General features: G+C 39.8%; 5 protein-coding genes and 1 long non-coding RNA gene across 10 annotated transcripts; 4 read left to right on the forward strand and 2 right to left on the reverse strand.

Annotated features, from left to right (window-relative positions):
* The first annotated feature begins 38,363 nt into the window (after positions 1–38,363).
* On the forward strand, positions 38,364–48,827 carry mcm6 (minichromosome maintenance complex component 6). The gene is made up of 17 exons (XM_064327595.1): positions 38,364–38,549; positions 39,264–39,410; positions 40,008–40,118; positions 40,211–40,460; positions 40,706–40,871; positions 41,243–41,388; positions 41,753–41,903; positions 41,998–42,139; positions 43,483–43,624; positions 43,715–43,822; positions 44,993–45,148; positions 45,444–45,572; positions 46,758–46,919; positions 47,090–47,222; positions 47,545–47,703; positions 47,978–48,117; positions 48,248–48,827. The coding sequence occupies exons 1-17, from the start codon at positions 38,452–38,454 to the stop codon at positions 48,368–48,370; spliced, it is 2,463 nt and encodes an 820-aa protein (XP_064183665.1). The 5' UTR covers positions 38,364–38,451; the 3' UTR covers positions 48,371–48,827.
* Positions 48,828–57,346: 8,519 nt separating this feature from the next.
* On the reverse strand, positions 57,347–69,556 carry tmbim1a (transmembrane BAX inhibitor motif containing 1a). Of its 2 annotated transcripts, none has more exons than XM_064327599.1 (12): positions 69,420–69,556; positions 63,637–63,956; positions 61,917–61,987; positions 61,364–61,428; positions 61,145–61,198; positions 59,869–59,919; positions 59,737–59,776; positions 59,457–59,494; positions 59,074–59,161; positions 58,490–58,585; positions 58,201–58,254; positions 57,347–58,121 (listed from the first exon to the last, which is right to left on the reverse strand). In XM_064327599.1, the coding sequence occupies exons 1-12, from the start codon at positions 69,554–69,556 to the stop codon at positions 57,972–57,974; spliced, it is 1,164 nt and encodes a 387-aa protein (XP_064183669.1). In that variant the 3' UTR covers positions 57,347–57,971. The 2 variants fall into 2 exon arrangements, with proteins under 2 accessions (XP_064183669.1, XP_064183670.1); XM_064327600.1 differs by lacking the exon at positions 69,420–69,556 and adding an exon at positions 65,633–65,884.
* Positions 69,557–69,575: 19 nt separating this feature from the next.
* pnkd (PNKD metallo-beta-lactamase domain containing) lies at positions 69,576–79,722 on the forward strand. The gene is made up of 9 exons (XM_064327601.1): positions 69,576–69,736; positions 70,757–70,872; positions 70,957–71,069; positions 71,741–71,799; positions 73,126–73,218; positions 74,543–74,706; positions 76,325–76,411; positions 76,517–76,632; positions 78,727–79,722. Exons 1-9 carry the CDS (start codon positions 69,576–69,578, stop codon positions 78,898–78,900), a joined length of 1,083 nt encoding a protein of 360 aa, XP_064183671.1. The 3' UTR covers positions 78,901–79,722.
* Positions 79,723–79,847: 125 nt separating this feature from the next.
* On the forward strand, positions 79,848–91,049 carry catip (ciliogenesis associated TTC17 interacting protein). Of its 2 annotated transcripts, none has more exons than XM_064327603.1 (10): positions 79,848–80,173; positions 80,539–80,659; positions 81,409–81,594; positions 81,741–81,796; positions 82,170–82,256; positions 83,025–83,192; positions 83,858–83,982; positions 89,726–89,802; positions 89,941–90,029; positions 90,211–91,049. In XM_064327603.1, exons 2-10 carry the CDS (start codon positions 80,587–80,589, stop codon positions 90,415–90,417), a joined length of 1,068 nt encoding a protein of 355 aa, XP_064183673.1. In that variant the 5' UTR covers positions 79,848–80,173; positions 80,539–80,586; the 3' UTR covers positions 90,418–91,049. The 2 variants fall into 2 exon arrangements, with proteins under 2 accessions (XP_064183673.1, XP_064183672.1); XM_064327602.1 differs by having other exon boundaries at positions 80,584–80,659.
* gmppaa (GDP-mannose pyrophosphorylase Aa) lies at positions 90,563–102,040 on the forward strand. Of its 3 annotated transcripts, none has more exons than XM_064327597.1 (14): positions 90,563–90,866; positions 91,110–91,199; positions 91,547–91,644; positions 91,937–92,040; positions 92,448–92,640; positions 93,054–93,113; positions 93,209–93,339; positions 93,481–93,495; positions 96,427–96,561; positions 96,737–96,834; positions 98,946–98,992; positions 99,078–99,170; positions 100,403–100,571; positions 100,724–102,040. In XM_064327597.1, exons 2-14 carry the CDS (start codon positions 91,160–91,162, stop codon positions 100,822–100,824), a joined length of 1,284 nt encoding a protein of 427 aa, XP_064183667.1. In that variant the 5' UTR covers positions 90,563–90,866; positions 91,110–91,159; the 3' UTR covers positions 100,825–102,040. The 3 variants fall into 3 exon arrangements, with proteins under 3 accessions (XP_064183667.1, XP_064183666.1, XP_064183668.1); XM_064327596.1 differs by having other exon boundaries at positions 90,586–90,765; XM_064327598.1 differs by lacking the exon at positions 93,481–93,495 and having other exon boundaries at positions 90,604–90,765.
* An 8,908-nt stretch (positions 102,041–110,948) lies between these two features.
* On the reverse strand, positions 110,949–112,679 carry LOC135250844 (uncharacterized). Its single transcript, XR_010329031.1, has 2 exons — positions 112,535–112,679; positions 110,949–112,170 (listed from the first exon to the last, which is right to left on the reverse strand). It is a non-coding gene; the product is annotated as an uncharacterized LOC135250844 (long non-coding RNA).
* Between the last annotated feature and the right edge of the window lie 31,500 nt (positions 112,680–144,179).

Below are 144,179 nucleotides of genomic sequence, written 5' to 3' on the forward strand. Positions count from 1 at the left end.
GGGTAAGGAACTGGGCTTGTAACCAGAAGGTCGCAGGTTCGATTCCCGGGTAGGACACTGCCGTTGGACCCTTGAGCAAGGTACTTCACCGAAATTGCTTCAGTGTATATCCAGCTGTATAAATGGATACAATGTAAAAAGTTGTGTAAGTCGCTCTGGATAAGAGCGTCTGCTTAATGTAATGTAATGGGTATTGTGAAACTCGATCGCTGTAATTTACACAATGCAGACATTTCCAAAAATAAAATATAAAAAGATGAGCTCATGTGTCTGAAGCATATTCAGTATGTAAGGCCCCTTTTTTGATTGTGGATACCACCTTTGGTATGACGATTGACTTTAACAGAACCACAAAGTGAATTTGATGGCAAACTTCAATCCAGTCAGTTTAGTATTTTTCGAATGCAAGCTCACCTGCAAAAATAAGGTGGATACTTTGAAGATGACATTAGTCTTGCAGCCTGACGGAAATAAATTTCATGCCAAACTGAGTGCTGGCTACTGTATTGCAGTAGACACATTAATGTAAAGGCTAACTAGAACTGGCCAACAAAGTATAATTAGCATTTGGAAAAGGTGTGAAGTACTCGCTCAGAAGTTGAGGGTTTGTCCTTATTCCAGTCTGCCTATCTGCTGCGATGATGGTTGTTAAGGAGGAGGAAGTTGAAGTTTTCAGTTGGAAATGAGGCAGAAAGGAATACTCATTAGCATGAAGGCTTAGCTGCCCCTCTCCAACCAGTCAACCTCCATTGAGATCAGCTCCAGCCCCCTCGCGTGCAGGCCTTTCACAGATCACTCAGACAGGTGATTGGCTTCCAGAGGGATTCAGGGGATTCCCCATCACCACCAATAACACTGCACAGGTGAAATATAGTAGACCCTTTCCTGCCTAACTCCCACATAGAAGGACACAATGACCACCATGTTCCATGCCAGCTGCTCAGCACACTATGGTATATGTGGTATCCAAGTTCTTTTGGGAAAGCCAGCCTGAATAGCGCTTGTGAAATACCAAGCTGTCTAAAAGATAAATTAAATTTAAGCCTTCCTGGACAAAGGTGTCAGAATCAGTTCACTGGTAGTTGTGCAGTAATGTGAAACAATCCATTAGTATTATGCTATCAGCAGAGCAGAGGTGCAGGATACAGTGTGCTGGTCAGTAACGCCAAGACCAATCCAACAGAAAACATTTATTTACATGTACTTTATTTGGTGAGCAAGTGCAACAGCTTCTTTGTACACAATTGGGTTTAATTGCTAATAATACAGTCTGAAAAAGGGCTAACAGCTAAAGCTAAACTTAATAGAGGACTTGACTTTCAATGACAGGCACCCTCCCTGCTGCTGCCAGGTGGCTGAACCATAACGCCTGGTCCACACTGCTTACCTGACCTGTGTGTGACGGCTACCTCGCCGAACTGCTGCGACTCACATGCATGTGTGTGTCCACACCGCCAGCGTTGCTGCTGCGGCGCTGCTACTGCCAGCTCTATCTTTCTACATTGAGTTTGCCTTTGATAATGGCCGTCAATAATAGAATGTTTGATTTCATTTCATTATAAATGTCATTTATATTTAGTTTAAACAAAAAAAGGTTAAGAAGCGTGGGCTCAATTGTAAAAAAAAAAAAAAAAAATTATTTTTTCATGTCTGTGACATATTCAGATATAGCCTAGACATTGAAACTATAGCCTCACGCGTGAAAAATAGGCTCCACACCGAAACTCTAGATGACGCGCCGCAGCAGCGAGGCTCGAGACGCGCCTCAGACGCGCGTCTCATGCAGGCTGTGTGGCTGCTCTAACCTGTTAACGTGGGCGCCGAAATTAAAAGCAAGAGGTTCCGCGATCGTCATGCACACGCGAGGTAAGCGGTGTGGACCGGGCCTAAGTGTGGACTTTGTTAGTACTTGGATGGGAGACGTCTTAGGGAAGCTAAGTTGCTACAGGAAGTGGTGTTGGTGGGCCAGTAGGGGGGCGATCGTAGGGGGTCAAATAATCCCCAGTGCGGTGATGGGGACACTGTGCTGTAGGAGATGCTGTCTTTTGGATGAGACGTTAAACTGAGCCCTTGGCTCACTACGATCATTAAAGGTGCCATGACCCTCACCAGAAACTGCAGGAGGTCTCCTGGTGTTCCAGCTAAATTTCCAGCTCTCTTAACCCGCCACCTAATCATCCCCTGATTTAATTGGCTAAAACGTTATTTCCTCTCTCTCTACCCCACCTGTTGTGTGGTGAGTGTTCTGGTGCAAAATGGCTGCTGTGCAACACATTGGTCATGGGTGGTGAGTTTTCCTCATCACTGTAAAGTACCTTGAGTGTGAGACAAAACATATAACATTCAATGAATTATTATAATTTCTGCCTGATGATTTAAATTATTTGAAAACACTTAAAATGGATAGAAAGCTTAAATTATCTAATTTAAAAATAAAAAAAATGCTTTAAAAAGTAAACGCATATATACAAACTGTTTACATTTTAGAATAATGATAAATCTCATTTAGTGAAATAAAGCCATCTATATTGAATTGAGCGAGCAATTGTCTGTTAGCTAGGTTAGAAGCCATAAGATTCTGTGGAGACAGACGAGAGCCCAGGTCTCTTTTTTGCCAGCATTTTAGATTGCAGTCCTGATTTTCTTTAATCCATTTTTAAGATGTAGTTGTTATGAGTCAACTCATGATCAAATGTTATAAAACCACTAGAGAAATTAAAAGAACGTTCAGTAATTGTACATTATTAATAGACTGTAGCACAGGTTGTGTTGCAAAGGGCTTTTCTTAAACTGTGGAGGACTTGAGGGTAAAGCAGTTGGCACAAAATGCAGGAAAACATGCATATTCAGGTCAATCTATGTTCCACTAGAAGGTCTTAGATCAGACCCCAGAAGAATAGAATGGCACTTCAAGAGGATGTGTGTTCAGGTTCATTATTATCAGGATGTTTATTCAAGTGGAGCATTTCGGAAAGGGTATTGAATTAAGAAGATCATTTTCATATTTGTTTTATTGCGGGATGGGACCCAGGGTGAAATAAACAGTTCTCGGCCCTCCGAGACCTGGGGTCCTGTTATTAATGTTGATATTGTTTTGGATGGGAAGTCAGCTTCCTGCAGAAGGACCTCTCAAGTCCAACAGGCTGTGAAACAATCAGCTTTCACAGCTTAGACCCGAACATGGTGCGTTAACTTCAGCACAGGAAGCATCAGTGAGAAGTGGAGGATTTCTTTGCCACAGACAGTGCTTTTGGTGCTGCTCCAGTTCAGTCTATTTCCCAGTTCACACCTGGAAGTATTTTCTGGAGACCAATCTAATGCGCTGTAATATTTGTTCTTTGGACATGTCATATCAAGTAGTATGGATTCCTCACTATATCACATTTCATTTGGCTTTAATTGTTTATCCTAATTAGAGTGTCATTTGATAACTGGAACATATATTTTAAAAAATGCCTGCTCTCTAATGCCAACAAAACATTCACTTTTTTGAGAAGGAATTCATTTGAAAACAAAAAGCAGCACTGACCAAATAAATAAGCAATTGTTCCTTACTGAAAGAGAGGTATTTTTGTTTAATGTGGAGAAGCAGTAAAACAGGCAGAGACAAGCGAGCATTGCAATTTGTATGACCCGTTATTGTTGTGGTCATATTGTTTATTAGCTACCTGGAGGCAAGAAGAAGTTTGTTTGCTGGAGAGTGTTGGTTTTGAAGAGGAGTGTCCGTCATAAAATTATTTTAAAAGCAAACAACATAACATCAACTATGAACATAGCATCAACATAGAAAATATAGTTCTGATCTGCAGCCCACCTGTTTCTCCCCATGCACCACCGCCAAACTCGCACAGAGCAGAACTGAAGAAAGACCACACATATGCAGCTGCATGCAGACCATAGGGTTGCCCAGCGGGGTTGCTAGATGAACACGAGCCAACTGAACCCACCCATACCCTGAGCAACACAATCGCCAATCGCCTGTAAAATCCCCCCACCACCCCGGTCACAGTCAGCGCTGGCATGATCCAGATTTGAACCCAGATTGTGGGGCCCATCTATGCACCACAGCACCACTACCAAATTAGCCATCCAGTAGCCCCCCTGGAGTTCCAAATAGTTTTATTAAACCAAATGACAGTTACATATTTTGGACACCTGGTCCTTTATCAGAACAAAATTAGAGATGCTTAGAGAGACATCCATTAATGACAGAATAAACGTTTTCAACCAGACGTCATACAGATAGGTCTGATATTGCAACCTGGTCTCACTACCCATTCGGATCTATTCAACAAATTTCCAGCACCCTAAAATTTGTATCCTACAATCATTACCCTACAAATGACGGACACATCACATGACTTGATACGTTTCCTCAAATCAATACGAACAAGAGTGAATATCTGCTATTTTTATTTCACCTGTGAATCAATAACAGTAATCCAACGTCGAAATATGAATTTCAAACATACATTTATAGAAAACCTTTCTTATTTCGTAATTACATTTTATGCAATATGATACATAAATCTCATAAATAAATCTTCATCTTTTCTTTATCCGTCCCAATTGGCTTGTATTACTTAGCCACCCAGCTGTGTCCCGCACAGCTAGTTACTTAGCTAGCCAACTGATGCATGTATTTTAGATGTATTTTTTCTAGTCTGTCTCAGCTTTTTGAATCAAATTCTCAAAAATTACAAATTACCTTTCATAACACATCAAACAATTACCTGCACGGTCGCTGAGATTGAGTTGTTAACAGAAACTGCAGACAAACACTTTTTTTCACAGTAACAGGTCATCAGTAGCCTAATATAAATGTAATATATAGGTATATATAATATATAATATAACGGTTTATTCAAAAATCTTCAGCTGTGTACACATAATAAATAAACAAGCATGTGAAATCTCTGAGAGTTGCTGTTTCATGATTAATTTGAAAACAGTTTCCTCAATACATTACTTAATTCCTATTAAACTTACCTTAAGTCCCTCAATACCAACCAGGCCTTGCTTGTAGATTTTCATACCAAGCACAAACGTGTATTTGATTTGTGTTAATGTCACTCTAGTAGTAATTTAAATGTTTTGAGTGCTCTTGGGCATTTCTATTCATTCCTGCTGCTATGTTGGCTAGTTCTCCCTTGAACAAAAGGTACCAATTTCACTTTAGGCTTCTCTCCTGGATAAGGAATTTAATAATAAATGAATATATAATTTAATAATCACCCAAATCTTATTAGGTAGAGAATTTTATCATTTTTGTCAACAAAAAAAAAAACAATAAGTTAGAACAAACAGAGATTAAAATAGCATCACCTCCTTGTTCATTTTTAATGTTACATTAACCTATCCATGTGCACTGAAGCAGCACACTGCTCAGCCAGCCGAGGTGCATGGTACAGCAGTCACACTCCACAGCTGTCATTTTCACTGCTACAGTCTGGTCTGTAAAGGTCAATGAAGTTCATAGCACCCATAACCCAGCTGTTGGCTGCACATAGCATGTACATGGCTGCCGGGTGGCTCATCCTCTTAAGGCGCTGTTTCACTGCATGGATGGTCTCAAACCCTTGGTCTGGTATCAAATCCAGACCATGCCAGTGGGGACTGCAGCCTTGCAGGACAACACGTGCATGTTTCTAGAACAATTCAGTGATGGGAGGGTCAGCCAGGATGATGGCTCTCATTTCACACCAGCAACTCCACCACCGATGGCTGGTGGATCGTGGCCACAGTCCACCTGCTAAGCTGCATGTAACTTGTTTTCCTCTGATCATGTCTCAAACTGCAATGCAATAAGAACCTGTGGCTGACATCACATTCATTAGAGGATGATACATATTTGCCTGTATGCCCTCAATTCGACAACAAAGGGTGCAATGAACTTCCCAGCTTGACCATGTTTGGAAATTTCAAACTGGGGAGAAAAAACGAAGTCACAAGACTCAGTCTTGTTTTGCAAATTTGTTCCTCTTTGCATAGACTGAAAACATGTGATTCAACAAAATCCAGCAAACTATTTATTTTTTTTGTTTTTTCGGCTGTTCCCGTTCGGGGTCGCCACAGCGGATCATCCTGATACGCATATTTGATTCAGCATATGTCTTACACCGGATGCCCTTCCTGACACAACCGTCCCATTTATCTGGGCTAGGGACCAGCACTACGAATACACTGACTTGCGTATCCCCAGTGGCTGGGTTTTTGGGGCATTGTCTGGGACACGAACCTGGGCCACCGGCGTGGCAGGCGGGAGCTCAACCACTGGGCCACCAATACCCCAAAATCCAGCAAACTATATTATTATGATAAACTAAAGCGGTCAGCAACAAATTATTTGATATGAGGCCACCATACTTTAGAACAATTCTATTGTTCTAAAGTAAAGGAACCGGTGGAGAATACATTTTTGAGTAAATTACTGGATAAGCAATTCCAACTGAAAGAGCCCATAAGTCAAGATAAGTAGAAATAGGAAAAGATATCGAAATAAAACAAGGAGAAAATTAAAGGAAACAAAGATTAATGAGTTCCAGCATCTTTGGTTCCTGGCCTGCCGAACAATCCAGCCTGCAATAGGTCAATCTGGCATAATAAGAGTGACCAGCAGGAGGGCTGAAATCAGCAACACAATTATAATTGACCCAGCAGAGGTGCTAATGTGTGAATGTGAAGCTATGAAGACATAATCTACATCACCATTGCAATTCTATGGTATCTCATTTTTGACTAATTTTCTCTGAATGAATTGTTTGTATGCCATGACAACAGCTTCAAGGATGTCCACTGCTCCATCACCTCAGTTCATATGTAATTTAAAATTTAGAACAAATGTGCTAATAGCCCTGTGTGCTAGCAAGATATTTGTGCTTGACATGATATAATGTTCTGGACATAATATAACTTGTGCTGGGCTTTGTCTAACCTAACCCATGGGCTGGACACAACATAGACTGTGTGCTAGACATGACTGTGCTGGGCTTGACCTATTAGAAATATTTACAACAAATCCACTTGAAGTGCATACTGGCACATACTTATAGAAGAATAAACAGCTAAAATCCTGTCACCCTAGCTGAGTTTTAAACAATTTGAGAAAATTAAAAAGATGTCTCTTGCTGCATATCACTAAATTTCTTGTCAGGTACATTTTCAAGGTTTGATAATTACAGTTCAAATATATCACCGAGTGTCTTTGTATTTTTTGAAAGGTTATATTCTGGAACTAATTTCACACATAATACAAATATAGATTGCAGGTAACTTTGTGAGAATGAAAGTGAGAATGAAAAATCTAAGCAATGTGCAAAAGCCTCAAGGCCTTACGGAGAAGGAATCTGATCTTGGAGTATCATTTTCAGGGTGGAGGGCAGCTGTGCCCTTTAAAAGTATGGACTGAATGATGGGATTAGAGAAAGGGGCGCTTTGCTGAAAACCAGTTAGCCGAAAGGCGCTCCTCCTTGAGTTTCGGCCAGATGTTCCCACAGCTTTGTTGATTTTGCCCTGACAGAAGATGTGGGACATTCATCTGTGTATTTTTTTCCCCTGCAAATGAACAGGCCAGAATAGGAAAGCTTCAATTTCCTGAAGCCTGGAAATCCACGGACGCCATATCACCATTCATTAAGGGCCTTTGATCTTGAAAACATCAGTCATCCCCAAAGAGCAATGGCATAAGTCCCGCCTCCCCAGGAGCACCTATTCTTCCTCTTCCATGCATTGTGTGTAAATGTGCCACAGCTTGTGAGGGTCTCACGCTAAGTCCCGACTTCAGAGCACTGCTGTACCGTCAGCCCCAAATCAAATTTACTGATGGATGCGAAACAATTCACAGTTTCCTTTCTTCCTTTCCCAAAAGAGGGACCTGTGTTCCTGGCTTCATGCTACGTTTCACAGGGAAATACGTTCCTGGTTTGATACTGTTTTACCTGCAACTGTGTTCCAGGCCTTACACTGCGTGTGTTTGACCAAACCTAATTTGTTTGTCTTTATTACAAAAGCTCTCTGCTCAAGTGCTGGTGTCCCAATTAAATCTTAAGTAATTTCCTGTCATAATTGCAGACTGCTGCTTCTATCAGAATACTTTGACTGGCAAATTGAGCACAGACAATGGATGAAACTACAAAATTCTACCCAGTCTTGTAAGATAGAATTTACAATATGATAGCATACTTCATTCTGACATTTGTAGCGCAGTACCCTTCAAACAGAGTGGCCTGTAAAATGAAATTGAAATACAAATAGAATGACATTTGCCGTCTGCTCTTTTTCCACTACAGCAGTTTCCTCTTCCTCTCCAGATACTGCGGTGTGTTTTTTTGTATTTCATGGCACTTGGTGGCACAGAGGAAAAATGACAACACACAAAAAAGACAAAACGAAGTGCGGACTGCAGGCAGGTGCTTCAGTTGATTCCCGCGAAGACAGATTTGCAGAAGGCACCTGTTGTTCTCTTTGTGTTTGGCACTGTTGCCCTTTCCCTTGCACCTGGGAGACCTCGCTTCACACATTTCTTCACACGGCCCTGTTATTTCCTCCTGAATCCTGCCCTCCTCAGCAGAGCCACCAGCAGGGTTAATTATCCAGTGGGCCTTTTGGTCGGCCTTGATAATGCACGCACAGGCCAGTCACAACACAGCTCAGAGCAGACAAACAATATTTAAGGCTGTGATTCAATTGAACAACAATAGACTTTGGCCTTATCTTTGAGTAAGGAGTACACAATAGTGTATTTTCCTTCAGCAGACACCATTTCACCATATTGTTGTGTAACAAATGCATTATCAAATGTTTAATTTGCTTTTCTGAAGTTGGGGACTTTGTATGGTGTGGTGGTTGAATTTTAATTGCAATGCAGCTTAGTTGCCAACCTAAATATGACCCAGGAAATGATCCAGTGTATCTCAGTTAATGACTCTAATGAAACTATGAAACTAACTTACTGCAATGCTACTCTGATAATGAATATAATTCAAGGACCGACCTTCTTTTAATTCAAGCACTGATCTTAGAATAATTCAGGCACTGACGTCATTATAATTTAAGTACTGATCTTTACACAATTCAGGCACTTATCCTAATGTAACCCAGACACCAAGGAGGCAAAGCCCAGGTGTTTATATGACCCCTTACAATCTGATGTTGCTTTGTTACAGTATAATGATGTTCACACTGGTCCAACGGTAGCCATTGGAGACTCCAGACTGAATTTGACTCCAAGTGTGGATAATCCCATAGCTAGAGGGCTAGTATGCAAACATGTTTCTGTTTCCACAAATTACCCTGTTTCAATTAGCTGATTAGTTCCCAATTTAATTGTGGATCAGACTAGGTTAAAGTGCCATATAGGGACACAAAAACTGTTATTGGCTGTGTTTCATGAGCTTTTCAGTGCACTTTTTCAGTTTAAATGTCTCATGATACATGATTGAGCAAATCAAAAAATGGAACAGAATAAAATCTAAAAACTGATTTGACTCTCCTTGCCAATTCCTGATTTAGGTGAAGGCATTATATGTAAACAACTTTTAATCCATTTAAATCTAATTTGCTAATATCATGATTAGCAATGTAGAGTTAGGGCATGTTGCTAACCTAAGACACCAGTTTCTTATCCCATTAACTCTGCTCAATTATTTCTCAACTATGAAGATTTATTCCTTTCCTCACTAGAACAACACATTGTCTTTTATAATCCAAAAAATGCATTACTAAGGTATTATAACATAACAAATAGGCTTATTCACTGTCCAGGCAAAGTTTGTTTTGATCCTTCTTGAAAGCCCTAAAGGAATAGAGAGCATTGTCATAGTGTAACTTGTTGTTCATACTTGTTTAATGCATTTGTCTAATCTGTTTGTCTGTGTAAATACCTTCAGATACTCTGCCCTAGAATTCAGTCCTTCTATTTGTGGAAGTCTTTGAAAACAATAGGATAAAGGTCTGGCTTACTTAAAAGCCCCTGTAATGAGAAAGAACCAGGGTTGGGTGAGAGATGGAATCAGATTTCCCACAGGTCAAAAACTTCCTTGAGGAAGCAGGAGAAATAGACCTGGAAGTTTATTCAGGTTCGTGTTTTGTTTCAGGGACTTCCTGCTTCGGCAGGGCAGAGGAGGAGGAACTCTTTCAGAGGAGCGGAGCCAGAGAAATAGGCAGAGAGGAAAAAGCCCAGATTGCCAGGCTCAGAGGGCCGCGCCCTGTGAAAAGGCCCAGAGAGGCAGGTTTGGTCCAGCAGGCTCGGATGATCTGGTTCAGAGGAGCGCATGCTATGAAGTAGACCTAGAGAGGCATGTTTGGTCCAGCAGGCCTAGAGGGGCTAATTCAGTCCAGCAGGCTCTGATGAGCTAGTTCAGCAGAGCACACCCTATGAAGTAGGCCTAAAGAGGCAAGCTCAGGGAACCATCTCCTGTGAAGTGGCCCAGAGAGGCAGGTTCGGTCCAGCAGGCCCAGAGAGGCAGGTTCGGTCCAGCAGGCCCAGAGAGGCAGGTTCGGTCCAGCAGGCCCAGAGAGGCAGGTTCGGTCCAGAAGGCCCAGAGAGGCAGGTTTGGTCCAGAAGGCCCAGAGAGGCAGGTTCGGTCCAGCAGGCCCAGAGAGGCAGGTTCAAAGGCGTACAGCCTGTGAGGAAAGCCCAGAATGGCAGCTCTAAAAGGAAGTGAATGAAAACTCCTGCCTATACTGCTAGGACTGATGGTGGCAGACATGGGTGTGGGGGAATGCCTCATGTTTACAGTGAGTGAATGGACATTGTTTCAGGATTCCTGTGCCTGTGCGCCTTCTTACTTTCTAAACAAACAGCCGGTTTAGTGAAAATGGAATTTCAACAGCACATGGGAAAATGAGAGAGAGAGAGGAAAGTAGGAAAAGATAAACATGCAGACATAATTGTGTTTCTTTCAAAACAAAAAAAAACTTCAGATATGTTCAGAAGACAGATCTGCATTAATAATGTGCTGATAAAGGTAGAATTTACATTTATTTTCTAAAACAAGACTTTGTATAATCCTTCTTCAGAGGCAATGAGGTTAATGCTAATCCAATAATATAAGACTTGCTTAAACTGTGTTTACATGCATTTACACATTTTTGGAGGATTCCTTTATGAGATTTGTTGGTTATTTCAGAATAAAATATTGGGCAATTAAATGATCACACCAATCTTAACTATCATGCAGAAGGGATAAATATACTGTACATGGTGACTGCACATGCAATGTAGGAAACCATTGACTATAAGGGAATGTAAATAAAAAATAAATAAACATAAAAAATAGTTGGTGTGCAAGACCCTGTAAAGGGCACACACATATAGCTTAGTCATATCAGTGGAAGCTGTGGTCTGCAGTTAAACAAGTTTCAGGGAGGCTTGGTCTCATCTGCCATAAATCAGATAAGACAGGGCCTGGGAGTCTAACTGGCGCTGCCATGGTTACATCAGGCCTTGTTCCTAAAAACACAGTTATGTTTTAAGTAGAAAACACAGAATTGCCAATATGTAACATCCAGATCATTTCAGATAAACAATGTGCAATTATTATAAATTCTACAGATGCATAATTTGTATTTAATACTCAGTGATAATGGTGCATTACAAACCCTACAAATAATACTAGTGTTAACAACAGATGTTTAGATCAGTCGTTTTCAATTACAAACATCTCAATGTGATTTAACTGTTTTCAAGAAGAATCAAGTAAAAATCATAAATCATAACAGCACGTTGGAATATTACAACATTCAACCAACAGAAAACTTAGACAAACCCAGAGTCTGAAAGGTATATTTTCAGTAGAAAAATTCATCATATCCTAAAAAAAATATGAAACTGTGAATCAGTTTTATAAACCTGACGAAACACTGAATAGCTGTGACTGAAAAAAAAAAACGTTGTGCATGTATCACATCAGGTATGCGTAACATTGCCAAGGCATCTGCATTCTGCCCTGGGCGCGGGGGTCATTAATGCATTCAATCTGTTCTGTGCCAGCTATACTATACTTTCCGAGTCACTCCTGTTGCACTGTTAGGGTAGAATATGGGTCCGTATTTCACAAGTGAAACACAGAGAAAGTGATGACTATACATATGGCAAGAACCTAACCTGTAAAGGAGGTATAATAACAGTGTTTGAGTAACAGGCCGTAGGCGGTAGTAGGTAAGAACAATAGAGGAAGTTACTGGGATACAGATGACATGCGTGCAGGTATGTGCAGTCAGTTGGTGTACGGCTATCTGCCCCAACAGGAATTGCCGTGTTCAGAGCTGTATTCCCGCATCAGAGTATCAGCGATAGCTGCGTTGACTAATGCCGTCCAAGAGGCTCCGATCGAGCGTGGTGGAGACCGGCTCCCTTCTCCGTCGTCCGTCTGTCTGCCTGCGTTTTCGGCTTCAGTGCCAGAGAACAAAGTTTGGTTTCCCACCTGTACGCCTTTGTTCCGAGATGAGCGGTGATACAGTCACGCTTTCATGTGGGCGGGATCCCGCCTCCCGCAAAATTGGCCGCCCAAATCAATCACGGCAAATGAGGTCGCTCTCTCCGCCGCAACTGATAGCGTTACGCACACATCAGTGTAATATAGGGATTCCAAAGGCAAAGGTGAAGTCGGTTTCTCATTTATTAGAGAGAATGGGGGTGGCGATACTTTTTCAGAAGGAGCATATTTCATTTTTATTAGCGCCATTGTCCCTGTAATATGAGGGTTCTGTGTGGGTAAGGGAGGGGGGTAGACCCTTTGATGTGTTATTAAAGCCGAGAAAGACAAGGTGCCTAGGATCTGACACCTGAGAAGGATGTCCATCCCTTTTGGTGTGCAGCGGAGTTCACACCAGCAGAACCAAAGGTGAGATTCCACTGTTTACATGAGTGACCTGACAGAACAGGGAAGCACCTCTCCAGTTCCAGCTCCCTTCCTGGCAAAGAAAGCTAAATTGCTAACACCAACTGGCAAGTTCACTCAATTAAAAAATGCAGGCATATCTGATTTCACGGCATCTACGGCATGTTCTACGACTGTTCTAACAATCGACACCAGACTTTTGCCTCTTCTGCTGTATTGCCTTGATGCATATCAACCGACGGACCTGCCACCAAAATCTCATTCGCTTTTTTTGGGAGTTGTGCAGGTACACCTGGAAGTAATGTAAATGTGACGAAACCCAGCCATACTGATGCACAGAATCTGGGTTAGCATAAACAGACCTTGAGGTGAGAGGGTCTGACTGTCAGACACAGAAACAGGACGCTGGCACCTGGCTTCCAGCTTTATCTGCTTCGTCACACCTAGAATGAAGGTGGGTAATGAGGGACATGGGGGCCCAGGGATGCTATCATTTAGCCCAGTGTTAAAAATGCCACCATAAACATCTGTGCATTAAGGTTGTTTCGGTTACCTGTTTCAGTCCATGTCCTGCCACCTATTTGAAGGTATCAAATAATACTCTTTGAACAATTATCTGTGGTACAAACAGGATTAACTTATCACAGACAGGACGTTTAAGTTGATTTTAAGTTTACATGAAAAAGCCATTAAGACTTTGAAAGTTAACCACAGTGGATACAGAATGTATACACTAAGGCTGATCAAAATGGTTTCCTCCTGATAGACTGTTTAAAGATGGGAATATATAGGGCAGCCATGTGTATGTGCTTCAAACAGAGAGGGGACTCAAAGAACTGACTTTGTTCACTCCATGTCCACTTTCTTTTCAAGACTCATCAGGCACAGCTTTTTAGGTGATTAAGCGTCAGAGGCTGCACTTGTGTAGAATCACAAAAAGTCAGCCAGGTGGGAGGCACAAATGAAGGTAACATAACACCATCATGGTCTCATGATTCGACTGAAAATCAGGAAGCCAAATGTTTTATCTTGCCAGTTCATTAGGGCAGAGCCTACTGTCTTCAGTTTCACAGAGAACTGTGGGCAGAAGCTTGTGGAGTAGAACCACAGAAGAGATCAAACAAGACAGCAAGTACACCACCACACTCATTTGTCTGGACCAAAAATATAACATTGAATAAACCGTAAAATTACAATGCTGTCACAATTACTTCCTTCCTGGACAACTTCCATGTCAGGATCAGTTTCCCTTCATAGTCATTCATGCAGTCAGAGGGACAATTAAGGATCTCCTGGAGAACAGGACAGGATCTGCATTTACTCTCTGATGGGGACACTGCACGAGACAAATGACCTCCCAACCTGCTGAACATGTGGTCCTGACAAACAGGATGAAATGAACTGCATGACCTGTACTGTGCCAATTCTCACACAGAAAGCCGATGCTGGTGTGCCTCAAGGTATGAATAGTTTATGTGTGAACAGGTCTAGTAGCCCAAACAACTGTCTTCAAAGAAACTAAGGCCATTTGCTCTCTTGCTCTTTCCCTCTCTCTCTCTCTCTCTCTCTCTTGCTATGTATGTATATATATATATATATATATATATATGGGAAAAATATCAATAAATATCATTGGAAATTGTAATCATTCGATGACCATGATGCTCGTGCATTCGTGCAATATGTAAGGAAAAACAGAAGAGCTATTCTTCATCAGGTGAAGAGTTAATGCAGGATGTGATCAAACTGTGTCAGCAAGAACAGTCCGCTACATAGGCAACTACATAGAGTGCGATATTATAGTAGGGTTGCAGTGCACAAACCCCTCATTACAAAAACGAATGCACGTTTGAGAGCTCAGTGGTGCAAAAATCATAGGCACTGCGCTAGAGAGATGTAGAAAAAAGTGAAAAGGTCAGATGAGTCATCCTTCACCATTTTCTCAACAAGTGGGAAGGTGCATGTGCAGCGTACACCAAGAGAACAATACAGGCCTGAATGCTTGACCTCTACAGTGAGGGGGTCTGGTGGCTCTTTTATGTTGTGGGGGACATTTTCCTGCCATTGTTTTGGTTAATTTGTCCCCTTAGAGGGAAGGGTCACTGCAAATCAATACAAAATTAATCTGAGTATTCACCTTTATCCTATGATGGAACATTTCTATCCTGATAGGAGTGGTCTCTTCCAGGATGACAATCCCCCATCCACAGGGCACGAGGGGTCACTGAATGGTTTGATGAGTATGAAAATGATATGAATCATATGCTATGGCCTTTGCAGTCACCAGATCTCAACCCAATTGGACACCTATGGGAGATTTTGGACCGACATGTTAGACATCACTCTCCACTTCCATCATCAAAACACCAAATGAGTGAATATCTTTTGGAGGAATGGCACTCCATCGCTCCAGTAGAGTTTCAGAGACTTGTAGAATAGATGTCAAGGTGCACTGAAGTTATTTTGGCAGCTTGTGGTGTCCCACCACCCTACTAAAACACTTTATGTTGGTTTTTCCTTTAATTTGTCACCAGTCTGTATATGTGTGTGTGTGTGTGTGTGTCTTTGTGTGCACACAGTGAGCTCCATAATGACTACTGTCATTTACATAACATTAATATGTCCCAAACATAATGGTTCCCTGAAATGGGGGTGAAAAGGTTCTGTAATTTCTACATGTAATAAAATATCCTTGAATAAAAATGGAGAATGTGTACTTTAAACACATGTGAATTGCTTACAAATCTAGAATTGCAGAGTGCAGAGTCAAATCAAGAAAAAACTAGCCATTATGGTGCTCTGATAAAAAGAGTTATGTAAGTTAAGCTACAGTACATGAAACTCCATTTACAAAAGTTGTTTTTTATTCAAAAATCTTTGAAATTGGAGAAAGGTTGAAAGGCAGCATTGGAGAAATTTGAGAAAGGAGAAAGGCATGCATCATCCAGAATAACGCTGGCCTTTGACTTATGACTCAAATGCAAGTCATGTGTGTGTGTATCTAGGTGTTCCTGCATATGCTGTGTGTCTGAGAATGTGTGTGTGTGCAAGTCTGCATGCAGGATGGCATGGTCTTAACATCTGCATCCCATTCCCTGTGGTTGTTGTAGGGAGATGGTTTCTAAGGCCTGTGGCAGTGCCGACCCTTGCTGCAAAGGGCACCCGCGCGAACAAACAGATGGCCAAGTTCACAGCCAAGCAAGCCAGAGACTTGCCCTTCCTGTGGGCCCTGCCAAACAATGGAAGGAGAAGTCGACTCCTCAGGACTTGGTCAATTCTCCCACATTCAAAAGGAAGGGATCATTTTTCATTTCAGCACAAAGCCCTGGTTTCACCAGCGCTACAGAACCCTAATAATGGGCCCGTTTTTGTTAAAATAATAACTGCTTGCTCATTTTTCATTTTACCTGAAGAATTCCAAAAATAAATGAGGTTTTTAAAAGTGATTTAATTCACCACAGAAAAGGGTGTATGCCAGTTAAAGTACATGGTAATGACCGTTTGACACTTGACAGAGTCAGGTGGCGTATAATAAAGAAATAAATCCTTTTTTAATTTTACATAGAAGGGGCGATTCACATAAAGATAAATAAAATTAATACCCAAGATATAGTGGTGTAGTCAGTAGAAGTTTTATGTTTCACACACGTACAGACAAACTGCTTGCTGTGGAGCTTGTTATTTTCCTGTTTGACCTCAACCACCCCAACTGGACTGAGGTGGCCTCTATCTGAGGTGCTGCCCACATGCCAGGCAGGGGAAATCTATCTGTGTCAGGAGGTCAGAGTTCAGTGTGGTTCTGAGGATAGGGCTCTCTACAATTTTCTATCAGAAATATGTCAGATACTTCACTGGTTTCATCTTAATATTTACGCACATTCTCACTGTTAAACGAAAAGGGATTTTAGAAGCTATGCTTGAATTAGTTGCATGATAACTTGATTATGAATTTTTGGATGCTGTAAGCTATTTTTCTTTTCACTTACAGCATCCTAAACAAGTTCTCCTTTTCTTGAACTGGCATGTGGTCCTGCGGTTTCTTTTGGCAGTTAGGATTCTTGCATGCAATAGTGCTTTCAACCAGAAAAACAAGTGAAAGAGGTGTGATGAAATAGTCTGTCACCACCACTATACACTGCTGACTATAAAATGGCCTGTACATATAACTTTCATACATCTCTGAATTTTACCGGAAAATCTGGATGCCATTTCCAGGATGGGAATTTTGGGATGCAATAACGCTTGATTCATGTCTCCTGATTTAAAAATGCTGAGGAGTTAGAAACACTGCTTCCTCCCAGAACAAATGCAAAAGCACACACATAGCACTATTATTTTTCCATGTGTGTCCATGCTACTTTTCTTGTAGCAGTAGCAGTAGCAGTTAGACCACATGCTTTATGTGTCACAAAAAGGTCACTGCAGTAGTAAATCCCCTCATTGTGGTGAAGTAGTTAGAATTAGCTCTTTAAACAGGATGTTTCCTGTTTGTTAGCCTTGTGTATGAACATTAATGCTGGTATTAGTGGAGCTGATCCTGTCTGATGTGTGGATCTGATTATTATAGTGCTGAATAGTTCATAGTGTTTACACTGCAGCATTGTCTGATTTTGCTTTCACATCCTTGAAGCATACAGAAGAAGATGCCTAGTCCTGGGGAGTTTCTGCTTCTCGGTGACATATTTGAAACCACAATTAGATAGAAGTTGCCAGTCAATACCATCTTGATAGATACTGTTCTTAATGTAATATGTTGAGATATATTTGATATATTTCTCCAATAATGTATAAATGCTGAAAAGGTTTCTTTTCCTCTGTATACATGACAAGTTAATGCAAAAAACGCCTGACAGAAGAAAGGTATACATGAAATGTTTTTGAATCTGAAAGTTTAAAAAATGCCACTATTACACAATGCTGTTACCACATGTTTTGAAACACTCTCTATAGAGATGATCCTCAACATTTTCCGTTCTGTCTGTGTTCTGTTGCTTTTTTGTCATCAAAGATGGAAAACTCATGCATGCTTGCTTAGGGGATTTTGATGTTTCATGAGTCAGTTCAAATACAGTGTCAACTTGTGCACACAGTTCTTTTGTTAAATGTGCATCTATTTTCACTGGATTATCTTTCATTTAAAATAATCCCTATAATGTTTACTATAAATATAGATTATTTTAAAAGATAAATGTTCTTGTCTGTCCAACAACAGTTCCACCACAGGAGCTAAATATTCTTGTTCCATCTGTTTAGAAGTTAATGTGTTGAAAATTGTGAAAAGAATGTTTTAGCAGGCTCATAAAAATATGCAATATATTTTACTTGACCAAGCATTTGTTAGAAATTCAACTAAAAACAGGAAATGTTTATACATGAATGATCCTTTTGCTATTGTAATTGTCATTGTATGTCATTTGGGTTCAATGAATCACATTTCAATTACATTTTTTTGTTTTGAAATATAGCATATCTTGCATATTTTCACATATTTAGCGGAAGTTCATGGGGCAGCATGGTGGTGCAGTGAGTAGCACTATTGCCTCACAATTCTAAATTACCCATAGGTACGAGTGTGTGGGTGAATGGTGAGTGTGCCCTGGGATAGATTGGTGACCTGCCCAGGGTGTATTCCTGCCTCTCGCCCAATGCATGCTCCAGCACCCGCCCCCCCCCCACAACCATGCCCAGGATAAGTTAAGTTGGTATAGATAATGGATGGATAGCCAGAGTTCTGTAAATTTTAGAGTTCTGTTGCCAGTAGGCTTGATTGAAGAGAAACTGCAACTTTGCTCTGGTAATATGAGCCTAGAGCTATGTAGCTCTAGCTGTTCAGGAGCAATCAACTACCAGCTACCAGGTTTCACAAACCTAGTTCTAGTTGGTAATGCTGGTAACCAGCCAGCCATCCAGCAGGGTACACTCTGGGCAGCCACATCTCATTGTGTCAAGAACAAGTTTCAATAGCCAGACAAGACAGTGTTGCCAGGCAGTCTGTACATTGTCATTGTTTTTCTTAGTTTTACTTATTGTAGTTGTAGTCAAGTCTGTAGTCTCAAGTCTGTGTTGTGCTTTTGTGCTCATATCTAGGTAATTCTGATTTTTTGTGTGCTAATGCATCTTCCAACAAATTTGGATGGGGATTACACAGATGCTGGGGAACTTGGCCCTGTTTAGATCATGTCATGGTTTGGGTGATTTCCATCAGCATGCCAGGATGAAGCATTCTTCCTTATCTGGAATGCCTGAGACATTGGCCCACAGCAACAATATACTCATAATGATGCATAACGTACACAGCCTGTTGATGGGTCAAGAGGATCATAGAGCAATCATTCATTGGGTCCCTCCAAGGTGTCATGCTGATGGTCAGTGAACCTCAGACCTCCTCTTCCCTGATTGATATTATGCTGAAGCATGTAGTTCTGGATACAGTGGGCCTCTCCTGACCACAGAGATAAACCATATATAATCTAAGAGGCTTTTATCAAACCACCAGTCAATCCTCAGATAGATTATAGTAATTTGGCTTTCTTGGCAAAATATTAAAACATTTTTTTTTTGAAGTGATTTTTTTTGGCCTTGAGAGGTTTTTCCTCCTGAGACCCATAATACAAGTGTCCTGGATGACAAATATTATTAATTGTATTTATATTGAATATCCCTTGTAGTGTACTGTAGGTTTCAGCATAGTAGAATATATGGCGCTTGAGATTCAGACCAGAGACCCAGGAGGATATGTCCTGGTGGAACATAAATGTTTTACAAATTCCTTCGTAAGATGTCTGCAGTAGTATGTTAGGGTTAAGGGTGCTGGTAATGGTAGTGTGTGTGTGTGTGTGTGTGTGTGTGTGCACGCGTGTGTATGTGCATGTATCTGTGTCATAAATTTGGCTATAAATAGCTGTACAAAATGAGTATTGTATCTTATCAAACCTGTTTTTTGTATTTGTTCCAATGACCATGATATGCACTTTTGTACGTCACTTTGGATAAAAGCATCTGCTAAATAAATAAATGTAAATGTAATGTGTTGTTCTGTATGTGTGTGTTTAACTCCACAGAATATGCACATGGAAGCATTCCTCCCCAGCTCCCTCAGATCCAGTTCCTAATCATTGGCATCCTGTGTATCCGTGCCATTGTCACGTATGGAACTTCAGAAAGTCATAAACATCAGGCTACAGCGGGCAGTGTTTTTTATCATTCACAGAATGCATGCATCCATGCTCATGCACACACACCTAGCAACTAATATCATATATGCAATTCATATTTGGATATTCATCTAATGGGTCATATGTGCCAAGACGCAAAAAAGGTTCAAAATAAATGCAAGTTCAACATGAATGCATAATTTTTGCCGTAGGTCGCTCTAATACATATTTTCTGGTACACCTATTTTTGTTTAAATTATTAATGAAGAGTAGGAACACAAGCAAGATGGTACAGGCTTTTTTGTATTTAGTAAATAGATGCACCCCATAATTACAATGACTTTGCTGCAAAGCTGGGCCCATGCAAGCAAACGGCTTTTTTGTTTTAGCCATTTCTTTCAAGAGAGGAACTGGACGCTGAAGTGAATGTTTTTGTGTGTGTGTGTGTGTGTGTGTGCGTGTGTGCATGAAAACTCCCATATATGGAAGCTATTTCATGATACCAAACCATTTTTTCCACAGTGCTGGATCTGCATAGATGTGCATAGATGACAACGTACTGAATGTAATTAGTCATTGTGTCTCTGTGGTTGTACAAGTGAGCAGCTAGCATGTTTAATGTGAGTTGCTTCCATAAGCAGCCAGTGCTATATACGGTGAGGGTGTATAATTTATGAAATGCAGGTGGCCTTGCTAGAGACAGGGCATGTTTGGGGAAAAATATATGTACAGTATCTCTCTCTCTTTCTCTCTCTCTCTCTATATATATATATATATATATATATATATAACCACCAGCACCGTCCTGCATAGGTGCACATCTGGCCCAGAGTCGCTGCCTATCTGGGTCACACAGAAAGCTGATTTTGTTGTGGCTCAAGCTGTGCATAGTTTACATGTGAACAGGTCCAGCTCAAACACCTGACTTCTAAGAAACTAAGGCCATTTGCTCAGGGATTCTCCCTCTCTCTCTCTCTCTCTCTCTCTCTCTCTCTTTCTCTTTCTCTCTCTCTCTCGCTTTCTCTTTCTCTCTCTCTGTCTTCTTACAAGAATCTAGCTGTGAATCTAGCTAGCGAAAATGAAGATAATTCCCAAGGAGTATGGTTCTAATATGAATTTACATGAATACGGTTTTCATCATTTATGGGCTATTGTAAGACAAGGAACGCCAATTCAGGAAATTTGGGTCAGTAAAACACATGAGAAGACGGAGGGTCGGCCAGCTAACCATGCTGCGTAGAGTAACCCATGTCCCCTCTTTCATACTGAAGCTGAGCCACACCAAACCCGCGTAAATCCCAGGACGTGAGCAGGGTCAGGGACCCAGTGCAGATAATGTGGGTTGACCCTTTCACTCCAATGGCAAACACAGGTTTTACCCATGTCATTGCTTCCTTGTGAAAGGGGTACTGATCTCTATCGAAGGTGTTGTTTTGTAGCAGGTGTTGTGTTTCATAGCAACACTCTCGGCGATCGAGGCAGGCTGCGGTTAAATCACATGACATCTGCAGGCTGTCACTGTACCAGAGAATACAACGTAAACAACAGAATGACGCAACTGCACTTTCACATGTTTTCCAGCGAGCTGAGAGGGCACACACCGAAGAAAGTGAACGCAGAATTAAAAAAAGCAGGCCGATTGACTGACTGGACATTTCGGTGCTTTTCGCGTCTCCCACCGCAGAATAGCAGTGAACACTGAAAAGGAAGAGGCAGTCCTCGCAGACTGAAAGAAATGGCCATTGGATATATTGACATACTATTTTCCTCTCTTATCTGGCAGCATGCATGGAGGTGGCAGTTACCTGACAGAGCAGTGTAATTTGTGAAGTTTTTATTGATGATATTTCACATTTGTTTTCAATTACAGTTGATGACAATGGCATTATATAACTTCACCTTGCAAAGTTTTTGAGGTTAATTTTTCATTTATCCACCACATTTTCAGAGAGAGAGAGAGAGAAAGGTGTTGTGTTGTGTTGTGTTGTGTTGTGTTGTGTTGTGTTGTGTTGTGTTGTGTTGTGTTGTGTTGTGTTGTGTTGTGTTGTGTTGTGTGTTGTGTTGTGTTGTGTTCAGCTAATAGGGGCTACACTTTGTGCACCCCTGATGTGTCTGGTACACAGAGGTCCCAGCCACGCCCTCTCAGGTCACACATGCAAATGTGCTCTTTAAAACAGCCTCCAATCCCAAATTCACACCTTGCATACCCTACATTCTTCATGCTATAGTTTTAAAGGCCACAGTTGAAAAATATTGCACTGAATGGCCATCCATTAAAATTATAAAATATATGCCATGCCACGTTTTAATGGCAAATGAGTAAATGCAAAATACTTTGTATGAACCAAGAAGCCATACTGGCTTAAATTTGCTGAATGGTAAAAAAAATGGGCCTGAGTGTGCATTTGTAGTTTGTAACGTCAGAATATGTATAATGTATAATTTCATTTTCAGCACTGGATTTTTGCTCTTAATCGAGGTGCTTAACTGTAATCTCTGAATCAACAGCAGATGATTTCAGATGCACCTGCGTACAACCAGTATTTTAAAAGATAAATGATTTCTGTTTTAATCCTCCATTGGTGAAAAGATGCTGGCAGTGTGCAGGGCTAGCAAGGGGGAAATAAAGCTTATAACCATGAGAGGACTAGTTATTCTGTCTGTACATTGCTGTCTTCCCTTTGAGTGTTTAAACTGAATTAATCCAGTTTAAATGTACAGCCAATGCAACAATATAGAGCACAAGGTAATCCTAAATAAGTAACAAAACCAATGATTTTAGAGTTCTGAATGCAGACAGCATTAAACAGTGAAAGAGACCTGATAATCTCATCCACGTGCTGAGCCTCGTGTACTGTTCAGTAGTAAAAAAGAAAAACCACCATTTCTTTCGCTTCCTCACTTCCCCCTTTTGAATTTAAATTTGCCGCCCAAGTTCAAACTGCTAAAAAGAACAAATTTGAGAACATTGTGCTCAGTAAGAAAACCACGTCTTCCTGTTGGGTGCGCCTCATGAAGTGACCAACCATCTTAAAAAAACACAGATGTTTCAGATGACTGATTATAAAAAGGACATGAACTGATCACATATTAGTCTGAACTTAACTGGAAATACATTAATTTGTGTGGATTTAGGATGGCTTTTAAAAAGGAGTATTTAAATTAAATGGGTGCATGTAATTGAAGTATTTGGCCCCTCTATTATGATGCTAATAAAAATGTTTGCACTTTTTTTGTTTCTTCATTGGCCAGTGAAATGAAGAAAACTTCATAACCAGATCCTATTTTAAAACCAGTTTTAGAAAGCTGGTTTCTCCTCAATTTAGAAAAAGGTATTTGAGTATACTGTATATGCTTACTGTGCCATATTTACTGAAGTGTTCTGTTTGTGTTCAGTTGAGATTCACTTCTTTTACTATCCATTCAAACCATCTAAATCACAATACCTACTACAAGCGCTAACAATGCTGCTCATCATGCAGAGATGGATACACCTTCTACTGTAACTAGCAGTGCTGCAATCATATAATTTAATAACAACACATTCAGTAAACCCAAAATATTCCATCAAACTGCAGTTCTTGTTTATAGATTGGAACAGAATGAAAATTATTGTTTTCTCCTGGTACACTTGGTGCTTTTATAATTTACAGAAGATTTCATCTCAAGAGCGTCTGAAGACAGCATTATCCCCACAGCTACAAACAGTGAAAAGCAAAACTAATTACAACATCGCCCTCCTCTGTTCAGAATGTGGGATTTCAGTGCTTGCTGCAGACTGCCTGAAATGCACATTCAATATAGCGTGTGTATGTCTGTGTGCATACATACAGTGACCTCAAAATTAATTCCCTTGATCAATGTGAGTATACAGAGCTTCACTGTATGAAAAGATTTTGTTTAACAAGCAATTGTTTCACATATAGATTTGTCACAATTATTTAGGTCCCTAACATCATTTAATATCATCACAAAAAAATATATTAGTTAATATCATGGAGCAATCACAGCAAAGTTGTTAAAAATCTCAGAAAACTGAAAAGGCAGCATTCATTTATAAAATTAATAGATCTCATGCGCAAAGTGGTTGAAATAACATGCGTAGCTGTGTAACAGTAAAAGCACATTACATTTAAAAAAAATCAATGGGCAGTTGCCACTATAGTAACAAATAACAGCAACATTCACTGATAGATCAGTACATGTTTTTTTGCCTTTAACAGAATGTTGTTAGAAACACATCATACTCAAATTGCATTAGGCATACTAAATTAATAAAACAGAGTTGGGCTATTCTGTGACTATTTTAATTTTTTTAAAGCTTGTTTTGATACATATTGTAGCCTACATTGTGAGGTTTGAATCTTTGATGAAGCACCTGTTGTCACTGACAGTGTTACCGTAATGTGAAAGGAGAGCTCAGCAACATCTCTGTTGACTGGGGCCGTCAAACATTTCATAACAACAACTAACAAGGACTGGATCTACATAGTCACACTTTGCTTCTGCCAGTATTTGGCAATATGGTGAAATAGGCCTAGCCTATAGGCTACAAATCACACTACAGCTATGTTAAGCTCGACAGTTTCGACAGGTATATTTTTTGTGTTTTTTGGCTGCCACAGATGCAAGCAATTTACATACTCTGTCAATAAGTTATGGTTTATTTTCAACCACATCAATTGTTTAACTGTATGTTATAAATCTTAATAGGGTCAGAATTCACATTATGTGCAGTTTGTTTTGGGTGGCTTCTGAATTCTTGTTGATTTTTAGCCATTAGTCACATGAATTTTCCACTTCCTTTGGCTGAATGTCCCCATGGTTGCACACATATAGAGTCATTAATATAAAGGTTGATGTCTGGAGGTCTATATCTCGGAAAACTACTAAAAAAGAACGGGGTCTTTCAACATTTTTGTGGTAATCTTAACCTACTAAATGACTGGAAGATACAGACTGCTGTAGTAAATCTCCACATGGCCATGTAGGGGGTCTTGGGGGGATAAGGGGATGCAGATGAGATGTGGCCTAGTAATCAAAGAAGGGGAGATTGCATACAGTCCAGTGCCAGATATTTTTATACATTCTCTAAACTTCAACAGAAGTGAGGGAAAACCTGATAAATTATATGCAATGATATTCAGTTTGATATGGATGTGGGTGCAGTAGTCGACCAAAGTCCATCTGGATCTTGGCATTTTGTAGCAGAACAAAGAGGCAAGAGGATCCTGGGATATGTATATAGTCATTTAGTTATTTAGTAGGTTAAGATTACCACAAAATGTTGAAAGACCCCCTTCTTTTTTAGTAGTTTCCAGAGATACAGACCTCCAGACATCAACATTTACATTAATGACTCTAAATGTGTGCAACTATGGAAACATTCAGCCAAAGCAAGTTGCAAATATGTATATGTATATATGTATATATATATATATATGTGTGTGTGTGTGTGTGTGTGTGTGTCTGTGCGCGTGTGTGTATTATATCGATGTAGTACAATGCTTTTCTTAGACCACATGTATAGTATTGTATGCAGTTCTGGGCATAACACTAAAAGGAGGACATATAATTGAAAACTGACAAAGAAGGGCAACTGACCTGCATCCTGGTATGAAAGCTAAAAGTAATCAAAAAAGACTTTAAAACACATAAAGCCGGGCACCCACCGCACGCGTATCGACCGCGAGCGCACTACGCGCGTATTACGCGCGTAACTGAAGCGTAGTTGAAGTACTGTTATTACAATGGCAGCGGGCGACGTCGTCTCCACCAGAAGCGAACGCGTCGCGAACCGGCTGCGAAGCTCGCGCGACACAAGCAAACTGAAGCGTAGTTTTTCGCTTCTGTTCTATTTTTTCGGCTTGTCGCGCGTCACGATGGCCTGTTTATACACAGAAATATGCTCTAAAATGCTAGGTATACATGCTCTGATTTATATTTCATCCTTATATTACTGGGGGTGTGTCCCTAGTTCCCTCCCAGACATTTTATAAGCAGCTAAAAAAAATACAAGCCTTTTCGTTTTTGTATTGTCCTTGCAGAAAAAAAAAAAAACAAACAAAAAACTGGAACCTGGGGAAAAGGCAAACTTAGTTTCGCTATCTTATTTTGCGGAGGGGGCGGGGTAAATTTGAAAATACACCACAGAAAGACGTAGCCTATTGAATGATGTAGACGTGAATGCACCGAGCAGCGGTTTGTTAGCTCGAGTGTTGGAAGGTAGTTTTTAACCAACCATTGCTCAGCCTATTTGACTTTAAGGCTGTCATGGTTCTGTGTTTCCGTCTGTCTTTCCTTGTTGGGCCGCCAGATGGCGGCACTTCTGTTTTGTGTCCTGCTCCCCCCTGGTAATGGTATTATTGCTTTCAATTATTCTATTATTGTTTTTGGGTTGTCTCGTTTTCCCTTCCCTCTCTGTGGCCTGATTGTTCATGGTGCCCTCCTGTGTCTCGTCAGTGTCTGGTCTATTTAAGTTCCCTTCTTCCTTGACTCAGTGGCTGGATCCTTGTTCGCTTTCTTGTGTGCATATTGTATTGTGTTTCGGTTTTGTGCTCCTGCTTGTTCTTGTTACTCAGTGTTTTGCCGTGAGTGTTTACCTCCCTTCCCATGTTCTGTGTTTGCATTGTTTTTTGAATTTCTGCGTTTTCGCATGTTTTTGCACTTTAAGATCTTTGTCCTTTTTTGACAGCCCTGCACGGCTTTGTTTTTGTTCCATTTGTTTTTAGTTCTTATTAAAAGCAACTTTCTCGGTTTTTATTTTCCCTGTGAATTGAGTGTTTTTTGACTCCGCGTTTGGGTCCATTCCCTCGCCTCCCCTGACAAAGGCTAGATTTTGAGGATGCAAATGCATTTGGAAAATGGTAAGGCAAGCACTGATACAGATAAAGAACAGGCATGTCCAAATCCAGTGTTTTTTTTTTTTTTTTTAACATGTTAGCAGGGGGTATATCATGCATTAATGCTGTATTATACTTTAATGCGCTGAAGATGTAGCAAAGATAATTGTGCACTAACCAATTAGGATGCTTGCACCTTTTCCTTGTTTTATATTTTGTAAAATGCCAAATTTTATGATTATTAACAACAACAATGTACCCTAAACTGGCAAAGAATGGAATATTAGAGATACAGATTCTCTAATTGCTTAATTGGTAATTGTGAGAATCAGAGCATTGAAATACAAATGGAATGCTTCATAATACATGAGGACAGGGTGAAGATAGATATTTCTTTCTGAACCAGAGATCCAACCCTACAATGTAACCTGTCAAGACTTAACAGTTCTTTTTCAACACCTGTCTTTATACATTTATGAAAATTAATGTTTTAATTTAGTTACATCACTAAATGCATTCTATGTGCTGCAGGCATCCACAGATTGGAGGGTTCGACCTGTGTTCGCATTGTGGGTATGTGTTCAGTCTACTACATGGATCTACCGCCACCCTCTGGTACAATAGGGCACTGTCAATCTACACATAATAATGAAAGTCCTTTGCCTTTCATTGGTGCTCTTTCAGGGTTTATTAGGGGTCCAAGCAGCGAAGCTGGTGGAACCCTATTGTATCTGTTAGGATTATTATTATTTTTGACCACAATGACCACAAAAATGCTCAGCTAGATGTAACTTGTTGCAACGAAGACATTCACCTGACAAAAGCGCTTTTAGTCGCATATTCAACATTGCCTATCGGTTTTGTGAATCAGCTGTTTATAACCTGTTAGTCAAAGCCGTATGCCAGTGACCTCATGTCAGCAGTCAACCAATCATCATCTTTACGGCGTATGCCGGCCTTGGTTACTAACTACACACTTAATTTCTTGAGGAGGTATGCGTCTTCAACGTGGCCGTGGTCTGCAACCGCCTTTAGTGTTACGACGTAGTAAAGGCCTTTACGCCTAGCGTCGAGGAGACATCCATGGCAATATGTTGGGTGAAGGTATATGATCATGAGGACAAAACCATTTCAAAATCACTCCATAGGGGGCGCGATAGTGCCAATGCTTGGACCCCTCCCAACGCCGCTTGCGGCTTTAATAACATTGATTAAAATCAGTGTTATTTTTTAATTCCAGTATGTTCAATTTCAGATGAAAATTTCCCTTGGGAACAAGCATAAAAAAGAAATGCTCCAGTTTTTGTGTGTATTTTGGACATTGTGCTATAGAACATGTTGCCTTTTGGATAAGTTGTGCAACCAAGGTCTTGACTCACTGGGTTCATTAAAGAAAGAAGTGAGCTAATCTGTGTCCTTCTAGCAGCTGGCTACAATGTAACCTGTCTGCCAATCGTCCACTCCCTCCTGGTCTCCTTCTCATCTATGTTTGTCTCTGATAAATCTGTCTCCTTTCATTCTAGAATCTTGACTGCTACTTGTAAGTCACACAGCTTTTCTTCACATTTGCTTCTGTTCTTACTCCACCCCTCCCCCCCTCTTCTCTATCTGCAGATGATTTTGTACCCTTTGAAAAAAAGGTCAATGCCATCTGGAACTCCCTCTACCTACCTGTCCCCTCACCAGCCAACCTGCCCACATCCCTACTTCTCACACTTTTCTAGCTCTGAAACTCTTCAACTTCTACCATTCTTTTGCTGTACTACCAGGTTTCCTGTCTTCCCATCATCAATCAATTTCTGAGGACATTATTGCTTTAATCTCCTCCCTCACAACTGCTGTGAACTCTTTGTGAACTAGCGTGGTCCACGTTGTTCCAAAGATGCTGTGTCATTCCTCTTCTAAAAAAAATCCTCTCTGAACCCAGCAGATGTACACAATTACTCTCCTGTTTCAGCCCTCACATTTGCGTATAACTCTTGAGAGCACAGTCTGCCATCAACTGGCTGCCGTCTCCTTACAAAATAACCTCTTTAACCCCAGCCGTCTGTGTTTCAGGTCTAGCTGTCCCATTGAGACTTCTTTCCTGGCAGACACAAAGGTTCTTAATTTGGCCAGAGCAGTCTCTCAGGTCTATTCACATCTGTCTGGACTTGTTGGCGGCAGCTGATACCATCAGCTGCAGAATCATCCTCTCATCCTTTGCAGGAATAAACATATCAGGCTCTACCTTCACATGGTTTGCCTTATGTCTTGCTGACCAATCCTAACAGGTGGTCTGGAGGGGATCGATCTCCTCTACTTGGCCCCTTTTGACAGGCGTTCCACAGGGTTCAGTATTTGGTCATCTCCTCTGATCTCTTTACAAAAATCACTTAGGCCAGCTGTTCCTGCTCATAGCATATCACATCATTGCTAAGCTGACAAACGCTTTCATTCATTTTTCTCCCTCTGACTCCAAAGTTCAGGCACATATCTCTGCATGCCTGGCTGTTATTGCACCATAAATGACTATCCACCACATGAAGCTAAACCTGAGGAAGACAGAACTCCTTTTCCACCCAGCAGAGGAACTGTTGACCAGTGTCTCCCTCCCATTCAGCTAGGAATCTTGTGTGACCCTGAATGACCAGCTGGGCTTCTTGGGACACAACCACCCAGTCCTGCAGGTTCTCCCTCCACAACACCAGGCGATTCAATCCGTTCCTTGCCCAACAGGCTACACAACTACTTGCACAAATTCTTGCAATCTCTTATCTGCCTGTGCCATCAGCTCAGTACAACTAGTCCGGAATGCTACTGCCTGCCTGGTTTTCAGTCTGCCTAAATCCACACACGCCACACTACTGTTAAGCACCCTCCACTGGCTTCCAGCCATCAAAAAAGAAGCCTTTGAATACCCCCTCCCAGAGACTTATTAACTCATGTCCAGTTACTCAGTTAAAATTGGAGCTTGGAAAAAAGCCATCAATTTGAATAAAATAATGAAATGCATAAAATAATGTGCCTGTCCAGAGTGTATTCCTGCCGCTCACCAAATGCACACTGGGATAGGTTCCAGCACCCCCCCTGCAACCCTGCCCAGGATAAGCGAGTATAAATAATGGATGGATGGATGAATGGTTAAATAATGTGTTATAAAATACGGTTTCATATCCAAATGCTTTCATTTTGAATATTTTCCCAATAGCTCTCCAATCTGTTGTAAAATGTGATTTTGAAATTTTGAATTTCAATGACATCTCTGGGTTTCTTTTACATTTAATATATTTATTTGATAGTTCCAACTTTCCCAAAGTTACTATGTGCCCTTAGAGACTCTTCCCTGCATATCTGAAGGCCAGTTCACACCAAAACAGAAAATAAATTAGATGGGAGAAGGCTTCCAAATGTTTACACCAAAACTACTCACAAACAAGTTCCTGCAATCTGTTTCATTGTATTTATGTCATTATAACTATGTTCACAACAAATCTCTGAACAACAAGCTTGCACATGATGTATGCAATAATCACACAAGAAATCATGTTTGCTAACTCATAAATTGACTAAATATTGTTAGCTTAAGTCCTCTACCCTAAAAAGGTTTCTTGTCTTTGTATTCTCAAGCCATCTCAGTATGCAAAATATTGTCTGTTCAGTATTATTTGGTTCCACTTTAATAGGGCTGTTTGTGTATCAGGGGTGAATAAAAAGATTAACAAACTTGGCCAAGCTTCAATCACATATCACACAGCTCAAACAACAGACTTTTGCTGGAATTATTTCATCAATATCATTTTACAATTTTACAACAAAATGTTTTCTTTTTAAATCTGACCGCAACAAAAACACCTATTTGACAGAGTGTGTGCAGAGCCTACAAAATAGCTTTAAAGTATTGTTTTAATAGCTCATGTTTGCTTCTATTTTGCTTCTATTCATTTATTAATTGTGACTGTGAAAGCACTGCCTTCACATTTTCTGCTACTGTGTGTGGGATTCAATCAACATGTGTCATTAATTTGACTAACAGTTATAAGCATTCTTCACAAACACGGTCTGGAAAGTTCTGCAATCACTGAAACTAACTTTCCAAACTAAGTTTGAAGAATAAGTGAACCATTTGCATTCACTAGCAAGTCAAATTTAAGGACAAATAATGATTGAACACAGGCCTGTGTCTCAAATTTCAAAATGATCACAAAGTTGCACCCCATGCGTTTGGATTGGATAAACACATAAATGGTCTCTTACAATGGGCAACCAACCATGAAATTAGCTTTAAATCAATTATCTTATTTAATTAATTCTACATTTCAATGAATTTGTTTACTTGTGATTCTCCCTGTTTTTATACAGTGACTCTGTCTGCAATCTTAAGATTACCTCAGCTCTAATGAATTCAGTGCTACAACACATCCTGATCTCCTGTTATAGCTGAATATATACTGTGGAAATTAATGAGCAAATTGCTTTCAGCTGTGCAATGTTCATGACACTAATCTGTACCACAACCAGATGCATGATGGACAAGTTAGAGGGCACTCCAGTTGTAGTTCACCATCAAGTTTTACAGGAATTGTGTCTCTATGTTGATTTGTACTATCGATTTAGTATGATTATGTTGATATTTGTAGTTGAACAGCAACATATATCAACATAGGCATCACATTGGTGTAGCATGTTATTTAGTGAATTATTTTACATTTTCCAAATGTATGTGGACACATCAGTGGTTTTGGCTATTTCAGCCACACAATGTTAACAGGTGCATAAAATCAAGCATACAGCCATGCAATCTCCACTGACAAACATTGGCAATAGAATGTCGTACTGAAGAGCTCAGTGACCTTCAACGTGGCACTGGATGCTACCATTCCAACAAGTTCGTCAAATTTCTTCCCTGCTAGAGCTGCCCCAGTCAACTGTAAGTGCTGATATTGTAAATGTATAAAAGCAACATCAGCTCAGCTATGAAGTGCTAGGACACACAAGCTAACAGAATGGGACTGCCGAGTGCTGAAGCATGTAGTGCGTAAAAATCATCTGTCCTTGGTTGCAACACTCACTAGAGTTCCAAACTACCACTGGAAACAATGTCAGCACAAGAACTGTTCATCAAGACCTTAATGAAATGGGTTTCCTTGCCCAAGCAGCCATACACAAGCCTAAAATCATGCGCAATGTCAAGTGTCGGCTAGAGTGGTGTAAAGTACATTGTCATTGGACTCAAGAGCAGTAGAAACGTGTTCTCTGCTGTGATGAAACACACTTCACCAGGGGTTAAATTGGGGGTGGACGGCGTCCACCCACCTTTGGTAAAAAAATAATTTTGACCGGCAGTTTTACAAATAACTATGACAATGCAGGTCATTTTTCGTAATCCAGTCCATGCGCTCCCTCTAGCCAGTTACTCGCTCAACCAATCAAAAAGCCGAAGAAAAAAAAAACTCAGGAGGACTTTTTTACAGTCTCTGGGAGGAACAGTCGTTTATATAGACAGGCACAGAAAGAAAAATATCGTTGATTGTCTTGATTGTTTGGAAACGGGCGCGGTAGGTAATTTCATTAACGTGTAGGCTAATTTCATCTATGCAAAATTTTAAAGAGGGATGAATAAACAGCCCCCACGAACGCCTGTTATTATTAACGGCAACTTTGATTACTTGAGCAAAATCAGCAGGTTGCTGGGCAGCAGCTAAGATAAGATTGAATATTTCCCACATAGCCTATAACGTTTTATTCAGCGGCGACTGGTGAGCTGAAAATCGGTGGGGCGCAAAACTTTCCTTTATACTAATCATTGATCTCAGCCTGTTTTCATTAGTCATTTTCCTTTATAATCAAGCGTGCCAACGAATGGATTAATCAAATGGCAAGTAGCCTAACATACAGCGTCTTCATACCGTGTTAGAGGGATTAAATCATAAATCCAATTTATCCGTTAAAATGTGTTTTAATCACGAATTAGTCTACACTTAACAAACAAGATACACCAGTCTGTTATGTACCCTGTTAGATTTCAGAATAACCCAGCGAAAACAAAACCTGCACTTCAATTTTGTTTACAATCTGCGCATTGCAGATATTTGCCGTGAATACGAGTGCGGAGAAAGAAGTGCATGGTATCCGCGAACAATGTTGATTAAAAATGTGCACAATTTCGTACTGCAAATGAAAATACATGTAGGCTATAAGGCCTAGGCTACTCCCTAAACTGCCTATTTGGGGAGAGCTGGCTAATATATATGATAGAATTGAGTAGCCTATTTTGTGGATTAATTGTATTGATACTCAATGAAAATCGCCGGAAGATTTCGCCACTGCTTAGTGATTAAAACGGATTTTTCTAAACCAAATTTATCATTTAATCTCCCTAACACAATACGAAGAAGCTGTGTCCCTTTCCAATTGATTAGTCAGATGTTTGCATGCTTGTCAATCACTGAAAATTAAATAACAGTTTGAGATCAATGATTAGTTTAAAGGAAAGTTTTGTGCCTCACCAGTTTAAGAAAGATGGATAAAGGAGGAAGAAAGTGAGGACAAGAGGAGGATGACCGATTATTTTTGTGGGTAAAATAAATTCTCAGCATTAATGACACTCAGTAAACTTGAAATATATTATGTAAAAGCTTGCATCAATAGTATACATTCTTTTTAAAACATTGTTTTCCTTAATTACAATTATGTGCACAATACATTAAAGATACAACTATTTTGAGCTGAGACATTCATTGTACCTTTTTTCACCCACCTCCCACCGGATCTCAGGGTCCACCCACCTTCCAAATCCCAATTTAACCCCTGCACGTCACTATCCGGCGGTCTGACGGACGAATCTGGGTTTAGTGGAATGCATAAAGCCAACTGCACTGGCCCCACTAGTGCCAACAGTTTGGTGGAGGAGGAATAATGGTTTTGGTTTTTCATGGTTTTGGCTAGGCCTCTTAATTCCGGTGAAGGGAAATCTTTATGCTACAGCATACAATGACATTCTAGAGGACTGTGAACTTTCAAATTTGTGCCAACAGTCTGGGGAAGGCATGGTCCATAAAGAAATGGTTTCAGAGTTTGGTGGGGAATAACTTGAATGGCCTGCACTGAGCCCTGACCTTTATCTCATCAAACACCTTTGGGATGAATTGGAATGCCAAATGCAAGCCAGGCCTTACGCCCCACATTAGTGCTCAACCTCACTAATGCTCTTGGGTTGAATTGAAGTGAATCCCCGCAGCCATTTTCCAATGTCTACTAGAATGCCTTCCCAGCATGACTAATCTTCCACACATGCTCTTGTCATCAGTCTGATACAAGTCACTCTTGGTCTCTTCTGTCAACAAGACCTTTTTCCAGAACTCTGCAGGCTCTTTTAAGTACAGCAAACTTTAACCTGGTCATCCTGTTTTTGCGGCTGACTAGTGGTTTGCATCTTGCAATGTAGCTTCTGTAGTTCTGTCAGTTAAGTCTTCTGCAGACAGTAGTCACTGACACATCCACGCCTTTCTCCTGAAGGGCCTTTCTGATCTGTCAGACGGGTGTTTTGGTTTTTTATGGTGAGAATTGTTTGGTCATCAACTGTAGAGATCCTACCAGGCCCCTTAAAATTACTGAGCTCACTAGTGCTCCCTTTCTTCTTAATGATGTTCCAGTTACTTTCAATAATCCCAAGGTTTTGCCTATGTCTGTTTTTGTCTGATTGCTCAGCCTCATAATGGCTTTTTATTGACACAGCTGGTTCTTATGTTGACAAATCCCAGTAACAGACTCCAAAGGCATTCAAAGGCCTAGAATCATGCCTAGATATAGAAAATGATCTTTTACCTGCACCAATGCAGTAATTGTGTCAGGGTTCTGTGTTTTTTCCCTCTGTCTTTCCTTCTTGGGCCGCCAGATGGCGGCACTTCTGTTTGTGTCCTGTTTAATTGTATCATTGTGTTCAATTGTCCAATTATTGTCTGCTGGTTGTCTCGTTTTTCCTTCCCTCTCTGTGGCCTGATTGTTCATTGTGCCCTCCGGTGTCTCTTCTGTTAAGTTTCCCTTCTCCCTGACTCAGGTGCTGGATCCTTGTTGTTGGTTTGTCTGGTTGTGTTCTGGTCATGTTTAAGTAGCTCCCTGCATGTTCTGTTTTCCACACGCCTTTGGATTTTTGGACTTTCTTTGGTTCCGGTGTCTTTAAAGTTTTTCCCTTGTGTTTTGAAGAGTTGCCCTGCGAGGCTTTTTGTTCCCTTTTTGTCCTGTGTTAGTAAAGTCTTTTGTTCATCCCATTTTGGAGTTTGAGTTTTTCCCCCTCCGCATTTGGGTCCTAACCCACGCACGCACCTTGACAAATTGAACACATCTGATTAATCAGAAACACCTGTGAATCCAGGTGTTCCAACCATTATGGTGTCACGTCTTTTAATAAAAGTGGAGAATCTGGACTTTAACCACATGTGCACTGTTTGATTACAAAGCTAAAATTGTGGAGTGCAGAGCCAAATCAAGAAAAAATATGTCTCTCCCAAATGTTATGGAGGTCATGGTATATAATTTTACATTCTATGTATTAAATGTGTTATCTTTAGGACAACATATTTTGTGTAACTTTAATCACAGTGTTAAAGTCTCCCTTTGTAACACAGGCCTAAATTGTATATTTGTAACACAAAAGTAGTAACTTTGACACAAAATAACACAAAAGTAGTAATGTAAAAAAGTGTGTTGGATATTACCACACCCGTTTAGTTTCTCTAGCTAGCAAGCAAGCCCATGTTATTATTTTTATAATTATTATTATGAAACTGAAATAAATAAAAATAAATGTATTTTTCTAAAAAGCTGAAGAATAGTTATATCTGCATTAAGATCCACTGGAAATTCCTCAAAAATCCATCAACTGTCCTGAATGCATGGTGTCAGAATAAAGCCTAATGAACATACTTTGGTTAACCAAAATAGGTTTCTGTTGTACTTTTTAATTTGATGGCTGTATTTCTTACATTACGCATTCTTTTATGGACTATTGTATCAAATACATCACATCAGGCTAGAATATCAGTGGATGTTTAGTCTATAATGTTATCACATTTATTCAGGTTACTCAGGTCACATAAGAGCGGTCTTGTAAAACCTCCTGTTGTCCTCAGGGTCAGAAAACGGCCCTCACAGCAGTGAAAACCACCAAAATTCATTTTTTTCAGCATGAAATTTGTTGACTTCCTGGAGTGACCCTACCATTAGAATAAGTTCAACGTTGGCCTTTTAAGTTTTTTTTATAAATGTGATACACCATGAGGGTACAGAGTCTTATGAGCCTTTATTAACCCTGCAGTTATGAAATCAGAAGTCATAAACCAAAGTTCAGCAACACAATTACAGCAAAACATTAATTATGATGTGTGTTTTGTATAGACTAAAGAAATACCGTCTCTCTGGACTGAGAAGTAGGAAAACAGATCGACAGATTACTGATGTGTGACAGGTTGTTTAAACATTTAAAATGTTGATTTAAGGTTTAACATTCAACAAAGAGGCTTTATTACAGGGGGTCTGGCAAAGATGGGTCATTTTTAACCCTGTGGACATGGGTTGCATGCATAAGCCAACAAGGACAGAGTGTGGCACAGTGGGTGAGGAACTGCGCTTGTAACCGAAAGGTCGCAGGTTCGATTCCCAAGTAAGGACACTGCCGTTGTACCCTTGAGCAAGGTACTTAACCTGCATTGCTTCAGTATACATCCAGCTGTATAAATGGATACAATTTAAAGTGCTATGTAAAAAGTTGTGTAAATTGCTCTGGATAAGAGCGTCTGCTAAATGCCTGTAATGTAATGTAATGTAACAAAAATACCATCCTTACTTTGTTTTATTTGCAATACATTATTGTTGTCACTAGAGGTCATTAGACAGAGGAGTGCATAAGACCCAAAAATGAATGGGACAAGAGCTTGGTGTTATATTTTTGACTCACCTGCTGTGGTTAGTGGTTTTCCAAAGTCACTAGCCACCAGAGGTGGGTAACCTGGCTTCAAAGAGTAAAAAGACTGACCATGTATTTGCTCCACCACCATGCACTAAACCAGCTGATTCTAATTAGCATAACTCTTCAGCATGATAGGAGAACTAATTATTGTAATCAGCTGGTTTAGTGCATGGTGGTGGAGAAAATACATGGTCAGTCTTTTTACTCTTTGAAGCCGGGTTACCCACCTCTGCTAGCCACTCAGCATTTTCACCAGGCTCCTTTACCTGCAAGGATGGATTTTTTTAGTATAGTAGTGCCCAACATAAGTAGGCCATAATGTACATATGATCTTTAGACGTTATCATGGAGAATGGAAGAAAATGTTACATTTTTACTTGCTGCAATGGTTTGAACTCCCAAGTTAATGTGCTAACTGATATTAAGTTAAATTATGTTCAGTATACAAAACACTATTTATTTTGGTGTTTACATTTAATTATTCCATTGTAATGAGTTGCAGAATGATAGTTTTGTTATGGCCAGGTTTGTGATGTTTACTTATTTAAACACTCTGCACCATTAAAATATATTGCAATGCACTACATTACTGCCTGTTATTGGGGTTTTGTTATAATGCATTGGTGTCCCAGTCTGGGACTCCCAGATTACCTAATGAGCTATCCCACATTCCCAAACGCAGATGAAAAATGTGGTGCAGCTCAAAGCAAATATGTGTGTGTCATGCATGTGTGCCATGCATCCTGCGAGTAAGATATCTACATTTATCCTTTTTCTGTGGTCGGATAACATCTTGAGGATTTCTGAATTGTATTCTGTGCTGTGTTAATGTGTTGGATTGATACTGATACACGTAAAAGAATGCAAAATGGCAAAAAGTATCTGAATTCACCCCTTCCACCCTCGCCCCTTCCCACTTCCCACTCGTTAAACTCAAGTGTATACCAGAGATTATATTTAAATTTTTCAGAGCGGAGATGCTAGCACTGTGGCTAACCCATGTTGACGGGCTGAGCACATTAATAATACCTAGTATGCTTACAAAACATAGAGCAAAAGCTCAATCAGTTGCGTCCAACATAAATTAATATGAACGTATTTGCATAAAACAACACTTAGCTTTTCAAAACCAAAGCACACTTTGTAAAAAAATTAAAAATTAGGTTATATTTCCTAAATATACAGTATATAAAAATGAGTCAATGTCATCGCATTGTTCGTTACAATTTCGTACATTTTCCGGGTAGAGTCCCAATCATTCTGCACTCGTTATAGCCTACCCAGTGTCCTCTATAATAAAAAATATACTGCGCCGTGAAGTGATTGTCCTTATTAAATATTCTTTGGTATTTAAACTTCAGCAGCAAATGTAATTATACGTCTTTACGTTTCCCATTTTACGAACCACACCTCGTCCCAGGCACTTTCAGAAAATGCCCATGTTTAATATATTCTTATTTTGCACCACGCCTGCAGTGACATACTTATTGTGGATTGGTCAATCTTTCTAGGGCAAACTTCTCTTGCAACGACATTGGCTTATGGTGGCGGGAAACCGGTTACGCAACAAGTATTTGGCGCGAAACTGTCTCATTGTGGAAGAAGGGGACTGTTGTGTTGTGGTCAACGTGAGCAAACTGCATTAAATTTTTGGAGTTTAAGTTAATATGGACATCGCGGTACCAACTGTGGACAATTCCGGGCAAATTGTTAAAGACGATTTGGCGGAAAAATGTCGGAAATTATTCCAGGATTTTTTGGAGGAGTAAGTAACTTATTAGATATGAGAGACTGCAGTTTTCTGTCTGATAGTTAGCTGACAATTTTAGAGAGAGTGATACCCAGTTTATATGCAGAAATGCTCTCTGTCGTTTTTGAATTTCGAACTAACCTGGTAGTTGTCTGAGTTTAGTTTTTGTAAATGTAATATTTTAACAAATCAAACTTAAGCACGTAGCTAGCCAACTATAAAAACTTTCGCCGGAGTAAGAAAGTGTTTTCCGCTGATGGTAACAAGTTGGCTGTCTAACGTTAGTTGCTAGCTAACGAGTGGGAGCATCTAGCGTGCTCGGACTGTTTAGGTTTAACGTTAGTTCCTATGTCAGGGGTGTCCAATCTTACCGGAAAAGGACCAGTGAGGGTATTTATTCCATCCCAGGTTTAAGAAACGTGATTCTACTGCTAAAACAAAACACGTGCACGCACACCGGTCCGTTGCGGGTGAACTTGGACACCTCTACCCTATGTTATACCACTGTCTTTGTGCTCTCGGTGTTCGAATGGCAGCAGTTACATGTTCATTTGCGAACTAATGTTAGCATGCTAGCCGTATGTCGAGGCACTAACTAGTTATGCAATCGCTCCGTGTCGATTGTAGTAACGTGCCGTAAGTACTGGCTGACTTGTACGTGAGTTGAACTTTGTGCTTGTTGGTTAGTTTTTACAGTCTGTTGATTATTTACGAATCGCCCCTGTGTAGATTTCAGAACAGTGACGGAGAAGTGAAGTATCTGCGCGATGCTGAAGAGCTCATCCGCCCGGAGAGGAACACTTTGCTGGTGAGCTTCACTGACCTGGAACAGTTCAACCAGGAACTCGCCACGATCATCCAGGAGGAGTTTTACAGGTTAGAAAAATATAATTTCGTTGCACAATATCTGCAGTTACAGTGCATACATACTCGCTAAATGTGATGTACTACTATTCTAATTTGAAGCTGAAAGTTCCAATTGAAACGGCGTTGCGATTACACATCCAGTTTAGACCGTTAGGTCGAGCTCTGTGTACAGTCCTGTGGTCCGAATTAGCCGTTGAATATCAATACCGATTTTGTTTTTGTTAATTGACGCACATGCCGTGGAGACTGCTTTGGAATTGGACTGGGTATTGTGAGGTGGCTCGGTATTTTACAATCACTTAGTAGACGTTCTTATCCAGAGTATAGTAGTAGAGAACATCAGTGTAATACTAAAATGCAGTGTTACCAAGTGAACATAGATGCTCATTTCTTGTCAGTGAGTGTAATATTAACCTAAGAAACTGAATTTAATATTGTAACTAAAGAAGTTACTGTGAGAGAATCTATTTACACAGGTGTGCCTAATAATGATTCTGACAGATGTCTTAAGTAAATATTTGGAATAAAAGGTTTATGCAGTGCCACTTTTCATGCAGTGTATTTTAATGAAATTTGCATGTGAAAATGATTGTCTCTTTCTTTCAGGGTGTATCCCTATTTGTGTCGTGCTGTGCGCAATTTTGCACGGGATCATGGGAATGTCCCAATCAGCAAGGAGTTCTATGTGGCAATCCAGGATGTCCCATCAAGACATAAGTATGAAAACCTCTTCTGGCAGATGGTAGAATTTTTTCAGTGGCTTTTTAGTTATGAGGTTTAACCCCGCGACCTGCTGGTGTGGTCCCCAGGATCCGGGAGCTTACGACCTTGCGGATCGGCAGCCTGGTGCGGATCAGTGGTCAGGTGGTGCGGACCCACCCAGTGCACCCCGAGCTGGTGAGCGGCACTTTCCTGTGCCTGGACTGTCAGACACTGATCCGCGACGTGGAGCAGCAGTTCAAGTACACCCAGCCCAGCATCTGCAGGAACCCCGTCTGCAACAACCGCAGGCGCTTCATGCTCGACACCAACAAGTCCAAGTTCATCGACTTCCAGAAGGTGGGTGCTGGTCTGCGGTCCGCACCAGGGGTTGGTGGTCCGTGTCGTCAGCCCCTTCTCGCGTTCCCCTAACGCCCCTTCACGCGTTCCCCTATCGCCTCTTCATGCGTTCCCCTATCGCCCCTTCACGCGTTCCCCTAACGCCTCTTCACGCGTTCCCCTATCGCCTCTTCACGCGTTCCCCTAACGCCCCTTCTCGCGTTCCCCCTAACGCGAGACACGTTCTCCCGCCGCTCCCCCTGCAGGCCCGTGTCCAGGAGACGCAGGCGGAGCTGCCCCGAGGCTCCATTCCCCGCAGTTTGGAGGTCGTTCTGCGGGCGGAGGCCGTGGAGTCCGCCCAGGCCGGCGACAAGTGCGACTTCGTGGGCTCCCTGATCGTTGTGCCAGACGTCTCCCAGCTAGCTACCCCAGGTACGATTGTATTTACAGAAAAGCTAGGTTTGACTGTGCATGTATCCTTTGGCTTCTTTGGATACGTTCTGGTGATAAGCTGAGGTTTGACATTTTTGCTGATGTTTATTTTGTATGTCTGGTGGGGTTTTTCAGCACTTAAAAGTTGAGACCCTGAACCATAGATTTTCAGGGGTGTATAATTTATTAGCTCAGTTGATGCTTGTCCAGAGTACCTTGCACAGCTCATCACTGAAGGTACTCAGGTTAAGTACCATTGTGCAAATAGTAGTCACCTACCTGGGTTTTAAATCTGTTGCCTCAGAGTTAAAAGCCTGAAAGTTTTGCAGCTATACTGCCAGCTCATACCAAGTGCATTGTGTTTTCTTCAGGGGTTCGGGCAGAGACCAGCTCTCGCACAGCTGGTTCTCAGGGCTATGAGAACGAGGGAGTGCGGGGGCTCAAAGCCCTGGGAGTCCGAGATCTGTCCTACAAGCTGGCCTTCCTAGCTTGTCATGTGGCGCCCACAAACCCCAGGGTAAGTACTATCGGCAGTGTTGCAATTTAGTGGTGTGGACACTTGAAAATTGGTGCAGAGGTTTCAGTGGGACATATTCTCCATTGTGTGCCAGTAGACTTGATTGCTAAAAGAATAAAGAGGCTGAAGCCCCTAAATGTTTTAACAAAGAAACGCTTCTGTTCTTTTCTGTGTTTTAACCAAATTACTGGCTCTGTGAACACCAGGGGTCAGTTGCCAGTGGGTGTTTAAATTTTTTTTTTTTATTAAACAAGCTTATTACTTTACATTGTGAGAAGTGACAATGAGTGTAGTGTATTCACTGGTTGACTTTGTCAGCTGTGCCCCAGTCGTGGTGGGTAATATTTGATTTGTGGTTTTGCAGTTCGGAGGTAAAGAGATCCGTGACCAGGAGCAGACCGCAGAAAGCATTAAGAACCAGATGTCGGTGAAGGAGTGGGAGAAGGTGTTTGAGATGAGCCAGGACAAAAACCTCTACCACAACCTCTGCAGCAGCCTCTTCCCCACCATCCACGGTCAGTCTGCTCCATCCTTCCAGTGGTAAATTGCAGATTGGCTGAGTTTTTTTTGGAGGACAATCAAATGACCATAAAGTGCTTGCTTATTCAGGTAATGATGAGGTGAAGAGAGGAATCCTCCTGATGCTGTTTGGTGGTGTCCCCAAGACCACCATGGAACGGACGTCACTTCGGGGAGACGTCAACGTGTGCATTGTGGGAGACCCCAGTACTTCTAAGAGCCAGTTCCTCAAGTGAGTCTCCACATTAGGATGCCTTTATCTCTCATTGAGCGCATGCCAAGACCAGTATGGGGTGATTTAAGATGATGTAAACCACAGAATTTAATTCCGTACAGATTAGAGTGGCCAGTTGCACCAACAGGGCTTCTGAAGTTGGTCGTAAACATTATTTTCACTAAGACTGGGTATAAATTTTGTGCCTACCTGACAGCAGTTGCAAGTCTTAATTTTAGAACGTTTCTATGGGAATTAAAATAACCTAGTTCATTGCAATGGTTAATCTGAGCAGTTTTATCCTCAAAAAGCAGGTTTTCAGATGAGAATATTTAGGAATCTAAGCAGTCGTTTGTTATCTATAATGACACAGCTCTAAATTGTCAGCAATACTGCAGGCTTTGAACATGTGTCTGTTCAAAGTTGTTTTCATAGCCCACAAAGTTACAAGTTATGCAAAGTCACATAATGCTTATGATATTTTGTAACTGGGGAATCCGTGCACCTTTGTGGACTACCATGCCTTCCTTGAAAGTGTTATTGCTTAGTTTAGAAGCATCATCCAACTCCGCAGGCTGTGGGCATTTACTGGTGTCCACTACAGGCAATCCAGTGAAAGTAAAATTCTTGCCATACACATCAACAGTGATTTCACTGTAGATGGATATTTTCACTGGGGTTGGATTACTGTTACCAGCTGATGTGATGATCAGACCCTACAAGCCGGCCAGATCGCTCCGATCGGCTACTACAGGGCGGCTGATTCCTCCCCCTACACGAGCAGCAACAAGGTCTCGACTCTTTGCAGTTCTGGCCCCACGATGGTGGAACGATCTTCCAGTGGAGGTCAGAACAGCAGAGTGTCTGAGCACCTTCAAACGGAAACTCAAGACGCACCTCTTCTCTGTGTACCTCTCTCCTCTTCCCTAAACCCCCTCCCATAACTATAAAAAAAAAAAAAAAAAAAATTTTTGTTCAGACTATCTTGTTTCTCCTTATTGTATGCATCATAGTAAAGGCTTTTTATCTACATGCTGTTCAATGGACTTAAGTGGACTTGATCCTGAGTTTGGTTACTCTGTTGTAAGTCGCTCTGGATAAGAGCGTCAGCTAAATGCCTATAATGTAATGTAATGTAATGTAATGTGTCCTTTCTCGTCTTACTCAAAAGGTCCTTCAAATTTTTCATAGCGTCCTCTACAGTATGCAGTCCCCCCAAAACTGTGGCATGGCATGTGTTAGTTGTGTTCCATGTTGATTTAAAAAATTTAAAAAAAAATACATTTTAATCCTGTCCCCTGTTTGGGGCCTTCTGTCTGTTCTGGAGCCATTTTCATGTTTGCTATCCTGTCTTTGCTCAGGCATGTGGAGGAGTTCAGTCCGCGCGCGGTCTACACCAGCGGGAAAGCATCTAGCGCAGCCGGTCTGACCGCCGCTGTGGTGAGGGACGAGGAGTCGCACGAGTTTGTCATCGAGGCGGGAGCCCTCATGCTGGCCGACAACGTGAGTCTGTTAGCCGTCTTTGTCACGTGACTCCGCTGGTTGGGAAAACACTGCAGCTCTTGCTAACTGTTTGAACATCTCCGCTCGCAGGGTGTCTGCTGCATAGATGAGTTTGATAAGATGGAGATGAAGGACCAGGTGGCCATCCATGAAGCCATGGAGCAGCAGACCATCTCCATCACTAAAGCGGGGGTCAAGGTGAGAGCGGGGCCAAAATGGGGAGTCAAGGAAGGCAGCAGAGAATCCAAAATATTAATGTACAATATTGGTATTTTAAGTAGCTTTTTTATTCCTTTATTACAGCAGTGAAGCTATGTATTACTGAGTGTAATGCAGCGTTTGGATATATCTGCTGCTGTTGGCTGCTCTATCCAGGATTCTTCAGACTAGCAGTGTGCTTTCTTTGGAATTTTTTCAAAAAGGGAAATACTTTAGGCCCAAGCATATGTGACCTGCTCTGTCAAAATGAGTCTCATTGACCCCAAAACACATTTTGAGTTTTATGAATTACTCGAGAGTAGAATGTAAGCTTTCGAATTGTACCAAAATTATTTGTTTCTTCCAGATATCGAAGGAGTTGTCCCATTACATTTTAAACCATCAAACCATGTTTTTAAGAAAAACGACTTCAGAGTTTTGTCGCATGATTGTATTCGCTACATGTAGCCTGGAAAAACTGTTAGCTTGTCATCAACTTTTAAAACTATTTTTTTAAATTAAGACATACAGGTCTTGAAAGCAAAGACATTTTGAGTAAAATCAGATGGAACTGAATATATTAGCATGTAGCTGTGAAAGCAGCTGATGGGACTGTGTGACTGGTGACAGGTGTGAAGCTGGCTAGCCTCTGAACAACCCAAAGCTACAGTATTATCTTGTCATCTTGCGTTTAAAACCTTTAAAAGTATGTTTTTACTTTGAATTTGTTGTTAAGGCATACATATTATGAAAGCCAAGATATTTCTCAAGTAAAATCAGATGAAACCCAATAGCTTGTAGCCACGGAAGCAGCTGATGTAATTGTGACAGGTGACAATTTGGCTAGCTTCCTAATGATGTGAAACTCCGGTACTAGCTTGCCATCTTGGGTTTAAAAGCTTCAAAACTGTTTTACTCTGAATTTGGCATTGAGACAGGTTATGAAAGCCTACGTTCTACGATAATGAGTTGAAAGCCTGAAATAGCCAACAATTAACATTTTTAGCATAAACTTCAGTTTACGTGAAATTGGCCACGGTGACTTTTGATTAGAATGGGTCATATATTGCTTTTAAAGTGGCAAGAGACCACAGTTCAGATTTCAGTTCAGTGTCTGTCTGAAGGGCTCTGCTGCATTAAGACTGGATTCCTCATTGTGTCTTGTCACAGGCCACTTTGAACGCTCGCACCTCTATATTGGCTGCGGCCAACCCTGTGGGCGGGCGCTACGACCGGTCCAAGTCTCTCAAACAGAACGTCAACCTAAGCGCTCCCATCATGTCCAGATTTGACCTCTTCTTCATCCTGGTGGACGATTGCAATGAGGTGAATGCTCAACTGAACACACTGACCTCCACAGCACTTCTCTGTGCTATAATTGTGACATCATGGATTTTGAAAGCCTGAAAGTGTGTGTGTGTGTGCGTGCGCGTGCGTGTGCAGAGCAGCGATGTCAGCAGTTTGAATGTTTCCACAGCCATTGTCTGATATAATAAAGTTGTCCAATAATGCTCTACAAATGTTTTTTAAATTTGCATAGAGCATGTAAAATGGATTCAAGTTATTGTAGTGCTGCCTTCACTTTAACAAAGTTTTTAACTGTAGGCGTTGTCTATGTCAGGTCACAGATTACGCCATTGCCAGACGTATTGTAGACCTCCATTCCAGAATTGAAGAGTCGATTGACAGGCTCTACACACTGGAAGAAATTCGGAGATACCTTCTCTTTGCCAGGCAGTTCAAACCAAAGGTAGGTGACTTGTGTTTAAGGATGGGAACCGAGAACCGGTTCCTGTTGAGAACCGGTTCCAAGTTTTGCTGCGCATCGAAAAACAATGATGTAACGCCTTGGGGGAGGCAGCGTGCTGCCTCTCTCAGGTGTTTGTTTGGATGGCAGCTATCACAACAAATTTGATCCAGGCTGCAAAAATGATCTGGGTGACGTACTGACATTCTAAAACCGCTGTTATACCCATTGTGATGTAGCCTACTTAAAGTTTCATTACAGCGTCCACTGCTATGCGGACACTGCCAGCCTTGATGCATTCTGTTGCGATAAAAATTCTAAGACAACTCAGCAATTTCTCAGGAATAACGGGTTATTTTATAGCCTGAAATGCAATCGTATTACTAAATGGCTACGCATGTCATGTAACGTGCAAGTAGTTGACTATCTCCCTGTATATGAAAATATTTTTACCAATAAATAATAATAAATGCGATTTTATCCCTGGAAATAGCTATACAAAAAGGCAAAGTACATTTTGTGCTTGTGATTTCCGTCGTACATGTCAGAAGGAAATGTCACTGACAAAATAAACAGTTTGCTCTCTCTGCAGTTGTTTGGGCTGGAAACGAGCTGTAAGAGCGGGATATGCAGAACACTGCCTACTGATTGTAGATAAGATCACTGTGAGGATGCTTACCATAGAGGATTTCAGCTGCATGCTCCCATATTACTGAAAATGCTGTAGCGGTGGCTAGCTATAAGTGCATATCAGCATATGACGCGTGCTGTGTGCATTGTGTTGATAGAAGCGTACCGCTGGCTAGCGCTAGAAGCTAGCTAATTGTTAAATAGTCTACTTACACCACTATATCACCGAGGTTCAGAAAATGTAAGTCCGTGTTTGGCTAATGTTATTATGCAGATTCATTTAACCGAAGGTTTCTACGATGGTGATCGTGACCACGGCATTTATTTTGCCTTTTTGTATTTATTTTGCCTTAAGAAACCAAAAAAAGTTACCACTTTAGGCTTTGGGCCAATGCTGGTAAATTAAATTAGCTATTATATATTTAATAGCTATATAAGCTATTAACCAATACTTCCATTTCAATGTACAGCCCTTTAAGTAGCAATACCTAGTCTGACTACAAGTCAGTACTTTGTCCAGCCAATTTTTATTTATTTGTTTATTCCTGAATTCCTCAGATTTCGAAGGAGTCGGAGGACTTCATTGTGGAGCAGTACAAGAGGCTACGTCAGAGAGATGGGTCAGGCGTCACCAAGTCGGCCTGGAGGATCACCGTGCGGCAGCTGGAGAGCATGATCCGCCTGTCTGAGGGCATGGCCCGAATGCACTGCTGTGACGAGGTTAGATCCACCCTCCCCACCCCCAACTGCCCCAGTCTTTTCTTCCCCTCCCACTGTGGGTCGACAGTTCGCTTGGTTTCAGTCTTCTGTTCTGTAACTGGATATCCTGGGAAATGCAGTTTCAGTCGTGATCAAAGGGGCATAATAGTGGTTCGTCCACTGTCATACAGGTCCAGCCGAAGCACGTGAAGGAAGCCTTCCGCTTGTTGAACAAGTCCATCATCCGTGTGGAGACGCCGGACGTCAACCTGGAACAAGATGATGAGCATCAGCAAGAGGAGGATGAAGCCAATGAAATGAATGGTATTGTGTTCTCTGCATGGCCGGTGTCTTTAAATTCCACCAACCAAAGACTGTTGCTGTTGTAGTGCAGGGCTTGCCCAACCCTGTTCCTGGAGATCTTCTGTGCTGTAGGTTTTCATTTTGACCCTAATTTTACGCACCTGATGCTACTAATTATCAGCTCAATGAGATCGCTAGCTCTTGAATAATGTGTGCTTTGTTATGCTCGTAATTAAAACCTATAGGACAGTAGATCTCCACGGCCTTCCCCCAAAATCTAATTCTATGTTCTTACTCTGGCTTTGTAATGAACAGTGTTACTAACCAAGTCTGTTGTTGCCAGGGCACGATATACCCGATGGCGTGAATGGACACGTGAATGGCGTGAACGGGCATGCTGAGAATGGAGAGGGCGCTGCAGCGCCCTCGCTGAGGCTTTCATTTACGGAGTACCGCCGTATCTCCAACCTCATCGTCCTGCACCTCCGCAAGGCGGAGGAAGGTACGTTTTTAGAGTTGTCCTGTGACTGGGTGGTGCTGGACGTTTTTGGTTGTCATGAGCATTACAGCTGTTCAGTTTTAAGTGGCAAACAAGGTCATGACCAACTGTTAATGTATGTGAGGTTTGTGCACATGTTTTTCACCATAACATTTTATGGCTGGGTGTAGATTTCCAGATTGAGGTTCCCCATGAGTCTTTTTAATCTGTTTGTTGATATTATTTTCACATTAAATCTGAGTAGGACTGAGACTTCCATTTCACTCTTAAATTGCAGACGATGACGAGGCTTCCCTGAAGAAAAGTGAAGTAATAAACTGGTATCTGAAGGAAATTGAATCTGAAATAGACTCTGAGATGGAGCTCATTAACAAGAAGACCATCATTGAAAAGGTCATCCACAGGCTGGTTTATTATGTGAGTGAACTTTTTTTTCATACCCCTTGATTCTGAATGGTTCCAAGAGCAGTAAATGCTGTTTAAATTTTATTATCTTTTTTACAAATGTAAAAAAATGTCAAATATAAAAATTGGGTCTTTCTTTCAGGACCACATTCTTATCGAACTGACACAGACTGGACTTAAGGGCTCTTCGGAGAAAACAGATTCGGAGTCACAGGAAGAGGCAGTGGTTCTGGTTGTTAATCCTAATTATACACTTGAAGACTAGACTGTTCCTCCCCATCTCATGATATGTTTGGAATTTAAACCATGAAACTTTAAAATATTGCCCAATTGTGTAAAGGATTTAGAATCTTGAAGCATGCTTTTTTTCATTACTGCTGATGGGTATTGTAGGGTAAAGTGCTCTGAATTTTAAGCAAATGTTTTATGCGGAAGCTGGTTAAACGCGCTTTGGTTTTTGGCAAAGCATTCCTGTTTTTACCGTGTGAACAATGGTTCTTTATGATTTTATATTTCTGGTTTCTTTTAAGGAAATTCTTCTAAAATTGTTTGATAATGAGGTTGTAGTTTTAAAAATGTTAACTGCTTGTTCATTTTTGTATTGTATACCTGACATTTCACATTTTTGTTTGTGATATTGTTCAGAAAGGTCATAAAGAAGTAATTCATTGTTTGCAATAATATTCCTTTATCCTCTTCTGGAAGAAATGAACCTGCCCTTCTTTTGTTGGTCATCTTAAAGCTTTCTGCACATAACTTGTTCTCAAGTGAGATGAGTTGGAGATGTTTAATGCTATGCATTGTTACATTACATTTACTTAGCAGACACCTTTACTCAAAGCGACGTACGAAAGTGCATATCATGGTCATTGGACAACTACAAAACACAAGTTCATTAAGTTACAATACTCATTTCGTACAGCTATTTATAGCCAAGAACACAGTTCAGTTCACACAGTGAACATTATTCTGACCTACTTTATGCCAAGCCAAACTAAGGAAAAAGAACAAGCTACAACATTAAGACAAATACAAATTACAAAGTGCTGGAATGGGGGCACATGTAACATGAGTGTCATGAAAGGGGGGATTTAAAGTGAAATGATTCACAGAGTGGTGGCAATTAGTCCAGGTATAGTCTGAAGAGATGGGTCTTCAGACCACGGGGGAAGATGGGTAGGGAGGGAGAGGTTCGAAGAGGGACAGGGAGTTTGTTCCAGCACTGGGGAGCTCGAGTGGAGAAGCTCTGTGATCCCTTTGCTGGGATGGGAGGGAATGCAAGGCGCCCTGCTGCAGAGCGGAGTGGTCAAGCAGGCGTATAGAGTTGAATCATGTCCTGCAAGTAGAAGGGGCTGTCCTGTTGGCAGCAGTGTAAGCAAGGGTCAGGACTTTGAACCTGATTCTGGCAGCAACCGGTAGCCAGTGTGACAATTGTTCATAATTATCCTGAACATTATAAAGGATAGCAATTTGAGCCAGCCCAACACTGGTTTGTTTATCAACAACAGGCAACTGTCACTCAGCCTGAGAGTTCAAGCTGCTACACATTCAAAGTTTTCCATGCCTGGAAGAAAAATTGCAGATCTTAGGACAAAAATATGTATTTTTTTTGTTTACAGATTGTGTGTGTAATGGTGTACTGAAATGCATTTCATATGGTTAACACTTAAAAATCTGTTTTATAGTGCTGGTGAGCAGAGAAAATTCTTCCCTAAAAAAAGGATTTATTTATGCAGGAGGAGTCCGGTAGGTAAGCCCTAACTGAAAAAGCAGGGGCGGTCCCTACTTTATTTATTTTTAAGTTTGTCTAATGACATAATTCTTTATCTAATTGGTACATTTATTGGTACATAGTTAATACATAATCATTTAAATTTCACTATATGCTTGTCTAGTTGTATAGCATGCATACCGAATAAGCATATGTTGACCTAGCCTTCAACGTTACATACATAAGCTCTAAATCAAATATAGTTAAGTATATATTTAGCAGTTGCTTTTCAGTGCTGGACAGCATGGGATCCTAGCCGATTCTTCCCTGGTATCGGCAGCGGCGAGGATGAAGGAAAAGCCAAGCTCAACTGTCTGGACTCCTACAAATGTATGAAAGAAAACAAACACAAGTACATGCAACATTTCTATCTTGTCTGTGGGAAGTTTGCCTGGAGCCAGCTATCAAGTAATTAGCATAGTTAAAATACTGGTGCAAAAACTCTTATTCAAAACCACTATGAAGTCAAAATTTTAACTTCATAGTGGTTTATACAGAAAAGATATAAATCTTACAAATATACTACAGCTAAATACTTATTCATCTGCTGAATACAGAAACATAGCTTGACATAGTCACCAATTGGTAAGTATAAATTGAAAATTTATGATACAGAGCAGGTAAAAAGTATTGGGCTGTAGTTTTTTTTTAAGAATTCAGTTAATATATGCATGTTCCATATGGAAAAACAAACCAAATTACAAGCATTCTTAAATTTCTACTTACAACAGCACAAAAAGATGACAATCTTAGGTGCGATTTTCTTCTCCTTTGGGTTTAATCACAATTATTTTTGTATAAGATTATCCGTTCATTTTCCAAAGTGTGAGGTGGGTGGGGGGGGGGGGGTAAGTAGAAAAAAAAAATTAGGTAGTCTGTAGCACAAGTAAAATAGGCCCAGCGGTTGCAACAAATATGGTGAAGAAGGAGAAAAGCTTAAATGTGTGCAGCCAAGTAAACCTTAGGGCAAGGTTATTCCCAGTGAGAAATTGCAAAGAAACTTAAGATTGTCAGATTCAGTGTTAAGTATACACTAAAGGTTCCAGCTGATGATCAGTAATGTTAACAGGAGATGACCAGGAAGATCAAGAGGCGGAAGACAACTATCTTGTGTTGTCTAGCAAGAGAAACCACCGTAAAACTGCACCACATCTACAGGAATATCACATTGCAACTAACGAGAAACCAGTTCCCCTGGCTACAGTGAAACAGCAAACTATGATCTGCTGATCTAAACGGATGTCTATCTTTGAGGTGATCTCGTCAGAAAATGTGTGGCTTAAGCCGCGTTTCCACCAAAATTACCCGGAACTTTCAGTCCCAGGAACTACTTTACCAGGAACTAAAAGGTTCCTTCAGCCAATGGTTGTCTGCGTTTCCACCGGGGTCTAAAGTACCGCGAAGATTAGGCAAATTAGCCCACTGACGTTGTCGTCGGTCAATCTGTCATATGATTTCTTCTGTAACCCCATGCTACCACCAAAGTAGCATACATTATTTTCTAATAACCGGGACAGCCCGGAGGGGTTTATTCCACTTATATACAACGGGTTACCAACAATGACTATATATGGTTACTTTTGTATTTATTGATTTTCACATATCCTCTCAAACACATTCATTAACAGCAGAAAACATGCACACGTTGTAAACAATTTGCTGTTTTATTACTTTCTCGTCGTCAATTCCATATAGGCTAATCGCAAAATGACAAGAATAGAACGAAAACTCGGACTTGCGTGAAAATGTAAATTAGTAGTGGTACAGCCACCGTTTGCTTTCCTTCGAAGTTACTGCTAGCCGAGCAGCGAAGTGTGCCCTCCAGATGCGAACCATGCACCATAAATGAGTCCATAGTCTTCCTGGTCTTTGGCAGTAAAATTGAGTAAAATTACGGCAGTCTGAAAAGGCTAAAGGGAAGATTACTAGAATTAACCTGTTATTTCACCCAGATAAAAAGTGCGGAAGGTGATTTCCAGTTTGCTTGTACTGTATCACCAATGTTAATTATGCAGAACTACCGCATACCTCACATAACTGTATCAAACGTGTTGAGTCAATTACAACGGGCTAACAAAGAAAATCCGGAAGAAAATATTCAGCAACCGAATTAATCCGTTTGAATGTTTTGGTAGCCTACGTAATATGCTGTCCCAGCACGAATGCTTAGCATTTTATAAAACGAATACTAAAGCAAGAAAAGAACAGAGGAGCACACGTTATAATTCCAAGACGTTGACAGGCTATAACCAAAAGTAGGCTACTGCGCCGCATAACATACAAGTTTGATTTGAAGTTATTATGAAAATAAATTGGTTTGCCGCTGCATATTTTCAAACATGGCGGGTAATGGCGGAAAATAAATACAACACAAATGCTACGAGTACTCGACCAATCAGAAATGTTCAGCGCTGCAAGCTCCACCCAAAAGGTTCCTGTACTTTCGGAAAGTACTACCCCCCGAGCAGGAACGTTTTGGGGGGTAAAACAAAGCCCCCAGAACTAAATTTAGACCCTAGTTCCTGCGGTGGAAACGCACTGAGTTCCTCAAAAGGTTCCTAGTTCCGGGGTATAGTTCCTGCGGTGGAAACGCGGCTTTAGGGTAACAATGGCTGAGCCCTGGTTTGGCCTCCATGTGCCAGTGTGTACACTAGCCAGTTCTGTGTCTGTGACTGGCCATGGAAAATGAATCGGTGACGTCATCACTGAACAGTTCTGTGGAAAGAACGGGTCACACAAAGAACATTGAACAGTTCAGTGACAAAGAAGCTCCTGGCAATTGGAGACTTCTGGTTAGAGTATTTCAACATAAAAGCTTAGTAAATAAAATTTCTTGTGGTTTTGTTGTTTTTCTTCTTGTAACTAATATAGTTGAATATAATCGCACATAATATACATATATACATATAATATGTTTAAAATATTATACAGTCATTTGAGTGAAATCATGTTCCCAGCAATTTAGTTACTGGTGATATAGTGTGTCCCGGGCATGCATTGCTATACACTGCCAGTTCACTACTGGCTCATCTGCATACCTGATTCCTGCAAAAACTAAAAATTGTTACCAAATAGGGGATATACAGCTGACCTAAAGACCCATATCTTTAACATTATACAGTCATTTTTGTGAAAGCATGATCCCAGATATTGTTGCTGGTGTTTTAGTGCAGCCTGGGCATGCATTGCTGTACACTCTCAGGTCAGTACTAATTTGCATACCTGATTACTGCAAAAACAAAAATTTTACCCAATGAAAGGGGATATACATTTAATATATACCCAGGATTCAACCAAATAATAATACAGTTATGACAAATAGACACTTCACCAAGGGGCGTACACGGGAACTGGAGAGGTTAGGAGTGGCCAGGCGGTGAAGCCTAGGAAATTTTATACAGCTTTTGGAAATCACGGGAAACAGCCTCTACTGCGCATGCTTGAGGGAAAAAGCGCCGGCTGCCCATTGAATTCAGTGTAGAAAGCCAAGCCAAGAAAACCTAATAGGTCAATTTTTTGTGATCACAAATTTCATTATGTGCAACCGTTTCTGAAACAACGGTTGGTTATGTCGAGAGGTCTTGGGAAAATATTTATTAAAATATGCATATTTTATTACATACATAATGCCTATTTTTCAATGTTATTTTCATATGAAACAAAACGGTCGTCAATTGAGTTTAAAAATATAATCGAGGACGTTTTATTTTGCCTTCAAAAGTCTGATATCCCCCATTCAGTTTAATGGGAACTCCAATGTTTTCCCCTCAACATGCGCAGGCAGTACAGGCTTACTTCCGGGATTTAACAAGCGTGGGTTAGCTGAAGGCGTGCCTGCCTGTCTACCTAAATATGCACGTCTACGGGCTCGCACCAGTTTTACACAACAAAGATGGCTGCGCCCTGTAGGGAGCTACTGAGGTCGGTGGCCGTAAGCGGTAGGTGTAAACGGGCTTTTCAAAATACACTATTAAAATAAAGCTATAATTCCATTAATGTGAGCACCAGTGTAATGTATTCTTTCATAAACAGTCGTAGGCAATACTCATACAGAATCGAGCTAACGTTTATAGCTAGCTAGCTAGCTAGCTAGGATTCAGAACCTGTAAAAATAATGTTTAGGGACGTCATTTTCTGACATTTTTAATGAACTAATACCGACGCGTCTTGCTCTCATATGTCTCATAAGTGAAGTACAAGTTTGGCATTCCAACCAAATAAGATAATTTGGCAGTTAATTATTATGCATCTCCAAGGGCGGATTTATTTCCAGGGATTCTCCAGGTAGCCCCTTGTAGAATTACCTAACCGCTTTTAATATAAAAGCAAAATACACGCGGTGTCTTCACTCTTTTCGGAATAGTCGGTCAATGTCTTGTCAATATCTTTCAGGTCTACGTCAAATAGCAAGCGGATTTTCATGTATTGGTCAATCTGCTGCACTTAAAGCTTCCAACTTTGGTTCCCACCTAAAATCATCGACCAATAGAAGGGTCCACTGCAGTCATGGAACCGCTCTGATGTGTGTGAAACCCGAACCTCATAGAGCTACGGAGGAAGTGGACCAAGAGCAGCCAGATTACATTCCCAGGAAGAAGGCCAAAAACCCCATGATGAAAATAGGTTATGCCTGGTAGGAGCTGTTAGATGTTGTATAACCTGTTTTCACAAGCAAGTTTTTTATTTTATTTTTTATTTGACGCAATGATTACTGCCGGCTTCACATGTTTGTTACTTTTTAAGTGGAAAACTGAGAATTCTGAGATTGATTTTCCTTCTTTTCAGGATGATTGGATTGCCATCGGGAATAATTGGTTTCATTCTTGCAAAGAGAGAGGTTGACAAGAACCGACTGAAGCAGTTGAAAATCAGACAGCGTATGAAGAGAGCAAATGAAGGGGTTTATGAAAGTGAAAGATACAAACTACACCAAAAAGTTGAATGAAAACTTTATTTAAAGAAATGTATTTAAATGTACAACTTTTACAATCTTCTACATACATAATTGAAATTGACCACATTAAAAATGGTACTGGGCTGTTGCATTACAACCCTTCACAAGGAATTCCAAGGACTGATGTTCACTCTAAAGATTTACAAACCCAACTTGATCAACGGAACTTGTTGTAGTTTGCCTATAGGTGCAGTAGTTGCAGTTATTTTTTCATTTTTATTTTGAAGGTTAAAACATTTTGACATACTGCCTGCATATGTATAATTGTGTTTTACTCTGTTGGCAACCTATACCAAATTGCAATGAATTACATCACATTATAATTCTATGCATATACCAGACTCTAAACCAGGGATACTAAAATCTGGTCAAGGCCAGTAGTACTGCTGGTTTTCTTTTCTACCTGATAGATAATTAATCAAAAAATGCCACTGATTGGCCAGAGATTTAACTCACCAGGTTTTCCAGATGATAAATCAGTCCTGATTAGAGTGGAAAGAAAACCAGCAGTACTGTTGGCCCTGAGGGCCAGATGTGAGTATGCCTGCTTCGAAACGAATGAGCCTGGAGGGTCATACTCATACTAAATCCTGTCTCACCATGGGCCTTAGTTTCATGTGATTCAAATATTGGGCCTCATTCACCAATATCTTCCTAAGTTTTTTCTTAAATTTGTTCTTGAGAAAGGTCCTAAGAAAAGTCTACGTCAGATTCATGACGTGTTCTTAAACTTCAGAATTGTTCGCAACCATGTTCTTATAATGATGAATCCCTTTGTCATCGTAAACTGAAAGTGCGTGCCAGTTGTTCCTAATTAGCATAGGTAAACGCCCCGCCAATCCCCATAAAAGGGCATCAGACTGCAGGGCCGTGTGCACACACAGAAATTGAAAAGAAAAGTTGAGAGAGAAGTCAAGAATGCCCAAACGAAAATCTAAAGACGATGGAGCACCGGACTCCAAACGTAAGAAAAACTTCAGTAGTTCTGAAGTGGAGGTACTGCTGCAGGAAGTGGACAGCAAACGACCTGTCATATTTAGTAGCGTCAGTAGTGGATATAAAACAACACAAAAAGATGCATGGGATGCTATTACTCGTTCAGTGAACGCTGTATCCAGAGAAGGTCGCACAACTGATGAAGTGAAAAAAAAAGAGGGTTTGATGTCAAATCTGATGCAAAAAATAAAAATGCTGGTGGGAGTGGGCACAAGGAATTGCGTGTTATGTATTCAAACGACAAAGCGCTTCTCGTCACATTAATACCGCTAATTAAATCAACCGGCAGTAAGCTGCATCGGAGAAACTAGCTGTTTCAACCCGTCGCTGCACAAAAAAATTACTGACAGTCATTTTGGTGTCACCCGGTGCGGTCCGCACCCCCCTAGTGACGCCTCTGAATAAGTGTTCTCTTTTTCAACATGTCGATGTGTTTAAAAAGTGTTACCTAAGTGCTTAGTTTGTATTCAAAATTTAAACATTTGCTTTTGCAGTATAGACCAAGCATTACATAATTGAACCCCCGCAAAAATAAAAGGTCACTACAATGGTTTGATTTTTATAATTTATTTACAGATGAACTCCCGCTGAGGCAACCACCATCTGAGGCGGAACCTGGCACCTTAATGCTTTGTAAAATAATGAAAATAATTATTTTAAAATATTATAAATTATAAAAATATTATTGTAGTATAAATATATTATACAGCTGTAGAATTGAAGAAAACGCAATAACCAATTATTTTGCACAAACATGTCAGCACTCAAATGTGCGTGTGTGCTCGAGTGTTACCTAAGAACAAATCCCAAATAAGAAAACATTGGTGAATGTCAGAATCTTCGTGAAAACTGCGTAAGTGGGTTTTAAGAAGAAAATTCTTCTTAAGAACGGTTGGTGAATGAGGCCCATTGTGCTTAAAACAGACATGTATGTTATAGATATAAGTGCTAAGATGCTAAGTACCAAATATAAGCATTGTCAAAATAGTAAAGTCTCAAACGGGACGAGTACAAAAAATAAATCTGATTATTGAAACAAGTAGACGTGTAGCATAGTGAGGGTTATGCCCTGAATAGATCACATCCTTGGAGGTTGACTATATTATGTCTGGGCATCTCTATATGTTTTGGAGTGCCTAGTTAGGTTTGATTTGTACAGACAGTGCTTTGTAGTTCTGATGTAGTCAGTAAACATCTAACATCTTGCTGCAATGTCTAATTATGCGACTGCCGATATCCCCTATGAGAAGCTATCTGTTAAACGGCCATAATTTGAAGAATTCTGCTCAATCACGATTCTGCTTCAGAGCAAATGTATGCGTATGTCTGTTTATGGTTAGTAATAGTAAATGTGTATCAATATAGTTACAGCATGTATGTGCTGGAGGTTTGAACTTCACCCGTGGATGGATTTGCCTCAAAATGATACTGCAGTGAACGATGTTTGAATTACTGTGCGACTTTATTACTGCTCTGCAATAATGGTGTACTGTATGAATTTCACGCAAATGTAGACGATAAATGAAAAACAGCATTTATTAAATTCCGACAGAGGCTTATTTGTAATAGCACAAAATAAAGTTCTTGCTTCATGAAAAGTCTATGTTACAGCACTCTACACCAGTGAGTTGGAAAACCTATGAACAAGTCCTGAATGTGACATATTATTTGTTCTAAAGCTTAACTTGTAGAAAGTGTAGGAAAAGCAGTAAACAGAATCACTATTGTAGAACAGCATGTATATAAGACTTGATTTTTCAGTAAGCCATGTGTGTAACGGATTATGTTCATTAAATGAAAGCACAATACCTACATTTAATATAAAGTAATAAGGCAATACTTGAAAATATACACCAGCATTACTATACAGGGAGTGAAAAAATTCATGCAAATTGCATATACTTCCTTTTCAGATGATATAGTTTCCAAATCTCAATAAAATAAAGCAACTACTCCTGTTCAGCATTGTGATTAAAATAGGCTCTTAGTGGTATAAAAAAATGAACAGGTGTTTTTCATGTCCAATATTCTTGCAAGGCATTTCTCAAAAAAATCAATTTGACCTTTTTTTATTTTGTGGAAAAAAAAAAGAAAAAAGTATGGCCTCCTCCTGTCAGGTTTTTCCAGAGCACATTTGTGTGACTTTTATTTTGAAGAACCCCCAATGATCTGCAGGAGAAACATGAAGATCTGGACAATGTCCACGTAGATTGACAGCGCTCCGAAGACATACTCTTCCGGGCTGATGGAATTCTTGCGATTCCCAATGAGAAGCTGGGTGTGGTAGGCTAAAAACTAAAGAGCAATAAAACATGTTACGTATCTGCACAGGTGCATTTAAAAAGCTGAAAAATGAAATTTTAGCCAAACTCACCAGGGTGAAAACAATCGCACCAATCGCTGCATACAGCATGTGAAGCCAAAAAATCTGATGGATAGACACATTTTACACTTAATCAGAGAACCAGTGAAATATGCCTTAATTCAGTGAGGCCATGCCTTCAGATACAGATTGTCAAAGTGAAAGCAAAACTTGGCTTTTGGAAATTCAATATGACACTTGATCTCAACTATATTTATATAGACTGGATTAGTGAAATTATCAAAAATGCTTAGCTTCATAATTTTTGAATATTTTATAGAGGCTGAAGAAAGTCACTCACGTATTTGAATGACAGCACAATGGCCGTGATGATGCCTGTCACAAAGACAACAATACCCAGAACAGAGAACAAACCTCCACAGGAGGTGAAGTCCACCTGAGGAAAACCAAGAACCAAAGTCAATAATAACGTTTAACTAGATATCCTTATCCACCTGTTTGTCATTAACTACCTTTGTAGTTAACAATGAACCATCTCTCAAACCAGTCAGCTGCCTTTAACCATATTTGCAACTGCCTGATGGTACCACTCCCTGTCAGTTTATGTTTTACCTGTTCCTGCTAAGTTATAGGCACTTACTTGTGCATAAATCTGTATATGTATGTGGTCTAAATGCCTCAATTTAACATCCTTGTATTATAAAAATGTAAGAACACCATGTAGCCAAATAACAATTATTGCAGTATGGATAGTGCTAACAACATGTTTTTGAAAAGTATCACAACAACCTGTTCAAAGAAGACTTAAGAGGCTTGTTTTGCTGCAGAGTAGGGAAGGCAGACCCACACCATACACCTTTACGTCTTTATTTATTCTGAAGTTCCCCCAGAGAGAAATAAAGTCATTATTTTCTATTCACTTACCTTGGTCTGGAAGCAGAAGACCGTGACGATGACGCACACAATCATAGTTATCCCAAGAGCCAGAAACACTGCTTTTGTGTCATAGTAACTGGGAAAATGAACACCATACAAGCTTTGAATATGCATCAGTGTGCAAAACAATAACAAACAACAAGATAGCATGCACGTTATCTCACATTGTAAAGCTGCTTTGCGACAATGTCATTTGTAAAAAGCGCGATACAAATGAAATTGAATTGAAAATTGAAATTGAACATGACTAAGAGCCTAAAGGAAGTACTTTGGATTTCCATCTCTAGAACCAGCATTACCATTTTACATGAGTGACAGACATCTGAGGACCCGATATGTGAAATAAAAAAAAGGAATCAGATATAACTAACCTTGATATTGTTCCTGTCATGTATGACATGGCAAGGGTCTGGTGGGGGAGACATGTTAAAAAAGACCAGTGAAATCACAGAAAACCTGCAGGTAGCATCATTGTCATCTCCACATATTCAATTCCAGGGACAATACTGAAAGTACATTTTACGCAAAATGCTAAAAATGAAATGTAAATACATGCAGGCAGTCTCCCATATGCATTGTTATCTACAAATATAATCTTCTCTCATTGCCTTGATCTTATTTACCAAGGATCACTAGCGGAGTAATACTTACGAAAATGGCCAGAAGAATTAAGTTCCAAGGGTGACGTCTCCTAAAAATAAATCAGGGTTGTTGATGCTGTTAGAATGCGCAGTGTGTTTGTGCTTGTGTATGTTCCACAGCAACCCACATTGTTCAACTCACCTTGGGCCTTTGCAGCAGACCAGGACCATGTGAGTGATAAAGTAAATGGCACTGAAACAAAATACAAACCTGTGATAAATGGCAAGAAATACACCAACGAACACACATAATGTCTGTTTAAATATAGATTTCTTTTACACTCTGTTGTCATTGACTTGGCCATGAATAAAATGGTTCATTAATCTCATTATAAAGACAAAACACTGCAGTTATTTTGAGGCAGTAAATGCATGTCGCACCATTTGAAACATCCCTGAAACTCGTTACAAATGAGTAGGGCCACCAGTTTGTCTTTATCACGTGAACCACAGGGGTTTAAACTTGTATTTCAATTGGTACAGTACCATCCAGGGGCCCTGTAGTCACTTGAAATGCACAGTCAAGTGACAAATTATACAACTGAGTGGCTAATTGTAATGTTTACAAAAACTATTGGTTCACCGAATACAGGGAGACTGAAAGGAATAAAAGTGAACAAGAATGGAACGTCAAATGTACAAACGAAAAGTGCAGTGAGTCAAGTACTCAATTTTTATTAGCTGCGACCGCAGCTCTATAGCTGTCTGTCTGTCGGTCGGTTGGTCGGTTGGTCCACAAAAAGTGTCCCACCCCGTAGCGGCTACAGTTTTCGCCTCAGGAGGCTGAAATTTTGCCATGACCGAAGGTAGAACTGAGTAACTTTCAAGGCCGATTGACCAAGAGGGGGCGTGGTGATGGGCATGGCCTATCACAAAAAGGCACATAACTCCCGAATGGATTCACAGATTTGCACAAGATTTTGTGGAAAGGTTGGCCATGAGCCAAAGAAAAGGTCACCTGTCTATGTCTGGGTCTGTGCGTGGATGCATGCACACATAGATGTATGTGCGTGTGCAGTCGCAGCTATTGGGGATTCGCACTTGTTGACTAGAAGTGTACAATTCTGTGAAAAAGTATTTGCCCCTTAATTTGTGGTACTAATTTTATCAAGGTACATGATTGGGGTGGTGTTAATGAGATAACTGTCTTAACATGTGGCTTAAAAAAACTGTCCACCTCTTGTTCAAGGAAAACAAGTACATGCAAGACAAACTGGTGGCCCTAGCAACAGGTATCAGTTGAGACTGAACAATTTTGACTGTTGGACATTTTACTCTATAAAATGGGTTCTTTCTTTATAACATATGTTCAATGTTCAAATAAGACTTCAATTGTTTGGAAGACATACAAACTTGCACAAGCATGTCAATTTTCACTCTATAATTTTACACAGATCATTGATTTGTAAAGTCCTTACTAGGAAGCCCAGTACACTGCTGGATAATCCCTCACAAATGAACGCACTTTATCCCTGTGAAAGAAAATTAAAGGCAAACATTTTACTTACATCAATAATTTAAAGATTTGACACCCATATAAAACCAAAATATTTTCAGTGAAACACACTAAAGCTACTAATACACGGTAAGCATACATAATATGTGGAAACACACTTTATGAAAAGGTATAATTTTACACGAATGTGAAGACGGCCACAATGCTGACGGTCACGAGGAGCTGAGCAGCCAAAATAAGGTAGACCTGCAGGAGGGGTGAAATGGCGGCAAAGATACGTTCAAACATAAACAGCAACACAGGACTTCAATTCTGACAGTACCAGTACTTGTTCTACTTCTGGACAAGCCCCAAAATGCAGCCACAGTAATAATCTGTAGAATAATCTCCTTTTTTTAAATCTGAAGTCCCTGAATATTCCTACAAGACTCATAAACAAAACATAATCAAGAAATAAGTACACTGTGACAGCAGCATGACGAGTTCTATTGTCTTTTCACAAAAATGACTAAAAGAATTCAGTACATAAAAAATTGATATGACCAATTCAACAAAAAATAAAAAAAAATACTAAGGAAGAAAAATAGTGTCCATAAATATACCATTTGTACTTGTGTACACTTTCATGCAGCTGTTATTTTTTTCTTAGGTACATGAATGCTTCCTTTTCCATTCCCAGAAGAATTAAACTACAAAAGATCATAAAATGACGTCAGATGCAGTACATCACTTACTTTTCGGATGAATGCATGGCGGACTGTCATACTGTCCCATCCATCGGAGGCTGCAAACCCCTCCGAGTCTCCTATGACAGTAGCATTTACTTCAGCCTGTTTACATTTCACATCTGCATAGTGCATCTGCTCCATCTGCTCTTCCATCTGCTATTATTTATTTAACGTCACGTAAAAAAGGTTAAAATATGCACGGGCTCTGGGTGGACTCTCGCTCTGGTCTTTCGCTAGCATTTGATAATGATTCTCAGTGCATATTTATGACTTAATTGCTTATGCCACTGAGCAGTTAATTTTTCAGCATCAGCAATGAGAGGTAAAGAGTAGATTTCTTAAGCAGTAAATGAATGTATTATAGGCCTGTATTATAGTCAGGCTTCTTAAAAGTGGCATACAGAATTTTGGTAGACATGATTGAATGTGATGTACATGTGTGTATCAGCTTTGTGCCAAATTAGTACCATATCTATTCTGCATGTTACATGCAAACACTGCCCATTGACTGCCATATTTTTTCATATAGTAACTTTATTTGCATAGCTTTCCTAGATGAACAGCTATAGAACAAAGAAATGAAAACTGCATGTTGATAAGTTAAAATGATTTTGGATGAGATGTAATTTAAGTGTTTTGCAAACACTCCGAAGTTAAAAAAAGTCCACTATGGTGGATTCTTTTTCCGAATAGTAGGGCACTCAATGAGATAAAATTTAAAAGGTCTTAAAAAGAATAGAAATCGGAGCAATTGAATTTTAACCTTTTCGACGAGGACATGAAATGCTTGAAAATCTCAACAGCCTAAGAAAATGTTTCTGCATGAAAAACACAGCAGCTAGAAACCATTTATCTCAGATCCCCATTTTCTCATTGAATAGTATCGTTCTTCTACTGCTTTTTCTACCCAACACTGCACTAAAAGTACTACACGCTCAGTATCCCTTTTGACCCTATAACGATTCTTAATGTCATTCTGCAGGTTTATGTACTGACTAATAGGCTACTAGTGGTTCTGACACAGATGACTTTTAATCATTTCCATTATTGTTGCTGAAACCTTTATGTATGAACTTTCCTAAGTCTCTGGGTAAAGGTAGCTGATAAATGCCTAAATGTAACGTAAGCCCATTAATAAAGTTTATAGACAAACAATATGGCCACCATAGACAAATAAGGTACAATACCACTCTGTATTTTAAAAACACTCCCAAGCATCTTTTTATATTCCATTTTCTTTTTAAAATGCCGTTACCTTGCTCAAGGCCCTATGTAGTAGCAGGAGTTCCCACATTTACTGAATGAATAGCCTACATTTCCTGTAACTCACTCCTTAACATAGAATAACATATTTTCAAATACTATTTTTAACCTGTGGAAACACATCCACATGAACACTGTAATTAATACAGAGCATTTAAACAATGCATAGAAGAGAATATTCAGTACATTACACCCAGCCCACAAATATTCAACCACTAAGACTGTATAAATATAGTGAATTCTAATTTGTACAATGAAAAAAAAAAAGATAAAACCAGGAATTACCAAACAAATGACCAAATCCCAAAAGGAAAAACAACACATTGCCCAAGAAGTCATTATATACCACTGAACATATTTAACAGCAAAGGACGAATGCCAACTTGCACAGTTGAATGATTAAAATGTAAGTTCAAATTTGAAACACAACAGTGTTTGATCTCAATAGCAAGACGGTGTTTACCTTCCTCGGAGTGAGGCATGGGCATCACAGGCATAATTGGCATCATGGGTGGCATATTGGGAGCAGGGTACCCTTGGCCTGGCCCCCCTCCAGAGTGTGGATACATGCCAGGTTGTCCCGGGTATGGGGCTGAGGGCTGAGGCTGGGGTCCAGGAGGGTACATTCCCGGACCGGGGCCATATTGTGGTTGTGGCTGACCGTCAAAAGCAGGGAATCCATATGCTGGGGGTGCAGGCCCAGGCTGACCGGGGTACAGGGGACTCCTGGAATCATCATACCCTGGTGGGAAATCTGACCTGGACATGCTGGTCTGGGCACTCCTTTAAAACAAGACGAAAAAACAGTTTGTTGTTTCTTTTTTTTTTTTTACAGCAAGGAGACATACATTTGGATCAGAAAGTTTCCCCTTCTCCCATCTAAGTTACTCAATTCTTTCAAAAATGAAAGGATGACATTTTCGTTTCCATTAGGCTATGTCTTAAAACCGAGGCTCAGGAGTTTCGCAACTATCAGGCATGCATGTTCCTGGAAACAGGGCCTGGCTCAGTAACGTGAAAAGGGTGGAGTGTGATGACATCATGCAGTTTTTCTTCACCCACCACACCCATCGGGCGCTCAGTCAACAAGGAATGTTCTGCCTCACAGCAGGGCCGGGTTATGAACAAAGGAACAAACAAACAAGCAAAACGCAGTCAAAGTAACTTTACTTAGTCCTGAAGCATGCCTTCCCCTTCTGGGAGGATCGGTTTCATCACAGCAAGTGTATATGACTAAAATGTTCCCATACCTCTGCTGTGCAAAGCTCCAATAAGTGAGGCCCAGCTTGGCCCACGCTCTCAGAAACCAGAATAAGGCCAGCTTTCCCACAGATTCTAAACCGTCAAGCTCAAAATTCTTGAATGTTTAACCACATTACCTTCTTTAACTGTCAGGATTTCCCAACTGGATCACTAAATTTATCTTCTTCATATCCTGCAGTAAAATACATTTCCTATTCAGTCATTTAAATAAAACTTTGTTCTCTTTGTGTGGTGGAAAAAGTGCACTTCTGAATAACTCTTAGTCACCCACCTCAGAATAACTACCTTTCTAATGAAAAGTAATTGGTCTTAGTCCTTGACAACAACTAGGGAGACCACAGACAGCAAATAAAATTAATATAAATACATATTCATATTCACATACAAGAGGATCTATTAGAGACATTTCTTGCTGCATTAAGTTTAGTTATGAGTGCTACATCAGGCTGGTAGGCTACACCATATAATTAAGAGGGGAAAAAGCTGATGGAACAAGTGTGACACCTCGATATGAAAGGTCAAGTCAGTACATGCAACAGTGTCCACTTCCAGGTACACAAAAACTACACATATAATGGTTCACTTGTATAGGTTTATTCTCGAGTTAACACAGTGCTCTTGTAACATGGGGCTCTCGTGGATAAGCCCCAGTCCATGCAGCCAAGTTTTTCCATAATATAGCAGGCCCATATTTAGTTTATGAGTAAGACAACAAGCCGTTGCAAAATTTTGAGATAAACAAAAAGTGTATGTTCACTACATTATTTTAAAAGACGCTCAATTATGTTTGTGTCCTCGTTTGCTGGACGCATATGAACCTTTCATTAAATAACATACAATTTAAGTAGCTAACGCCAGCATACGATTAAACATTTACTTAAACCATTATATCCTATTTGTAAAGGTTTCGTTATTTACTAGTAAACCTTGTTTTAAAAAAGGACCCGGATTCGCAGGCCAAAACAGGCTCGATACCCTTTAGTAGCCTAGATGGCTCATTCTGACAGCGCAAGAGTTACGCTTTGAAACTCGTTTTAACTAACTCAAAATGTGTCCGCGGCGTTTTATCACAAATAAATAATCTATATAAATGAAGTATTTTGTTCGTTGATAAATTGTGGTTAGTTAAGTCACCTCTGGGGGAAAAAAGTTTTACGATATGACGTTGTTCATAGAAAACAGTCTGTTTTACTTACCACGTAAATAAGAAGAAACAACGCGAACGACAAAATTAAAAGGGTGTCGCAATCACGCTAGTTCCTCGAAAGGCTATAAATTATATCGATATTCGTTTGAATTCCACCGCATACCCTAAACAAGGATCAGATGTAACTTGACCTCGCCTCGTTCTCGCTCAGTCTGTGTTAATGCTAAGATATGCAGGCTAACATTTCCTGGTGTTATTTTGTTCAGAAGATGTTCGCCGTCATGCACTAGGTGGAGTTCCAAATTCAGCATGAGCTCGAAATGCTGGATTTGGAACTCCACCTACAGTGTCTGGTGGGGAAAATCTTACCAAGAAATATGAGGACATGTCGCCGGGACACATTCCGTTGTCCCAAGTTCCGCGATTGATGCTCTGCTCAAACGTAGGCTATTTTGGCTATTCACATTCATTTATTAAGATGTTAAAGTATTAATCCTTGCTGCATTTATAGGTTAAACTATTCCAAGTAAGCTTGCAGTACGAGAAAGCTACTAGCGTCATTTAAGTCGCTTCAAAACTCTCTCAAATTCAAATTTCAAAGCAAGTTACATAATAAAACTATGCACAATATGGATGATAAATAATAATAATAATAATAATAATAATAATAATCCTACACTGAAAATGACCATATGTTATGATATGTGTGTGTGTCTGTCTGGGTTGAGTGTGTGTGGGCATGCATGCCTGCGTGTAGGCTTGTACATGTGTATGCTGTGTGTTTATAGCATGTGTGTACATGTGTGCATGACAGGATCACTCACTGTCCCTCAGAGTGTGGCAAGAGAACAAAAATGTGCTGCTAGTATGCAGCAGTCATTGTTTTCCCCTAGTAAGAAGGGTATAGCTTATCTGCCTCAGGTGTATTGTTGAATTGAGGGCCTTTTTGGCTAAGTTTTTTGCGAATTTGGGTGAATTTGGCACATTCAATCGGGGAGAGTTTCAATGTTTCAATTTTATGGTCTTTACAGTGTTGACACGGGAGCGTATCTATGTTCCCAGGGTCCTAAGTTCTACTGCACCTGACGAAACTGTGAATAATTTTTCATAATTTCTTGGAAAATATTATTATTATTGAGGACTTCTGAGCATAGCTAAGCCATTTGTTTGCTGATAGATGTAGCTGACATTGTTTTCTGGAGTAAGACAGAAATCATTGATTTACTGTCTCTGTCTCTATCAGCTGAACACAGGTAAGATTTCATGTAGAGCTGGGGAACATAGGACCATGGGAACATAGGACCCTTTGTCATGTTCCCATTATGTGCAATATAAATCTGGGGAACATAGGACCTTGGGAACATAGGAATGACCCCGTTCTTCTGGCAGCCATGTTTTTTTTGTGCCTGCCAGGCTCTATGGCTGGGTGGTGCTGGCTGAGGCTGTACCTCTTCAAAGTGGTTCCCAGTTTTTTGTCAGTAACTGTGGTCACGTAGTTTGTTACAGTGTACTGTCTTTTTTAAATTTGATTTTACTTTTTGATTTTGTCTGTGATTCCCAATAAGTAAAATCATTTAATTTGATTTATTCTAATTAGGTTTGTAATTTTATTCTTTGTATTTTGTTCTGATCCTGAGCCGGTGAGGTGTTAGTATTATGTTAGTGTATGTGGAGAACTAAGGCTCAGCACCAGCTGAGTGAGGAGATTATTTTTTTTGCTCAACTCTTGGGATTGCAGGGCTTTGTACTGATGCGAGTGTGAGGCCAATATGTTTTAAATGCTTCCAAAATTTGATTTCCCTTTTTTGTATTTTGATGAGTAATGGGTATTGGCCTAATTCCACCTTGCATGCATTTGTTGTGTTCCTGCGTACTCGTAAGAGATATGTTAACAGAATTCTGCATGCAGGGTTTCAGTTGGATGTTTGTTCCATTTACTGATTTCTTGATGGATGGACCCCACACCTCACTGCCGAGAGGCAGAGAGATGGGGGAGTGGTTTTGACAGCTGGCATTCGCAGCTGTGGGCAGTTACGCAATTAGTTCTAACCTTTATCTGTGCTGCCTGCAATGAGACTGCGGGTTCACGATAGATGCACATGATCACGAACAGCCACCGCTACCGCCACCGCCACCACCACTGCAGCCACAACAACAGCAGCAGCAGTAGCAACAACAAAAAACAACAACAACCATAACAATGGTGACAGTGTTGTGTTGTGCATAGTAAATAGTAAAGGTTTTAACAAATTAGAAATATTTAGGCCTATTAAACACATATTTAGTTTTACAAACCAATCCAGACATATGTTTGCCCCATTAATGTACCGTATGCTTGTACACACAACTCTGACTACAGCTCATCTTGATAAAACGGACCTTGCGGGTCCATCTTCAAGAAAAATTAAGAATGATATTTATAACATAATACAGAACAAAATACAATCACAAGCGAGCATATGATACAGCAAACTCCAAACCATTGTTCTACCTTACCTCATTTTGTTCTGTAATGAGGTTCCTTTCCCTCAGGAAAATTATTTAGGAAACCCTGGGTAGCATTGCTTTGGAATACAGCTTGTTTAATTTGTTTGAGCTGAAATAGCCAATATTGTTTCTTGAAACTTGGTCTAATTTTTGATATCAATACTTTTAACGGCAGGTCTAGATTTTGCATTTTTTTATGACTTATACAGTGGTTTGTATGTCTGAGTAACCTGGCATTTGTGTATGCTGAAAATGTGTTTTTCTTCAGATGCTTCTTACAATCAATTAGGGACATGAAGGACTATGGCTAACAATTTTGAGCCTGCTAGATGTCCAAGGGAGTGGAAGAAGGGCAGGAGGAGAATTAACAGAAATTTACTTGTGGCAAGTTGAACAGATGTCTTGGTGACAACTATGAGATAACTAATTTTAGCTGACTCCTATCATCATTACAGTTACTGTAAAGCTACTTCACAGACTATCTATTTTTTTTATTTTATTCTATATTTTAGCTGACTCCTGTTAGCATTACAGTTGAAGTTACTTCACATAGGCTACATTTTTTCCACACGGTATCTGCTTTAATTAAACTGCATATATTGTTCAGAACTAGCTTGCTAGCTTACACGGTATTGATCTGTATCATCATAGTCATGCCTATCCAAGTACAGTACTGATAGCTACCTGGCTAGATGTCTAGCTATACACCACGAAACAGGCAAAATGTAATGTACACCAGCTACAATTTGAATCAGTGTTAAGTAAGATACTACGTAGCAAGTTGGCTATCCATTTGTGGCTTACACTACGTGATGACTAGTGATACCAGCTAAAGATCACAATCATCATCACTGCATACAGCATCACCCCTAGAATCGTGGCTCTGTGCTTCCTGCCAGAACCATTCCACATTATGATACAGAGAGCTGGCAAGCTACACCTTAATTAAATTAAATTAAATTCGGTTAGCTACAATTAGATCCCAGCAAACACGCAACATTCTAACAACGTTGTGAGAAGGTTGTCAGAAAGTTGAACATGTAACGTGGTCTCGTCTCAGTAAGGTTGTCCCAATGTCTTCGTGTTTACTGGGAAGCTACATACAGAGCCATTTGACTACAGTTCAAGCAACAGCACACTACGTTACATGCAACACCATTAGAGCTAAAGCAGATGTAAATTAACTTATGGCATAATAATAATACAAACACAATAAAAAAACAAATGCATAATAGTACATATAATAAACTATATTGTCATTCAGCTAGTATCTTGATGACAAGACTTATCGGACTAAAGCATAATTTTTATGATGTGTCAAAAAATGTTAACACCAGACACCAACCTACCGTATCCAACGAAAGTGTGTGTCATAAGAAACAGGTTTTTTTTCGTGCAATTTGTTTGAAAGCCAAAGAAAAATACGCTGTAGACTCAGCCGCAAGTTGAAAAAGAGGCGTGATATGATAATTAAGTAGGACGTCATTTATCTGGCGCCCACAACCATGGCGTTTCCTGACTGGTCGCTGCTTCTTGTTGGTGTGGCTTCAATTTGTGGGGTTTTCTGCTGGTGCCTTCGTTGTCGGGGAATCAGAAAGAACTTGTGGAATAAGGGTTTATTCGTTAAAATTATGGCACGGACTGAAAAACCACTTTTTCGAATTGCGTAAGTAAAGCCGCTATAGCTAGCTAGTTTGTGTATCTAGCTAACTTTCTGTGTGTGTGCCTGTGTGTTCCACAATCATTCATTCATTTTCTTGATAGCCAGCTTAGCTAGCTGTCTAACGTTACTTAGCTTAGCAAGCTAATTTAATTGATTTATGTTTATCGTTGCTTTCTTTGTTGACGTGAACTGGTGTTGAAGAATACATTTAATGAATATTTAGATGACGTTATCGAACGATAATTTAGCTGAAATTACTACAAACCCATGCACATGAATTGATATGGGGTCGTATTGAAATGGTGTAGCCGGCAACGTTTTTGGTTGGTAATTAGCGTTAGACAGCTGGCGAATCTAGGTTAGAATGATTACACTAGACTATAGACTAATTTATGGAAGGATAGCTATAGCTGAACGAACACAAATGCAAAAAATAACTTAAACTATTTACGATTTGTACAGTGTACACGGCTTTCCCAATACAACAAGCTTAAATCGGTTGTTTACATTGCAACGCCATGTCATGAGGCAGCCGTAGTACGGCTAAAGTTAGCGTGGACTGTAGAAATATTATATACATTGCTAACGTTTGCTAGCAAACAACGTTGTCGTAAAATGTCTTCTTACCGTGAAGAATGCTTGACTTGTTTATTCTACTTTCGGGACAGATGTGACTGGAAGGTAAATCTATCGCTGTTCTTGTCACAGAAATTTCGACACAAGCAATATCGGAAATGTTGTCCTGAAATTTATTTTTTACCCTGAACTGATGAGTGCCTGACCGTGGAAGCACAGGAACGTTACCACGGCGGCACAATTATATCGACAAATACCGACAAATATCTTTGGGGAAAAGTGTTAGGCCTATATGCTGCAACTGCATTTTGATCAAACGTGCATAAAAGTCCCTGGTCAATCCACACGCTCAGTCTGTTTGTAATGCCATCATAGCACTGCCTCTTGTGTACTATCTATGATCTCAGAATCATATTAAGATACCTTCTGTTGGACTCTTATTTTCAGGTACACACTGTACACACGGACCAAACTGGGTTACATGTTTTACAAGAGGCAAGTCAAAAAAGCTCGCCAGCGATTCCCCACCGGCCATTCAAGCACACAGCCCATGGAGATCAACGGTAACTTTGTGTTTTAATGACTGGTTAAAATGTTTCTACATTTAAATAACATTACACCTGTTTAAATTGCTCTTCTGTTATCAGGTGTTAAGATAATACCGATTCCAGTGCTGTCAGACAACTACAGCTACCTTGTGATTGATACAGCATCACGCCAGGCAGTGGTTGTTGACCCTGCTGACCCACAAATGGTGGAGGTAGGTGACATTAGCCCCAAAAGTTTACAGTTAGTAACTTAATGCTCAGATTTGTTATTCTAGAATTACACACCTTTTGTCTGTATTGGCACAGAAACATAACAATCACATGCACCAAAGCTTTGACTCTTTGGAAGATTTGTGGAATGGTTTATTAGCCATTTTCCTGGCAGTGAGCAAGGTTTTTTTGGTCCTTCCTATTTCGGCTTAAATATTCTGGTGTCTTACTGACCAAATACAATTGCAGTGCAGCCAGCACAGTTATGTGTTCTGTTTAGCTGGGTTTGAGGGTGCTTCCCCTAACCCCTTCTCAGTCAGTTTGTTTGTTAATCATAATCCTAGTATAACCTATTAACAGTTTTTAGAACATCAACTTTGTTTAGGGGTAGATGCATATGGTTTTATAACTCCATTATATAAAAATGATAGAATGTGGATTTTTCTGTAATGTAATGTTAAAATACTGTAATTTTATTAAATGTATTTTTTTTTTTTATTCATCAGATTTTATTATTATGCTTGCTGTAGTTTCTGAATGCCTTGTCGTTATGCAGTCACAATTTTGCAACTTTGTGTAGCTGTTTGGCTGTATTGTGAAGCATGTTTTAACACTGTAAATTGCCTGATATTGAGAGTCGATTGTTTAATTTTGGATTGTCATTTCTGTGCAGGCATTCCTGAAGGAAGAAGAGGTGTCATTGGAAGCAATCCTCTGTACTCACAAACACTGGTGAGATGAGCAGTCTGGACCATTATCTAATTTCCTATGTTTCTTTTTTAAAAAGAGCATTTCTCCTGACTTTGTCCTGAACCCAGATACTTTTGGCTTTTCACAAAAGTTCTTGTAAATGTCAAATGCTTTGATGTAATATGATAACAATTGGTCTTCACATTGACAGGATTTTAGGACTCAAGCCCTAGTGCAATGACCGTCAGAACACCTGTGCAATATCGTTTCAAATATTAAAACATATTTTAAAATGTGCTAAACATTACTCTTACTTTGCTGAGATTTCAAACCTCCTATAGCGATCCATCCCTTTATTCAGAACACGCATGTGCCTGAGGGGTTGTTACCATCTTGAATTTGCCACCATTTTGAAATTTAAAAACAAATTACAGCATAAAACTAAACACTAAAACTAAAGTTGACACATTTGAGTAAAATTTGCTGTGCATGATCTTTCTTTGAATGCCTGCCAAATGTATTGAATGTATGTTAGCATGGGAAACAGTATGACAACCTTCAGACAATCAAAATGCAGTATTAATGCGCATTTATAAAAACCCAACATGAACACGGTGGCTGATTCGCCCTATTTGAGCACTGTAGTGTTGCTGTATATTTATTAGCTTCATTTTAGCTACAATTGGCCATGACAATTAAAACATGACAACTAAATACGAAACTTTTAGTTTGTTTTTCTGTTGTGCTTACTGATCGGTTGTTTTCATTCTGGGATTTTCATGGACCTGATTAAGGGGGAGTCGGGTATAGAGTGTTACATTTTGTAGTCCTAAAACACGGAAGTAAGTTTGCATTTTTGCACCATGGGTTCCCTCGGCAGATTTCCAATCTTTTTTTCCAGAGATTTAGTTTTCTGCCCAAAATATGGTCTGTGGTGAACGTAAGCCTAAGAGAGTTTCACATTTTTTTCTACAAGATAACTTACACCTTTTAAAAAGTATGTTGCTATCTTGAAACTACAACAATGGTTGCATTCTGGCCATTCTAGTTTTCATACAAGCCTGCCTGCATGTGACAAGCGTTGTAGTTTCAATGTAGCAACTTTAGCAACTTACTTTTTTAAAACGCATAATCGCTTCAAAATTCACAGTTGAGACATTAATGAGTATAATTCCTTGTAGAACAAAACGTGAAACTGTCTTAGGCATACTTTAACCACAGACCTTATTTTCTACGGAAAACGAAATCCCTGTGGCAAAGAGCATTGGAAATCTGCCGAGGGGACCCATGGTGGAAGAAACGTCCGGGTTGGCCTACAAAAAGACGTCATCACCGTAAGGCCCTATTATTTTCCCATCTCCCTCCCAGGGACCATAGTGGGGGAAATGAAGGCCTCCGCAAGCTCCATAGTCCCTGTCAAGTATATGGAAGCGCCATCGACAACGTTCCAGGCCTTACACAGTGAGTCTTGAGCCCTGGAGTGGACATCATTAGCCAAACACCCCATTGCCATCACTCTGTTTTTACTGTGCACCATTTCCCTCTCATATTCTCAGAGGAAATATCTGACAGTGGCACTAATGGCTTTTACCATATGGGTCATTGTGGCAGTGCTTTGCATTGTAAGCACTTTATCTGGCAGTTCAAGGTCACAGATAAATTAAATAGAAAGAGTTTGACCTGAAAAAGATACAGAGCCCTAGCCTGTTTTGAGACAAAGCCTTTTGGATAGTGTTTTTATATTCCTTCAGGCACTTTACACCAAGTGGCCAGACACTATTATTTCCTGTTTAAAAAAAAAAATTAATCTACATAGTGATTGATGCTGAAAAAGCTGGACTGATGTTCTAGTTCTTCCATGCTATGTCTAAAGCGACCAGCTTGTCTAAGGGAAATCGTCCTTAAGGCCTTGCTGTTTTTGAATGGTCCCAGGCTGTCTTTATTGTTATTCAGCTTTGTCAATTTGTTTCATATTTTATAACTACATTTTGTTCTGGATTATGAAATAATCTTTCGAGAAATTATTATATTTCCTATTTTTGTATCGCACATGGCAGTGGAACTGTATAGACCTACGGGCGGACACGGTGGCACAGTGGTTAGCACTGTCGCCTCACAGCAAGAAGGTTGTGGGTTCGAATCTCGGCTTGGGGCCTTTCTGTGCGTAGTTTGCATGTTCTCCCTGTGTTTGCGTGGGTTTACTCCGGGTACTCCGGTTTCCTCCCACACTCAAAGACATGCATGTTAGGTGCACTCCTGCAGTTGCCCTTGACCAAGGCACTGGCCTCAGAACTGGAGTTGGTCCCTGGGTGCTGCACTGTGGCTGTCCACTGCTCCTAAGTAACTAGGATGGGTCAAAATGCAGAGGACAAATTAGCCCACGGGGTTCAATAAAGTATATCTATCTATCAAGATTGACGGTATCAGACAAGATGAAGTTAGATTTCAGGATGTAGTTTTGGTTTAACTGTATCCTTGTGATTTATCCTTGTCATTCATTTACAAGATCTCTGTTGTAACTAATTTGTTGCTGATAATTTCCTGTAAAGAAATATATAGAAAATACCCTTGTTGGAAAAAGTTGAGAATCTGCCCTTTAACCACATATGAGTTGTTTGATTACAAATCTAATAGTGTGGAGTAGCTATGATTGATTAATTGGATTTTCTTTTTAGTTGTTATGACTGTGGTTTGACTGGTACAAAGCTATACTGGTGGACTGTCACCAGTCAAATATTGGTCACATGATCACAGATACGATTTCCCTTTTGTTTTTGGAATTCAGCCCTCTCTTAGACAAAGACTGCGTAGATGTGGGGCAGCTGCACTTCAAGGCGTTCTTCACCCCTGGGCACACTGTGGGGCACATGATCTACCTTCTGGATGGGCGGACTTTCGGGGGGCCCTGCAGCCTCTTTTCAGGGGACCTTGTGTTCCTGTCTGGGTGTGGTGAGTTGACGGCAGTATTGGCCTGCAGTTATGGCAGAGATCTGGCGACCAGACATGTTTTAGTGTAATGTGTGTCTTTACAAAATCCAGTTCGAACAATCAACAAACAGTCAACCTAGCTCTCTGTTCATTCGCAGTCAGATTCTCACGCAGTGATTTGCAGTGAGAATTTATTATATTTCAGGGAATAAAAAGCCCTGTCCGTGGCTCCTCTTAGTATCAATCAGTTTTTAACCTCTCTTTTGACACATTTGTAATTTCAACAGAAATTTAGTTCACATTTACTAGGGAAATCATTGTAACGGGCACAAGTCTCATGGTCTCACCTTAGGTGTTTCTTGTGATCAGCAGAACTAGCAATGACTGTATTTATTTGCAGATAACATTTGAAATGTGGCAGAATTGCAACATTTGGAATTGATGTTATTTATATGCTGTTAGCATGCACACCGAATGTATCATTGCATTTTTTTTAATTCACATGGAACCCATATTGTGAGTATGTGCCTCTAATAAAAATAAGTAGAGCAGAGGTTTCTTGCAAAGCATAAGAGAGGAATGAACACAATTTACATTTCAGCAGGTGTGCATGATTCATACCAGTATTTCACATAGGTTAAGAATTCTTAGTGAAGTATTTACATGAGTAATAGTGACTAGTATATTTTTATCTATCAGAATATTAACAGAAGAGAAGGTTCCACCTCTGCGTTTCAAAATGCCTAATTTTGTATTCTGGCATGTCCTGAACACAAAATTCAGAATATTGTGTTTATATGATGCGGTTTTAATAATTTTGGAATGTTTCGACTGGTAACAGTCGGTGTTTGCTGCTCTTTGTTGGTTTAGCGGACGTGTCAGGTTGAGCATCGAGGGGAGTCGGAGCGCATCCGTTTTTTCGCTGAATGGGAAAATGTGCACAGCGCTTGCGCTAACTGCCAGGCCAGCTGGTGCACATTGTTTGCTCTCTGACAGTTCACTTTTCAGACAGAAAAGATTTTGTTTATGGTTCACGGATATTTGACGTTGTGCAGCGACCCGATCCGTGTGCCAGAGAAAGAAAGTAATTTTGAGGGTCGCTTTCCAGTTGGTTCACACGGACCGTTCACATGTTTTCCGTGACGACTGGTAGCCATGGCTTTTTCTGTTGGTTTATGGGCACTGAGAGACTATAGAGAAAGGGCCGCAGTTTAAGCCTGGATTTTGGGTAATGTGGACATGAATAAAAGGAATAGAATAGTGACAAATGAAGGGGAAATGCTGTGTTCGTGTGGCTGTTCAGTGTGTGTGAAGACGATAAACTATCCAGCTTTGTGTGGTTTTTTCAGTTCATCTCTGCATGTTTTTTTAGATGGGTAGTGGACTTTTTCATCTGACAGAAATTAGTTGCAAATGCTAAAACTATATGAATTCAGCAACTAATTTCTGTGATGTTTTGTTGAGGTTGAATTTTTAATTTTGTCTGCCAGCATTTTTTAAATTGCTGCCTATTTGTCAAGTGGAAAGGTTGAAGGTTAAGTTGGAGAGGTTAGTGACGCTGAACACAAGTCTGAAACTGCAAGCCTTCTGCAATAAATGTTCTGAAATCTTATGTGTGTGTTTTTTCCCCCCCATTCAGGAAGAATGTTTGAAGGCAGCGCCTCAGTGATGCTGTCGTCACTGGACACGGTCGGCTGCCTGAGCGACGACACTCTGCTGTGGCCTGGTTCGTTGTGTGTGTGTGTGTGTGCGTGTGTGTGTGTGCGCGCGCGTGTTACCATGGTACAATGCATTAATCAATCGCACACTAAGACTGTGTCCCCGAATCCAGGTCACGAGTATGCTGAAGATAACCTGATGTTTGCCGCTGAGGTGGAGCCCAACAACACCGTCAGAGAGAACAAATTTCAGTGGGTCCTGCAACAGAGGGCCCAGAAACTGTGCACAGTAAGCATCGCTAATTTAGGCCTGCGCATCATTCAGTGCCGGACTGCAGTCATGAAAGCTCCCTGTGTCCCGCAGCCTTGAGAAAGAGAAACCCGTCGTTGTCCACAGGAACTGCTAGCACAGACGTCTCATTCACTCGCTTCTGAATGCAAAAGCCTCAGTAACAGAACCACAGTCAGTGTATCAATGTTGAATATTGTAGGGGGGGAGCAAATTAATCCAAACAAATTAACAGTTGTGTGAACGGAATCAAAATGTTCCTCACAATACCTTACAGCTGTGTCCTTAAAGTTTGTGTTTAGCGGATCTGAGATCCTGTGAAATGTGGATCGGACGGCATTAAGCAAAATGCAGGAAACAAGGTGTGGATTCTCAGGGGCAGGCTTTATTTTGCGTGTGCATAGCTTTTTATTTTATATATTTTTATTTTTTAAAAGGAAAGTGGGACAGCCCTCCTTTCCTATGTTTGCTTGTCGATGGTAAAGCAGAGAGGTTAGCAAGCGAAAGGACCATCGCTGAGAATTACATTACATACAGCATTGCAACGCTCTATCCAGCGACGACAACAGGGATAGTTCAAGGCAGAGGTGAAAGAAACACTAAGGAAGTAAGATCGTAGGGCCAGAAGTGACCACATAGATCACATAGATCCAGGTTACCCTACTCCAACCCTGTAGGGTAACCTGTTCAGCAAACAAACAATGTTCCACGGCAGGGATCAAACAAATCTCATATGACCCCCAGAGCCGGCAACCCTACGGACTGCACCACACATCGCCTTCACATTAATTTAACCAATTTTTCTCCCTGTTTGGAATCACCAATTGTGCGTCTTGAGTCACAGCTGTACCACCCTCCATAATACAAGGAACGAAGAGCCAGAAATGTATACATACCTCAAATGCACTCGCCTGGCAACCAGCGAATATTTTACACCCTACAGGCACACTGTGCTGTTGAACAGTTCCCCCTGAGATGTATCTTTGCCACAGGACGCCAGTTCCCCTGAGTCTGGTGGGTCACGAGCCAATGTGTAACAAATTGTAACACCCTCCCAAACCCTTAACATTTCATACAAAAGTGTGCACTACTGTCTTGAAAGAAGAGAGCTAACTTGATTTAACCAGGATAGAAAAAGAATGGTGGAAGGCTTTCATGAGGGTAGTGCACACCTTTATATGAAATCTTCAGTTTCTTGGCAATCTCACACATGGACTAACCTTCATCTCTCAAAAGAAGAATTGATTGATGTGTTTCTAGAGAAATCGGTTTCTTCTTGGCCATTTTTTAAACCAAAATGTAACTTTAGAAATGCCTATGTACTGGATAATGCAATTGAGATATATTTTTAGCTTAATTAAATGGCGCAATTGTTTTCAGCTGCACTTATAATGGGAGTGCTTTCTCCAGTCCCGAATTAGCACATTAGCATAAATACCTAAGTGTACTGTCGGTACATTGGAGTAATGGCTGCTGAAAATGGGGCTTTGCAATCATATGTAAAGATTGAATTTAAAAAACCTGTTATTTCAAACGGTAATATTAATTTGTAACATTACAAATATCTTTGCTTTATTTTCTGATCAGTTTAATGTCACCTTAGTGAATAAGAGTATCAGTTTCTTTCAAAAACAAACAATTTTCAGTGATTCCAAACTTCTGAACAGTAGTGTAGTTGGCACTTGAATCCCCAACTTTAGGGCCCAACCTGGAGGGTACCTATGCAGACTTTCAACCAATCCTGGTGTCTGCAGGCTGGTGCCAAAAAGAAGGAAAACCTTTGCATTTTTGACAGTTTTCCTGCTCAGTAACAAATTTGTCATTGGTGTCTAATTTACCAGTGTGCTATTAGGTCATTTTTATATTTATTATAATGGATATTTATGAACATAGATATATTTAGCTATTTGCACAGACCATTTTTAGAAGGCTGACTTGGAGAGCATTAATGTTCAGTATGATATAAAGCTTGTTCAGAGTTCCAGTTGAATAAACAGGAAACACTGAAGCTATTTTTACAAGAACATGCTACAGCTCTCAAGCATTTAGCTTGTATTTGTTTTCAGAGTTCCATTTGTCCCCATTTGTTCCCAGAGCCCCTCCACAATCAAGGAGGAGAAGGAGTACAACCCGTTCCTGCGCAGCCACTCTCCCGAGCTCCACCGGGCCCTGGGCCTCCAGCAGGACCCCAGTGAAGACTGGACGCTCTTCCGGGCCCGCGTCCTGGGCGAGCTACGCCGAAGGAAGGACGTCTACAAGGGCAGATAGAGATCTGGTCCCGCCCAACAGCCCAGTGTGGCAACGGATGATCACCGCTTCCAACTAGACACAAAGGATGTTTCTGGCCTGCTGTAGATAGCCAGACTGTTTCCAGGGCGTGGCTACGCTAGGATGAGTTTGAAACAGGGTTACTCACTGAATGTAAGGGGAGCAGTCCTCTCAGAAAGTGTCAGTCAGCACAAATTCCTCGGGTACATAGTGAATTATGGGAAGATCAAACAGGTACAGATAAGTGCATGTAATTAAATCATGGGGTTTGTCGGATAGCTGAATTTCTGACAGCAGTGTACTGATCTAGTGACAGAAGGCAATTGGGAGTGGATTTTTAGTGAAATCTACCTGAAGTAATTTAAGGAGGTAAAAGGTGAACAGAGAACTGTTGTAATTCATGGAATGGATGCATCGATTTGATTTAACATTTCTACAGGTTGTTTATATTACAGTTGATGGACAAGCAATTATGGTTTATAGAAAAAAATATGAATTGCTACTTGAAAAGCAACTACTTTTGCTGGAACTAACTGAACTGGTGTGAATAATTTATAGCATAATGTAACCTTGCTTAACTACATACTGATGACAGATGGTAATGATTGGATTTAGATTTTGTAGCTAAACACACTCTTTAAAATTAAATTATTTCTTATATCCTTTTAACACGTTTTACCAAATGTTCTATGTTTATGTTGCTAATAGGAAAAGTCATGCCGTTTATTTGCCATTATATAAAGCAGAATATATGTGAAGACTACTTGTGACGGTACTGAAAGAACTAACAATTAAATGGCAGTTTTGTTAACTGTAACTCAAGTATGATTTCTGTTTTTTGTCCCCCCCACCCCCACATGCATATACTACAGTCAGTTCAGAATTGTGGGATCTCAATTTCTTGGAGATGTATCCTCTGGTGCTGGCTGCAAAAAATAATTGGCCAGAACTGTGTCCTGTGCTGAAAAAATTTGCTTTGGTGGAAAATTTAAATAACATAGTCTGTTCACTTTGCCTAAACCTTATTACATTAACTTTTGGGCCGCAAGTAAATTACTTCCTGAAAATGCAAGGGTTCGCTCTCCCTTTGAAACACGAGTGCGTGTATATGCGTAGTTTACGGTAGGCCTATATCCACTTGTTTAGGGTAGTTGCCGGGGAAACTCCTCTATCTGCTGAACAGCTTTGATCCTTCTGTCAAGTAGGCTATATATTTTTTACAGTCTCTGGCTATATTGCTTGCTGTCTGCAATCGTCTTACGTCTCCTGCACGGTAAGCCTTAGCTCTCAGAATTTTGAATTTAAATTATTTGGTTGTTCCTTCTTTTTAAATTCAATATACGGAATAGATCACTTATTGCAGAGTAAGCTAGTGCTAATATGGTGAGCAAGAAATGGTATCAGCAAGTTCAGTGAAACCGTAGGAAGGCGATTCGCTTTACCGTAGGTGTTCAGCTATATTCGCACAATGCTTTCTAAGAATTTGCCTGATCATTTTAATAATAATAATAATTATTATTATTATTATTATTATTATTATTATTTATTATGAAATTTAATAAATTGTACATGATGGATAACTTACACAAAACGAAAGTCTACACTGTCAAATAGGTAACCTACTGATCTTTTTTTTAGCGTGTCAAATATTTTACCTAGCATAATGTTTGAACTGAACTGCAGGGTATGGAAAAAACTGCTCTGGACATTGAAGGACTGAAAGCTTCCAGACAGGCGTTAGAATTTCTGGCCAGCATTGGTAAGTGCTTTCCGAAAATAGCAACTGGAAAATAAAATTGAAATCGCACGGTGGACTTTATGTAGTAGCTAGCCTATGCTAAAGCCCACGTTATCCTGATTTTAACAGCGTTAAAATGTGGTTTTGCGACGCTGCTAATAGATTTTGGAAGTAGACAATTAAACAACCTTATCTAATGGCGAGTGCATGACCATCTGGTGTTGATAGTTAAAAAAAACTTGAACATTCACTGGGCGTACTCTATAGGGTACCGTTTATAAGTCGTACAGCAGGCGTGATTCAGTGAGTAAGGACCAGTTTATTTATTTATTTTATTTTATTTTATTTTAGTATAAGGCCCGAACATGCTATATCTAAAATACAGCATTGATGTTGAACTCAAATATTTTTGCCTTTGCTCGAAGCCCTGTAGTCTGTACTGATTATTCATAGATGTTTCAATGTAATTTTTACATAATACATATAAATAAAATGGCAATTGTTTGTTTATTGCATGAGCTTCATGTCGCCTACTACATAACATTCAAATGAATGCAAATGTTGAGGAGTCTTATCTGCCGTGCTACCTATGTGTGTATTTCATGAATAATTCATGATCTGTATCACAACAGGATGCTTGTTCAGTGTTACTGTTGCCTCTTTTATACTGGTTTTACATAATGTATTGATTAAAACCAAAAAGAGTAATACAAATAAAGTACAAAAAATTGTTTTCATTATACTTACAATTGTAAATTATTATTTTGCAGATTTGAAGGAACTCCAGCAGTGCCTGTTTGCTGACACTTTAGTGACTGTCTCAGACACTGGGAGAGAGCTGGGGGAGTTCACTATCACTGTCCAAAATGCAACCTATGACAATCAGCCATGCTACCATGTGCATGCAAACAGCCATGGCTCCATTGATAACATACCTTGTGGAACCTCAGTCACCGGTAGATACAATGACGTAGTTTAAATATGAGTATTAATATCTTAACTGGTACTCAGGAAACAGTGGCATTTTTTGTCATATTGTAAAATTTTGTCAAGTAATGGCAAGATGTTTTGTGTTTTGTGACTTTTTTTCATTCATCAACAGCTTATGTATCCACAAAACTTGAGACCTTAGAACAGAGCCATCATGAATATGTCACGGTACTTCCCCTACTATTCTGTGCTAGTTTTCCATTCTTGGAATAGCTCACCAATCGTTTAACAGTTTTTCAGTCAATTCAAGACAGCTTGATAATGGTGTATTACTGTTCTAATGAGCTGTGAATGGAGGCTCTTTGTGATAAGCTTTGTACTACCACCTAGTGGCATATTAATTAAGCACACTCTTCTTGGTTTTAGTATAATTACATTATGATTATTGGACAAATCCTAGCTTGCATACCAGTTCTAACTAGATATTTATGCCAATCATATATAATCAATACATAACCAAGTCATAATTAAATTGTGTGTCCTCAAAATTTAAATACATGTTATATATGGCATGTGTGATGTCTGTATATTGTCATTTCAGCTTCAAGACCATATTTTGGACAGAAAATCCCATATGGTCAGACGTGGTGATCAGCTGCACTTGAATAAAGTTGTGACTCAAAGAGAGGTTAGTGAAGGATTTTTTTTCACTCCTGCAGTTCTCATATATTCAGCATTTTGAAGACAAACATTGAAAATAGCATTATTCTTAAGTGGGAAGCTGTTTACATGTGTGCCAGTAGTTGATAATCTGAAAATAAGGTTGTCATAAAAATTCTTAAGGTATCGCTATTTAACTTATGGAATTTAAGTTTCTCTGCACAGTGAATGAAACATTCATTTGTATGATCACTTGAGATTATGTACTGTGAATGCAGTAGTAGCACTATTCCCTTTCAAACATTCTTTCAAGCCTTTGACTTTCTTGCCTCTGAAGTGGCACATCCACTTAAAACAATAATACTCTATGCAGTGGCATGCTTCAAATTCCAGGATGATATCCTGAACACGCCAATTGTAGCCTGGTGCCATGCAGGATGTTTGGGTTGCCTCAGGGTTGACTAGGAGGGCTCGGTTAGTCAGCAGGGTGGCCTTGTTTCTTTTGGACTCCTTTGCCAGTCAGGTGCGTACGTCGGCTGCACGTGAAGTGCAGTCTTCTGGCACAATAGCTGGGCGGTTCACCTGGTGGGTTTCAGCGTGAAAAGAAGCAGCGGCAGGCCACACACACCATGGAGGATGCACTTGCTTGTCTGCTCTCTCTTGGATTGACAGGCGATGTTGCCACAGTACGACAGGCTTAAAGTCAAATCTAGTATTACCAGTTATTATAAAAGTAGAAATGGGCCATAAAACTTTTTTAAAAGAGTGATTCTTTTTTTTGTCTTTTAATTTTTAGGATGTGAAAAGACAAACCTTCACATTTCCATTAGGTTCTCTTGAGGGCTTTGTGTCGGAGGCCTCCAATCTTCTAATCCAGCGAGTTCTTGCCCAGCGGAAGAGGATTCCAGAGAACATGGTGTTCCTCACGCTGGACACAGAGACTAGGATCACAGTCTCTAGTTATGTGAGTGCTGCTCCCTTCATATGAGCCCCAGAAATGTTTGAATAAACCACAGAGAAATACTTATACTTTTTATAGGGGGAATGAATTCCTACGCTAGATCTCTTTTGTTTCTCAGTGCTGTTGATATGCTACATGTCACATGGTTATCAGATGCACTTGTGCCAGGACTATTTTTTTGCCTCCCAATTCATAAATTCTGCCTCTTGATTTACAGCTACACCGCCTGCACTGTGTAGAAGTAGCACCTCAGTTCAAGTGTATGCACTCCTTGAGTGCAGCTGTTTGTCAGGAAGTGACAGTTTTATATGTTATAGGCCACACAGTACTACTGGACACTGTTGATGTAAGGAGAGGCCTTGCATATCGATGGTCACTGGTAGACTGTGGGCACTTGGCACTTAGTTGGGAGGAACTAATAACTGTGGTAACATGAGGAACCCTGGATGATTTTAACCCAAACTGGTTAAATGTAATTTTAAAATGAGTTTCACAATAATTGTAGACATATTTTCCATTTATATAGCTACATATTTCCTTAAGATAACTACCTTGTTCATGGGTACAATAGCAACCTGTACAGGATTCTGACCTGCTGTTATCAGGATTCACACCTTGTTAGCTAGAAGTGCTAGAAGTTTTATTAAATGACTTGTGTGCGTTACCAGAAGGGACTGGGACAAAAACAGCAGATGGTGGGACAGAAGTGTGTTGAGGTTTTTGGGATCGAGATGACCGTGGATTCCATCGAGGATGTTCCTGCAGCATGGCACTGCTATTTCCTCTCAGATGGGTAAGCAGAGTAATGTGTTTATCTTAAATCTCACAATGTCTCAAAATGGAAACCACATATTAAAAGAACATGCGTACTTCGAGGAAGTCAATCAAACTACAAAAGTCAGGATTTAAAACTAGTTTAAATCAAGACCACTTACACTGAAATACAACAGAAGCAATACAATATTTATTGTTCTATGTACTGTATCTGCCAGAGTAGTCTGGCTTGTTTATTTTATTTGAAGAATGACCGTAATATGTTTCATACCTGTGTATGTGGCATATGTCTCATAAGCTTTTATTATATTCAAATTCAAAATACTTTGTTAGACCTTTTTATTATTGCTCTGTCAGGAGTCGGAACAACCTCACTGGAAGTCTTGCTCAGTGTTACTGCTCTCTGACAATCAATCAGATCAGACAATTTGAGTTCAAATTAAATAATTGTCACTGTGTATGTATATATTGGGATGGCAGGTATGCCATCCCGCCAAGTTACGCCTTGGCGGGGGCATGCCCCATACCTATACAGCACCGAGAGTTTGGCACTTTTCAGGGTTCCCCACAGAAATAACCACAACAGCCACAGACACTCAGCCCTTAAAAACATTAAATTCTGTACATTCTGACCCCAATTTCAACAGACAGAATTCATAAACAACTTCACATGTCCACACAATAAAGCCCCAAACTAAGGGGATTTTGCGTTTTCTCCTTCTTCTTCTTCTTCTTCTTCTCTTTCTTCTTCTTCTTCTTCTTCTTCTTCTCATTCTTATTTTTCCTGCCGCCTATCCCACTAACAACATGTCTCCCCATTGGACATTTCACTGACACCAGCCAAATCTGCCAAATCTGCACCTACACGACCCAATCAAAAACGCGCATACACACGCAAAATACCCATACATTTTTATGCTGAAACATTTCCAGTTTAAGCAGCCAGTCTGCCTGTGGCCTAGTGGGTAAGGTTACAGTCTTGGGAACACGGGGTCTGAGGTTCAAGCCCAGCTTGGAACACGTTTCTTTAACCTGCTTCAACCCTCACTAATAATTGTCTATTAGCCTATTTATCAATTATTGCTTTTGCACCATATTTACCCGCCGTTCACCGCTCAGTTATTAACCGGCTACAATATTGCTAAGCCACATGGATTCAACGGGAGCTCTTCTGTGCTTACTGGCCTGTGTTCTTTAAAACCACCGGCAGGTTTGCTAATGATATTTCACGCATTGCATAGCTATGGCATGGTGCTGCACTAACGAAGTCACAGACTGGTAAACCTCCGGTTTGAGGCTTGAACCCCGACTCGCCCTCAGGCAGATAATTTCCTCTTTTACACTAACGTTTTCTTACGCCTACATTTGCTTTACCAAAACTCACTCACGACCACCCATATGCATTTCATCACGGCAAATGTATTCCTTTTATTAACAAGTTACACCAGTTCACCACTGTGCCATTTCTACTAACTATATTTCTTCACTTGGCTACCGTACAAAACTTTCATATCAGCAAACGCCACGTTTCTATTTCTACATTCATGTTACCTCGCTCTGTTCTTTATCTAGCCACATACGCTACAAACAATTACTACTTATGTACATTCTGCAACTCCGCAGTTTGAACAGCTAATCCGTCCGTGGCCTAGTGGGTAAGGTTACAGGCTTGGGAACACTGGGTCGTATGTTCAAGCCCAGCTTGGAACACGTTTCTTTAACTTGCTTCCACCCTCACTAATAATTGTCTACTACTTCTTAATTATTGCTTTTGCACAATATCTACCCGCCGTTCACCGTTCAGTTATTAACCGGCTACAATATTGCTAAGATTTATTGCTTTTGCACAATATCTACCCGCCGTTCACCGTTCAGTTATTAACCGGCTACAATATTGCTAAGATATATGCATTATGACTTATCGTCTGTACGTTCAGTTATTGACCGGCTACAATATTGCTAAGCCATATGGATTCAACGGAAGCTCTTCTGTGCTTACTGGCTTGTGTTCTTTAAAACCACCGGCAGGTTCGCTCATGATATTTCACGCATTGCATAGCTATGGCATTAGCTAACGAAGTCACAGACTGGTAAACCTCACTCACTCGCGGCCACCCATATGCATTTCATGACGCAAATGTATTCCTTTTATTTAAAAGTTACACCGGTTCACCACTGTGCCATTTCTACTAACTATATTTCTTCACTTGGCTACCGTACAAAACCTTAATATCAGCAAACGCCACGTTTCTACATTCATGTTACCTCGCCCTGTTCTCTATCTAGCCACATAGGCTACAAACAATTACTACTTATGTACATTCTGCAACTCCGCAGTTAGAACAGCTAATCTGTCCGTGGTCTAGTGGGTAAGGTTACAGGCTTGGGAACACTGGGTCGTATGTTCAAGCCCAGCTTGGAACACGTTTCTTTAACTTGCTTGGACCTCACTAATAATTGTCTACTACTTCTTAATTATTGCTTTTGCACCATATCTACCCACCGTTCACCGTTCAGTTATTAACCGGCTACAATATTGCTAAGATTTATTGCTTTTGCACAATATCTACCCGCCGTTCACCGTTCAGTTATTAACCGGCTACAATATTGCTAAGATATATGCATTATGACTTATCGTCTGTACGTTCAGTTATTGACCGGCTACAATATTGCTAAGCCATATGGATTCAACGGAAGCTCTTCTGTGCTTACTGGCTTGTGTTCTTTAAAACCACCGGCAGGTTCGCTCATGATATTTCACGCATTGCATAGCTATGGCATTAGCTAACGAAGTCACAGACTGGTAAACCTCACTCACTCGCGGCCACCCATATGCATTTCATGACGCAAATGTATTCCTTTTATTTAAAAGTTACACCGGTTCACCACTGTGCCATTTCTACTAACTATATTTCTTCACTTGGCTACCGTACAAAACCTTAATATCAGCAAACGCCACGTTTCTACATTCATGTTACCTCGCCCTGTTCTCTATCTAGCCACATAGGCTACAAACAATTACTACGTATGTACGTTCTGCAACTCCGCATTAAAACATTACATTTAAAATCATGTTTCACTCATAAGTATAACTACTAGCCCTGAACATGAGAAAAACACATTCGTGCAATAGATTACATTACAGGCAAATAATGTGTAATGTTATTTAACCCTCCACTTCAACAACTAATGTTCAATACCGACTGTTATATACCATTTGATAAGGAATATAAGCTCGCTCATGGTCACTCCATTTCCTTCGCACTATACTCCGTGATCATGTCAACCTTCACATACATGCCCATTCTGCTAAAAACATATTGTTTCAACTACGGAATTTCGTAATTTCATTTTAATTTCTCTCACACTGTTGTTATTCTCTCATATGCAAAGCCTGCTGGGACATATGCGTCTGCTCCTATTCTCCACTATCATGTTTTCCGGTTCTAGTTTAGCAAAACGGCGAAGAGGATTCCTACCTGCAGATAAGCCTATCAAAATGCCTTATAAACCTTACAAACACTAAAAGTGCATATCCACGAAATAACAGACAATGGAGCAGGACAGAAGGATAAACCTTACAAACACTAAAAGTGCATCTCCACGAAATAACAGACAACGGAGCAGGACAGAAGGCTACACAAGTTGCGACCTAGGGAGTTATAATTCTACGGGCGTGTTCATTATTTTGTCAGTCAAGGCTCCTTGGATGGACGTCAAATCCGTGAGTACATACCATATTCCATCTGCGTTTCTCCTGCGTTTACGCTTACGCCACTGCATCCTTTCTCACAGCCACTGTTTTACATATATAGCAAACCGAAACTGCTGAACGGTACACGCTCATCAGACTGTACAGATTCACACAACGATAGCCATAATCCACAACCGTTTTTTGCAGGGTCGCATTTCTCACTCTCATAATAAAACGCTTTGCAAAAAGAACTGATATCTCATAAAAAACACGTTTTCAACGTACAAAAATGCCAAGTTACTAAAAAGTATTGATATCAAAATGACGCCAAGTTACGATACTACAAACAATATAGGCTATCTCATAAAAAACACGTTTTCAACGTACAAAAATGCCAAGTTACTAAAAAGTATTGATATCAAAATGACGCCAAGTTACGATACTACAAACAATATAGGCTATCTTGCCTCACCGAAATGACATAAGATGTATCTCAAAGCAATGCTACCCAATATTTCCTCAGTTCTTTCAAGTCACTTGGCCCTGTGTATAAGCATGCACTACATGAACAGGCCAAATATATGTGTGGATGGCTCTCTCACAGTCAAGATTGATTGAATAGGTGTGTGTATGTCCAATTTGTATTGGTATGTAGGCCTATGTATTTCGCTGCCCAGGCTTTCTGTTGCGTGAATGATAGTATGTTTCTTGGTACAAGTGTGTTCGTGAATGTGAATGTAAGATGCTGCCAGGGAAATGTCCCCATGCGGATAAAGAATTTCTCTATGTGTGTATGTACAATATGTGTTTTACATGCAGTATTTATTGTACGTAGCAAATATACAATAACTTGCACATGTACTCAAATTCAGTTCAGAAGCAAGTATAAACATGTTTTCTGGAGAAATGTGCTTCCTGTCGTTGCTCAGCAGCAGTTCTGTACATTAATGAATTTATACATTAATTTCAATGTACAATGTTCAATGTGTTCCATGAGGCAATTCGAAATATTTGTCTCTTTGATCTGACAGAAAGTTTGCATGACATTGTGAAATGGTAAGATTAGAAAACACAGGGCCAAGTGACTTGAAAGAACTGAGGAAATATTGGGTAGCATTGCTTTGAGATACATCTTATGTCATTTCGGTGAGGCAAGATAGCCTATATTGTTTGTAGTATCGTAACTTGGCGTCATTTTGATATCAATACTTTTTAGTAACTTGGCATTTTTGTACGTTGAAAACGTGTTTTTTATGAGATATATATATATATATAGGTGACATTAAAGGAAAACCCTGAATAAATGAGTGGAGAAACATAACAGATGTAGATGCTTCCATAGTTGTGCTGCATGATACAATTGAGCAATTAACATCCTATAATGCCCTGTGGCATGTATATGCTGAGCAGGCCCAGTTGACCTCGTTTTTGGATCAAGATGGCATGAGGACAATATCTAAGTGACTTTTAAAAAGGGTTCATTATTGGGCACGAATGGCAGGAGCTTTGGTCACACAGTGGCTTAAGTGACATCTACATTTAGATCTATGGAAATGGCATCTGTAAATAGGGTTGGAAATTGTGGTCAAAAGCGCACAATTGATGGTTGTCATGCTCGTGCTTTAGTGCAATATGTAAGCAAAATCAGAAGAGCTATTCTGACTCAGGTGACTGAGAACTATATGGAGAGGGATATTATAATAGGGTGGCAGTGTATAAACCCCTTATTACAAAGACAAATGCACATTTGAGAGTTCAGTGGTGCAAAAACTATTGGCACTGGTCTACAGAGATGTGGTAAAAAGTAAAATGGTCAGATGAGTCATCCATCACCATATTCTCAACAAGTGGGTGGGTGCATGTGTGCCATACACCAAATGAATGGTACAGGCCTAAATGCATGATCCCTACAGGGAGGAGGTCCGATGGCTGTGTTATGTTGTGGGGGGCATTTTCCTGGCAGATTTCAGTCTACTTGTCACCTGAGATGGAAGGGTCACTGCAAATAAATACAAAGTTATTCTGAATAATCGTTAAAGACAATATTTAAGTGTAAAATTTCTTCTAGACATCTTGCAAGCCGAGTACAAGTTGGATCTCCGGTGACAATGAGACTCATTCAGCTGCCTGTTCAGATGGGGGGAGGTATGTTTCTATTGAATTTCCATTGGATTGGTTAACTTCATGCATTCACATTTTTTTTTATATAACCTCAGCGAGTACTAGGTAGCTTTATCCTCCATTGTCTAAATGCCTTGCAAACAAATATTAAACCATTTTTAGCTGACAAAGATAGAAAAGCTGTCTTTGAGAAGAAACCTCTAGTGTGGGAAGAGGACATGCAGCTGTGCTCTACATTTCTGGACAGAAAGGTAAAATAAGTGTCACATTGATAAAACTATTTCTTTTTGTTTAATGTAATCTTAAGTGTTTACAGTACAAGTGCAGTATGTTTTCTTTGAATGACAGCTAAAGGGTTAAATTAATTAAATTGTGTCTTTGAGATAGCCACAATCTGTGGCCACTTATAATGTCTTTTCTTTTATGACTTAGGAGGCACTGAAAGCTGATCATGCCTCATATGTCAGACAACACCCAGAGCTGAAAGCCCTGATGGCCGATTTCCTCCAGTTCCTGCTGCTCAGGAAACCTGACGATGTATTTTCCTTCGCCGCAGAATATTTTGCTCCGTTTGCCTCGCAGAGTAATCCAGGAAGCAGATTAAAGTCCTCCAGTTTGATTAACGTGTCTGAAAACTAGGAAATTCTAATTCTATACTATAACTCACATGCAAAATTCAATTCTCTGTGCTCTGGAGGAGAAAGTAAAGGTTTGACTTTAAGGTTTGCAGTTGTGTTCTTGTGTTTGTGTTCTTTCTTGCAGTTATATTTAATAAATTAAAAACAGATATAATGGAGATAACGTACGACTTTGTCCTTGTCTTTGTCCTTGATCGGAATACATAATTTTACGTTAGTTAAGTTTGACGATATGTGATGTGAGATACGTATGGGCCACTGTATGTCCCGTTAAAACTCAATTTCCCATAATACTTTGTTGCTCGTGTTGTCATTTCGGATACGACATAAACGGGAAGACAGCGGCGAGGTAATCTTGTAATTTACGTTGTTATTAAATGTATGTTTCTGAAAGAAGCGCTTGAAGTAAACAGTATGGTTCGGTAAATTGCTTAAACAGGAGAGCGTTTGGTAAGTGTATTTAGCTAGCAAGCAGAAGTGGAACGTTGAGAACAGATTGAATTGAACTGCAGTCAACGGAGTTTATCGCTTGCTACGGAACATTGTGTTCACACTAGCAACGTTACTTAATCACTAAGCAGTGTTATTCAAAGCTATGTTGTTGTAATCAACAATAAAGTATGTTGCAAATTATGTCTTGCTGTTTCCTTACGTCTTACTGTGTAGCTATTAATCTCAGTATATCTGCAATAGGTTACACGAAAGACCTTCAGTGCATAACCTGCCACGGACCAGTTTAAACAATGTTGAAAACTGTGATTCTCATCGGAGGCCCACAAAAAGGTAAAATGCATAAACACGAGTATATCACCCGATGAAGTAAAAGTTTCCCCCCGTCCTGATCTGGTAAATGCTGTACACCGGCGGACTGTTATGATGACGTGGCGCTGCTCAAATTGTGGGAATGCTAATGGTGGCTGCTAGTTTCAGCTATTGGCAGTTGGGTATTAATCCACCTAAATATCATTCTGAGACTACTGCTATAATTTCGTCCATTCAGTAATTCGTACATTTATTTGGATTATTGTAATTGCTTGTAATAATATTCGGCCTTTGACATGTTGCCAGCGAACTAACTGATGGCGATACCTAGCGAATGTGTTGAACTGATGATAGTTCCTTACCTGTAGGCACACGGTTTCGACCGCTGTCTTTCGAGGTGCCGAAGCCGCTGTTCCCAGTGGCAGGAGTACCGATGCTTCAACATCACATTGAAGCATGTGCAAAGGTGAGTTCATTTATAATATGTGGTTTAAAAAAATATATACTACATAAGGTAGATTTACGGTCACACTAAAATGGACATTTGAAAACAATTACGATCTGGTCTACGGTTGAAAGTGACATGATTATTTTAATTTGCGAGGGATTTTTTTTAAATTTACAGGTTGATGAAACTTATGAATGTCCTCCTTACCTAAGTTAATTGTTTTATGAACTTAGACATCACATTTGTTCAATATCACAGGGTAAGCACAAAATGGCAAAGTATTTCATTCTGTAAATTATTTTATCTTCAGGTTCCTAATATGAAAGAAATTCTGCTCATTGGGTTTTACCAGCCAAATGAAGAACTCACCAGATTCTTGTCTTGTGCACAACAGGAATTTAAAATCTCCATAAGGTATATCTTTAACTGGTTATTATTAAATTATATTCTTCTGTTTATTGTGAATTATTTTGTGTGTAATTGTCTAATGGAGCTCAATACAGTGACTGGAGGATTGTGTGTTAATAATTTTGTCGACAGCTTTTGTGCTTTTTGTGCTGTTATGTAGTCCATTTGACACATCTTAGGGTGTCAGGAAATGATCGAACGCTTACCTTTACTTAAGCTTTTAATTTTGTTTCAAGTATTGAACGATAAGATTGCATGGATTTCCTTTTTTCTTGTACATATTCTGAATGACTGAAATTAGACCCAGATAGCTGCTTTACAGATAATGTGTAGGATCTAATATGTGAGCAGTGCAGCTTACAGGAAAATGTAAGTATCTCCCATAATGGACTGCATTCTGACTGGTTTTGTAGGTACCTTCAGGAGTATGCAGCTCTGAGCACGGGAGGGGGCATTTACCATTTTAGAGACCAGATCCTGTCCGGAGGCCCAGAGGCCTTCTTCGTCATGAACGCAGATGTTTGTTCAGAGTTTCCTCTGCCAGACATGCTGGACTTCCAGAAGGAACACGGTGACACACATAGCTTTGTCATCCTTGGGACAACGGTGAGGAGATGTTCACAGGGGTCTGAGGATATGAGAGGTGACCCAGCAGGGCCAGTTGCAGCTGAGAGGTGACCAGTCAGAGCCAGGTGCAGCTTAGGGGTGACTAGTTGGGGCCAGACACAGCACTGTTAAGGGTCAGGTGCAAGGTCAGGGTCAGACCAAGCTGGGGTGTGGCTATTCAGTGCTGGGCACAGCTAAAGTGTAACCAGTGATTTGGCTTTACATCTGGGGGTGGGGCTTATTAGTACTGCTGCTAAGACTTCAGCAAATCATCTGACTGAGACCTCTGCTGTACTTTAAAATTTTGGAATTGTGAGGTTTTTCTGAAATGATTTGCTGCCCCTGAATTAAGGCTATCTGTGTACCACTGTGGTTTACTTTGCCTTGCAAATGACATTTATCTCAATATGTAGGCTAACAGAAAGCAGTCCATGAACTACGGCTGCATTGTGGAAAACCAGCAAACAAATGAGGTACCATAAATCTGTGTTTGCATCCTCATGCCTTAGACTGTCACAGAGAAATCACTCAGAAATATGAAATTAAATATGTATTTTGTGTTATTCAGGTACTGCATTACGTGGAAAAGCCTAGCACGTTCGTCAGTGATATAATCAACTGTGGGATTTACCTGTTCACACCAGAAATCTTCCAGCACATCGGGATGGTGTTCCAGAAGAATCAGCAAGACATGCTCCTGTGAGTGGGAGGAGTCCTGCTGGGAGTCTTTGTGTGGGAATACATCTTTTTTGACCATATCCTGCCCCTCAGTTCTATTCATTTCTCTTTTTTTCCTCCCCCTTTCCTGCCATCATTCTGTTTCCTGTTCCCCATCACCAGATATCCCTACGAGGGGTAAGTCTGCACGCAAAGGTTCCATGCTGTGGGTAGATATGAACCCACACTGCCCTGCACATAGGCCCTGTAGCTTGTTGTCTGTGTCTTTAAATAGTGACACTTTTTTTTAAAGCATGGATCGTGGGCACAAATATGCAGCTTTTGGGAGAGATTGCAGTCTGACTTCCTTTTTCCAAGCTGCTGTTTGTTTGTTCGTGTGATTAGTTTCTGTGATTGGCAATTTTCTCACACTATTGCCAAAAATAATTTAAGGCAGGGGTGTCAGACTGGTTAAAGACTAGTCTACACACATTTTCCCAAAGCTGAAGGACATGTCTAGACTGGAAAAAATCAGTCATGTAATTTGTATCTATCTAGGTAGTTTGATTAAATGCATGTTCCACAAATGATATTGGACTAAACAGAAAAATCTAATTGAATGTGCATTTGTATCCAGATTTATTCATCACTGTAGGTTGTGTATGAGAGATCTGGGACATTTTTACATACAGGCACATGGTCTCTGATGATAGTGTAAAGCAAAATTTTATCATGTAGTAAGCGGTTCTGTCAAGATAATATAGGGATGTTGGGATGACTACTGTCATTGCTAACATTGAAAGTGTAACATTCTCTAATTTGACAATAAAAAATAGAATGCTACAGCATGAGCCGGTTAAGAGGAAATGTTACATTAGTTTATTTAGATTATTGGCATGCTAGTTAATTATACAACATAAATTCAATCTGTTTTTGCTACTTGCCCCTCATAGATACAGTCCATAAGTGTTCAGTTTGCCCCCAAAAAAACCTCTCCTGAACCTAATCATTCTATATGCCCTTCTCTCCAAAATTAACACTTTCTCAGAAATTTTAAGTGCTTCCCTCTTTTCATTTCCCACACATTCCTTTTCTATGTACAAGTGAAAAAAAGTAGAATCACAGGTGTTATTTTTGTCTGAATCTGGCTGTAAAATATTGCATATAGCTTGGTGTGGGTGGAGCATTTCACAGATGGCTTGGTGTGGGTGGAGCATCTTGCAGATAACATGGTGTTGGCAGAACATCTTGCAGATGACTCAAAGTTGGCAGAACATCTTGCATATACCAGTGTGGGTGGAGCATCTTGCAGACAGCTTGGTGTGGGTGGAGCATCTTGCAGGCAGCTTGGTGTGGGTGTAGCATCATACAGATAGGTCAGTGTGAGATCTTGCAGTTGGATCAGGAATCTCATTTTTCAGGGGTTAGGCTGGGCTAGCTCACGGTCCTGAGCAAAAGTTCAGTCCTTACCATTTTACCATTTTTGTGAGTTGGCAAATTTGAACCAGCTAGCTAGTAAACGGTGAGAAGCTAGTTACAATTTACCACCGAAGTAACATACGACTAAAGACTCGTTGATTCAGTTAAGGGATACTAAGGCAAAGGGAGTGTTTTTATCTGACTATGTGGACTGATATTGATGAATAGATAAATAGTTTTTAAATAAATGTAGTTCACAAACTTGAATGTAAGCTTTAGTTAAAAAAAAAAAAACCCCAAAAACATGTCATATACCCCCTACTAACTAGTTGTCTAAGTCCTAAGCTAAAATGCAATTCATAAATCTTACTTGCTTAGCTGACACCTTAGTGAACAACTGTGAGTATGTCATTGTTGCATATTAAAAACTTGTCATTTCCTTTTTATAGGGATAACAGGCGCATTGGCTTGGTGACAAGCTACGTAGCAAGTCAAATACCATAGCATGTTTTTCTGGCGAAATGGCTAGCTGTGTGTCTGAACAACACATTACATACCTTTGCATAGAAAATATGTTTTATCCTCACAATTTCCTAAAATCAGCTTGGATAACTGGCAATTGCTTTGCTTAATCTCAGTCATTGTCATTACAGTAGGCTTCTATATGTTCACCTTGGGTTTGTTGTGTAATGTAAGCAGCCATTCTTGTTTAGGGAAGATGGTGGCATTCTGAGTCCCTGTGCTGATAGTCTAGTGGAAATAGGCTTAGTGGGAGTGGAGCATCTTGTTGACAGCTCAGTGTGAACTGCTGAGGCATACATCTAAAGCTGTGATAAGAATAATGGCCTTGGTTTATTGGTGATGAAGGGTTGGCTGGAGGCAAGAGGCTTCACAGTCACAGTTGTTCAGTTTACAAACTGATTTACAATAATCAACTGGCAAGCACGCTGTATAAGCAAATGCACATTCCATCACTAAACCTCGGGGTTCACCTTTGGCTTAAAGCAGGGCTTCCCCAACAGGATTTTGGGGCTTCCTTGTGTATTCTAGTCTTAGTTCGGGTCAATCTCGTGATCAGTTAAGCTTCCACAATTTTAAACACGTATCTACATTATTTAAAAAGTAGTGTAGTTTAGACTTAGTCTTGGCAAATTAATTAATTCTCTATTACATTACATTCACAGTAGACGCTTATACAGAACACCTTTCAAAAGTGAAGAAGGCCCATTTATAATCAAGAACTGTAAAATTAGCAAAACAGTGCAACATTTGGTGTTTTAGACAAAAGTAATTACCACTACACAGCCAACCTATCTTTACACGGCTATACCTACGATGTTACTATCCCAAAAGGAAATTCAAGAATTAAGATATAGCTGAAGAGGGACAGAGGAGTCATGCTGAAGTCTGAAGAGCTGGGTCTTCAGTTTACAACAAGATGCGTAGGGCAAGTTCCATCACTGAAGAGCCCAGTCAGTAGATGTGACCAGAAGTTCACGTACACGACGGTGGAGGGGCTTGGCACCCGCCCAAATGTGGAATTATTAGGAGGCTCCCAGACAGTCTTTGGGAATCCCTGCTTAAATTACACCATGGGGAATCTTCACAATATGCACATTGTTCATGGGAGCTGGGCTTGTTTTCAAAAGCTTGGGCTCGATGTGTTTTCGGACTGACTGGAGTGCTGACATCACTCTCCTCTGCACACAGAGAGGAGCAGACCAATGGCTGGCAGCGGGCGGAGGTGATCCGGCTAGAGCAGGACATCTTCACGGCGTTGGCAGGACAAGGCAAGCTCTACGTCTACAAAACCCATCGCTTCTGGAGCCAGATCAAGTCGGCCGGGTGAGTAGATATCTCCTTCGTTCTTCCCTCCTCCCCCACTCTCCCTCATCCTCCATTGTTCTCTCCTGGCTGATCGCTAGTCTTCTCTACACAGGCACATGTCTTCAACTCAATAAAAGACTTAACCCTGTTAATTTTGGGTTTCAAGTAACTGTCTTTTTGAATGTTTTAACAGATCAGCCATATATGCCAGTCGCTTGTACCTAAACCAGTACCACAAGACTCATCCAGAAAGACTGGCCACAAATGAAGAAGGAGGGCCAAAAATAAGTGGTAATTATTTAGTGCATAGAGCGAGGCTGGTGTGTAAAACAAGCAAGTAATAATCCAGTGTGACAGGCTATGCCAGAGTTAAGTCAATGTCTAAAGTCATTGCAATTGTAAGTCCAGGCATGCTCATCATAAATCCCATTTTGTCGCTGTGATTTGTATTCATTTATTTAAAAAATGTAATTATGTCTGTATACCGTACTGTATATTTCAACCCACATTTCCTCATTGCGAACCAAATAATCTCATTTTCAATCACAGGCTAAAACTGCACAGACATTTATGGTTATTATCGACAGTCAGTGATCATTGAGTATATCATTGAGTCATTTTTGGCACTGATTAAACTCCATAATGCTTACACACTGTAAAAAATAAAGGGTAAATAATGGGTCTGTAAGGGTATGCTTGGAATAATCCGTGTAAATTAGTCAATTTGTGAGTATATGCTGGTATAGAATAAGTGTCAGTTACTCCATTTGTAGGGATATGCTGGTACAGTGAGCTCTAATTTGCTTGGGACAAATACATTTTTTTCTTGATTTGGCTCTGTACTCCACATTGATTTTTCTAATCAAACAATTCACACATTGTTAAAGTGCAGATTCTCAGTTTTTATTAAAAGGTATTTTATATGTTTTGATTGCACCATGTAGAAATTGCAGCACTTTTACTACATAGCCCTCCCCATTTCAGGGCATCATAATGTTTGGGATAAATTACTTCACAGGTGTTTCTGATTAGTCGGGTGTGTTCACTTTCTTCTTTAGTGCAGGTATAAGAGAGTATAGTTCAGTATCTAGTCTTGATTCTAGGCTTTTGATTGCCTTTGACATCTGTTATTGGCATTTGTTAACACAAGGTCCAGAGCTGTGCCAATTAAAGTCAAGGAAGCCGTTATGAGTCTGAGAAATAAGAGAAGAGTCAGAGAGGCTTACTAAACCAAACCCTTGGCTTACCAAAATAAACTGTTTGGAACATCATTGAGAAGAAAGAGAGCACTGGTGAGCTTAATAATGGCAAAGGGCCTGGTAGGGCAAGGAAGACATCTACAGTTGATGACTATAGAAGAATTTCCACTGAAGACTTCACAAGCAGAACAACAGAGGCTACGCTGCAAAATGCAAACTGCTAGTTAGCCAGTAAAACAGGATGGCCAAGTTACAGTTTAAGAAGTACCTAAAAGAGCCTGCAGAGTTCTGAAAAAAGGTCTTGTGGACAGATGACCAAGATCCACTTGTATCTGGGTGATGGCAAGAGCAAAGTCTGGAGGCCAAAAGGATCTTCCCAAGATCCTAAGTAACCCACCCCCCCTCATCTCTGAAACATGTTGGTGGGGGTTTGGGTTTGTATGGCTGCCACGGGTACTACATTGATGATGTAACTGCTCATAGCAGCAGCAGAATGAATTTTGAAATGCACACAGTCATCTTATCTGCTCAAGTTCAAGTAAATAATTTCAAACTCTGGATGGTGCTTCATCCTACTACAAGACAACAAACTCGAACATACTGCAAAGGCAACAAAGGCATTTTTCAAGGCCAAAAAAATTCTTGACAGGCTAAGTCATTCACCTGATCTGAATGTAATTGACAATCTGTTTCATATGCTGAAGAGAAAACCTGAGGCAACTAATCCCCAAAACAAGCAGGAGCTAAAAATGGTTACAGTGCAGGCCTGGCTAAGCATCACCAGAGAAGATACTCACCTGATGTTTATGGGTCTGACTTCAAGCAGTCATTGCATGAAAAGGATATGCGAGAAAGTACTAAACATGAATACTTTTATTTGCATAACATTAATATGTCCAAAACGTTATGATGCCCTGAAATGGAAAGTATGTATAAAACTGGCTGTAATTTCTACATGGTGAAACTAAAATTTATAAAATACCATTTAATAAAAGCTGAGAATCTGCTCGATAACCACGTGTGAATTGTTTTATTAAAAAAAATTTCATTTTGTGGAGTAGTGCCAAATTTTTCTCCCAAACATTATGGAGCTAACTGTATATAAAATAAGGGGCAATTCAGTGTTTATGGATATGTTTCCTTGTCTTTGATAATGATGTACATGAAAAACATTGTTGTGGTTACAAAATGTTTTCTTCCTAGGAAATGTATACATTCATCTGACAGCCAATATTGATCCTACTGCCGTGGTAAGTAGTTAGAGTAATTGATATGTAACATTATAGCTGAGAATCAATATCACAACTCAGTCTCACTGCCTGATTGTTTTTGCAGTTAGGTCCCAACGTCTCCATTGGAACAGGGGTGACTATAGGGGCTGGGGTCCGGGTGAGAGAATCCATTATCCTTCATGGAGCCACACTACAGGCAAGTCCTGTTCTGTCAAAACTACTTGATATTGCTTATGAGACTGTTTCAAAATTGAGTGCCACTATTCATTTCACAGTGCCAGATTCAATTTGTTTCTCTTTTTTGGAGGAATACCACAATTTACAACATTACAACTAATTTACTTAGTAGGAACATGGAAGGATTTCAGCCATTCTAAAGTGCGGGAATACACCAAGCCAACAATCATTCAACAACAGCATCAGCCAAGCGCCAGGGTATAGTCAGGGTACAGGTGTGTGCGTGTTGTCGTCTGTGGTCAGCCCTTGCAGAGAGCACCTGGACCTGTCGTCCAGATTTTTAAAAAACTAATCGGGACACCGTCAGTCAGCACATCTATCCAATCAGCGTACAGTAGAGTTTTGATGTGTGAGAAGGAGCATGGGATGGAAGTGGAAGACAACAACAAAAGGCTGGTGTCTCTGCTGCAGCACTTTCAAAACACACAAGTAACATTATAATTAACATAACTTATGACTAGGGCCACCAAGTTTGTCTTGGTGTATTCCTGGCTTAAGAGGTTCCAATTATATGATTGCTGTTGGAAAGCATTTCTCCTTAATAGCCACAGTAGAATTGGTACGCTATATGACCAAAATTATCTGGAGACCCTTTGGTCTGGGGCTGTTTTTCATCGTTAGGGCTAGGCCCCTTAGTTCCATTGAAGCATATCGTAATGCTACAGCATACAATCACATTCTAAACGATTCTGCGCTTCCCCAACGCAGAATTTCCTATTTCAGCATGACAGTGCCCCCGGGTGCATCGCAAGATCCATATAGAAAAGGTTTTGTCAGTAACGGTGTAGAATAACTTGACTGGCCTGCATAAGAGCCCTGACCTCAACCCTTTCCAACAACTTTTTGATCAATTGGAAAGCCAACTGCGAGCCAGGCCTAATTGTCCAATTTGTGCCCAACTTCACTAATGCTCTTCTGGCTGAATGGAAACAAATCCCTGCAGCAATGCTTATACATCTGGTATAAAGCCTCCCCAAAAGAGTGGAGGTTGTTATCGCAGCAGGGTGAAACTAATGGCCATAATTTTGGATGGGATATTTGATTTTAGGTGTCCACATACTTTTGGCCGTGTAGTGTAGCTTTAGGAAGCATTTAATTCCAAGCTTACCTATTTGAGTTCTAAACTCCGGTATATTGACCTGCATGTTGATAAGTTTAAAAATGTTATATTATTTCTGTTCTTGATTTTAGGATCACAGTTGTGTGTTGAACAGTATTGTGGGATGGGACAGTACAATCGGCAAGTGGGCAAGAGTGGAAGGGACCCCCAGTGACCCCAACCCTAACGACCCGTATGCCAAAATCGACAGCGAGACTCTGTTCCGAGAAGGGAAACTGACCCCTTCTATAACCATTTTGGGTTAGTCTATTTTCTCCAAATGCATTATTGGATCAAATGGCAGTGATGCCTTGATAATTAAAGTTCGCTTTTTGGAGTTTTTAAATATTTTAAATTTTTGCTGTATGTTTTAAACCTTATAACACAGTTTTCATTTCTATTTTTTTTTTCAGGTTGTAATGTGAATATACCATCAGAAGTGATTATACTCAACTCCATTGTCCTCCCACATAAAGACCTTAACCGAAGCTTCAAGAATCAAATTATACTGTAGTTCATTTTGTGCACACTGCAACAGTATTCATTTAAACTGTGACAAAAATGAAGGACGCAGTAGAATATTCACAAAGCCTGGCATTTAATTTTAATATCTGTTCTGTAAATGGTAAATGGGCAAAAGAATATTAAAGAAAGTATATATGGAGTCCTATATTCCAGACAGGCCAGCATTTTGATTAGAAATATTCTTTTGCTATGTTGACTTCATTCAAATCTCATGAAGACGTACTGCATTAGAATCACTTTGTGGATGACAGTGGAAATGACTCATTTGATTCCATTTGAAATCGTGATGCTCTTGTCTCATCGTGTTATCATGCCATTGCTTTGCAATTAACCTGCGACTGACTGGTAAATAGCACTCCCTGTCAGTGTGAGTCGTTACTGAAACTGCTGAAAAACAGTTAAATGAATACCCCCTCAATGTAGCTGCTTTGGGTGTTTATGTGGGGTTATTGATGTGGAGTGTTTGAAGGCAGATTGTAATTTAGATATTCACTGTTATTTTTCAATGAGGTGTTCTTTTAGAAGAATGGTACTGCTTTCAGGGATAATGATGGTGGATTGTTGTATAGTAGCTTTTATCACTTTGGAGAAGCCCAAACTGCTTTCCTGTGAACGGGGCAGGGGATTCACATCACACCAACACCTTGAGTGTTTATGCCTGCCTATGTACTCAAACTTAAATTTGACCAATAACATATACATATGTTGCATAAAATGATTGTCTGCAACATGTTAGATAGGTGCCATTGTTTTTGAAATTTTGGATTTGTGTGTATGTGTATACAAATGTGCACACAAGCATATCATTTCATTGATCACCAACATGACGTACATTTCTTGAATCCACACTGGATACCATTACTACCACTACAACAACAGCAGCAGCAACTACAATAATTTAATCATTGCATTGCAGTTAATGGCAAGGATTCTGGTTCTACTTTCTTTTTTAAATAGTATGTGGTTAGCCTTCAAGATCAAATGAGATGAATCCACTGTCCCTGCAATAAAAAGAAATTTGCTCTGGCTCATGAACAATTGTACAGATATTTGTACAGAACAAATAAAGCTGCATAAACTGTATACATAATTACTTGAAATGTATCTGATCAAGCACTACAAACAACTGGAAATTTGGTACTGAAATTATACAAGTCTAAATTATTTAACATCACAATTCTAATTAAAAATTTTTGTCTCTGAAAGTCCTTGCCATATTCCTGTAAAAATACATTTATGAAATGTATGATTTCAGAAAATATGGATGTTCCTCAGTTTCTGCGGGTTTGTTATTCTTGTTGTGAACACTTTTGGCTTTTTTTTTACTTCAATTGCTGAGCCCAGTAAAAGAAATAGATTCAGCCTGAAAATATATATGGAGGCTATCTTTTTTGTTGCAGTTGCAGCAGCAAGGGTTTGAGCTATATTCTAAGCAGTATATCTGTATGAACTCGTGGCAGTATATCTTTGGTGGAGGGACTTGCATGGGGCCAGAGTCCTGATGTGAACATCTCTGAATGATAAACAACCTTGCTGTATCAATCTTTCACAGCCAAGTAAGATTTAAACTCACAACCGTCAAGAAGAGTCAATGAATAATGTAATGCTGGCAGAGTGATGTCAATGTTTGTGAAATAACCAGTATGTGACATTAATGACTTCCAGGTTCAGTCCTCAGTTTTTTTTTTGCTATTCTAACAGCAAGTTTTAAGGGCACAGATGCCTTTTCTCTGAAGAATTATTTGCAGTTTACATAACAGTTATCAATTGTGTATTTGGAAAATGTATTTAAGTTTTTGTAAAAACAAGTCACAAAGTTTCCCAACACCCCCAGGGAAGGTGACCAGCAGGTTAGCGCCATTCTGATGTTCTAATGCTTATTTACAAAGAAAAATGGACATGCAACATAATGTTAATCTGTAATACTTAATGAGTTTACCGGTGTCTAGAGGTCTACAGGAGAAATTAAGCGCTACTTTTCCACAAGAAAGTCAATCAACTCCTTTAATGGAAGTGCAAAACTTCTGTATGCATTGTTCCAGAATTATCCTACAAATGCTTGATCAGGTTTAGATTTGGAAACTAAGAAGGCCCTGAAATATGGATATAGTCAGTACATGCTCCTTAACACATGTACTGTAGATTGGGACACTGTCATCTTGAAGACACCCTCTCGTTTCAGGAAGGAAATAATTGATGCGGCAGGGAGAGATGATGATCACTCCCTACCAATGGGCCTGACACAATTTAGATGACATGCCTACTCAAGGAATCATGTGCAAAAACCATAAAAAATGATCTGACCATTAAGTAGCCACACGTTGAACGTGGTGCAGTGTAGGCAAGGGGTAAGATTGTCTGTGACTAGGTCACAGATTTGATTCCCAAACTGCCATAGTTCCCTTGAGCAAGGTACCTGCATTGTTACAGTATATATCCAGCTGTATAAATAGATGCAATGTAAATGCTAAGTAAAAGTTGTGTAAGTCGCTCTGGATAAGAGCATCTGATAAATGCCTGTAACGTAATGGACAACAGCCTTACTGTTGGAACATATGTTTTTACACTATCTTTACATACTGTGTCCAACAAAATACTTTCCCTGGGTTTTACATTGTATTAAAAGCACTACAGGGGCCTTTTAAAAGTGATGCAGTAAGATGTCAGCTCACTGCAGAACATGCATATTATTGTGATGAGACATTGAACCTTTTCTCAAAGGCACACTTCCATTTGTTGTTGAAAAAGGACCTATTGTGCCCTGGAGAGAGAATGCATTTTGCAGCAGTTTGAAACAGATTTACTCAGTATAATTCAGGGCATGCCAGCTCGTCCTGATTGCTCCTAAATTTACTATTTTTCCAGAGCTGAAGAAAGAGGGACAGCTTTGAAATTAATATGCCGAAACATGATGTAAATCATGTTGGAAGATAAACCTTAATTGATTTACAGCCATCAGGGAATAGTCTGATATCACAGGGAAAGGGAAATAAGCAGCTGCCCTAAGAGGTTGATGTTAACAAAATACATTTTCTGCCTCGGGCACAACAAAAGCATTAGGAACTCATCCATCAGTGAAAGCTGTCATTTATACCAAGAACGTGCCGCTCCCTGCTGATGCGTGCATGGTATGTGCACAATCACTGGCATAAACAGTGGATATTTTTAAGAAACATTTGCAGCACTTTCATGCAAGTTTTAAAAACAAGTGATATTTCAAACAGCTGGCCATTGCTTCATTGAGTCTACATGGGGCAGTCACTCAAGGTAGAGCCTGGCCCTTGCAATCAAATGCTGAAGCTCTATATTGCAAGAGAGGCATTATGACCTTGAAGCAAAAGGTGCTGTGCGACTCACTGATCTGAACTAAACTTTTTTTCTGCAAGTCTGTTTGGTTCAGCAAGTTGGCGATTGACAGCTAAGAGTAGCTCTGCCAATCATATAGGAACTGCAAAGCTAAACTTTTCCCAAACATTTCTCAGTTTATCTTAGTCATTCGATAGGAAATGCCTCCATCTAAACAGGTACTCAGTATGAGTTTGTCTAGCAGAGGCAATCACATTGCTCAAGTGCCCATGAGGGTTATGCATATTCTGACAGTGATGTCAGCAATCTGTGGCGCCTCAGGATGTTCTGGATAAGTCAGATGTTGTGGATCTCATCCGCCATACAGAGCATGAGTGTCCCTTTCCCAAGGACGTCTCTCATTTGCTTCCTCCCTCAGGCACCCAAATGCATTCCTTCTCGCACCATATGGGGCAGGGAAAAACCTTAACTGTGTCCTTCAGAGTCAGCTGATCCAGGACAACTCACAGAGAGAGCTTAAATGAATGTGCTGCAGTGGCATATGGGAACTCACCTCCTTCCGACTCCTCGGTTTGATCACGCCATTTGCAATTAGAATGAAACCGCATTGCTGTGAGAAAGCACATGCTCAGTTAAATTAAGCATTATTAATAATTACACAGCATTTTTCCTTGTAGTCTACATTGAGCTTGGTGTTCTCTGAAACAAAACAAATTTTGTAAAAGTAATGAAAAAGTGAATTTGTTTAATTTAATGTTAAAGGCAAAGAGCACTTGGATGAGACTGAAGCAGGCCCTTGAAGTCAGTCATACAGCTGAAGTAGTGTGAAGTGGCAACTGGGGCCACTTATACACAGTAAGTATAGGTATGAGGGTACAGAGGTTGTCAGCAGTAGTGTTTTCCCTGCCATCTCATTAATGGAAACACGATGTTCTATGATGCGCATCTATGCTTTTTATTTTCAGCTAAATTAAGGCAGAGAAAATGGCCATATGGCTTTTGACAGAAAATAAAGAACAGATGGGAATGTGCCCTTGCATTCTGCATTGGCCATTTTCCCTTCTGTTGCTCTCTTGCTTCCAACATCTGTTTGGACACGAGGCACAAACTGACCTCTAATCTAGAATACGAAATGAATCACTTCTGTACATTCCAGAGGACCAACATGATACCAATGTGATTCAGACACAAGGAGCCAATTTGATAATCAAGGCCTGAAAATCACATGCTCACAAGTTGTTTTGGATAATATAAATGTAGACATAACAGGCTACCTGAATTCCCATCGTCACTGCATGTGACTTGAAAGAATACTCATCGATCCAGCTGGCCACTACTGTTTCACTTCCAGACTACCTTAATCCACAGTTGATGATAATACACGTTAAAAAAAAACTTGCGACATTACATCAGCTGAGTTGTCTGCATGATTAAACAGCACACAATTAATGTTACTAAACAAGTGATAAAAGCACATAATTTTTTCTTTAGCATGAAATAAGGATAAAACAAATGCCAACATGACAAAAGGAGAAAACAGTCAAGACAGAAATTACCCTTCCAAGAAGCCATTAGCAGGCTACCAGACCAAACATAATAGACGGACAAGACAGCCCATCTGTGTGTGCATAGCTTTGTGTTACATAAAGGCAGACCAGGCTGTACAGGTACAAAGGAAGTCAATGCAGATTGAGGGAAACCATTTCTTTACATTGGCACTGATCAATGTGACCATTAAAAGTCAGTGTGGAAAGATTGCTGTCTTGAATCAATGGTAACTGCCAGGGCTACTAATTCCAGCCATGCTTAAAGCAGCTCAAGATACATGGATGAGCCGTATGCTCAAGCTTTCACCTTCACTGTCTTCTGTCTGAAAGGACACAGCTCACCACCCATAATGTGACAAGACATATACTCACAAAGGATTTTGTTTTGAACACTTCTGACAATGTTTAAAGGACACGCAGGCCTATTCTTCCCAAAGTACTGAACACTACAACTATCATTCAACATGCACCGATAACTGCAAAAATAAAGGAAATGCTCACCATAGTATCTCTCTGTGAGGTTGTTAATAGACTGTTCTTGATGATTAACGGCCAGCTTATGCCCTAGACTGATATGATAAGCGGCCAAAATGTTTTCTCTGCAGAGTGGCGAGGCTTACTCTATGTGATAGGCTGAGGAGCTCAGCCATTGGAGAGGACCTGAGAATAGAGGCACAGCTCCTCCTTTTGCACTGAGAGGAGCCAGTTGAGGTTGTTCCGATATCTGGTAAGGATGCCCCCTGGGCACCTCCCTTTGGAGGTACACCGGGCACATCTAATTGGGAAGAGATCTTGGGGCAGATACGCTGGAGGGATTATATCTCCCAGCTGGCCTGGGAATGCCAAGGAATCCCCAGGAGGAACTGGAGGAAGTTGCTGGGGAAAGGGACATCTGGGCTGCTTGGTTGGTGCTGTTGCCACTCTGACCCTGCCGACTAAGCGGTATAACGAAGTGGAATGATGCATGGATATTTCATCTGTTTTGCCTTGCATCTCAAACCAATGAATGGACATTATGGACAAGAAGTATTCATTTTCATCTAGTTCCCAATTGCTGATTATGTCTTTCCCTCAGATGTCCATGACAACATCACCTTAGCCACTTTTCATCATGAAAGTTCAGCAAGTTCAGGAGGCTTAATTGCTGGAGCTCCTGCTGAATGTGCCCCAATGGCCACCACCCCTCTTTGAAAGATTTATTTTTTGAACTATGGTTGCCAAAATAATGGCAACTGCGCCTGCCCAGCATTTTTATGAATAACTTTGAGTGAGCTGGGTTTTCAATTGATAGTTTAACTGAGGACGCATACCTTTACCAGTGTATTTACATCATAAGCCTGCAATAAACTGAAGAAGCCTGGAAAAGTCAGTAAATATTTGAAAAAAGAACCACAGGATGTACGAATCACATGTTTCAGGCTCTAGAAGACATTATATGGGACTGCCAGTCAAAAGCTTTTCCAGGGTTTTTTATTGTACTTCATTGACCTTTAATGAATGCTCATAGTAAAGTGCTGGAACCCTGTTCCCACTGAGCATGTGCAGTCAGAAGAGTATCATACAGAGACAGTGAGCGGGGATGGTCCTGCAGTGTTTCCACCTGAGCTGACAGGTGTGCAGCAAACCAGTAATGTCAAGCAGAGGCCCCGGGGACTGATGAATGAGCTCTCCAATAGGAAGTGACATCATGCTGTCCCCATTGAAAGGTTCAGGGACAAAACTGACTCTCATAGAATTTATCTCACTCCTGCCACCGTTGGATGGCATTTTTGAGCATAAATCTCAGCATTCTTCCAACAGCCCTGCTTTCCATATAAGTTGGACCCTGAGAAGGACAAGCATTAATACAGTATGCACTGTGAAGGTCATTTGTTTGTTATGTCGTTGATATTTAGATGATATGCAGTTGATATTTCCAAATAAATACTTTCTCTGGGATTAATTTCCACATTCAATCTAGGGACTTGAGTGGAAGGGAGCTGAAGCAATGTTAAGCCTTTGACAAAGCTAGCCAACCTCACCTGATAAGGTGACACACCAAGCAAATATTAAAAAAGAAGGCTCCAGTTTACACTGTATCTGTCCAAATGTCATACCATCATACCTATAAGAGAGGAAGGAATTTCAAAATACAGCTTATTATGCACTAATTTGGAATGAACACCACTGGGTAAGATATAGTGTGACATTGTAATGAATTTGGTGTTTAGACTAAATTTTAAATAGTTTCTATATTTTCCTGTTCTATGGAAGAGTCTGTCGATTTTATATTATATGATTTCTGTGCAAATTGCCAATGATTTTTATTGTATCATAGGGAAACTTCCCCACTTCTCCTTTCCTTTCTTTGTAAATTCCCTGTATTCAGTTCAGTTTAATTATAGTTTTAATTACTTTAATGTATCATGCCCACTATGATTCTGGATTCCCACTTCAGTGTCAATCATATGCAAGCCACTATAATAGTATAAACATTCCCTTTATGCCATGAAGTATGGATTTTCAAGGGTGAGTGTTGTACCTGAAATACAGATCTGTAATTAAAATGAATACCCTGCCATGTCTTAATTTTATTTTCTTTCCTTTCTTTATGATCCTGTTTCCCTTTAATAACATTGATAAAATTATCACAGTACAATCTTTAGCAATAACAAGTGAGAGGTTTTGCACTGGCACTGAAAACTACCCTAAATTGTCTATCAATACTGGATTAAATTTGTGTTTTTGGTAATTGAGGTCAATGTGATTGGACTGAACTTACCAGGTTGTCTTGTCTTGAACCAATATCTGTCCAATGTTTACCTTTCAGTGGCATAAAAAAGACACCATTTCTATTTTGGCAGTGTTGCTAGATAACTTGCTAATGTGTCTCGCACAGAACACCAAAAAGAGTAGGCTGGTAACGCTCACCTGCCAAAGAGAAAATCTCTGGAGCCAATGTATGAACATGGGGACAAATTATGAAGTCAACAAAAAAAAAAGAAAAAAGAAGAAATATACACACCTGAAATTCACATATATATTTTAAAAAGTGATAATTCATGCAATTGATTTACTGTAATGTTGCGATGCTGTAATTTTTCTCCAAAATCTTTGCATTGACACCCTAATGTAACCATCAAAATCCATTCTCTATCAATATAGACAATATAATCAAATTCATATCCTGGAATATATTAATATTGCTATACCGTTTATACAATTTATACCACTGATTTGGTGCCAGATCAGAAGACACTTAAGGGAAATCAGATCACAATTAGTAGCATGCCCATTCAAAGTACAAACTGCTCACAGCCAGAGAATGTGTAAACCGTTTCATATCATCTGCATGAAGCTGCAGATTCCACAGCCGACACGAGAGGCGCAATAATTGAATTTCCTGCGTGAGTGATGTATGCCATTTTATCACTTTTGCAGTTGCATGGTTAGAGTGGCAGTCTCTGTACTTCTTTAGAGGCACTGTGAAGTATAAACAACCCTCAGTGAAGAACAGCTTCACAGAATAACCTGTAGACCTGAACTAAAGGAAATGATAAAGGGGCAAGTGCCAGCATTTAATGACCCAGTTGTTTGAGCTTCTTCTGAAATAACTTTTTTTGGGGTCTAATTCAAGAAATAATTCTCCATTCTGCTAGTCTCCAAAATCAAGCACTGGCTGCCTCACAATGTTACCTTCGTGCTCAGTTGAAACTGACACAAGCAAGTAAACCAATTTGGATTGATATTGCAGGGCTTAAAAGAGAATTGGCTTCAAGGAAAAACTGAATGAAACTAGATCACAGTGAAATGTGTGCTGTTAAACATTTCACAATCCCTGGTATTTGAGACCATGGACATGCAAAATTGTCGAATTGCATGTCCACAAAATGAAAGACGAAGTTTAAGTTCACTGCAAATACATAGCTTTTCAACAAACATTTTTGTCATTAAACTAATTAGGTTTGGTTGCAAATGACTTAAAGTAAACAGGCTCCCAGAAATATAATAAGCTTCCAGAAACAAGAGGAAATTAACCTAATTACTTTTACAACCCTATGTCAAGGTGACAATAGAAAAGCAATCTCATTGCCGGAAACCAAATTTTTAGCCTGCTGTGGAGAATGAAAGTTCATTAGAAAGTTAGTGATAAGCATGAATAATGGTTTTCTTGTAACACAATGTAATAATATTCAAAACTAATATCTGCTGCAGCATGCACGCTCAGTCATTTTTGTTTTTGTTTTGGACGTTTGCGTTTGCCTCTAGTCTAAATATTGCAGCTCTAATTTATACTTCAGCAGCAGAAGTCAATATGAGTGCTTATCATCTGTCAGTTTCTCAGGGGACCTCATCAAGTATATTTTTCTCCAAATTTATGAGTGAATTTGAATTTAGATTGATTTTTATAAAGCATGGGAGCTCACGATTACTGGACATTTATGATTTGCATTTGCAAAAATGATGGCTGAATTAGAAGACAGAACATAAATTCAAGCTTAGCCAGCTTTGAGCTTGTGTTCTTAAGCAAAGCTACTTTGAGCAAACTCACCATGCAAATCTCTGACATAGCCCCCCCGTGTTACAGTAAAACAAAAGGGAGGTGTTCTGAAAACATTAAATACATCTCAGCTCAAGAATAAAGGAGACAATTAGAAATCATTTTATTCATTTAACGTTTAACTATGAATGAGATTATTCATAAAGAGACCCAACAGAAAATGTTTTATTTGAGGTCTGGCTGGAGCTGTACTAGATGGCTGATTTTATACATTTAGATAGTCATAGGATTTTCCCTACGATCTTATAATAATGTGAGTGCATGTTATTAGTGTATCCTTTTTGGATATTTGCACAGAACAAATGCTGTAAAATATACCTTCTGTCCCCCCTACTGCCACCACCAACAGTCCCTCTTCCTACAGGAATGTGGGGCTGCATTGTAAATATACAACCGTACCCTCTGTGAAGGCACAGGGGAACTCCCAAGACAGCTGACAAAAAAAGAAGAGACTTTAGATGACTGGCATGCTCTTCTGATTAATTGTATCACTCCTGTATATATTGCATATTCCCCTGTGCAAGTCGAAGGTTATGGGGCCTCTTACTGTCATTTTATGTTCCCTGATAACCCAGAATTTCATTTGGGCGCATACATACATTCAGACATCAACCTTAGACCATACATGTCGACATACCCATCTTCAACACATAATCCCATCATTTACATATATTTATACACATACGTTGACACACCAGTCTTGGAACATACATGCCTACATACCCATCTCCAACATTTTAATTACAAACATTATTGGTAGACACAGTTTGTGACAACAGACTCTGCTCTTTCATACCATGGTACACCCAGAGGACAGACAAGTCAACGCTGGCCTGCACATAAAGCCATTACCAGGAAGATGGCCTGGTAATAAAGCCATTTCCAGGAGGCTATCAGTTAGTCTGTTCCTTCATCTTGGTTGATTGGAGTGCCACCAGATTGTATTTGGGCTGCTTTGAAGTTGAGAGGTTTGCTGCCTGGAGAATGGGAATCCCCTTACAATCGAGAAATACGAAAAAAACAACAAAAAAAACAAAACACTAACATTATAAAGATTAGACTACTGCAGTACCTTTATGAACATTATATCTATATCACCAATGCTCAACACATCTTCCATTAATGACTTTTCATTGTAAAATCATGAGTGGTATTGACTGTTACAATAGAAATACCCTCTGGTAAGCAAAAAGCACCATACAGAAATGCTATGTCTGTAAAATGACAGAAAATAGAATGCCAAAGGGCTGAGCATAAATGGTAAAGAATAAAACTCCAGGTTCAGTTTTGATACGTATCAACAAACAGAAGTTTAAAAATCATAAGATCATTTGTTTTTTCCAAGGTTGACAGGCTGGTAAGCCCCCCAGCACCGTTTGCCCCCAAGCCTATTTTTAGTTACAAATCTGTAAATATTAGACAAACCACCAGTGTCTTCATGTCTAGCAGAAAGGTTATGCCTCTGTTTCCATCCAAAAATAATATACTATGGCACATTTCACTGACTGCATAACACTTGAGAAAATGGGACAACAGCTTACGTCCTCCACCTGCTGCCTTGATGCTGTGCCTACAAGCTTTTCAAAATATGTAAAAAGCTTAGTTACAAACTTTTGTTACTTGGCAGAGGAACTGTTGCAAATAGTTAATTGTTTTGTCTAGTGTCTTTCCAAATACCTTGAAAACTGCTGAAAAAAGAGTTGCCTGGATGCCTCTGTGATTAGTAATTACAGATCAATGTCTAACTCCAAGATTCTTATCCTATTTCTAAGATTCAGACAACATTTCCATCCTTGTACTTCTATATCTCAGTGCTGCATTTGATACTGTTGATCATCATTAGATAGGGAAATTGGGTTGGACTCTCAGGCCTATTCTTGAATTGGTTTAAGACCTTTCGACAAGACAGGGACTGCTTTGTCTCAATTGTCAATTTTTTTCTCTGAAAAAAAAAAAAAAACAGAATGTCATTCCACATGGTTCAATCCTTGGGCATCACTGATTTTACCTCTACATGCTCCCACTATCCCACATCATCACCCATCCAAAACTACTACTATGGCTGCCCATTGTCACAACCCTGCAGTTACCCAGTATGCCAAGCTCATTTTCACCTGCCTCAATTCAAAAGGCATCATTTCCACCCTGAGTGCAGTCTGACGAGCTGATTTAACGGCTCCACAGGACAACCAAAGTGCTCTTTCCTGTACAGCATCCAGCTGATTTAAGACCATCTAAGCCACCGCCCCATATACAGAGCAATCGTAGTTCAAGACCTACCGAAAGAGGATTTGATAGATATTTACCATGTATTTCCCACCGGATGGCGACAGGTCTGAAACACCACACCTTTAAAACAGCGTGCATGGTGGGCGCCTACCACTAATACAACCCATCCTAGTAGGCTACATTTCAACGCAAGCGCATTTGAGAAATATAAAGGAAAAACGATTCGCAAGCACATTTTTTTTTACGGCTGTAAGGGTACTCAAAAGAATGCGTGAACTAACGCCAAGTAAATCGATTAGCACTTTCCGTTTATTTGCAGCAAAGCCGGTGTTATAACTGGCCAACCCAGTGGGGAAATTAGGAGATCTGAGGCTCTCGGTGATGCATTGGAGACAGTGCAGTGACAAAGACAGGAACCAGGTAAGTACATTACATTATATTCTTGGAATAGGTCTTTGACATGCAAATTGATTTCAGAACTGTAGCTGCATGTAGGCCTAGCATGTAGGCCTACTACGTGCGATGCGGAGACCACAAGCATCGTCACAACCGGAAAAAGTTAATTTCACAGTTCACAGCTACAGGCCGCGATTTTTGCCATTTCAGACTAAATTTGCTTCATACTCATTGTCAAAGATGAATGAATATGTCCTGTAGTGTCGAATGGGGGAATATGTGAAAGGCTGTATATCCTACGTTACCGGACACTTCTGATGCACGGACGATTTTGTGTTTGATAAGGGATCTGGAAATATTTTGAAACAAAAAATATACATTAGAAACAAAAGTATCAATTCATCGTTTGGTGGTTGATTGTTCACTCCGCTAAAGTAGGCTACATAAAAATTCCACTGCCAAACAAATTTGCACACCAAATTAATAGTTGTATCGTTCAGCTATTAAGATATGCAAAGTTGGTTGTGTGGGAAACTAGACGTGCTGATCAAAACAACATTCTATTTGGATTTATTTAGGGCTACCAAATGATGGGCTTAATTCGATTGTGTTGAGGCATCCCTGTTGGTTTGTATGCTTGTCAGACACTTTCATGTTTTAAATTTTTTTTACCGCCTATAGTAGGATATAGGATCTTTAAAAAAAAAAAACGCCAGATTCCCAGTTGGATGTTGACGTGAATACCAGTTCGAAGATGGTAATTACGGTAAATACAATATGACGTGAAAGCCGCACAACCACAGGTCTAACCATTGAATTATTTTTTTTTGTTTAAATAATAGGCGAAATATTTGCTTGCTGGCTTTTGATTTATGGTAAAAAATAAATCGGATTATGAGTTTTTCAGGATTTAAACATTTAGGCTAATTCCATCCTCTAGCACAAGAGGTCGATACGGGACTTCATGAAACCACTTGTTGAGCCATCAGGCTTCCTTGCTGGACATTAATCTCTTACCATGGGGTGTCCAATCATATCAGAGAACCCATATCCGGCTGATGTGAGTGCCCGCTTAGCCCAACACGATGACACATGGTTCAACTAATTAAAATAGTCATGGTCCTGCAGGTAGGTTTTCACTCCAACCCTACCAAAACACACTCATTCAACAGCCAGAGGTCTGGTTGAGCTGCTAATTCAGAACCAACCAGGTGTGGCAATGTAGGATTGAAATGAAAATCTTCAGGATGGTAGATCTCCAGGAACAGGATTGGGAAGCCCTGATCTAGACTTTGATTAGTTGAATCTCATGTTTTTAGTACTGGACAAGAAAAAATACGAAACCACAGGAGCCCTTTTCAGACCGGACACCCCTGGTGTAGAGACTTGCACTCTTGTGCCAATTAGGCCTAGCTCTTAAGTTGTTCCTTAATTGTATTAATGGTTGTGTACCTTTGACTGCTCACCACTGAATTGAGTATAAGGGCCAAAATTCAGGTTTAGTGTTTCCAAGCTCACTACTAGCTCAGAATTGAAAATTCATGGGCCTAGTGATAAGGGTAGAAAGAGTTTCTGCTGCGTAGTTTTGTATGACCACAAATGGAAGTGGTAGTTAATGGTGAGGAGTATAAACAATGCAGTTAATCCAGAAAGGAATAGGATCTGTCTCGCATTAGACAGAGGTGACAGGTTGATTATTTATGGCGATTTCCATGAGATCATCATTTTGCAGGTTTCCTTGCGTGCCTGAAATGCTCTTAAAGTTGCTGAGCAAAATCAGCCCCAGGAGGAGATTTTTTTGCATTGCTGGCAGGAACTGTCAGATGCCGTCTGTGTGAAAATAAGCCTTTTATTGATGATTTGCCCAAACTTTGTTTATAGCACTCACCAATGCCCTCCTTGGCCACACTGGCATTTCTGTCCAGGCAGCCATGTGATTGTGATTGGTCCACATCATATGTCCTGATTGATAAAAATAGGCATGCACCACTTGCTTTCATCTGAAGCCAGTATTGACCAAAGGAACAAATTCTTCTCAAACTGTAACACCAATAATTTGTTGAAAGTTTGTTTTTGACTTACTTTCCTTTGTGGATTTCCACCAGCTTTTCCCCCCAAATTGTAGAAATGCCTCCATGGTACGAAAGCACCATATGTCACTGTATTGGAAGTAGGAAGGAATTTGGTGAACATTTTATTGGAAATGTCCAGCCCAACACTATGTATGTTCAAAAAAAATGCACAGTTCATTTTAAAAAGCTGGTTTCTATATCTTGAAGTGATAACTAGATCAGAGGAATTCACTTTTCTTGGGTGATATGTCAGGTTTACGCACAGTATTGCTGAGCAGTGTTTTTCCTCTTTGTTGTTTATTCAGCCAGCTCTGTCTAAACAGCCAAGCTGTGGAGAGTAAACATTACACGCCTGTGTGTTGCTGTGTTGGAATCTCAAGAAAATGACCAGAGCAGCAAAGCCACTAAACTGGAACTAATAAAAAGCATTTCTGTTTGCTGTGATAAAAGAAATAAACCCTATCCCCCCCCCCCCCCCATAGTTTTGCTGTTGCTGCAAATAGATTATGCATATCATATTCTCCCTGCTGTTGTAATATTGAAGTTTCAGCTGCTTTGCAACTCGCACTGTGTACTCAGTTTGATATTGAAGTTCACGTTTTATCTTTTGGTGCACTATCTATCAGTGGTGTTCTTTTTGTGCCCACTGGAGGGCACTCTAGTTATTGGCCACACTGGAGATGGGAAGTCTGTTTGCATGAACAGCAGCAGGCTGGTGGTGTGGTGTGTTAGTGATTAGGGCAGTGTTTGTTGTATTTGGTGGACTCAGTGCTGCTCTAAAGAAAATAAGCTTCAGAGGCTCTAGCTGCTGTTTTTGGAATGCTAGGAAATTCTCCATCAAATCGGCAATGATTTTTATTGCTACAAAGTCACTTTAATTCCACACCCCTGGACCTTGCTGTGGTCAGGTTTGACAATAGTCCTCGGAGTACAAAAGAGATGAGGCTGGTTTGTTTACATGAATCAAATGTTATGTGACATTTCTGTTGGTGATTTCTGGTGTCACTGGAGTAAAAAATTATAAGTTGCCTAGATATTATGAAACAAATGTGCATCATTTAAAAAGTTATTTTATGAATTGTTCTCTTTTCCTCTTAGCATTGATTTATGTACCATTTTAACTAGATAAAAACGGGGCAAACAAAAACATTTTTGGTCTGTGTTCCAACATTGAGACATCAGAGAGCACATTTGATCCTTAAAGTGTAAAAAAAAAAAAAATTCATTGAGCTTGCAAGAGGCTAATGAGTCATGTTTAAAATAAAAAGCTGAAACACCCTTGCTGCCCTCATATTTATCAATTTTGGGGTCAAATACAAATGCGTTCACAGTGCATTACTTTCTGTCTGCATGGTGATCCAACCCCTTTAGCAGGTGAATCATCTTTGGAACGGCGTTGACAGATGCAGTGATTCAGCGTTAGCGTGCTATCTGAGAATTATCACGCTCATTTACAACTCACTGAATATAATCATCAGGCTTATATAGAAGAATTGTTTGTACGGGAATAGGTTGACATGCCAATGATATATTTTTGCATTGGAACGGTATTGTATAAATGCTTATTTTATTGCAGTACATAAACAGTACAGAGGGACATGCTGTGTTTATGTGGAGGGAATAAATGAAGGCTTGGGGAAAGGGGATATTGCACTCTAAGTGCTTTTTCCACTACTCTGTGATACAAAAAGGAAATAATACTTCTTTGGTAAGAAGGTAATGTGTAATTTTGCAGGTTGAAGATTCTCCCCTTCCTAAAGTGGTGAGTCTATTCAAAAGAGAATGAAGGAGAGGTATTTTAATGAATCCTTTGTATGAAGCCATTTCTGGTTTATCTTTCTCTCTCTTTTTTCCTTCCCTTTCTCTCCCTCGTTTATAATTCCGGCGTGGTTTGGAAATGGAGTTTTGCTCTCTAATTTAAACCCTCTCTCCGGTGCAATGTTGATAAAAATGTAATTCTGATGGGGAGTGCTGTGTGGAATGCATAATCAGACTTTCCTCTGGCTGTATTTCCTATTTGCATTGTTCAGAAACAAACCCTTCAACTGAAAATAAATTATTATTATTATTATTATTATTATTATTATTATTATTATTATTATTATTTTACAAACAGGTCAGCCCACACATTAAATTATTATATGCAATCCTTTTAGGTTGAATTTTTGTTTGGAATATATGTCTAACATTATATCTGAAAAGCGGGTATGTTCAGGTATAATTTATCTTGCGGATAATAAAGACTAGTGAGGTCACTGGTCTTTTTAAGCAGATCGATGGCTCAGATGTACTACATTGCCTTTGGTTTATTTTTTTTAAACAAAAACTCTGCCCATATAAATACTTCTTTTGCAGAGTTTTACACTTTTTATGGTTTCCATCTAAAGATACACATAATGAATAATATATCATTTTGAAGAATAGGTTGTTATGGTGGTGGCTTTATTGTTTTTATACACTGCTGTCTGGTAGATCTGATGTTCCTTCCATGTAATGTAATTATGAAGGGACTGGAATTTCCCTTATTTGTGATTGAATATTTAATTTAAACATGCAAGAATGCATAGGTCATTACTGTGTAACAAACAGATGCAGGCCCATAATTCTGGATTTACTAAGCAAACTAAACTCTGAAATTAAAAAAGGCAGCCTCTGGAATTTAAGCCAATATTTACCCAGCCTTTCTTTGAAGGGTTTCAAAAATGACTAAAGCAGGTCTCTGCTGTGTTTATTCTGAGCATGCACTTGTATGATATTTATTATTTATCTATTTATTTGCCAGATGCTCTTTTCCAGAGACATTTAATGGGCCATCGTGTTCGGATACATTAAATATATATTTCAGGAATCGAAGAAAAACTACAAGAACAAGGGTAACATAATACCCAGTAACACAGTTATTGAGTCAATCAATCAACCAGTCAATCAATCAAAAAACCAGGACTGAACAAGCATACAGTAATAACTGTTTTAGTGTGAATGTCTCTTATTCATAAGTGCATAGAACCACATAAAGAAAGAGACCTTGCACCATACTGACATATCATATGGCAGTATTTGCTTATGTGATCAGGTAATGGGTACTATCAGTAGATATACTCAGGTTGTGAGAAACAAGATTTTTGATTTTGAACAGGTTACTCATTTATTGGCATCAAAAGATGTTGTGCCTTTCAGCGGTTATACACAGGCAACAAGATGATGAGAAAGAGCCATAATTATATTGCTGAAGAAGAGCCTTCAGACCCAGATCACCAAAAATAATGTTTGTGAAGGCAAATTTCTTTGAAATGTTGTCAAATGCAATGTTTGGGTTTTGTGTTGACCCAAAAATAGAGCGCTCTGTGCTAGAGTTTTGTTAAAGTTGTTTAGTAGCACAGCGATAAGTTCCGTGGACTACCAGAGATGGAAATTTCCATTTGCACTAGCATAGAAGGGGTAGCATAAACATAGGTGACCTTATGGAAATCACCTATTTTTCAACTGACACAGACAACCTTTCTTCATACCTACAAAGTCCACCTCAGCTCTTAACAAAAGTGGTTTATCTGCAGTTTTTTTAGTGCATTTGTGATCCCCTCTCACACATCCATACTTCATGTTATAAGATGTTTTCTTTTTAAATATTAATGTAATGTAATGGGCACCCCTGGTGAAATTGCATGTTTTGTTGAATATCTAAGTGCAAATAAGTTAACACAACCTCTGCAAGGAACAAAGTGAAACATGACATATTTCTTTCTATTATTGCTTTAATTTTTTCTTTTCTCACTCTTCCTCAAAAAATCCTTCTAGTTCAGAAATATTCTTAGATCTTCTTGCTTGCACTGCATGTTTGGGATCTCCCCACATATTTTCAATAATAATCAAGTCTGAGGACTGTGAAGGCCATTCCAAAATCATAGTCTTTCATTCCTTTCAGTATTTCTTGGTTGATAATGAGGTATTTTTTGGATCATTGTCTCGCTGAAATATTCAATCTCTATTCAGCTTCAATTTGTTCACTGGCTGGGACATTAGCTTCTAGGATTCGTTAATATTTAGTTGAATCAATTCTTCCTTCCACCTGCACAGTATTTCCTGTGCCACTGGCTGCCACACTATCCCAAAGCATAATAGATCCACCCCCATCCAGCATCTGGCAAAATGCACTTTTCTTAAAATGCTTACCCCGCTTTTCTCCAGATGCATCTGGTTGTGGCCAAAGAGATTAGTTTTTGTTTCATCAGTCCACAGAACTTTGTTCCAAAAAGTCTATGACTTGTCCAAGTATTGTTGCATACTCCAGAGGTTGACTTTTGTGATGAGATTGCAGGAAAGGTTTCCTTTTGACATTTCTTCCAAGCAGATTCTGTTTAAGCAACACTGCACTGTTTAAGAAACCGGTGCAGCTCTACTCCAGTGTCAGCAAAGCCTTTCTGCAGTTACTCTCAGTTTTGATTTGCATACCTGAACAGTCTTATGAGAAAATTTTCCTCAGTGTTCCAGATCTTGCATCAACAGTACCCCTTAAAGTAATAATCTCGAAGATTTTCATTAAAATAAATATCTTAAGTCACTATCTATCGCTGCACTGGATAACACAATGGTGATTGAGCCTATTTTTATATTAATTTATAGCCTACTATTATTATTATCATAATTCATGATTAAAAAACTTGGTGTCTGTGGCGACATTCCCGGGAAAAAATCACAAGCGGCACACAGTTAGTGACGTGTTTTTCATCACCCATCAGTGGTTGGTCCGCCAGAGAGGGTAGGCGGAACTAACGCAACAGGCTCGCTCTTCAACTCACTTGTGTGTGAGTGGTGTACTGTTTTTTCCGGTGTCTGCATGCGTTACAATAACAGAGAAAGGGGGGGTTGGGGGAGTTATGGAACCCTAAAAAGTTTTTGTGTAACATGAGAGATCATATTATTTGTTGATGTAGATTTCGTATTACATTTAATGACAATGTAACTTTACTAAATTACATAGCTATTTGCACAGCTAACGCTAGCTACCGGACCATGTCAAGAAAAACACCATTAGTTTAGACAACGTTGCGCACATTATCTATCTCTCATATCAGGTAACGTTGCGTTAGCTAGCTAGCTAATGTAATTAACACAATCTAATGTCGGCTAACAATTACAAAAAAATGCTAGCTAACGCTACCGACCGGTACCGACCTCCCAAACCGTCTCTCGAATGCAATGCTACCTTGTTGCAACGTTGCAGTGTAGCTAACTTAAGGCCAGTCCAGATCAATGATTTGCAACGAGACTGGGTGCAAATTGCAAAATTCCAAGACGTCTCATTGTAAACGTTCTAAAACTGCACTTGGCGATTTGACAAGGACGGTCTTTTAAAACCTCAGGGCAGGCAACGGCTCTGCTACTAGCCAGTTCACACGGCTGCAATTTTCTCTGCAATATTCTAAAACCGTTTCGCCTCGTTGCGAATCATTGATCTGAACTGGCCTTAACGTTACCGTTATTTACATTGCCATCGTTCATCAATATATTATAATGATCGGAATAAAGCCGGGGTATGTGGAGCAGAGCCGGGTCTGATTTCTGAAGACAGGAGAAAACTAAATAAAAGAATACGGCAGTATGGATTAGCATTGTTATTATTTTATTACGCTTCCTTATATGTTCCTTCAGCCTTTATGCCCTTTTTGATGAAATCTCCTTTATTTTTGTTTTATTCTTCTTGTTCTGATTGCTAATTTAACACCCAGCTCAGCTTTATTCTCGAACAGTTTAGCTAGCAAAACCAGAAACACCAGGGGTAACATTTTGCAAGGCAGTTGTTTCAAAAATACCACACAACAATCATTCACAAAAAAGACTGCTTATTGTGCACGAGATACATAACTTCACGAGCCACAGCGAATCCCGCAAATTCTTCTCTGCCGTGTAAAGATGTTCATACCGGGCAAAAGGTGGATAAAGAACGTTTGCAGAAATTGATCATCACTAATTCTACCCCAGGTTTGCTACAGCATTTTAACCCAGCTTGGCAGTGTAAAGACATCTTGAGTTAGCCTAATGTTAGACAACGAATGAGTATGTACATAATGTTACTTTTATAACAACCGTTTTTTATTCAGTAAATAGTAAATGTTATAGTTGGCGTGCCAACTGACTGACGTCACACAGGCGACACTGGTTGGATCCGGTTGGATCTATGGGAAGTGAGATCCAAAAACACACCTGCAATTACCGCTTCTCGCCATTGGCACCGCCATAGAGAACGAAACTGAAATCTTCGATTTCTTAATGTTTCTGACTAATGTTTCCAAGCTGTAAGTATTTTAATATCTTATAGCATCCCCCTGCTTTGTAAGAATCAATTATCTTTCTTTTTAAGTCCTTGGGCAGCTGCTTAGAGGAGACCTTGGTTGTTGAGAGTAGGCCACAACACCTTGAGAGGTTAGAAGGGTCAGAGTATTTACTAAGCCCTGGAATTGTCTCTAGCTAGCTTAATTTAAGGCCTAATGAGTCTGAAGTTTTGAGACCTTAAGAAATAGGAATGGATCAACTGGAACTGTGCCTAAACTTTTGCACATGCCATTTTGCATGTTAAGTTGTGTTAGTTTATGTTCACTTAAACATTCAACTAAATATGAAATTTGACCAGGGGTGCCCAGACTTTTGCATATCACTTGGTGTTGGTCACTGAGACAGACCAGGAATTATTCATATCTAGCAACACAACACTGTAGTTTACACATGAAGTATGCCAGTTCTGAAAATGATTCTGTCTGGATATCTCTGAAAGTTGTTCTCTCCCAGAGAGAAGTGCTCCCTGATGCATCCGGTTGAAAGTTTGCTCAGGTTTTTCATGGCAAAATAATGGCTGGTCTGATCATCTTTATCACCAGATTTACAGGTAACATACAGTGAATATAAATAACTTTAGCAATAGCACTACCATGTCCAGAATATGGTTGGTAGGTCCCACAGGTCAAATATCGTGAGACTGTGTATAAATAAATGGTCTTCTTGTGGTATGCTGTACTATGAGAAAAGGGCTTTGCATCAAAGGAGGACAGGAAGGAAAGAACAGCATATTATTAGCATAACTGGAAAAATTCACTGGCTGAAATAACAGATCAAATTGAATGCACATGTGAAAGAAAAAGGGTACCAAGCACTGAGCCCTGAGGGACTCCTGTTGTGAGTCAGACATTGAAATGGTAATTTAGTAAAATTAATCTGAGAAGGGAGAAAACCAGCTCCGAGCAGCACCTGAAATGTCCCCCTGTCCAAGGTGGAGGTGTGTGTTTTGCTCCTTTCAGGTGAAGAGGGATTGTAATAAAGAAAAGAGACTGGACTGAGTGAAGAGACATGTGCAGCCCTGGAAGGAGGGTGGTGCTAGGTTTTAGGAAGTAAACTGTTTGGTTTCAAGAGGCATAGCTGCGAATTCAGGGTTAGGGTTTGGGAGGTTGCAAACAGGTAATGGTGCATTTATATAACACATTCAAGGGCACAAGAGGGAAATTACGATTTTTCTCAATAGAGTAAGGTATAATGTCTTGGAAGGCAGCTGTAAAAACAGCTGTGGTAAAGAAGGTATGAAAGAGGCCAGTTCAAGAGAGACTGCTTGAAAGATTGTTAAAGGGATGTAATTTAGAAGTCTGGTGATAGCACAGCCTGAGTGGAGAAACAGAGTGGAGAGGGAAGAAGCCAGACCTGGTGAGGGCGACTTTCCAGTGAGGCAAATAGCTTCAAGGACAAATGTCTCATGCATATTTTAAATATGCAGTATGTAATTTATTTAGAACCACCACAATTAGATGAAATAACTCTCCTCTTAATACACTCAAACAGCTGATTCCCGTTTTCCATGCAAACTATGTACTATATTTGTATAGCAGTTCTATTTCTGTGCAGTCTGCTCATTAGATTGTGGTCTTCACTGAGCTATCTGATTGTGGGGATATCGTTTCTGAAGCACACACAGAAATGCTACTGAGGGAGCATTATTCGATTGCATATACACCTTTGAGGGGGATGATTGCTGGGCTGCCATATGGCTGTCCATGGCCGTTATCTGGTCCTGTATAAATACGCCTGAGTGTCTGGTCATTACCAGCACGCAGCAACCCATAATGCGCGTATGATATTTGTTCTGAAGGGTAATATCCATATTTACCCTCTACCAGTAAGTACTTTGAGAGAACCTTCCCCTTAGGCTATGTTGACACAGTTATCCTTGCTGAGGAAAACAGGAAATGAATAGTGGAGATTATGCAGCAGGAAATGGCAAGGCATGGTGCTGTATCCCTCTGAATTCTTCATCTCGTCATTCTGTCTCCAGCACAGGCCGCCTTGTCATTTTTATATCATTCATTCCATAAGTAGATGATGTTACGACTCATAGCATTTTTGTAATGCAAGACCGAGATCTAACTAATTATAACTGCTTGAACATACCCTATCATTAGCATTTCACTGAGACTGAGAGCAAGCCTGATATTCAGGATTCTTTGTCCTGAATCCACAGGAAGTATGAAAAGACCACAAGCATACACACAGCGTATTCTGTACTCTCTGTAGGATGACGGAAAAAAAAACAAAAAAACACCCGGTGTCTTGAGAATGTTTCTACCTTAACGGAGAGTTCACATTTCCTGTGGCTAAATGATGGCAGTTCAGGAGGATTGAATAACAGTTTAAATGCTGCAAGGTATGAAAGTGTTCTGCTGGCAAGACATTTCATATGCCATTGTTTTCAAGTAATATAATGGGCAAAAATGCCTGTACCACAAAAAACAAATACTAAAATGTTCTCAATATAGAGTGGGAAGATAAGCATCGCTTCCAATTGTCAAGGACGACAAACGTTCATTTGTTTATGGCAATAAAGATATTATGTTCTGTTTCTTTCTTGCTGATGAAATCAATCAATTGTACCATTACTTCACAGAAATATCTTTTCAGATACTGCAAGAAATGCATCCTAGCAATTCAGCAAAGTAAATCTCCCCCATCAATCATGCAATAATCCAGTTAGAATATATTTTAATCTCATAATAAATAATGAGATATTTCTTGTTTAGTTATGTTGGGGCCAGGAAAGGGGATGCATAATTGGACATAGTGCCTCATAGCACCTAGGCAGGCAAGGGATAGTGGTATGTCATGCCTCACTAGTGACCCCTGCTGGTTAATCGGACACCAACAGTCTGTGTTTTGGATGATATGATTGTTTGACTTCTCCTGAAAAGACAGTAGAGGCTGCGGTAATAAATGTGGCTGGAGGGAATTAAAAATTAGGAAAGAAAGTGGAAAATTATTTTAAAAACTTCCTAGATTGCTCATCTTTTTTTCCAAGCCAAGACGATGGTGCCTACAGAGATATTACTCTGATAATTAAGAGAATTGTCTGTCTTTCCCAACAAACTATAGCTAGTTAGGGGTGTTTATGCTAAATCTCTTTATGTGTGTAAAATAGGATGTCTGTTTGTTGATTGTGAAATTTTGTGTATTTGTCGCATGAATGAATAAATCCGCTGTATAAATATTCTTCATTGTGTGTGCAATAATGCATTTACATAGTTATTTGCATATTTTTATAAATCAGGGAACATAATTATTTATGGCGAAATAATCATTTCTATGTTGGCATTTAATTTAGTAAGTCCATTAAATACTGTGAGAAAACAGTTTATATTTAAGCATAATCACATGAATACAACAAGACTGGATGTTGAATAAGAGGGGCTTATTTGACCAAGGCTGGTGTTATTATGTGTTTTCACACAAAGGTCTGATGTGCTCCATCTGGCAACAGCTGATAAACAAAGAAATTCATAAAATATAAATCACAGGTCTCTTATGTTTTGTATTCGTGTAGAGAGAGGGAGTTCGGGGGCATCCTGACTTATCAAAGCACCTGTGTGTTTTTGCAACATCTTGCTTGTCAGGTTGTTTGATCAGAATGCAATTACGTACAAATGAACGCTACGAGCAATACAGATACATTCTTAGCCAGCCGGCTTACCAGTAACCACAGTAACAAAAAATAAATAAATAAATAAATAAATTCACCAGTATTTGTCTTGTTTGCTGAATATTCCTCTCTTTTGCTGTCAGGTTCATAGGCTACCCCAAAGGCTGAAAATAAGAAACCCCAGTCTCAAAGTAAAGCCTATGTAATTCTGGGCCCTCTTGTCACTATGTGTTTTTGCTGTTTTCTACTCAGTGATTAATAGAAGAGGTGTAGGGTTTGGAATCCAGGTTTCCCTTTGCTATCCATAATCCCATTCATAACTAACATTCAATGAGAAGAATAGTGGGTTAAAAATGAAACCTGCTCATTTGTATTTTAATGTCACAGAGTGCACAGAATTAACTATATTGGATTCTAATGAGCTTGCCAGCCTCCTTGCGATTTTTTTCTTTTTTTGCGTTCTTTTGCATGATTGTATTCCATTGTGGTAGACCGAGGCCAATAGCTGTAATGCAGAGATTTGTTTACCCTTTAAAATCTAATTACCATTTGCATACCGACGGTCGTAACAGTTGTTGTTTAATAACACTTGAAAATAATAAATGATTACGTTTTGCCATCCTCATTTCGTCATTTAAGTAAAGCGGTTAAATAAAGAAAATGCCCGCCTACGTGCTCGCAAGTTGAAAATGCCATGGTTTTGGGTTCATGCTGAACATATTATTGTCTGCCTTTTCTGCAGCCTTGTCCATCAGCAGCCCATAGTTTTAACTTTGCTGGCTCTGTTCCCATTCACTGTCTCGCTGGATTCCTTGTGATTAATTGAAATGGGTTACACTTGCTGCCAAAAGCATATTAATAATATATAAATAAAGGCTGACCCTGGTTCGAAGCACAGCAGAGTGGAAGTGAATGCGTTTGTTAGCCTGGTAAACAGTTTTTGTTTACCTGGAACATTTTTGCTTCCAGAGTTATATAACAACATAACCCCAGGTATATTCTCTGTTGGTTTATTTGTTCTGCCAAAGTCTTTACTTTTTTCTTTAAATTGAGAATAGTTTGCATTCTCTTAATTCCAGACAAATTGATACTTAAACCATTATGAACTCATGCTGCTCTTCACATGTGCTCTGATTGGCTTTGTATGAGACAGCTGTGAAAGATTTCATCTGACATATGTCACCCACTATTTGAACAAACTGGGATAATAGGCTAATTCTCTGGCTTTTTCCAGTGAATTTCAGTTTATAGTTTTTGAGCACCATTTATTTTTCAGACATCTGAGCTTGACCTGGGAAGTCTGACTTGACAAGGCTTAATGTACATTTCCACAAGTTTTTCTACTTCTGGAATTGTCATCTCTTAGACATATAGCATTTCAGACAGCTCTTTTAGCGCATATAGCATTAAAGAAAGGCTTCAAGTAAAATTTACAGAACATAGGTTTGAGTGTGGTGTGTCAAATTTGCCATGCTCACTCTTGACGCTGGACTGGTTTTATGAAGCTTGGCCAAAATGCATGGTCGATTTTGTAAACCGCACAGATTGCTCTCAACATGTTAGAAAAACCTCTTGATATTTGTTAGCGCAATGGTGTGCAGACTTATTCACACTCAAGGTTCTTTGTGTCTGGCAATATGGCAAATTTAAGTGTCCAAAAGAGTCATATCTATTTCTACTGTTGCATTAACTGCTATTGCCATGTTGTGGTCACCTACATTGACTCCTCTGACCGTTCCTCTGAATCCAGAATGCAACAATAATTTTAAAATCTCCCCTTTAATGTCTATGCATTTTGTAGCATTTTCTCCAGAGGTTGTTTGCAAGAGGTCAGTTTGTGGATACGCCATTTCCTCTTGCAGAATGAGTTTTTAAATAAAAATGTCACAAAATATGGTGCATTCAGGATTTCATCTGGGAAAAAAGAGACTGTAGGTTTTATTTTTAAACTCCACAAATTGGTTTTTCAGCCACATCATGAGGTATGATTGAGTCTCAAATTCCTTACTGCATGAATCAGCAGTACCTGTCCAGGGTGTATTCCTGCCTTTCGCCCAATGCATGCTGGGATAAGCTCCAGCTCCCCCCATGACAGTGACCAGGATTTAGCAGGTTTAGATAATGGATAGATGGATTAATGGGTGAATGAGCAGTTATGATTCGTTGAGTTTTTGGCAATGGGTTGCACTTGCACTGATTTTCACCTGTATACTCTTTCAACTTTCAGCTTAAACTGAAAGCCATTTGTTGCTGTTCATTTTGACTGGCTTTCAAAATCTTAAATTTCTTTTCTTTCACATTTAAACATACCTGTTAATACTTTAAACATGTACTGTCCTTTTGGGAGGCATTTTTGGTGTCAAAACTGGTGGTGTTAATCTTATCTGATTTTAGGTTGATGAGGTGTAAGAAAAGGTTTCTTGAGTACACACTCTAATTGTAGTTTAAATAAGCAGATTCTCCAGGAAAAGATAACGGTACGCTATGTAATTAGCTAGACAGTTAACCGTCTTGCAGGTACTACATACTTTCTTACTGTACAGGCCCCTCATAATGTACTTTTAACAATGAATACCAGGTCATTTTAAGGTCAAATTGTACTCATTTACAGTCATTTTGTGCATAATGCAAGTGACTGTAGATGCTTGCGAAGAAAAAAATCCCCTGAAATCCTCAGGAGAGTTTGAGAGTTTGATGGGAAGAAAAACAGAGAAAACCATATGGAACGGACTCAGAATCTGTTGTCAATAAAAAGGCTCATTATCATTGTAACAAACTGTGCACTTGGCAAAGTGTACATGAATCTCTGTTGTGCAAATGTATGTCATTGGTTTGATGCAAGACTTAAATTGAAAAACAAAGATTGTCCTCGCTTGTTTCAATGTTTCACTATTTTGGCACATATCTTTCAGTTACACGCCATGATTCATCTGCATGTAATTTCTTTTTAAATCAGAGGTGCTTTTATAATGGTAAAACGTAGCCTACTAGCATACTGTTCTGAAACTAATGTTGGTTACACATTTATTCATTGTTTACAGTCCGAGTAAACAATGTTCAGAATCCTCATTTATTCCATAAGGAATTAAAGTTCCCAGGGTGTACTGCCAGAGACTTCATATTTTAAGGAATCTATTTTCTATATAACCCGTCTATAGCCAAGGGTTACTTTCTGAATACTCATACTGTACATCTTAGGCTTGACACTAGGTTTGACTCTTTTTGCCTACTACATTTCACCCAGTTCATTTTTGTGTTCCCTGTCTAACTATCAGCGGTCTTGATGTATTCATGACATACCCTAAATAACCAGATGTTATAGCCTATGTTTTTGTTCTGAATATCTGACATATTTGTTCCAAATTGGATTGTAGGGCTCGAATTGTGAACAAGACGGCATGCGTGCATATTTGAGGTTATGAAAATCCGTTTTTTTGTCTTGAAGTTTACGCATCATTCCGGAACCCTTGCCAACTGTACACTGGACTAGTGCGGGTGGTTATCCACACCTACATAAGCTGTGTTTAGTGACAGTTTGTCTGGGGTGCTGGAGGTTATGGGACTGTGAACAGCGAATCCTGAGTGCACTGGCGTCTAAAAATCCTCTCAAGGATCCCACTGGGAGCCATTACCAGTGCCAGTCATGCAGGAAATAGATTCAATACAGATGATAATAGCCTTGAATAATTAATTGGATGGCTTTTAAATGTACAACAAACATGAGGAGTTCCCCTTAGGGGAAGAGCAGGTGAGTTTACAAGTGCCAGTTTAAAAGCTGTTGGGCCTTCACTTCAAATGTAGGATGCATTAATAACTGGCTCCGGGAACTGGATCATGATGTGGTTTTAGGTGTACTATGTGCTTCATCTTCCTGTAAACAGTGATAAGTGAAAGGCTCTTGATTGCATAATTGTTTGAAGCTGTAGATTCACTTCCTGTGGTCATCTTTTTCCAAGGTCAGTGCAGTTGTTGTTAGCTCTTTAACGATCAGTGTAGAGTCTTTTTGGAAGAAAAATGTATCGCATACAGTTTCTTGTCTGTGATGGAAATGGACATCATAATCCACAGGTAGGATTTATTATTGTGGGTCCACCTATTTATCTAGGAGAGTTTGTTCACCAGCAAGTCGGTCATCCCTCACAAAGAGGTCGACAGCCTTTTTGTCAGTTATCACAGGGTTTCCGCCAGTGTATTGGGCCTAAGTTGACCCCCCGCCGGGCCTAAGCATCCGAGAATAAAAAAAAAAAAAAAACTAATGTATTTTTAATATGTTTTTTAAATTTCTGTTACAGTGGGGCGACTCGGTTGGACAGCTCCAGAGCGACATCTGTTGGTTTAAACGTGAATGCACTATAGGAAAACAGCAGGTCTGAGATCAGCGTTCTTTACTCTCAATGTGCGTAGTGACGTTCAACACTTGACACTTCCAACTATCACAAGCTAACGTTACCTAGCAAGCCACCATTTCTTATTTAGAAGGCTAACTAACCTTGTTAAAAACTGCATTATCACTTCATCTCATCTCATTTTGTTGTTGTTGAAATGTGCCCAGCATTCCAAGGCTGTACATTGTTGTAAGATTCAGTAGCTAATCAGTAGGCAGTGTTGTGCATATCCCGCTCTTACAGCTCGTTTCCAGCCCAAACCACTGCAAAGACGGCAAACTTCTTTTTTTTGTCAGTGACATTTCTACGACATTTCTGACATCTACGACGGCAATCGCAACCACAACATTTATCTTGCCTTTTTGTATAGCTATTTCCATGGATAAAATCACTTTTATTATTATTATTATTATTATTTATTGGTAAAAAATATTTACTTCATATCCAGGGAGATAGCCAACTACTTGCACGTTACATGACGTGTAACCATTTAATAATACGTTCGCATTTCAGGCTAGAAAATAACCTGTTAATCGAGAGAAATTGCTGAGTTGTCTTAGAATCTTTATCGCAACAGAATGTATCAAGGCTGGCAGCCCGGATCAAATTTGTTGTGACAGCTGCCGTCCAAAACAAACACCTGAGAGAGGCTGCCTGCGTGTGTACCTCCCCCAAGGCGTTATGTCATTGTTTTGCAATGCGCAACTGTCGTAAAAATATGCGGGCTTCAATAACCGGAATCGATAAGTGCATACGATTCCAATGAATAGGACAACTTGGAACCGGTTCTCGATTCCTGTCCCTATTTAAATGTGCCCAGCATTCCAAGGCTTGTTGTAAGATTCAGTAGCCAATCAGGACTTTTTTCAAGTTTTTTGTAGAGTGCAAAAACTTTGATATTATTTATTTTAATTTAATTTCATTTCATTTCTTTCGTTGTTGTTGAAAACACGGCATTCCAAGACTGTATATTGTTGTCAGATTCTTCGTAAGACTCTGCTATGCTGTAAATAGTTGTTGATTTTTTTAAATGTGTATTGAATAAATGACTTATTTATAACAACATTCACATTACGTAGTCCTATTTTCAAATCTCCAGTTAGCTTTTAGCACTGACTTAATGTAGGGCCCTATGGAAGCTGTGTTATAGTTTTTTTTAATTCTCAATTCCGCGATTCCGTTCGTGATTCTGTTATCACATAAACTATAGGGCCCTACCTTAATCCTGCCATCAGTCTGTCGCTGGCCCGCGCCGGGCCCCTGTCAAAAGATACTTGCCACCGGGCCTAACAACTTTTCTGGGGGAAACCCTGTATCATATTGCCCATCTCCAGTAATCTATATAAATTTCCATTAATTAAACACAAACAATGATTGACAGCACTGTTCCCACTCTGTCACATGCTGGTTTCAGTACATAGAGCTTCAGACATGCAACAGACATCTTAACAGTACCAATCAGATAAGGTTTTTTTTTTTAATCAATGGGAAGTGGAAAAGGCCACGATTACATTACCTGCATAAAAATAGTTTAATAATTTAATATAACTATTAAATGGTTTGCAGTGGTGTCGGCTAATTAAAATGAAAGGCTACAACAGTTTAACCTAAATGAAATAATTCGACATTTATACTTTCGTTAAATTCGATCATGTTCAGTTATTTCAGTCTCCTGTGTTATTCTTTGCCAGTGCTTAGTGTAAACTTGTCCATAGGAAGAGATGCATCTTTGTGCACCAGAGGAGTTGGTTTGAATTGACAAGTATCATTCTGCCTTCTGCGCAATATTTGGAACAATCTTTTCAGCCTTTGTCCCAGAACTCACTGAGTGTCATTGCACTGTTCCAGTAATTTATAATTCAGTAGTTTGGAAGTACAGTACTCATGTTCATCGGTTCCCTGAACTCAGTGCCGGTGTTACGATCAAGCCTGAATCCGTGCTCTGTACCACTCTTTAGATGCAACTTTGTTTGGACAATACTTGAAAATCTTTTGCTCCCTTTTGGCATTTAGCCTTTTAAGGGTTCATTGTACATTTTCAGTGCAAAACTTGTATTATCCAAGACAAATGCAGTTACATTATTGTAGGCATTGTTTGATTCTGTTTGCGACTGAGCTGTAACTTCCGGCATCAAGGTGCAACAATGACTTTTAAATTGGATGTGTTTGATTTTTCTTGCAGAGTAAATAAAATATGCAAAACATAATTGTCTGTACCATCCGTTCACTTGCCTGTGACTAGTTTACTAGTCAGCGGCCAGTGACACAGCTACTTCTGCCGAAGTTGTTTTCAGGGAATGTCCCAGTTATGTCTTACATGCCTAGTTAAAAATGTGTAATTTATTATTGTCAGCTTTTTCATGTTGAATGCTTGCCTTCAAAAATTCATCCATCAAAACTTGGATGACATCTGTCTGTTGCTCAGTTCTGTTTTATTCACTGAGAGCATTCCCCCTTGTTGTTTGTCAGACCTTGATTGATGGTTTTTGTCTATAAATGATGGTCTATTGTTGTTTTGTGCCTGTATGGATTCCTTGTAAACTCTGAAAATTGACTCCATTGGTGTGCAGAGCATGAGAGGGTACTGTATCAGACAGTGTTGTGGTTGACATTCCGACCATGTCACTTCCTGTCAGGAGTGTTACGTGTGCCTATAAAAGTTTAGTTGAAATTTTATTTACATGTAAGATATAAGTCTGCTCAATATGCACACAAACAATTGCTTAACATTAATGGACTGTACCCAATTATGCTAAAACACCGCTACATTCCCACTTTAAACTAAGCAGAACTCAAATTATCCTCCGTCTCTGACATATACAGAAAACAAAGCAAATTGGGGCATAGCTCAAAGGTACTATCATGCTGTGGTTTTCATATTGCTCATTTTGCATTAGCATATATTCCAATATATTGATTTTCTCAGCTCTGCCAGTGTACCCGCAGTAGTCTAAGCCCACCCAAAAGAGCCGGCTGAAAATTTAATGGACTGAATTGTAAACAGTACGTAAGAGTAGGTCTACTTGGGCTGCCAATGCCATAGAGTGATAGCAGGAAATTGTGTGAATGTTATAGCTAGTGACAATATCAGATGTATTATGCAGCTTTTTCAACATTAACACAAGTAACCAACATCTTCCTGTCGTAATCAAAAAGCTCCAAAAAACTATAACACTAATAAACTGGGGGCTAAACGAACATGAATAGGCTACTTACAATGCTTTTCGCCACGGTCGTTTAAAAACAGAACCGGTTTTGCGTTCAACAACCACAATGGCTATGCTTGATGCCATTGCACATAAAATTGAGGTGTACAGAGCCAAATCACGAAAAAAAAAGTCTAATGTCACAAACATTATGGAACTGTATATGGCCACATAGAAACAGACCTCAAGTTCTGAAGAGAGATTGTGCAGACAGACCTACAATTCAGTACGTTTAAATTTGATATTCTGCATACAATATACTGCTTTAGACAATTAAATGTGCTTGATTGAGTTTATCATGTTATTGTTCCATTTCGTGAGGGAAAGGGGAAATGAAGGTACTGCAGAAAAATAACGGTGCTCTTTCTCAGAAGAAGAGTGGAAATGGCAGCTTTTAAACACAAATTATTCTTTCTTTAGCAGTGTTTTATTTCATTCCTACCGGTTGCTTTAAGCGAATAGGGGATATTCAAGTATAAATGCCATGAAATGACCTTTTGAATGCACCTCATGTTTTAAACACTATTAAAGCAAAAGGCACAAGCACTGCTATAGGATTCAAAAACCACTTTAATAATATGTCACTTCAAATGGACTGAGCCATTTACTAAATAGAAACCAGTTTACATTTCAGTGGAGTCACTTATGCCTCAGGTCACATACACTGTCATTTTTCTCCATTCTGAAAACAAATTTAAGAGTATTATGAAGTTTTACAACTACAATGTGTTAAATTACAATTTACTGTCCAATGTGTATCATATTAATGGTTTAGCAAATGAGCATTTTGGCATATTTTTATGAACACACTTAACAACTACAATATTGTGGTAATGTACAGCTTTGAATATAATATTTATCATTTTAATGTTTCTGTATAAGCGGTTCTCATATATTTGCCTTTTGTCATTTTTTGCTGGTAAGATCATAATTCTAGCATTTTGTCCAGGTGCTCCCATGTTCAAATGACTCATAAATTGGCAGCTAATGAAGTAGCACTATACCTCTGCAGATAGCCAGGGCTGTCTGTTTTTCACATTTAAAATATATCTGTAATTTTATTCTTATTAACACTAAAGAACACACGAACACAAGAGTGAGAAACACTAAAACACCAGGGCTTCACCATTATAATAGCATGTATATGGTATATACTGTAATGTATTATGATTCAGAACTTTTAACTTGTGGCTACGCTTTGCTATTGTATCCTTCATTGTACCATTGACTGTGTGCAACAGTACAGTATGTATGATATTTACTGGTGCATGCACACTCCAGCAAGCTCTGGAATCTCTGGAAAAAGACAAGAACATAGAAATTTTACTAAATTAAATAAAAATAAAAATGCTTAGACACTTTCATATGATCTTGTGGATTATAGTTCTTGAGCTGATCATTTCAGTGACTTTAAAGTGCATATAGGACCATTATCTGAAATTAATATCACCTAGTCGACAGTATAAGAACTTGAAAATGTGCCCTAGATGTAATGTTTAATTTGAACTCCTTCAGCAAACACACATAGCCTAGGTCATGGGCTCTGATGAGCCAGATTTCTGAAAGCCCAACCAAATAGCCTACTTTTTTCCTTGGTTTCTTCTATGGAAAAACCACGCTTTATGCCTTTTACTGTGGCAGAGGTACTTCTGGTGAAGGTTTTTAGTATACAGCCATTGGATGGGTAGAAGTCATTCCTGTGTTCCAATATCAGGCATGAAGCTTCTATTATGTTATTATTGTTTGTTTATTTTTTATCAGTACTATATGCTAAAGAGATGTCAGAAGTAAATTAACATTCTGTTGTTTGTCACAGAATGCTTCTGCACAGATATGGGTATAATTCTACGACATAATGGGCAGGTGGAATCCAAGTTTATTTCTGTATGCAAAACAAGCAGTCAGCTTTGTAGAACTACATGCTATCCAGCCAGAATTAATAATTTTATGAATTATGCTACAGTGCTATTCTGTCAAAGACTCAAACCAAAAGTCTTATGATGTAAAGTGTCTTCGTTACTATTCTGTGCTCTTTGATATGCCAGAGTTGTTGGAAACATTTATGCTCACTATCAATCAGTGATCATTTTCAATATGTAGTATTCTCTAAAGCAGGGTTGCCCCTCATGGTCCAGCGGTCTCTGGTTTTATGATTTGAAATTTTTTATTTAACCTTTATTTCTCCAGCCAGGTCAACTGGAAACACAATTCTCATTTATAAGGGAATCAAAATGAGTGAGAACACAAGCGATTGTGCAGCCAGTCCTATGTAGGGGTGATTAGGTGGTCTGATGCAGCAACTTTGATAACAAACAAGATGATGATACTGTAATTTAGATGGTGTATGGTTCCAAGTCTATAGGAGAATATTGTTTATTTCTTAAATAAACATTTATTAAAACATAATGACAAAAATGACAAGCCTAATCATGAAAAATGCAGGGGTGCAATCTTTATTATGAAGTGGGGGGTGTGGTACTTTTTAAAGTCCTGGACATCCAACACCCCCCAGTCAAGCAAGTTTAATCTATAGTTTGAGACCTCATTTAACACATTTTGTCTCTTTGTAGAGGGAGGCAGGGATATTCACCAATATAATTCTGCCGGACTTAAACTCGATTGAGCCACATGAATGAACAACACTGTGCTGAGGCTGAAAAACTCCCTTACGTTCCTTTTCTCTTGGACATACCGCAGTTTGTGACCTGTTTGGAAAGCAGTGCAAATATATTTATGTTAACTAACTTCTGTAACTGTTTGACTCTGTATGTGCGTCAGAGGTTGTGTTCCTGGAAGCAATCATCAGTAAGTTACATTAGCTAGTGAAACTGAGAGAGAGGAGGCTGTAACAAAAGGGCCAGCCAGTTGTGGGGACGATGTCACTTGATACTAAGCTGCTGCGTAAACAACTTACATCATTTTGTTCATATTTTCAACAGAAAAATACACATTTAATTACTTTTAAGGGGTGGGGATGTGGTCCGTCTTTTTTTAAACGTATTGGGGACATGTTCCCCTTTGGAAATTACACCTGTGATTTTCACTCACCAGCCATTTTATTAGGTACACCTGCTTGTTAGTGCAAATAGCCTGCTCCTTCCAAATAGCGAAGCATGTAGCTTCATCTCAATATATAAAGCATGCAGGCATGGTGAAGAGGTTTCATTTTTTGTTCAACCAAACATTACAATAGGAAAGATTTGTGATCTGTGGTGTGATTGTTGGTGCCAGACGTGGTCCCAGAATCTCAGAAACAGCTGCCCTTTACGCTACAGTCTCTATAGTTTACAGAGAACGATGTCCAATGAGCAGAAGTTTTGTGGCTGAAAACAACTTGTAAATTAGAGAGGTCAGAGGAGGATGGGCAAACTCATTCAAGCTTCCAGAAAGGCCTAATGCTAAAATAACAGCTGTTTACACAGTGATGTGCAGAAGGTGATCTTTGAATGCACACTTCGAACCTTGAAGTGGATGGGCTACAGCAGCAGACTGTGCCGGGTTCCACTCCTGTCAGCTAAGAACAGGAAGATGAGGCTACTGCGGGCATGTGATCACCAAAACTAAACAACTGAAGAACATTGCCTAGTCTGACAGATCTCAATTTTTGCTGCAAAATACAGATGGTAGGGTCAGCATTTGGCACAAAACATGAATCCATGGATTCATCCTGCCTTGTGCCAATGGTGCAGGCTTGTCAGTGGTGGTGTAATTGTATGTGGAATGTTTTCTTGGCACACATTAGGCCTCTTAAGACCAATTAAGCATCATTTGAATGCCACAGCATACCTAAGCATTGTTGCTGACCATCTGCATCCATTCATGGCTACAGTCTACCTTTCAAATTGTTAATTCCTGCAAGATAATGTGCCATGTCACTGAGCACACACTATGTCATGCTGGTCCCATGAACATGACTATGTCATCAGATTAGTCCAATGGCCTACACAGTCCCCAGATCTCAATCCAATAGAGCTCTTTTGGGATGAGGTAGAATGGGAGGTTTGCAGCATGAATCTGCAGCAGAAAAATGTGCTGGAACGACATGATGGTACTGAGTCAGCACGGACAAAAATGCTTGTTTCCTGCACTTGTTGAATCCATGGCACAAGGAATTCAGGCGGTTCTGGAGGAAAAGGAGGTCCTAGATACAGTAGGTGTACCTAATAAAGTGGCCGTGACTGTAGAACCATTGATCGAATGGGAACTTCAATAAATTGCTGTTCTTGGTGTCCCTAAGCTGTTGTAGGAGAAGACCAAGGATCTGCAGGTTCAGATGTAAACAGTGCATATCCAGATCCAAATACTTAAAAGAGAAAATGATATAAAATGATAAAATGTCTGAAAACAATATGAAAGCACACTAAACATCAATAAACTACGTCTGTCTGTTCTCCTTTTTATTCAGAGCTCCGCGCCTGAATCTTCTCATCTGAGAAATGTAATGGTATTCTAGGCTACACACTGCACTTTTAAATTTTCAAACAAGAACTCCTGAGGATATTATTATTTCCAATATTTTCTTATTTGAACACTACGTCCCTTTGCAACCGTTCACTTAGTGAGTCTGTCAAGTGACTTTCAAGGTTGAGCTGAATCTGCCAGGGTCCCACTGGTGATATCACTAGACGTATTTGTTAGATTTTCTTGTAGTCATCCAAGATGCTTCTCTAGAGAGGAGTCATCACTCTTGTTAAGAAAACAATTAGAGAGAAAACGGGGGCCTTGATGATTTCTGTGTCGAAGGGGTGCATGGTAGAATGAAATGTTGAATTTAGTAATTGACTGGATGTAAACCTGACTGAATGGGAATTAACAAATGAATCTGACATTAATCATTGTTAATGTCAGATTCATTTGTTAACGTCTTTGTTTGGATCTTCAGTACAGACGGACTGGGAGCACGTGCGCTAATGACTTATGAAAGAAGGCCTGCAGATCGGCTGCCTTCACACAATGTGCTGCAGCCCTTTGTTTTTGTGTGCTTTTTCTATACGCCAACTCAACCACTCCGCTCTGTGGCAGCAGGCCAACTTGCACCCCCTGCCATCCGAGTAAAGGGTTCTCGCTTGTCCCTTGCATGGAGATTCTCCACCCTAGCTCCCCAGTGGCTGAACAAACTCCCTGTTCCTCTATGAACCACACCCTCATTGCCCATCTGAAGACTCATATACCTGGACTAACTAACTATCACCACTTTGCAGGGCACTCCCAATCTGGGATCATTTCTATCACTTAAATTCCCCTCTTTCATGCTACACATGTACCTCCTGTGCCACTTTCTGCACCTTGTGTCATTATCTTGATATAGTAGCTTGTCATGCCTCCTAGTTTGACTTGGCATAGGTGAGGTGACAGGTCGGAGTAATGTTTACTGTGTGAGCTGGACTTAATGTGTTAATGGCTATGAATAACTACAAAAATGAGTATTGTGCCTTATTGGACCTGTGTTTTGTAGTTGCTCCAGTGACCTTCGGTATGCACTTATTGTATGTTTTGGATAAAAGCGTCTGCCAAATAAATGTAATGTAATATAATGTAACAAGAAACAGTATTGGCTATCTTACCTCACATAAATTAAACAAGCTGTATTCCAAAGCAATGCTATCCAATGTTTCCTAAATTGTTTCAGGTAACTTGGCCCATGGTGATTGTAGTCCACCTGTGAAATGGCATTGAGATTGGTTCTGAAACGGCGGAGAAATCGAGGTTCAAAAATCACTGTTTTACATTGGAGCAAATATGCTAACTATAATACAAGTGAATATGAATAAATACTGTGATATTAAGTGCTTGTATTCTGTTGAGATTTTGAATGAGTTCTTATACTATCCACTACTGGTGTATTTACAACTGTTGTTCATAATGTGATCAACAATCCGATTTGTGTAGCTTATTTCAGGGGTGATAGAAAACCAAAGGCAATACAGCTGGCTCACGAAAATTGCATTAATGCTGACTAAGATAGGGACTGTATGGGCTTCATGGCTTGCTGTACATGTGTGGCTATGCAGGCATGTCAAAAAAGAGTAATGTAAAGTAAAATATAGCTGTGCTGTTCACTTGGTAAAATCCGTCCTACATTACATTGTTATTAAATGATCTGCTGCCGTTCCATTTTAAATTTATACTGCTAGTTCCGCGATAGGGGATGCGTAACGTAAATACGAAAATAACGTTATTTACCTTAGATAAACATTGGATAGTGTGGCCCCCCCTTGTGGTCGTGTGGCCCCCCATAGCGGTTGTGGCCCTAAACCGCATAGAGCGTTTATTCCACGGGCTGGCCCGGAAAAATCCTCCTGAGTCCTCTTTGCTTTCCATGTGCACATTTGGACAAGGTAAGCATACATCTTTTTCTCATAGAAGAATGAATACATTTAGGCCTAAATAATTTGGCAGATACTCTTATCCAGAGCAAGTGCAATGCAAGAAGTTTGCATCCACATATATAACAAGTAAACACTCTCAGGAGAAATAACTACTGTCCACACAAGTTGTGTTGTCTTTTTAATACTTTACAAAGTAAAAAAAAGAAAGGTTTTTGCCCAGAGTCTGGAGGCTATTGCTGGGACAGTGTTATTGAATGGCTCTGAAATGCTAAAATTAATCTAACATCTCTGTTTTCCTCACCATCAATAACAGTGTTTCATTTATTATTGCCAGTTATGTTCCCTTGCAGTACAAAAATGAGTGATTCTACATTCATTTCCTACAAAGAAAATGTATTAAGTTATACAATACCACTGGGGAAAAAACTTTTTTGTTTTACATTATTAACACTGAACTTACAAAAATGTTTACAAAGAAAAAAACAAACATTTGCATTCATTTAGAGTCCAGACCTAAGTCACTTGAGCTCCTCATCTGAGTTGTGGTTCAAACCCCGGGTTAGACCCTGCCTGCACACTCCCAAAGAAAATGGCATTAATCCCAAAAGGTTATTCCATTGCTATGTAAATACGTGCTGCGCACATTTACATTTGTGAGCCATGTGTTATCTGAAAGATAAAGTAATAAAGTAAATGTGAACACACATCATTTTGCAGCCTACCGGGACTTGGAGACAGAGTTGGCAATATTAATTAGCTGAGTTTCATTATTTAGAGAAGCTAATTACTCTAAGAACATGGGTTTGGAGCTTATCTAGCAGGATAAGAAGTTAAATATCCTGATATTTCTGCTCAGGCTGCTCTGGGTAATTACAGTCATGGCCGTCGGAGGAATGTCAGCAAATTGATTTGGATTAAAAATCATTATCAATCTCCCATACATAAACATGCAGTGTACCCTCCTGCATTATGACCAACACAATGGCTGTAATTTTAATAAACAGGTTCAGGAGATTACAGCCAACGGTCTTAATGAAGCTGCCAAGTATTGTGTGTGTGTGTGTGTGTACGTGTGTGTTTCGGTATGTTTTCTTTGTATGAAGTGTACTATAATTCTGTAATTCAGTCAGTGTATGTCACTTTCCTGCAGTGTGAATTTAGTTAGACCGTAGACAAAGGATACATCCTATAATTGTGTACTTTTTAAAAATGCAAGCTGCAGCAGTCGTCTAATATCTTCATATTCATTATGTGCCATTCTGTCACCACTGGCTGGAAATACACAAATCCTTCGAAACATTTATTGCTTTCAAATATTAATGGAAAATGCCACATTTTAACACAGTGTCTGGATGGCTGACTGTTGGTAACTTCTCTCCTCCTCTATTCTTCATTCTTTCTACATCTACTTACTCTTTATTCTGGCCTTCTGATATGCAGAATGATATTTAGAGTTTGTTTGAGTGAAGTTTTCTTAGAAGCCATTACTGGCATGGTAAAGTGGGGCAACAGCCGGGGTTTGACATTATCCGCAATTTACAATGGGACTATGTGATGAAAACTGACAGTTTTACACTGGTACTCAGTATCTCAGTTAATGAGCCCCACACAAATGCAGGCACCCTGGCCTTTCCCACTAATGCATTTTCTATAAATGAATGAAAAGCATAACGGTGGAAAGTAAGAGGCCGTGTTTGCAGCATTTGTTTATTTATTTAAATGTGAAAGGCACACGGAGGATAAGGAGAGATGGGGAAGGCACGGCAGTGGAACAGCGGTGCGGTGCGGCTCCGCTTTGGTGAGCCGATGCCCTGGGGTCTCACAATCTCGGCGAAGCGGGTTTTAGGAATATGCTAAGAGGAAATGAGATGATTTGTATGGTTCCGACGCATGGATCAGTGAGTCCAGATCGAGGAAGCAGCCAGGCAAAGGTAGCGGGGCGAGGGCAGAACAGACTGCTGTGTGTCTGCAGGCTGTGGCAAACCAGACACCTCATGGGGTGTGAACAGATAAGGCGGCCAATATGACACAACGAGAAGTTGATTGGAAGGTAGTGCTTTGATACAGGAAGTTGACACAGTGACATAATAATGACAATAAAATGAAAGAGTACCGGGAAAGTTATCCAAATTATGGTAACATTGGCAAAATGGAACAAAGTTGTTTTTGTATGTTTACATATGAACATGGCCAAGATAAAATAGGCCTTGTGTGCACCCACTTGATGTCTCCTTTCAAACATGGATTGAAAGCCAAGAATATGAACCGTGCACGTTACAGCATCTTTGGTGGTTGGAGTGATTTTTCAGCACCCATTTAGCTGGGTAACAATCAGGTTAATATGTAATCGGTTGTATACAAGGTTGTACAACAGACTTATCAAGAAGTTATAAGATAAGAGATATCACAGTAGCCTGTGCAGTGCTTTGGGCTTAAAACAAAACAGCCCTGATAAACATGTGAGCAAAATGCCCAATGTATTTGTTGTTGCACCTTTTTAGTCATTATATTCAGCCGCTATTTAGTTTTGCAGTCTCTGCACTGAATCATTTAGGATTATGATGTGCTCAGTATGAGAATTACATTAATATTTCATATGAGACAAAACCCAGTCACAGTGTGAGACAGGATAGCTGGACTGATTAGAGTGAGGTTGGTTTGAGTGTATATGTATCCAGGAATTACAAATAAATAGTCTGTCTGTATTATTTTGTGTTGTCTAAATATAGATCCTCTCATTCTGGATAGTTATGCCATTGGATCTGAAAATAACATTATGTAAGGCACTGCTAATTGTGGGAGCTGCCTCCCTGTTGTTTGGACTGACAAAGCTGAACTGTGCCAAGCAGCCTGCCACTCAGCATCCCAACTGATTGACCATCACAACAATTATCTCCAGCTGAGGGACTAAAGAGCCATTAGAGCTTGTGCACTAAAGTTACATCATTATATCCCAACTTTCTGCACTTCCAACCTCAGAAGCAGAGCGTCATTATATGTGGTTTGTACACTCCCTCCTCCTGTCTTTTAATTGATTCAGATCCATTAAGTTTTTTTTCTTCTTGTTCTGCAGGGATAGGAAATAGGGTTGATTATTCAGAGGTTAATGTGGATGGGAAATTTTTGGGCTTGAGGTTCTTATGTTTTCTTCATTTATGTGGTTGAAGTGCTACCTATGACTGATAATTTTAACTTTACAATCTCTAGAGGCCCTGCCCACATCAAGTTTTCCATAAAAGGGAGCTTCCATGTACTGCTGTGTTAGTCGTCCTCAAGTGAAGACAACAAGATGTCTACTGTGATTTTTGATGGGCACATTCAGAGGCATCCACGGACGGAGTCAGAGTCCTCTGCTGTTTCCCTGTGCCGGAAGGAAGGATGTGTTCCCAGCTTAGAGGAGTTTTCTGAGGACACCACTCTCCATGGCCTGTCCAGAGTGGTCCGAGGGAGACTTTGTTCTATTAGGCGCTGGCTGTGGACACTTGCCTTCTTAGGGTCAATCTCACTCTTTCTCATGCATTCCTTTGACCTGGTCAGCGAATACCTGAAATACCCTCACGTCACCAAGGTGGACGAGACAACCTGCAAGAACATGAGTTTCCCAGCGGTGACACTGTGCAATGTGAACCATGTTCGATTTACCAAACTGGACAACTGTGACATCCAAAAACTTGGGTCGTGGCTGGGTTTTGAATTTGAGGGAACACTAAATCTCACTGAACACTTTGATAAAGAGTACCATGAAGGCTTAAAAAAACTGCTCTCCAAAAAAGAGATGTGTCCGTGTCAAGTTGACTGGGCCAATGTCTATGAACGTTTAGGTCACGACATCGAAGAAATGGTCAAGTCATGTCGTTTTCAGGGTAAGGACTGCTCGGCTGGAGACTTCAAACCTGTAAGTAGATTCACTTCCTCCTTTGAACTCCAGCTTCAAGCCAACTGTTTGAGAGTGAGAGACTTGCCTGGGAGTCTGTAAAAAGTTATGATCTTCATATTTTAAATAATCAGTAGCCAGATGAGCCGATTCATGTTTTGCAATAAGGATAGATTGGACAAGATTGGAAAGAGCTTGAATAAGCTTTGCATGCTTTTTGAAGTTGCTTATTTGTATTTAGTGACTTAAAAGCAGGTTCTAGTGAGATGGTGGCCTGTATATACAGTATGTTCATATACAGTGTATATACAATGAGATGTTTTTCATCCAAATGTTTCATACTGAATTCCCATATACAGCCAGTCAATATGGTATTACAATCACAGAACCAAGAATACCTTCATAATCACACAGTTTACACACCTGGTACATGACACCATGGTGAATGCTCGCACACTAATGCAATCTGTAATCTGAAAAGAGAACATGTTCTCAATGTATAAAAATGCCAAGTTGCTCATACATACTAACCACTGTCTGTAGGTTATTAATTCAAACTTGCAAAATCTAGGCCTGCTATTAAAAGTATTGATGTCAAAACTAGGCCAAGTTACAAGAAACAATATTGGCTCACACGAATTAAACCAGCTGTATCCCAAAGCAAAGCTAACCAATGTTTCCTAAATTATTTATATTTATTTAGCCAAGTTAATAGGCAATCATTAGCCAGTGCAAAGGGGGTTGGGGGGGGGGGGGGGATTTTAACCCGTGCCTGTCAGTCATCCAAAGGTCCCATAGCCAAACATGGTACCCAGTGACCTACTAGTGAAGCAGCTGCTGGGGCTGCAAAGTTTAAAAAAAAAAAAAAGTGTGCACTTCCATATATGTCCATTTTGTATGTGTATCCAATGCTTTTATTGTCTGATATAGCTAAATGTTGGGGAGACATATTCCTTGTGGGCCTGGAGCATTCATGATGATGTAATCGGCAGGGGAAAAAAAAGGAGAAACACAGAATCCCCTACATTTTTTGTTTAGATTTAGGTGGACATGAACTCAGAAGGTACAGAAATTAATGTTTTTTTAGGGCTTAGAGTAAGTGGTCATTGTGGTTATTTATGTAGGAAACCCTAAAAAGTGCCAAAATCTTGGTTCTGTATAGGTATGGAGCATGTAGCCCCGACAAGGAGTAGCTTGGAGGAATGCCATACCTGCCATCCCAATCAGAAACTCTCTCTTCCTCCACAAGGAACCATCTTTTTCTCTCACACAGCTCCACGTACACAGACACACACACACACAGGCTACCAGGAAAATCCACTACGTAAACCTTCAGTCGTCAATGGCACTGTATTTATTTTACAATGGATGGCCATAATTTTGCTACAATAGAAAGCAATGTCAGGTGCATTTTCAAAAAGTATGAAATTTAGCAAAGTGCTGGTATTCTACCATTTAAAAATTTTGGTACTTTTTTTGTACCGGTATACTGTGCAACCCTAGTACAGATAATA

Source organism: Anguilla rostrata, chromosome 3 (genome assembly GCF_018555375.3).
Source record: "Anguilla rostrata isolate EN2019 chromosome 3, ASM1855537v3, whole genome shotgun sequence".
In the NCBI taxonomy this organism is placed as follows: domain Eukaryota; kingdom Metazoa; phylum Chordata; class Actinopteri; order Anguilliformes; family Anguillidae; genus Anguilla; species Anguilla rostrata.

Bases quoted from the DNA above. Each gene is read 5' to 3' on its own strand.
- mcm6 (XM_064327595.1), top strand. From the start codon at position 38,452: ATGGACATCGCGGTACCAACTGTGGACAATTCCGGGCAAATTGTTAAA. The intron at 41,904-41,997 runs GTCAGTCTGCTC...TTGCTTATTCAG, and splicing joins CCTCTTCCCCACCATCCACG to GTAATGATGAGGTGAAGAGA. The intron at 46,920-47,089 runs GTTAGATCCACC...ACTGTCATACAG, and splicing joins GAATGCACTGCTGTGACGAG to GTCCAGCCGAAGCACGTGAA.
- tmbim1a (XM_064327599.1), bottom strand. From the start codon at position 69,556: ATGACGTCCTACTTAATTATCATATCACGCCTCTTTTTCAACTTGCGG. The intron at 59,777-59,868 runs GTGAGTTGAACA...ATTTATTTTTAG, and splicing joins GTCTGCTGCAAAGGCCCAAG to GAGACGTCACCCTTGGAACT. The intron at 58,586-59,073 runs GTAAGTGAATAG...GGTTTTCCTCAG, and splicing joins TCTTCTGCTTCCAGACCAAG to GTGGACTTCACCTCCTGTGG.
- pnkd (XM_064327601.1), top strand. From the start codon at position 69,576: ATGGCGTTTCCTGACTGGTCGCTGCTTCTTGTTGGTGTGGCTTCAATT. The intron at 71,070-71,740 runs GTAGGTGACATT...ATTTCTGTGCAG, and splicing joins CTGACCCACAAATGGTGGAG to GCATTCCTGAAGGAAGAAGA. The intron at 76,412-76,516 runs GTTCGTTGTGTG...CCCCGAATCCAG, and splicing joins CGACACTCTGCTGTGGCCTG to GTCACGAGTATGCTGAAGAT.
- catip (XM_064327603.1), top strand. From the start codon at position 80,587: ATGGAAAAAACTGCTCTGGACATTGAAGGACTGAAAGCTTCCAGACAG. The intron at 82,257-83,024 runs GTTAGTGAAGGA...TTTAATTTTTAG, and splicing joins AAGTTGTGACTCAAAGAGAG to GATGTGAAAAGACAAACCTT. The intron at 83,983-89,725 runs GTAAGCAGAGTA...AATTTCTTCTAG, and splicing joins TGCTATTTCCTCTCAGATGG to ACATCTTGCAAGCCGAGTAC.
- gmppaa (XM_064327597.1), top strand. From the start codon at position 91,160: ATGTTGAAAACTGTGATTCTCATCGGAGGCCCACAAAAAG. The intron at 92,041-92,447 runs GTATATCTTTAA...CTGGTTTTGTAG, and splicing joins GAATTTAAAATCTCCATAAG to GTACCTTCAGGAGTATGCAG. The intron at 99,171-100,402 runs GCAAGTCCTGTT...TCTTGATTTTAG, and splicing joins TTCATGGAGCCACACTACAG to GATCACAGTTGTGTGTTGAA.